Consider the following 139,512-nt stretch of genomic DNA (forward strand, 5'->3'; position numbering starts at 1 on the left):
TAAACACAGGATTTGTGTCAAGAAATCCAACTGGAGGAGAACTGATGCTTTAAAAAAAATTGTGAAGGTTTCCAAGTTTATTTGTTCTAATTACCCAGCTCATGTCACTGGGGAGGGCTAGGAACTCATCAGGGCAGTGGCACAGCACAACAGTTGTAATTGAATCACTCCAGCCAGTAAGACAAATGCAAAGGGTCAGAGACAACAGATAGCTTCCCCTATGCTAGCCCCCAACGCCATTCACTGCTGAGGCACAATGAAAACACACTCATCTGAAGAGATACTGGTCTAATAATGGCCCATTAAATATAATGAAAACTCAAGTGTGTTATCTGTGCCTGTCGCCTGCATTCAGCCTTGGCATGGCTAAACAGGCTCCAGGATAATGAGTTTACAGAGGGAAAGCTAGTTTGATTCTCTCCGATTTACTAAGACCTTTTCTCTCACTGCAGTTACACGGATTACCTGACAGGATTCTCATTCACGCAGAAACTCACTAGCTTAGGGAAACCGCACAGCCACTCACCCTCCTGGCTGGGGGCAGAGAGCCTCTCACCATGGCATCAGAGCTGCAGTGAAACCCCATGCCTCGGATACTTTCTGCTCCTTCACTTCAGTGATCTCCTATTGTATAGAAGGCTCAGACTTTCCCAACCCATCGCTGTTCCCTTCCATTTCCTCCCATGTGGGCAGGTGAATCCACATCAATCCAAATGGCAGCCTCCATCACCCTGATCCTCAGACTGCCCCCACGCAGGTGGCTGGAGTTCCCTATGCAATGTGGGGAACTCTAATGCACCAGGAAGCACCGACGCTGTCTTGGCTGGAGTCCTTGGCACAAGAGGGGGCGGTGTTGAGAAGAGCTTCCTGCACCAGAAGCATCTGCCTCAGCTCAAGTGCTCCAGCTGGGCAGAGGTCCAACAGCTCCAAACATAGGGTGAGAGGAGAGCCTTGAAGCCAGTACTGTGGGCATCACAACAGCCAGGCAGGGGACCAGGAGCCAATGGGTGAAGTGGCAACGCAATGTATTGATATCCAGAGACATTCCCCACTGTGCTTAGAGCAGGCGTGTAGGGAGGAAAGACAGTGGCCTTGATAGAGAACAACATGGGGCCAGGGGCTTTGACAGGAGATTCATTGGGGAGCTGCTGGTCCCCTTACTGTCTTCTGCATCAGCTTCTATCTTGTCTAATGAAGCCAGAGCTCAGTAGCACCCAGGCCACAAGTGCATTGGGGAACCGACACTTGGGGGAACCCTCTATTGTGCTGGCAACAGTGCAGGGCATTTCACTGGTGACGCTTCCCCACTGAAGCTGAATGTTGCCCACATTGGGCTGAACCAATGTGGGCAACATTAGCACCAAGTCTGGCACTCAGCCAGCTTGGCTGACTCAGGCTGTAGATTTGAGGGTTTACCGGTCAGAGAACCCCAGGCCAGCCTTGGGGCAGACTGACAGTGGTCTCTCTGGGGTTCCTCAAGAATGGCTTGAGGGTAACTGCTCACATTTTATCAGTGCTGGGGGAGGCAGCTGCAGATTTGTCCAACAGCCCCGGGGGAGCTCTGGCTTCAGTTTGGTGGTTCGGGCCCTGTGAGAGTTCAAACAGCGAAGAGCAGAAACATTTTTCTGTGACTGTTTTATTTCCTTCATTCAGCTTCCAAATCCACAAGACGAGCTTCCTTGCATGTAGTATTTCCAAAGTGCGATAGGGCCATTAACTAATCTTTTATATTGCCATGTTTCTTGATGGCCCATCTGATTTTGATAGCTTCTGGATGGGCAGGGGGATTATTCCCACACCTGGGTTCACAAGTTCAGAGCAAACATTCTCAGTTATAAGACAAAACTTCTGTATTTTCTTTAGTGTGGAATCCCAACATTACAAGTGAGATTAATGCATGCAGCAATTAACAAGCATTTCATAGAGTCTAAACAATAAATACATTCTAAGACAAATATCTATTTTGAGCAAAACAAACATACAGGTGAGCTGATCTGGTCTCCAGCTATGAGTTTGTCAGTTCTTAGCTAATGCCTGGAGACTGAGCATGAGCTGGTATCTGGCCTCCCAGCATCACAGACACTTGCAGGCATCAGCAGCCAGAACGCTGGCTCTGCACCAGGAACTGCACCTGTCCTCCTTGCTCCCCACAGCTCCATACTTTCTGCCTCTCTCGCTGACTTTCTCCGGACACAGGAGCCACTGCCCACCTCCTGTGGAGCAGGGACCCAATCTGGCAGCCACCACCAGTGGAGTGGGAGCAGGCCTCTTCTCTTCCTGACTTGCTCTGATGCCCAGATCTGCCAGCCCAAGCACATGGCAGGAATCACTGGAGGGCAACTGTCCCCCTACTGAAATAGCGCCCCTGGAGGATACCATTTGAGAAGGAGGGCTTGCAGGTAAGCCCAAGGTTCTGGTAAGTTTTGCCCCAACTCAGAGGGGCTGAAACTGAAAGGAATTACCATGACGCAAGCCTAGAACAACGATCAGAGTACCAGCCAAACGAGTCCTACCTCCAAGGCAACTGTGGCAGGTTTCTCCATAGCAGAGTCATCACATGCCCTTTCTATCACACTATTATAACGAGAACCTCATGATGAGACTGGAGCAACCCCTCCTCCTCACTTCATTTTTACCTACCCCATGGGAAGGATTGAGGGTTTGCTAACAGGTATATAGCTAGCTTCAACAGCAGAAGCTTGATTCCTTAGTGCTTAATAAAGACAGTTCAAAATCCTCTCTGATGCAGGATGCCAAATGAAGTGGAAGCTCTGCTGGCTGGCTGGAAAACTGAAGTTGTGTGTGTTGTAGGATGTGAATTGCAACTCTAAGCAAACCCTTAATCTATCGGAGAGATATTTTGCAGGCTATTGATGGCAATGTGGCTTGCACTGAAGGTGACTGAGACAGGATGGCTTGTTGCTGCTCTCCATTCCATGGCTCTATCTGGTCCAGGCTGGGCAGTCTCGTTTCACTGGAACCTCCTCCCCGACACTGTCCCTCAGACTTTTACTCCTTCCTACTCAGATCAGAAATGTCCAGAGGCCAGAACAGTTAGCTCTCCCCATTTCTGCCCATCCTTTCATTGAGATGGGGCAGGGGAGTTGGGTTTGGGTTCATGTATTTCCCTGCCTGGGGCTCTGGTGTCTGAAAATCAGCTCTTGAATTACAGTAACTCCCCTTTAAAGATTAGCAACCGTATACTGTGCACTAACGTTTAGTGAACACAACCAAGGACAGGGGTTCACACCATTTTGCACTGGCCTTTGCTCAGTCCCCACAATAAGGATACAGCACAGTCTCAGACAGTAACCGAATACAGTAGGCAACAGAAGTGTTCTCAGGCGCTCAGCGTTTAAGACATTTTTATTTCTTTGTGTGTTACATTTACGTTAGTGATTACGAAAATACAGCTCCCTTTTGACATTCAGACATTTTGACAGGAAAAATAGATTTGTTTCTAACGGGGCTATTTGTTAGCCTTGAATGCTCCAACGCTGATTTCATGATCCACTCACCCTCTTTAGGCTGCAGGTCCATCACAAGATCCCTTCCTGGGCTTCACACTCACATCGCACTTGGGGCCCAAGCCCTCACCACACAGACTTCAAGTTTTGCTCATTCATCTGCTAATAAGCAGTTGCCTAAGTATTTCCAGTTTCATTTCTAACGGCATCTACACAAAACACTGCAAAACTCCAGCAAAGGAGAGCAATCACTTATGCAGTGCCTGTGCATAGCAATAGATATTACAGACCCATGTTAGCTTGTGACCACGTCCGTAACATATAAATAAGAAACAGATTAATCCACTTTGTTAGAGACCTAGAGAAAATATAGCGGGTTCTCCACACTTGTGCATATTCACAAGCAGAGCTATGGACACCAGGCTCAAGCAACCTTCAGGCCACTGGCACATGGAGAGGAGGTACAGCTAGGCAGAACCAATCGCTACTAAGCTCAAGGCAAGAAATCCACAGGCTTTAAGAACAGAGCACCCCATGCCCCTAGCAACAAATACACACCTCTGTGTGACGCACCAGAGGCTGGGAAGACACTAGGAGACAAGCTGCAGGTTTCAGTTAGCAGGACACACTGTGTCTAGGCCAGAGGCCTCTGAAAAGAATAACGTTGCTTGGACAACTGTTACTACTCTGCCGGCACAGTGTGAGAGAATCTCTGATTTAATCATCACTATGTAAAGCAGACTGGAAAAAGCAGTTGCTGGACCAGGCTGTTAGGACCCCGGTTGGTGGGTTGTAACCCAGAGAGCAAGCCAGGGGTCAGGAGGAAGCGAAAGGCTCACCACACACAGTAGTGGAGACGCAGCTAGCTAGCCCATTTGCCAGGACTGCAGCATATTTGCACTAGCAGCAGAAAACAAAACAGATGTTACAAAAGCTTCTTCCAAACACTGGCCTACTCCACTTGGTAACTGCAGGGAGAAATGTGTATGGGATAAGGGATCCTCTACGGCAAATGCTTTTTACTTCGGGACCTCAGAACAACTAAACATCCAAAGCTATCCAGCATCCAGGTTGGTAAGTCCCTCACAAGCTCGGTGTCCCCTCCTGTTAACAATACCCACACAGCTGATGAATGACTTCCTGTCCCAGTCAGAGCATGACACTAGTGCCAATCGTCCTCTTCCATTCAGGGTAACAACTCTCCTAAAGGGCCAGACCTCAGGAGTGCCCTTAAAATGCTTTCTGCTGGGGTGTTCTATTGCTGACACTTCTAAGGGCCTGTCTGAACCCTAGGCCTCACCCGGAGGAATAATAAGTATAAGCAGGACTGGTAGGGGATGGGGAGAAGTGTCAACAGGAGACATTTTTGTTCCAAGTGGCTCTCTCAGTCCAATCTGATGGTCAGTTAGCTGGTTCCTGGAGACATTTCTGGGAACTCCTTATACATTTCCCAGATGATCATTTTGTCCATCTGGCACTGCTGCCCCTCCTCTTCCTCAGCCAAAATGCGCTGCAAGGTACCTTGCAGGTCAGAGAGACGGTGCTGATGCTGCAGGTAGGGTGTGGTACGCATGATCGCATGCATTAGAGACAGATACTCCATCCTCAGCTGCAATGGGGGGAGACAGAGCACAATGCAATATTTAAATGAGATAAACAAGTGTTCCAGCTTCCAAAAAGCATTAACACTGGAACAGCTGCTGCGGTGTTACCATCAGGAGTGAGCTTCCAGCGTAAGCACCTGCTTTTCTGTGGGACTCATTAGTATCTATGGAATCTTGATGCTTTTCCCAGAGCAACTTACAACAGTTACATCAACAGATCCCACTCATCTACTTTTAGGGAGGGGCTAAAGCAAGGAACTCCCTGTCCCTTGGGAGTCCCCAAGAAGGAAGGGACAGCAGCCAGTTACCCCAGGTGGGGAGTGAACCCACCAACTGAAACGTAGAGAAATTATTCTCATAGGTAAGCTCTTCCTATATCTTTCTGTGAGTGGATGGAGGATGGATGGGGCCAATTTTCATGCCTTTCCCCATTCACACCTGATCCCAGCTCCCTGATCACTGTAGTGGTCCCAAGGGCTGAAATGCCTGATCTGACAGCAATGTGGGGGCTCTGTGAGGGACAGAGAATTGGCAACAACTCCCTAAAAGGAGGCTTCAGTCAAGTACCTGGACTGTGTCATTCCTCCAGCTGCTACAAGGGCAGACTGGGCTTGCCTCACTCTCTGGTCCTGTTGCTGAGGCGTGCCGGCTGGCCTAGAGTTGCCGAGTTAGCAATGGGCCGTGGAACTCCAAGGAGTCCCTGTGTGTTGCTTGGCCTAAGGCCAGCTCTGCCAAGCAGGCAGAGGACAGGAAAGAAAAGGGATCCAGAAATCACTGATTACTCTATTCCAGAGCACCCATTACTCATCTGGGCTATTCTGCTTCACTGCTAGAACCCGCCTCCTCTCCTCCCCACCACGGCTTGGGTAGCAAAAGGCCTTCTCTTCCATTGCACTGGAAAACTCCCTTCCTTCCCAGATCCCAGCCCCAGTCCCTCTGGCTCAGCACCTTATCTCCAGGGGAGAGATCGGCAATCTGCCGCACTGTTATGTCAATCATCACCATCATGTCTGTGTGGTAGAAGATGTTTGCGGTATCCTTGCTGGCAAAGATGTCCTGAAGGAACTTCAGCACCGAATGCGGCGGCTGAGGCTGGTGCTTGAAGATACAAACCGGATCATCTGGGGGCCAAGCCGGAGAAGGGATGAAGGCAGGTTGTCATAGAAAAAAAGTCTGTGTTAAAATCTATAGTCAACATTTGTTCAAGTTCTCTAGCCACCTTCTTTGGATTGAATCTCTGCACCAGGACAGAGCCAGGACTCGAGTGCCATGTGCCTTGCTGAGAATGTTTGCCCTGACCTAAGACAGCTACTCCAAAGCACTAGTTCAGACACTACACCATGCCCGGTAGCTGTGAATGCTGGGAGAGCACCGGCAAGTGCAGTGCCTAATTCCGGGCTGCATAACTGGGATGACGGCTCTGCAGGGCACTGAGCTGAGACCACACTCATATCTTAGTCTAAGTATTAATCGTTATTTGTGTTTCACCAACACATCACAGGGAAAGCTCATTACTTCAGCACCACCTAGCACCCCTCAGAACTTGCTGGCCTCCCTGAGCAGCTACACTCATTTTCTTCTCCCTGGTTTATTAATTTTGGTGCAAAACTCCCTCAACAGCCCCTGAGTCCAGCCAAGCTTGTATCTGAAATGAGCTTTCACCATGGAGACCAGCCTAATAACCTACTCAGAAGCAAGAAAATAATAAACGCCTCCAGGTTTAAATAGGCCAACAGCATCTCCACTCTCTTCAGAGCAAAATATTCACACACATCCCAGAGAGACTTCTGAAGTACACTGGCCCCTCTCCTCTGCCTGGAGTCTCCCCAAAAGATTATTGCTACCAAAGGGTCTCAACTCCTGCTGGTTTTTTGCAGTCGCTCAGGGTGAGGTGGTAGCATTAGGTGATCGGGCAGTGAAAGAGTTAAGTAAAGGCTTTGGAAGGAAGTCAGGTGGACAGCACGGAGGCTGTATGCAGTCTGACTGATGTTGTCCAAAGACCATGATTTACAACCCTGAAAAGAACTGAAGCCAGAGAAAAGAACTACAAGTATCACAGACACAGGACGGGTTATTTAACAGCATGTCAACAAAATAAAGCTAATACCAGTGCTCCAGAAGGTATTAAAAAGCACAATGCAGTGGCAGATAAACAGGTAGAAATACTTGACATTGTGCTGACTGGGAGCTGAGCTTTATGGGTTTCTAATGATCTGCTTTACAAACACAGTGGATTTAACACTATACTGGAGCTGGCGAATCAGGTGGGTGATTTGAAAAGGGAAAGTGTACCTGTAAGCAATGTTCTTTGAGGACAGTATTCCCTCTAGACCCACCACCTGGGGCACCTGCTCCCCAGCATGGGCAATCAGGGGAGTGATTCAGAGCTCAACAGACAAGAAAGGCAGGCAGATCACAGAATGCCATCTCAGAGGGGCATGAAGACAAGGGAAAAACTGGCTTCCATTCTCCGGAGGAGATAACACTGCTGTGCCGCAAGTAGGCTCAGCAGAGGTCAACTGTTATAGTTTTCTAATTGTGAAGAATTTTTACAGATTCTTATTTTTAAGATTTTTTCCCTATTTTAAACTATATTTATTTCGGTGGTTGTGGGGGGTAGGGCTGGGGTTAGGGCAGTGCTGACAGGTGGGCTGCAGGGGGCTCCCTGTGTGGCTGAGAGGCTCAAGACACTGGGGTACAAGGTGCAGGGGAGGCTGTGGTCATCCTGGCTCAGCAGAGGGCTCCCTGCGTGGCCGCAGGGCTGGTGACACCCAATCCCTGCAGACACAAGGTGTGGGGAAGGCTGGGGTTCTGGACCAGTGGAGCAGGGACTCCCAGCCAGGACTGCAAGGAGAAGGATGAGCCCTTGGCTCCCGGGGAGGCAATCCCACTGCTGAATAGTTCCTGCTGGGGAATGCTCCTGCACTCCTGGCTGGTGATGAGTGAGTGGGGCCGGGGACAGCTGATCTCTGCAGCACGCCCACTTGTAACCAATTGATTCTTTTAGTCGATTTCAGCGTTGGCTGAAATAGACTCTTACCTACAGTTCTCGATTAAAACCGAATCCTACCAAGCCTAGCTTAGCCATTCCCACAAAAGGCTGCACTAATCTCAGCTCATGGGGATCGGCTTGCAAGAGAACATCAGTCCACCTGCCGTTATTAGTTACTTAGCAGATGTCATCAGCAGGGCTTAATTTCAGACAGTTTCTTCCTCAGGAATGCAGCCCTGTCCACCTCACACTGAGACTTGTATGAGAGCAGCAAATCTTAGTGAAGCGGTGAGCTCATCTGCCAGCCGCCCCCTCTAACTCTCTGACCTCTCAATGATATCAGCCTCATCTCTCCAGCTCTGTGTTGCCATTAACCTTTCCCACCTGCTGGGAATGTAATAAAGTTGCAGAGACACTCACCTCCCCTGTTCAGTAGCAACAGCACCTTTTCCGTGAAGGTCTTGACGTTGGAGTGCTTGCTCACCGTAGTCATGATCACATTGTGTTCTGGAACTAAGAGATGAAACAGGCTCACTAGCAATGACAGATCTCTTTGCAACACATTTCAGGTTGTCTTAAGTGAGCGGCAAAGGAAAAGAAACAAAATTCTAAGCCTGTCGTCACGCCACTGACATGGGAATCTTTGGGGTGTCACAATCATTGCTGTGCTCAGAATGAGAACATCAGAGGGTTGGACAGAAAATCTCCTCCAAATTTAATGCATAAATACAGGAATTTCACTTTCTATTTGCACCTGGTGAGCTCCCATCCAGGGGATCAGAGCAGCCTTTGGAATATTCTGCAAGGCTTTATGCTCCGAAACATCACTTCCATTCTGTTTTAGATCCAACACTTGAAGCCAGAGGACCCACCCACCCCACTATAGGATCTCTTTCACTTTGTCAGGTCAGCAATACCTTGGTGGACCGTCACCTTTGCAGACCTCAAAAGTAAATAAGGGCTGGGCATATACTTGTATAACACTCCCCGAAGGAAAACCCAGGTGCTGATGAAGTGCACCACACTAATGACCTCAAAGCCTCAGCACGGTGCAAGAGGGGTTCTGTGAGGCAGAAAGTGCCATCTTTTGTATGAGATAACAAACAGATTAGAGGAAGATCTAATTTTTGCAAGAATAGATGGGTTAATCCTAGCGTCCTGGCCAAATTCTTACTTGAGTTATATTGCCTCCCTAAGGTTTCCTTTGAATACAGATTTATTCATCTCCTCCTGCTCTGAACTGTTGGGTGGAACATTGCCAAAGTGTTTCTGTGGTGGGGATAGGGATCCCGGTCTATATTGTTTAATTTGTAAAGTACTTCAGGATCCTTCAGGTTGAAAGGAGTAATCTATTAACAGATCCTAAGAAAGCTTTAACTATCTCTGCATTAGTGAAGTGCTAATATTCTGATAGAGGGTCCTGTGGCACCTTTAAGACTAACAGAAGTATTGGGAGCATAAGCTTTCGTGGGTAAGAACCTCACTTCTTACATCTTGCATCTGAAGAAGTGAGGTTCTTACCCACGAAAGCTTATGCTCCCAATACTTCTGTTAGTCTTAAAGGTGCCACAGGACCCTCTGTCGCTTTTTACAGATTCAGACTAACACGACTACCCCTCTAATATTCTGATAGATTCTGAAGGCTTGGGAATAAAAATTCAACCTACTAATAAGGAGCCTGAACATCATTTAGCAAGTTCTCGGAATACAAAAACACGTCACTCTGCTCTCAGCTTCTCGCTACACCCCAGGTGGGCAATAATCCCCCAGAAATGCACCGCCCGTTAAGTGTTATTGCCTAATTACAGAAGCCAGCAAACGCACTGGGTAACAGTAAGAAAGGATAATGAATGAAAGCAACCAAGAGAGCATACTTAATCAGTGTCTGTGCGATAAACTTTCATATGAAATTAGAAACAAAATCACAACTACCTGAATGTTAACGAAAGGGAATACAAAATAATGGGTGAGCTATTGGGCATATCCTTGCTGCTTCAGCCTTCCCTCGCCATGAAACCAAGGATAAAGGCATTGTACAGAACAACAGCAAGGAAACAACAAGACAATTACAACATAGCAACAGGAGATCTTGCATATTCAGGATTAACAAGCAGAATCCAAGCCTAGGCCCTAATATTACACTTCCATCTTCTAAATGATTACAGACTCCAAAACTCTTGCAAACAGCAGCAGCTGGGAGAGGTTAAGCTTCTTTCCACAAGACTAGATCTTTTGCCTATTAGTAAGGAGCTCAACATGGTAGGCATGATGAGGGATCAAGAAATCCAGGAGAAAGTGATGCCTAGCAGAATATGTTTATGAGACTGACCCTAATGCATCTACGTTTAATGAGATTCAGGAGGCACAGCCAGGGATAAGTAGCAGCTCTGCCAATCACCTGAAGGAGAGAGATTAGTAGTTGTGCAATTATATTGATACGTGCTCACTAAAGTAGTTAGATGTTCCTATGAAGTTAACCCACGCAAGTGCACGGCACGATATAAAATCCCACCAAAATAACTGACTGAAAGAGTGGAAGGAATCATGTGGGCCCAGATGGCTTGGCCTGCCCCAAGGGGTTAATTGGTTTTGACAAGCTGTCATTCACTTAGAATGGTATTTTCACCTGGAATCCCAGGTGGGGTTGTATTTGCCGACTCAGTCCTGGCCAGAGAATGGAGGAGTCAGGGTCTCTCTCACTCTCACACACACACACTTTCTTTCCTTAGTGGGTGATTAAAATCACCCCCTGCCCCCAAAGGCATTCTCTCTCTAGGTCCTTGCTCAGTGCCTACAACGGAAGGCTTGGAGGACTAGAAGAGGGAATAAAGAAGAGAAGGGAGCTTGGCAAGTTAGTACAGTGCAGCCTGGAGGTCAAGAAACTTTCCCTCCTGTAGACCACCGGAATCCTGTGAAAGGGAGGAAAAGTAGTGTCACTGACCTGGAATGTGGAGATTAAAGGCCAGAAGGACATTAACAAACAGGTCAGGCAGTTGCTCTGTGGTATCTGAGGGCAGCCCCTCTTCAATCACATCCAACAAGAACTGGACAAACTGTGAGTTGAGGTGCTCTGTACATGAGGAGAAAAGGGCTTTCAGTATCTGGTGCTGATCAAACATGCTACCTTCCCTGATGCAAGACATCGCCTGCTTCTTTTACACTTGTGAGCATAAATCAGCTGCAATTTCAGCCACCCAGGAGGTAACGCCCAGGTTACTAGATGGCCAGCTGTGAGGTCTTTTGGTAGGAGATGTGAATGGCTCAGAAAAAAAACGATGCCCATTTCACAGCAGTGCTAGGAGCAGGGCACCCGATGAGCAGTTTTGCTGAGTAAATGCATTCCCAAATTTCTATTCTAGCTACTGTCCCAGCAGCAAACCAACCAACGAACATAAGCATTATGGGCAAGAAGAGATTTATATTCTTGCCCAATAGTTTAGTCTATTTAAAATTAATCCAAATCATTAGTAGTAATTCATTTTAGCCTAGCTATTAGGAAAGTGCTGCAGCCCATGCAAACAAGGCCACCTGCAGGAAATAATCACCAGGTTATACTAGGAGAGGAATACATGTTTCTGCAAGCTTTGAGACAGTCATTCTGTGCTCCCTATTTCACTGGCTTCAGAGATTGTGCATCGTTATCATGGAGTCTAGTGAACTGGCTAAGGAGACTCCTACACAAACCTCTCCAACAGCAGCTACGTCTCTCAGGGATGTGGAGAATCCCTCCTGTTATTCTAGTGTATGTCTACACTGAAGCACTGCCGCAGCTGTGCCACTGGAGTGTTTCAAGGGCAGACAAGCCCTTAGGCTTCTTGGCAACGTTGGGACAACGACTCTCCTAGGTTGTGCTGGTGCAAAATTGGGAGAGGGAATAGAGAAGGTGTAGGGGGCATCTTTTTCTCTCCTCCCATGCATGCGGCAGGGACAATCCCCCTCTAGCACTCTGGAGAGCTTTTGGCCACCAGGAACCTCCCCAAGATGTCTAGGCAGTAGATTTCCCTCTCCTCTATGCACTCAGTTCTTACCATAGTGGTGATATGGCAGCGGCTCTCCCATGGAGAATATCATAGCCAGCACCAGTGCAGAGTAGCACATCTTTTGATGGTCTGCAAGAGAAAACCATAGATCCAGCCATTAATACTCCCAAGTGTCTGCCCTCTGGTTTGAGGTGATAAGTAATTTAATACATATAGGAAGGTAGGCAATTACCCTCTCCCTTTTAAAGAGGGATCTCAGCTGTGAGGCTTAGAAAAGACTTCCAGCCAATTAATGATGGCAAGGCAGAGGGGCATTTCAGGACAGCTGGCATGCTGCAATACAAACAAACACCTGTATCTAACATTACATGTATTTGACTGTATCCCTCTCTCTACACTCTTCACATATTATTAGTCATATTCCAGTGTACGCTCTTTGGGACCAGGACCATGTCTTCCTATGTGTTTGAGAACACCCAGCACAACAAGCCTTGATCCTAATGGGGGCCTGTGAGCACTGCAATGATAAATACATTAATTAACAGCACAGTGAGGTAGCACAGGATAGACTCAGGAAATCTAGATTCAGTTGCCATATTTAATTTCCCAACACCCATTCTTAAAAAAAAGAAAACAAAACCCACAACAAGCAGCATTTGAGAGGATTTTTTGTTCCCTGCAGCTCTGTCAATGCACCTCACACTTGATTTACACCATCTCCTATTAGTCTAATCCTGTACTTTCCCTCACAAGCACACACCTAGCTCTGCCAAGGCACCTCTCTTCTGACATATACTGTGCCTGCTAGTCTAATCTTGGACTTCTTGTGAATATGAGTTCCAGTACCAATCACATGTTAACCACTAACACAGATGGCATCTCAACATCTAAACCCGCAAGAAAGAGCCGTTACAGACAAAAAGTTCATGAAAGGGGGCCAGGGTTAAAAAGAGGAAACCTATTTTCATCTGTGACCCAAGGTAGGGTTTGAATGCACGTCTGTAGAGAAGACAGGCCAGTTTCGTAACTCATGTCAGAATCCAGTCCCTCATGTTTTTTTACACAGAGTTTGGAAAATAGAGAGAGAGAGAGAGAGAGTGAGTGTGTGTGTGTGTGTGTGTGGGGGAGTTTGGGGGGAGGGACAGGGGAGTTTGATGGGCTGAAGTTTCCTTTGATACATATTATTTTTATGGAAATTGCACAATTCATCCAGCTTTGGAGGACACACCCCTGAACTACACCAACACAACAGCTAAGTGCTCCAGGGGAAAGGGAAGAGGCAAAAGAAGCAGGGTGGGAATGAACATGGTAGACATACGTTTTCAATCAATTTGGGGATCATAATGAATGTTCTTGGTTTTTCCTTCTTTCTTAAGAGGCTCCTAATAAACATGACAGGTGAATAATTAAAATCTCCTCTGTGCTGTCCCTGGACACCTCCAACAATTTATGTAATAACTGGAACCAGAAAAGCACCCATGCTTCTAGCCATCTTTAAATACTTCCTGCTTCAATGGTTAATATGTCATAGCTAGGTTTCTTTGCTACTGTGTCTGCATTCTTCCATTTTCAATGGATCAGCTCTGGCTAACTTTGTTTAAAGTCACCTGAGACTGCGGCACACAATGCTCAAGACTCCAGGTGTGCATTCTGCTGGCTTTCCAGGATACACTTGTCTCATGCATCAATCTGTCCCGCAACCTGCTAGTCTAGCACAATTTGCACTGGCAGTAGCTATACGTGAATGCTCCACAGAATCACAACCACTGCCTTTCCTGAATCTTAATTAGCTGGTGTGCTTCAGTAGGGGTTTATAGAAGAACCATACAACAGTGCATATGTCACAATGAAATACAGTATATATCCCCTCAATTCCATCTGGAAGATTTTAGGAAGTGGAGCATTAATGTTTGTGCTGTGCTTTGGAAGTGCAGAGTGCTAGATAAAGGCTAAATACTATGTTCAGTTACATCTACCTGATAGTGATTGGGCCACTTATACATATGATATAAATAAAACCTAGGTGTGGTTTTTTGTGTTTTTTTTTTTAAAAGTTGAACAGAAAGGTACTTTTTATGCCTTGAAAATGTAGATTTGATAAAAGTTTTCCGTCCAACATATATTTCCATAATGATGCCATATTTACTACAAGAGGCACTCTGTCTCTAATTCATTGCCAGAGCACCTCACCCAATCCCCCATCCTGCCAGATCTAAATATACCATCTGCGAAGGGTCTTGTGCCATACAGAGTTTGTTCTTGCATGTACAGACTACAATTCTATCACTGTGGTATCTTACTGCTACGGAATTGACTGAAACCTGGTGATCATTATTGAGTGCAGTAGCTGTATCATGAGAAGAAGGTGCCAAAGAACCATATAAAGTCTAATGCTCCTGAAAAGCAATCTATACTAATGGTCTCTTACACACAGACTGAGGGAATCCAGTTGAAGTGTGGAGTCAAACACACACCATCACACACAAGCTGCTTGTCCAGAACTCTTCAGATTGTAAACTCCCTGGGCAGAGATGGTGTCTAGGTCAATGACGCTTAACCAAAAATATTACAGCATTATTAAGATTAAGAGCTTACAGGATAGAGGTCTATAGATTGAATGGCTGAGAAGGTAAACCAGGCACTCCTAGTTAGTCTCATAATACAAAAATGAGGGACACTCAATGACATTTTGAAAAACAAAATTCAGAATGAATCTGTGAAACTCTCTTCTACAAGATATAACTGAGGCCACAGCTTAGTTTAATTTAAAAAAAAGAACTGGACATTTGTATGGATAATGGGAATGTGCAATTAGAGGGGATGCGTAGGGAGAATATGGGGCGGGGAGGGGGTCAAGTGACTCCCCAGATGGGCCAGCGGGGAATGGGGAGGGAGAGGCTCTCTGTCTTTCTCTCCCCATGCCTCTCCCCTGGCATGGTCGGCTGCTCTCTCTGTCCCTGGCAGCTGGGCGGGGAGCAGGATGGAGCCACTTCTGCCTTAAAGAGCCTGGCTGGGAGGCTCGCTCTCACATACACACGCACTCACCTCCTAGCCAGGCTCTTTCAGGCAGAAGCAGCTCCATCCCACTTCCCACCCAACTGCCAGGGACAGGGAGAGCAGCTGAACATGTGGGGGGAGGAGGGGAAGGGAGAAAGAGGAGATGCAGGGAGAGAAGGACAGAGCCTCCACCCCTCCTCCCCCACGGAACGTGGGACAGGGAGAGTGCTGTGGCCCTGGGCTGGGCACAGGGCGGGAGGAGTCACTGGGCAAAGGAGACATGTGGGGTGGTCATGTGTCCTTCCTTTTAGCTGGTACCCACCCAGTATGGGAAGGCACCAGTCGCCGATCCTCATTACCTGGAGTTGGGAAGAAATTTCCTGTCCTAACTGTCCAGGTGTAATTGTCTTACATCCTCCTCTGAAGCACCTGGTGGGGGCCATGGTCAGAGGCAGTATGCTGGACTCTTCCTGTGTTCCTACTAAGGCTCTGGTTTGTGCTTGAGCTTTAAAGGCAATACTGGAACATGAATAAACGCTGACTTGAGAGCAGTGTAATCACTCAATACAGAAGCAAGTACACGGTTTATTATCAGTATATTGAATGATAGGCTGATGTTTCGGGGCATTCCAACCTTCCCTAGTCCCCTTCAAGATACTGGACACTCACTGTATCCTCTACAATGTGTTGAAGAACTGAGGCAATAATCAATCATGACTTTTTTTTTTTTAGGATCATAACAATGGCCGGATGGGGGGAAAAATAGCATTAATACAATTCTTTTGTAAGAATACAAGACTGTAATTCAGCCGAGGGACTCTATTGACATCAGATGGCACGCACACAGCTCAAGTGGTTACAAGGGGCAGTAAGGCATGCAGTGAACTCCTGCCACAGATTTCTCAAACTTGCTGTGGTATTCTGCAAGAGAGCCCTTTGCTGAAACATATTTTCTGAAGCTTCTTGAAGGTCTTCATAAACCCCACCCAACCCCACCTCAAAATGCAGCAATGGAAAAGCTGGGTAGGGTAGGTGAGGATCAATCAGTGCTCAATTTGTAATGAAAGAGGTGCCAGGGCTCAAGCAATTTAAAAAAAAAAAAACGTTCATAACTGACATAGAAGTGCCGGGGCTAGGAACTGCTAGAGGTGCCGGGGCTCAGCCCTGGCACAAATGAAGCACTGGCGAGGATTGTCTCCAATGCTCAAATGAAAAGATTTGACAGTAGAGTTGTGTGTATATTGAACTGCAACAGGGAATGGTCGTGATTACAGAGGAGATTATCCGTCTGTTTTCCTTAGAATTGTTCTGGTTAATTCTGCCTCACTGTGTCTTCTTATAAACCCTTCTAACAGCACATTGAGAGATCTGCAAGCCAGCAGCATCACAGGAAAATGACTGTCCAGGAGCAATAAAAACAAAGCATCTGTCAGAAGACCTGGACAGCAGCCAACGTGCTTGCATCAACCCCAGGGTAAGACTTTTTCATCAAAGGCGTCTGGGATCCATGCAGAGAGCTCGAGCCTCAAGTGTTCCTCTGTAACTAGTCAGGCAGGATCCTGTGGAACTCCTGCAGCCAGCTTTACAATCCCCAGTTGCTTGAGGGTTGGCATGGATTGCTCTGGCCCCTACCAGCCACAAAAGGATTAGATACTCTACAATATATCAGACAATGGAGGAGCTGCTATTCTCAAATTCCTAGGGCCAAAATAAGCTTAAGTCACTTCCCGATTCAAGGTCATTTCATTCACGGTACTGTTTGCAGTTAGTTCTCTGTGACAGGAATCTCAGTGCTTAGCTCCAAAATGGTATGTGGATACTGGTAAAGCCTTACAAATCTATCTGTGTGAGACAGGAAAAAAAACACCCTGCAGGTTGGCCAGGGGCAAGAATACAGGCCCATATTATCACTTCTCACCACTCGCTTTCTTTGTGGCTGGAGCCCTCCTGCTTTATGATGAGCTGCTGTTTAAATCAACTTTCCATTGAAGTGAATGGAACATCAGCACACACAGGGTTTTTTGGCAGCTCAGGCAACACACACGTGATGAGGTGCACCTGGCATGCATAACAAGGCAACACAGGATCCAGACCCGACTTTGTAAAGCTACCCCAGCTAAAAGCAGTCTCTGCTTCCTGCCACCTAAGCCAGGGAACACCTCCTTTAGGCAGATGGGAGCCTTTCCTGATGGGTTTCTCTGATGCCTAAACACTACAGTGCTGCATGGATCAAAAGGCTTATACTGGTAGAATGCAGCTGCAGTTTAAAGACATCAGGTGAAGGTTAGGGAGGGAGGGGATACTGAGAGTGAGTCTCAGAGTCCAAGTCTACTGACTCGGGCTTGCGGAGCTCACACTATGCCACTAAGAACAGCAGTGTAGGCGTTGGGGTTGGAGTTGCAGCTCTGAAGCCCACCCGTTCCCTGAACTTCAGAGCCTGAGCTCCAGCTGGAGCTACAACATCTATACAGTGCTGATGTTTTCAGCACCATCGCGCGAGCCTGAGGCTGCAGCCCCTGCCTCTGGGACTCAGTGACAGAGGGTTTTAAAACACAGTGTAGACATACCCCGGGAAGTTGCAGGGCAGGAGTCCAACAGGAGAAAATGAAAATGTTTCAGTCCCCGCCCCACCTGTATCCACCACTGTGGTGCGTTGTAGTTGTCCAATAGTGAAGACAGATAATGCCGTAGGGAAGCCAGACTCTACCAGAAGAGCTATAGGATGGCCCCATTCTACAAAGAAAGCTGGGTACATGTCAAGCAGGATTACGATGCTCCACTCACATGGAGCTCAGCAAGGATACGCACAAGTCAGCTACTGTCGGAGCTTGACACTTCCATTCTAAGGGAACCAGACTGGATGGCAGCACTGGGAACCACACAGCCCCTGGGAACAGTGACCCCTCTGGCCAGTTAATGAGCAATGCCGAGGGGCTCCAAAGGAAGGGATGGCCAGTCTACCTTAACTGCACAGATGAAGGGCAGAGAGAGGCTGAATGCTGCAGCACTGCCCTACCACTGAGTATAGCACGAAAACATCCGCCTGGAGACAAACTTTATGAATTAGTGATGGATGCAAGAGAAAGTTTATTTTTAGATGGCAGCAAACCAGGAGTAACCTTGAACTGGAGGCAAGCATCCTGCTACAGCAAACAATCGGAGCTCCAGCTCCAAGCATTTCCAAGTCAGACAGAAAGAAATGCAATGTGTCATACTCATTGTTAAGGCTACATTTTAGTCATGGGTATTTTTAGTAAAAGTCATGGACAGGTCACAGACGGTAAACAAAAATTCACGGGCCAGTGATCTGTCCATGACTTTTACTAAAAATACCTACCATGACTAAAACTTGGGCGAGGGAGGGGACAATCCGGGGGCGCCAGTCCGGGGGCGCCACAGGTGCTGGGGGAGGGGTCGAGGTGACCTGGGACACCCTCTGCTGCTGGAGGAGAGGGGGGCTGGGCCATGGCGCGTGGCCTGGGACTCCCGCTGGTACTGGGGGAGAGGCTGTAGCCCGGACCCCCGTGGTACTGAGGGAGGGAGGGCCAGGCCGTGGCTCATGGCCCAGGACCCCCACTGGTACTGGGGACATGGTTGGCGTGGCTCCCTACCCAGCTCCGTGTCCCTGCAGCTCCTGGGCCAGCACCAGCTGCTGCAGAAGTCATGGAAAGTCACAGAATCCATGACTTCAGTGAGAAACTCGTAGCCTTACTCATTGTGTATGGCTGATAAGCCAATGTAATTTAAAGAGAAAGTTTATATGGTATAAGCATAATGAACTAAGCCCTTGCTGTATTAACCCAATATGCACTGTGCTGCTCCTAGCTTAAAGCACTTTTCAATCACTCCCCTTTTGAAATGCATAATGTCAGAGTCTAAGCACAGAGGAGTACAGAGGGCACCGCATTAGGCTCAACCCTAATTTCCCAAGGCCAGAAGGAAGCATTGTGATCATCTTAGTCTGAACTGCTCTATAACACAGGCCAGAGAACGTCACCAAAATAATTCCTAGACCAGATATTTTAGAAAAACCCCAGTCTTAATTTGTCTAGCTTCAACTTCCTGCCACTGGACCATTCAGCCACATCCGTCCTTTCCATTACACAGACTGCTTGGCTGGTATGGGCAAGCTGTGAGTTAGAGACACAGTAAACCTTTGTGACGTTGCACCCCATAACGCTTTATAGAAAAATGCTTATGAGTGTTAATATGACATAGCTGGAATATGTTTTATGCTAATATGCCATGTAACATATCTTTGCAAAAGTTATTATCTACTGAGTGTGTTCATCCTATTTGTATGAATGCATCATTCTTGTATCTGAAACTAGGAATATAAAATACAACTCTGAGGTCCTATTGTAGTTATGCAAAATGTGGGCCATGAATGGTGGTTTGGAATCTCGATGGCTCCCATTTAACAGGACAATTGGTTGTAAATGGGTCTGTTTACTTGTAAGTCTTCCTGTATACATGTGTGCTGGCAAGAGGGTAATGAAGTCTTACAGTGACATGTGAACCTGGGCGTAGTACCATTTCTAGTGTCCATCACCAGAGTATCCAGCTGCTGATCAGGTCAATTAGATCTGCTTAAACTGGCAGGTGCTTGAAGAGTCTGGGAACCACATGGATGGAACTTTTAAAAAACATTTTAAAGTAAACCAATCTTCAAGCCAACCCCACGCCCCGAGCCCCAGATCTCTGGTTACAAAGAGAAGAGAAACGCGTGAAGGGAAAATGGCATAACAGTAAAGGCAGCACAACCTATTACAGATGGGACATGTTCAGCATGGACAAACTATTCTGTTTAAGCAGTATTAGCAGCTGGTTAAGTGCTGAGTTGCCCTTAATTCATTATTTAAATCCTATGGAGGCAGAGGTTTGAAAGTCTGTCTTTTGGATCAGACCAGAGTCTATTTTTGACCTGTATTTACTACAACCTCTTAACGCTCCCTCCTGCATTATAGAAACCTAGCTAAACGGAGCTTTTCCACCAAAATCAACAGGAATAGACAGGGCAGGTTTCTGAAGAGAATATGTACATCAATACATCCATCTGGGAAGGCAGAATCCTTGGCAGCGGTGTAGTTCTAGTGCATGCAGAGTGAGACTACGCTGTATAGTGCATTCAGGAGTGAGGGTGAGAAATAAGTAACCCTTCCGTCCCTGGTTTTAACTGCACACCATTCCCTAGTTCAGCTGTCAGTCCACTGCTCCACACCACAGAGCTAGACAAGTCTAAGCTGCAGACAGACTTTGGAAGCTGCCTGATCCTCTTCCTTCCAGGGAAAGAGGGGGTTCCATTTCATTTGCATAAGGATAAGGACAGACATTCCCGTTATTCCCTCCCAGCTCAGAGGGGTTTTTAGAGTTGCATCTGATGCAAAGGAGGACACAGTCCATTGCTCCATTTCCTCACAGCTCTAATTAACGCTTTCCTTCTCTGGGTTGCATCTGACAGTTCGCACAGGGGAGAGGCAGGCAGACTGTGACAGTGTCCTCACGCCCTGCACTGAGGGTTGCACTGAGCACGGGCATCGTGTAACACAAGGCAAAAGAGAACCGCGCTCAGCTTGGAAAAGTGAACAAGCTCTCAGGGGAGTTTCCAGCTGTAAGGTTTTCTCTAAGAGGCAGCAGCAGCCGCCTATAGGGGCTTGTTAAACAGTTTTCTTTGTGTTTGAGATGGAAGCACCACCCATTCTCTCAATTAAACTGTACATACTGACACATTAGCCTCACATGTCTCCCACCCCCCCTTCCTCCCACCAGCCCCTGGTAAGGAGGGATTGTTTTCAGCTGGCTAGTTTCAGATGGTAGATGAGAAAGTCAGCAGAATAAACCAGCTTTAATGTATTAGGAGCACACCTGGAAGAGTATTGAATCCAGTGCCTTTGGAACAACCTATAGTGAGTGCCCTACACACCAGAGCCAGCCCATTCCTGGATGCTTTCATTTGCAACCAGTTCTCAGATATGCTCAGGCTATATGAGGGATCTGACTTCAGAGGGAGGGAGAGTATGTGTGTTCCCAGGCCAATGGTGTTGATGACCCCAGGGAGGCAGGTTTTCTGTTAATCTTAATGAAGAGTCAGCTTCTGTATCTGTCCTTTACCTGGGACCCAGGCACACAGCCTGCATCCAGAACGTGCTCTGCATGGCCTCACTCATACACTACCTCCCGTAGGCTACCTGCACGCACTGCTCTGAAGGACAGGTTCAAGGTTTAAGGGATAAATTAAAGAAAGGAAGAGTTATACTTAGTAAAGTGAACTGTCATACTGGTGAGATGTGTTGGGTCACATCTCCCCAGGGAAGGAGTAGAACCTCCACTGCTTGCACTGAAAACTTGACTGGACAAGTGGCCAGGAAGTATAGCGTCAGGAACAATCTTGCATTGACTCCTAGTGTTGGTGGAATGATAAATGGGATTTATCCCCATCTTCAGCTTCTCGGAGTCTCGCATGTTTAAACCCCTGGCAGAGTAGCTCCTGACCCTAACGAAGGACCAACGGAAGGAGAGAAGACCTATGAATCTATGACAGGAGCTATGCCTACACACTCTGCACTAACTGGAAGCCTCAATATCACCATCCATTCCAGGCACATTGGTGACACTAATGAGCAACAAGACTAATCGCAAGGAGGGTTATTCCATTTTAGCCAGGACATCTCTCCAGTCGTCAGCAAGGGATGTTCTAGCTGTGGGTGAAAAGGGTGGTGTACAGAGACAAAGCCTGCCTGAAAGAGGCCAGATTTCTTCCTCAAAGATCTGCATGCATCTTCCATTATCACCATGAAACAAACAGAAAGCTGAAAGACTCAAAGCAACACTTGGCAGAAATAAAGAATGAGCTGAAATGATATTAATTTATGGCACTTCCTGCATAACTGTATATTCAACAGCAAGAATGTGTGGTGCTATAATATATAAGGTATTTATTTATTTAGTCCTAAATCAAAGGATTAAAACCAAAGCTAGGTTTTATAAGGTTTAATTAATTTGATACTTATTTTAAAATAAGCATACATGTCTCCCCTAGAATGCTTAGGGCACACTGAACTGGAAGCTCAGGATTGGCTAGAATTCCAAAATGTAAATTCCCCAACAGCATGTAACCTTTCTAATGGAAAGCCATGCCCCTAGGGAGTCACATCTAGGAGCAGTCCATAACTACGGCTCACCTTGCGTATGAGTCTGCATGTCACGAGCCAGCTCCATTGGAAGGACGGAGTTAACGAGAGTGGAGATAATAGCAGCGTCCAAGTTGCACATTGCTCCAAAGCACTTCAGCAGCAGCAGCCGCAATGGCACTCGGTGTTCCTAGAAAGAAAGGAATCCTTCCAATTAGACAAAACCACAATTGAGTACTCGGTTCAAGCAGGGAGCTTGCAAGTCCACACTTACTGTGACAGTGCAGGTGAGTGAGCAGAAGCGCTAGGCAGCCCAATGTTTCAACCCATTGTCAGATATGGCACAGATCTTTCCAGTGTACAAGTTGATCTAGCCCCAATACCAACTTTTAAAAACTGTACAGATTTTTTTAAAACTCATCTTTGTGCTGGAATCAGCTACTAATGCCTGTACTATTGATGCTAACAAAAGATACAGGGCAGCAATAGCTCACACCTGAAATACCGTGCACCTTATCTGCAGTTTGACTGTTGTGACGAGACAGATGAAGAGAGCCTAGAGTGTAAGATCCTATTTTGGCTCCACCGAAACCAGATCTGATTCAATCTGAATGCCTGTGCCTCTTACAGGGATGCAGAGCTTTCATGACCCCGGTAAGGAGGGGGCCGATACAGTGCTCCTAGAAGACCTATAGCTTGCAAACGCCCCCCCTTTACTTCAGGAGTAATCTCAGGGGCTGGTCTTCACTACCCACCAGGATCGGCGGTAGAAAATCGATCTCTCGGGGATCGATTTATCACGTCTCATCGGGATGTGATAATCGATCCCTGAATCGACGCACTTACTCCACCAGTCCAGGTAGGAGTAAGCGCCTTCGACGGGGGAGCCACGGCAGTCGATTTGCCGCCGTCCTCACAGCGGGGTAAGTCGGATCAGATATGTCAAATTCAGCTACGCTATTCCCGTAGCTGAATTTGCGTATCTGAAATCGATTCTCCCTCCTCCTCCCCCCCCGTAGTGTAGACGTAGCCATAGTGAAGTGCCGAGTGTGGAACTGAAAAGGAGTTTTAGCACCTCAAGATCTATCAGGATCTATTAAAATCTAAACCAATTTTGCAGCATCTCTGATAATTAATGAAAAGGACCTTGAAGGGCTGCTATAAAGTTGTCAGGTTTCATGCTGAGAGAATGGGTTTTTAATCAGAAGGCTTTGAGTGCACAAAGCAGAAATTCCATCATCGAGTCTCTTCTGCTTGATCCTGAAGCCCACCCTCTCCCTGACAGGAGCCCCGAGGCTAAGCTTCACTTGATATCACTCCAAACACCAGCCGACAAACTGGTTAGAGAGATCAAAAGAAACCCAGAAGAACAGAGAGAGGAATCCTGGCACCAAGTGTCACAGGTACTAAAGTCCAATGGGTAACTGTACCACTTTCCATATGGTCATTCGTCCTGTGAAATCACGTTCACAGAGCACACCATGGAGAGCAAGAATGCACTGGGAAAGCCAGCAGCCTGGGCTGTGTACTCCTGACTGGGCTTCCCAGTTCTCCCAAACATGTTGCGGCCTCTTCCATAGCCAAGCTCTGGGTTTATACAGAGCAATGTTTTATTAAAAGCTGACTGCACTGTTTGCTGTGCTGTGGCTGGGGACTAAGGAAGAATCTTCTATCCATGTCTAAGGGCTACCACAGTGAGCCTTAGGAAGCGAATGGGCAGAGAAATATTTCTATAGGCATGGAAGGCAAACTCCCCACTTCTTCCTCTGAACATCAATTTCCTTCCTCAGTCCCAGGGCGGCTCCTCACAACCCACTTTCCTAATCAGAGCTGTTAATTGATGCATGTACATCAGTAAAGAGAGGAGAAGCCACAGCCTGTCGGCTTTCCCAAGGCATTCTCGGAAATCCTTCCTCTAGACTGCTGCTTCTGTTCCTTTGTGAAGCTAAAAAGAAAGCAGCAATCTTTACCTTTCCGACCGCTTACAGGTACAGTACTAGATACTGCTCCTGAAACTAGACTCAAGTCCGACCTCCTCATCGTCCATGTAAGCTCTGCACAACCCACAAGTCTAATACATAGTTACCTAAGTGTGCAAGAAGGATTTTCTGAAACTCAGTCTAGTTCAGGAAGCAAACTGTCCAAACAGGGAAAAGTTTTACATACATTCATGTTGTTAACCCTTCTCCTTTGAGTCTACAGGGAAACCTCCATTAGAAGATAGGAAGAATGCAACACCTCTTACCATCTGATAATATGCCACAAGGGACAGGACTGATTCAAACTCATTCTTTTTGCACATTTTCTTGCAAACGTCAGGATCTGCATCTGTCTGGAAACACAATCGAACAAGTGAGATTGTTGGCATACTGGAGAAGCCAAAGGGTCTCTATCTGGAACACAGAGAGGCCCCAAGTCAGGCTGGCCTTTCAGCAGGATAAAGAACTGGTCCCATCCCACCAGCTCCTCCATCCCCAGGACTTCAGTCTCCACAGCCCAACCACCCTACAAAGAAATTAGGAGGGAAGCACAAAGACACTGCCTGGGGAAACAGCTGCCCTAGAGATTCCATATCAAAGTGAACTCCTGGAACTGCCTTAGTGCCGTGCAGAGTCTCTCCCTGCGTGTCTTACATGCTGAAAGCATCTGAAAAAGGTGAACCAAGAAGGGTTTTGAAAATATTGCAAAATATTGCAGTCGCACCCAGAAGCCCCAGTCAGTGCTGGGCTTGTTATGTGAAACACACACACACGATGCTTGCAATCTATAATCTGTAAACATTTTGGTTACGGTTGCATTGTCTTCCTCACACTTGGCAGATCTCACCCTGCAGAGTTAGTGGGGGGAGAGGGAGGAGAAACAGAGGAAGCTGGATTAAGCCCATCTGATGAGCTGTATGTTTTAGGGGTGGTCTTCACTTAAAAATTAGATCAACCTAGCTACGTTGCTCAGGGCTGTGAAAATCTTCATGCCCTAAGTGCTGACCTAGCCCCCACTGTGGATGCAGCTAGGGGTCGACAGAAGAATTCTTCTGTCAACCTAGCTACTGTCTCTTGGAGAGATGGATTGATGGCAGCAACAGAAAAACCCCTTCTGTTGACACAGCAAGCATCTACACTAAGGCACAGCTGTAGCTCCAGAGCGGTGCTGCTTTATCGTCCGCAGTGTAGATGTGCCCTTGGAGAAGCAGCTGAAGCTCATGTGTTCAGAAGGAATTAAGAGTTAGGACCTTCTACACTGGCCTTCACAGAGTGTTGGAAACAGTGTTTTTAAACAGTCCCAGTAACACTTTTCACAGTTTAAAGACCAGCATGGGCAGGACCAGGCAGTGTTAGCACGTTGTTAGGGCTTAGGCTAGAACACTGATATTGTTTGACCTGTGCATGCTGGCCAGCCAAACCATGAAACAAGATTCCAGTGGAACAGTGTTCAACTGAGTTTGCAGTGTCTGGGGAGGAGGTTTTTGGTGGCTATTTATTCACTTTTTAAAGACGGGTGAATAAGAACTTAGCACTGTAAAACATGGATGGATGATAATTTTGTAAGGTGGATTTAACCATGGTTCCTAAGCACGACAGACCCCAGGCAGCCACAGCCTTATTCAAAAGCTTGCAACTTAAGTCCCAGGCTGCATTACAGTATATATACATACATATGGCAGGGCTTGTTTAACACTCGTTATTAATAAATGGCAACATAATCCCTTGAACAGCTGTCTGATGATTTCACTAAGGGCTTGTCTACAGGGTGAGTTAAAGTGGTGCAAGCCAGGATGTGACTCTGCAATGCCCCAGCTTGCTCCACCTTAACTCACTGTGTGGACACTGCTATAGAGCAGCAAAAGTCCCACAGTGCACCTCAGCATACTGTGCTTTCAAGTCACACTCCAGGACTCTTACTGCACTGGAGCAGTGACCAAACAGCGAGTTACTCTGCAGCAAGCTGGTGCACGGTCAAGTCTCGCTTGGCTTGCCAAACACTAACTCCCCACACGGACAAGCCCTAAGGAAAGAATATTGAGAGAGGAAATCTACAAGGGGATCTCAGCTTCACTAAACCTACTTAAGAAAGCAACCCACCAGGATACGGAGCAGCTCTTCCAAATAGCAGCAGATGACATTTTCATCCTCATAGAGTGCCCAGCTGCGCTGCTGGGCATCATCTTTGTGCCTGGCCAGATCTGCAAAGATCACCTCAAGCCGCTGCTCATCATGGCAGATCTGCCCTGAAGGCAGCCCAGAACTCAGATTCTGCAAGAAGACAGAAAAGAAATACCAGTGATAGGGGTCCTGATAGATAGCAGTTTTTTGGAGAGTAATTGTTTCCATGGGTATCCTTTACCTCAGTCCTGAGAGGTCACTTCATTCAAATAATAACTGGCAGCAGGTGGACAGTGAGTTACACACACACACACACACACACACACACACACACACACACACACACACACACCTCTGCTACTTCAGCTTCCAAACACTGTTTTCTGCTTCTCTCCCCCTTCCATTCTTGCAAAGATAATGAAATTACTGAATCAGTGAAAGGAGGCTCCAGGACCGGTGCAGAGTCAGAAATCATCTTTACATCTCCAAAACCTTGACCACAATGCTGAAGAGGCAGTTTTGTTTTCAGAGGGTATGAAAATCATGCTTAGTTCTCATCAGAGGTTCCAGTGCAGAAACATAAGGCTGGACACCGGAGCAGCTGGTTGTCTCAGTTGGATCAATGAGAAGTCTAACAGCTGATCAGCTCCAGAAAACATTCCTACAGCCATGGGAATTTATACCTGGGGGTTGCAAGGACCAGATAAGTGTAGTTTAGTTCATAAAAATCCTTCCCTCGCTGTTAACAGGAAATGGGAGTGCCACGTGGCTGCAAAAGAGCATGTTTTGTCAATGCTTTGGAAGGACACTACTGAGTGGAGAGGTTTATCTATTTTCCATCAGAGGAAAAATAATCTACAACTAGCTTCTACAGTAACTCCTCGCTTAACGTTGTAGTTATGTTCCTGAAAAATGTGACTAAGTGAAATGATGTTAAGCGAATCCAATTTCCCCATAAGAATTAATGTAAATGGGGGGTGGGGGGGAAGAGGTTAGGTTCCAGGGAAATTTTTTTTACCAGACAAAAGACTAATACACACACACACACACACTATATATATTACACACACAGTATAAGTTTTAAACAAACAATTTAATACTGTACACAGTAATGATGATTGTGAAGCTTGGTTGAGGTGGTGAAGTTAGAGGGTGGAAGAGGGTGGGATATTTCCTGGCGGATGCCTTACTGCTAAATGATGAACTAGCACTCGGCTGAGCCCTGAAGGATTAACACATTGTTGTTAATGTAGCCTCACACTCTACAAGGTAGCACAAATGGAGGGAGGGGAGACAGCATGGCAGACAGAGAGAGAGAGAGAGTGTGTGTGTGTGTGTGTGAGAATATGAGTGAGAGAGATGTGCATTGCCCCTTTAAGTACGCTGACCCCACTCTAAGTACATTGCCTTTTTAAGTAGATCAGCAAGTTGAGACAGCAGCTGCTGCTAACAGGCTCCCTCCATCCTGAGTCCTGTCGTGTCCCCCCTGCTCTATGGAGATGGGTTGGGGGGCAGGAGGACACCCTGACATTAACCCCCCTCTTCACTCCCCCCACACAGCAAGCAGGAGGCTCCCGGGAGCAGCTCCAAGGCAGAGGGCAGGAGCAGCACATGGCAGTGGGAGGAGAGACACAGCTGAACTGCCAGCAATTGATAGCCTGCTGGGCGGCTGCCGCGTAGAGAACTTAGGGGAACGGAGAGCTGATGGGGGCCTGCCGGTCCACTCTGGTTCCAAACCCCCACCAACTAGCTCCAACGGGCTGCTCTTTCTGCAAGCAGTGGACAAAGCAGGCAGCTGCCAAACAACGTTATAAGGGAGCATTGCACAACTTTAAATGAGCACGTTCTCTGATTGATCAGCAATGCAACAACGAAACAACGTTAACTGGGATGACTTTAAGTGAGGCCTTACTGTACTTGTTTTGACCACCACAATCTGTCAATTTCAAAATAGTTAAGGGAAAAAACCAACAAGCCACCACACTGGTGGCACCACCCTAAGTGTCAGCTTACTTTCCATTTTCACTTTCCTAACATGCGGCAGAGTAATACTACTACTTGCCTTCCCATCTGAGCAGCTCAACACATTTTACAAATATTAGTTTAACTTCACAACACCCACTTGGGTTGCATTATTCTCAGTGTACAAATCCAACGCCATAACAATAAGACCACCTTCCTCCTAGATGCAGGTACCAAGCACATGAGATGTCTAAGCACTTGGGTGGGCAGCCTCTGAACTGAACAGGATAAATGCAGACTGCCAGGCCAAGAGCAGTAAGAGAAACTGCTCTGGCACTGGATGTGTACCACACGACAGCCTGGGTTACTGGAGCCAGGTCAATCATCAGAGTGGATACTTCTACAAGACACAGTTTTGTCCCACAAAACTGAAAGTTCAGCCAGCAGCTCTTTGGATGTGATCCCAGCAATACAGTCCATTTTTCTCACACTCAGAACTGGCAGATTTTCATTTCACCTGCCAGTTGTGTCAATAATTAATAACAGATTAGTTCATATTAGTACGGCACTTTGAAGATGTTAAAGCACAGTAAGTGTTAAGTATTAGGATTGCTGCCTTCTGGATTAACCTGTGCAGGAATCAATTCCTCTCAATTTGCTTAGGCTCTGCTTTTCTTTATATAGCCAAGTGAGATGACAGGGCACCGTAGATTTAGGAGTTTGTATGTAGTCACAAAGATCAGTAAATCTTCCTTCAGCACAGATCTTTTTCTCAGATTATTAACATGTCTGGTAGCATTTACCATGTGAAAAATACTGTGTGCGCGCGCACACACACACACACACACACACACACACACACACACACACACACACACACACTGAATCCTTGCCCTGAAGAGTTTACATGCTTGAGACAAAACAGATGGAAGGTAGGGGAAAGACTAACAACTAAAGAGAAAGGTGGCCAGGTGACAGCCAGCCATATCCCGATAGAATTTTATAGGCCAGTTTTTTCTATAAATGAAAGTTTACCCTACATCTTAGCTATAAACTAACTATTTTTTTGTGGCTATCATGGTAAAGGAGTGCCATAGGAAGGGTCTGAATGAGGAGAGAGTATTGTCTTTGAAGATTAATTCAGGAAGAAGATTCTATGATAAAGGGGCAGCATTGAAGGTACTGAGATGTCAGAAAAGTGGAGAATGGGGACAGGTTGGGAGGGTACAACACCACAAGAGGTAAGTATAGACTATCAGAAGGGGAAAAATTATTCAGGGCCTCGAAGGCAAGAACAAGAAGCTTGAACTTGATGAAATGGAAGGAGGAAGCCAGAAGAGGTTCAAAGATGGGAGTGACCTGGTCAGATTCATGGGCCATGTTGATGAGAAAAAGGAACAAAAGGAAGTGGTTCACGAGGGAGTAACAAATATTGCACTTCTCTGTGCAATGAGAAAAGAGATTCCCCCCACCACCCTCCGCCCCGTCATCACTACTTAAATTTGGGAACAATTTATTTTTCACTACACGTATGATACAACGTGCCGGGCCTTGGACTCAAGAGAGACAGGTGAGGCGAAAAACTGAATCTAGTCACCACTTCGTTTTTGCCCCTTATGCAGCACCTCAGACAGTAAAACCTTTGAGTGGTAACTCACATTAGAAACCAGAGCAGCTCAAGTTCATATTAGAGGAGAGAGCAGAAATCTTTTTTTTAATAAAGCACAAATGCAGCCCAGTTCATCTCAAAGCATGCACTGGTAGCTGCCATAAGCACTTTGAAATGTCAAAGAACAAGCTATTGCCAATGCAGCTGAAACCCAGTAACCCTGAACTGAAAATTTAAGTGCAATGTTTAAGCTGTTTTATTAGAGAGACACTTGTTCGTAATTTGCTTAGTGGCATTTGAGGTGTGAACTAATTAGGACCTTTTTTTTCCACTACATAATTGAAGCACTGAATCAAAGTGTTCTTGTCTCTGTTAATTACACAATCTTTGTCAGGCTGAGATAATGAAGGAGGGAACGTGTTGGTTTAACTATCACAATCCACTACATACTCTTGAGAAAGGCATCTTGGGACACTGTGGAGGGACGGAGGAGTGGCCAGCTACATTACCAGCAGGCTGGTGTGAGACAGAGGGTGACTTTCAGAAACACAAAGCACAAGCTGATTACAGTCACCATGCTAAACAGTGATTTAAATCACAGAATCAGAAGGTAGATGGAAGACACCTACTTGGTCACATCCTTCCCTTTGCCTGTGCAGGTTTGTTTCTTGCAGCACAAGCTCAGGTGCTTTGGCTAGCCCATTTTCAAGTGTCTCAAGTGATGGAACTTCATTGGGAGACTATTCTACATCCAAGGGCCAGCCCCTGTGAGGGGGTTAACTGTGGCCAGTATATCTTAGTACGTGTCCAGAAATATGCAGGTCTGCTCTTAATAGAGTTCACAGTCGGGATGCCTTTTTAGATCGTCTACTTGTTTTGATGATTAACCCAAGCTCTTCTTAGCCTCTCAACACTCAAATCTCTGCCTTTATAATCCCCCCTCCATAGGCTTTCCAATTCCAATGAATGTAAATCTGCTAATGGACATGAATGAGATCAATCTCCTAACAAAGTGCTCCAGTCTGACTAGTAGAACCATACCGTGTGCTGTCTTAATGGAATCTCAGCCCCATTCTCATCTCCCCCAGCCTCAGCAATGAGGTTAGGTCTCTGCTTATTAAGCAGTTTGGCAGCTATTACAGCCCTGCGGACACTCCACGAGGTCATTTCCAGGAATCAGACTGTTACTTGGGAAGGCAGCGGACACCTTCAGTGAGTGGCTGTAACTGTTTTCATAATGAAATTTGCTTTGCATTTGTTTGTTGTTCTTAACAAAACAGCTGGTCCCCTCCAAATGGAAGGAGAACAGTACACTGCTGCAGGGCTTTCATTTCTGCTAAACAGAACATGATTATTTCCAGAAGCTTCTCTCTTGCCACCTCACCCCCACTGCTAACAAACAGATTGTCGATTCTGGTCTACAAACTTGGTTGCAGAGCTGCAAAGCTGTTCTTCCTGCTTCTTCTTCCTCCTGTTTTTGTTCCTTTTCTACTTCCCCCTTCTCCCCAAGCCACCAGTTCTGAAAAATCACTGGTGCTTTGAGTACAAACACCTTCCCAGAGACTCCCCTCCAGATCAGCATATAGCAACAGGGGCTCCAACATACAGCAGTTCTTCAGGAGTCACACAAAAGGGACTCTTCTGTATTTCACTCTTTGCTGTTGTAACAAAGGCTGCCCTCCATCCTTCATTTACAAGAGGGGGGTAAAGCTAATGCAGAGAAGAGCTGGTCTCCTCAACAGCTCTCCCCAGGAGACTCTAGTCCAGATTAACAGAGACACTTAATTTAATTTATTGAGCCAAACTCTCCAGGGTAACCTCTCTGAACACATAACGCTTTCATTTAGGAGCAAGTTTTGCTCCCTGGCTGGGCACATAGTAATTAAAGAAATCTTCACTGGAAATATAATCCTGTTAGAAAGCAGGATTGTTCTGCAGAGAGGCAGAGTCTGGTGTGTACAGATGTGCAAGCGTGTCACAGGGAGAGAGGAGAGGAGTTACTTGGCTTTCGACCACCACATTAGCTACACTTCAGTAACGTTTTCCAGACTTCGCCTTTCAGGTGTTCCAGCCATCTGTAGGCCTATAAACATTCACTTCACCGATTTATTCAGCAGCAGATTTCTCTGGCTGATGGCAGTCCTTGATCAAGAACTGCAATGAGAAGATGATGTGCTAAAGGGGTCTGGCAATGACTTCCCCAAACACGGCTACTTCTGTAGCAATTTATGAGCAAAAGGCCTCCTAAGCCCTAACAATTTTCAAAAAATATTCATGCCCTCTCTCTTAGTGAGATACTGCAGGAACCTTTTTTGGCCTGTGCCAAGAGCAAAGCTGTTGTACAAGTGCCTCCCAAGTGTTCCCACTCCTGAGCTCCCCATGCTTCCGAACAAGCAAGGGGAACAAGCCTCCCTTACAAGGCTGCAAAAAGCTAAACGTGCGCAGAGTGGGAGAAATTTTTCAACAAGATGGAAATGTCATTCGTTTTAAGCAACACAGAATTACAGAAGGAAACTGCATTCAGTGCAAAGGGCAGATTGCATCCAGAAGCAGCAGTACCAGGCAGAAGTGGAGCAACAGTTTGACAGTGTCAGCAATGAGATTTGTCACGGCTAGTTACAGAATGAAAGGTAGCACAGTTCACATACATGCACTAAAGGCATCATAACCCAGTGCCAGCAAGAATCCATTGGAAGTTAATGGGTTTACACACTGGTCCTTGTGACTCAGGTACCTCTTGATGCCAACTGGCAGGGTACACTGTTACAGGCATCCCCTTGGTCTGGTCTCTAAATAAGTTTGTCAATGGGCGATATGTGAGGTCTCCTCTGAAAGCCAATCATTGCTAGAGGTATGTGTGGATAATATGTAAGGAGTTATGTATATACACTGATAATTATGCCAGCTGGGGCTCGCCACCAGACGGTGATAAACAGGTTTCTTTCAGGCAGGAGATGCTTACCTACTTGCCTAGCTACATGTAAACTACGTAATGTATACTTCGCAATGGATGCCTGTTTACAGACAGAGCAAAATGCTAATCAAGAGGCTGCAAAGTCTTCAGGAGAGATTCTCTGAAGGAAATAAATAAGCAGCATGGGGTACCCAGTTTACAAGTGAAGACAATGGATGGTTAGACCTACAGTAAAACCTGCCAAGAGCGACCTCTCATGGGAGTTAGCAAAAGTGATTGCTTGTAAGAGAGGTGGTCTCTCTGCAAAGGTTTGCACACCAGAGCGCGATGATGTTCTGTGGCCTCTGCAAGTAGTGACTTGTGACAAGTGGTCTCTCTTCAGAGGTGATCTCTAAGACAGGTTTTACTGTATAGCTGGGGGTGCAGAAGTACATACAGGTATCCTTCACCTAGAGATAAGTAGCCTATTGGCTTGTCTTACGAACAGCGCGTCACAGCCAGTCTGGCTGTTTAATACTGGAAAAGAAACTTTGGGTGAGCTAACTTTTATGAGACAGGCAAATATCTTGTTAGTTAACACTTCTGCTGGAGCCTAAACTTATGTACCCATTTGTTTCCAATTGCCATTAATTCTACTGGCTTCTTCTCAAATCTCTATTTATACTTCTTTTCACTATAAGTGAATTTAAGTCCTGTAAGCTGAACTGAGAGGTGATACTGAAGTGCAACTGGTCAACTGAAGTGTTCCATTTGTTTGGGAACAGCAGATTGGTGAATTCTAGGTGTGTCCAGTGGAACAGGGTCTGACACTCCAGGGAGGGCTCAGGGCTTGGAGCACGCCTATTGCTGCCGTGCGCAGGCTGTGTCCAAACAGGGTTCTAATGTAGTCTGGCCTCCCAGAAAGCATAGGGTCAAACCAAAATATCAGCTTAGCTGTAAGCATGACTGGTCTAACATGGCTTGTGCCCATCCATGCTGACCATCCCACTTACGTTTGAACTCCTTTGACCAAAGTAGAGCTTACAGTACTGTCAACCGCTTTAAAGCTTGATTTTAATGGAAGTGCACACGGATCCTGACTCCCATGTCGTAAGCGGAACATTGTGACACTGCAATTTCACAGGAGACATAGATTAAACTTCTTCCAGAAGAAAATGTAACGTACATTAGAAGGAAAAAATTGAACTACTCATACATCTTATAAGGTTCTAAAGTAACTAATCCCACAGATAGGGCATCACTGCGGACAGCTCAGTGAAGACTGTTCAATGTGCAGCTGCTCAAAAAAGCAAACAAGATACTAGGAGGAGTAATGAATGGCATGGAAAAAAATATTATAATGCCATTATGTAAGTTAATGATGCAGCCTCATCTGGAATACTGCATGCAGTACTGGTCACCCCATCTAAAAAAAAGATATTGCAGAATTAGAGGTGGCTCAGAGAAGGGCAACGAGAATGATCAGGGACTTGGAAAAACTCTCATAGGAAGAGAGAAGATTGCAATTGTTTGCCTTAGAAAGGAGATGAATAATAGGGGACATGATAAAAGTATATAAAATAATGAATTGTCAAGAGATGGTACATCAGGAGCTTCTGTTCTTGTAGTGACAGGGAGAACAAGGAGATATTAAATGAAATTAAAACGGTGTCAAATTCAAAACTGATAAAAGGAAATGATTTTTCACACAGTGTGTAGGCAGACTGTCTAACTAGCTGTCACATAATATGATAAATCACAGAAATGTAGGGCTGGAAGGGACACTTGAGGAGTTATCAATTTCAGCCCTCTGTGCTGAGGAAGGACCAAGTAAACCTAGACCATCCCTGACAGACGTCTGTCCAACCTGTTCTTAAAACACCTCCAATGTTGGGGATTATACAATCTCCTTCGGAAGCCTATTCCAGTGCTTAACTACCCTTAGAGTTAGAAAGTTTTTCCTAATATCTAGCCTAAATTTCCCTTCCTGCAGATAAGCAGTCCTATCTTCAGAGGACATAGAGAACAATTGACCACAGTCCTCTTTATAACAGCCCGTAACATATTTGAAGACTATTTAGTATCCCCCCTTCCCGGTCTTCTTTTTTCCAGACTAAACATACTCAGTTTTTAAAAAAATTCCTAACAGGTCAGGTTTTTGAAATCTTATTTTTGTTGTACTCCTCTGGACTCTCTCTAATTTATCCTCATCTTCCCTAAAGTATGGTGCTGAGAACTGGACGCAGTACTTCAGCTGAGGCCTCACCAGTGCCGAATGGAGTGGGATAATAACCTCTTGTGTGCTACATATGATACTCCTGTTAATACATCCCAGAATGCCATTAGCTTATTTTTTTTTTTTGCAACTGCACCACACTGTTGGCTCACATTCAATTTGTGATCCATTATAACCCCCAGACACTTTTCAGCAGTACTACCACCTAGCCAGTTATGCCCCTTTTTGTATTTGTGCATTTGATTTTTCCTTGCTAAGTGCAGTACTTTGCATTTGGTCTTTATCAAATTTCATTTTGTTGATTTCAGACCCATTTTTCAATTTGTGAAGGTCGTTTTGAATTCCAATCCTGTCCTTCCAAGTACTTGAACACCTCCCAGAATGGTGTAATCTACAGATTTTCTAAGCATATTCTCCACTCCATTATCCAAGTCATTAATACAAATATTGAATGATATTCAGACCCAGGACTAGCCCCTGCAGTAGCCCACTAGACACACGCTCCCACTTTGACAGTGAACTATTGATAACTACTCTGAGTATAGAGTTGCAACCAGTTATGCACCCACCTTATAGTAATTTCATCTAGACCACATTTCCCTGGTTTGCTTATGAGAATGTCATGTGGGACTGTGTCAAAAGCCATACTAAAAGGACAAGAACTTCGCAAGATTTAAAAAGGGACTAATGGACATGTATATGGATAACAAGAATAACCAGAATTGTTATAGTTAGTACTAACACAACCTTTGGAAGCGTATTAAACCTCAGGGTTTAAGCCAATTCTAACTACTGGAGACCAGGATGATCCCTCTTACCCATTGGGATTCTCACACCTTCCTCTCAAGTATCTGGTTCTGGCTACTATCAGACACAGGACACTGGACCAGATGGATTTCTGGTCTGATAAAGTGTGGCAATTCCTACGCTTCTGAAGACTTCATACAGCAAACAAAGGAGTTAGGTCTTTACCCCTATTAGGTGTCATCTTGTTCACCCCCACAATCCACCTGCTAAATCAGAATTGTCCTTACAAAGCATTTGAGTGCTTTGTCTAGTCTATTTTTAGATTATTCAAGCAGTGCAGCACCTGGGCTGGAGTTAGACAATTTTTCTTGTCTGATATCCAGCCCAATAAATCCTCAGGCCAACTCCTCCAATTCCTGAGACATGTGTGTTCCTATGCATGCCAATTCCAATATATCTTTCCAATAGACATTGCAGCAAATACTTTTGTAAAAGCAAGATTTTTCATTTTCATTCATTCTCATCACCTATTAACTGTGTAATTCATTAAAAAAAGGAGGCAGGACAAGAGGAGAGTGACCATAGCTTAGGACAGGGGTCCCAAACACGCGGCCTGCGAGCCCCTCGCAGCCCCCCCCCCCGCCTTCCCCCACTGTTTACCAGAGCGGCTGGACGAGCATCGGGAGCAGGACAGGCTCCCTGCCTGCCTGCCCTGCCCAGCTCTAGGAAGAGGCTGGAACGTGGGGAAAGGAGGGCGGAGGGGCTGTTACTTTAGGCAGCGCCCCCAGCAGCTCCCATTGGCCGGGAACGGGGAACCGCGGCCAATGGGAGCTGCTGGAGGCGGTGCTTCAAGCAACAGAAACACACAGCCCCTCTGCCCCCCGAACCCCTCCTGCAGCCGAACCGCCTGCCGCACCCTGCACCCCGACCCCCTGCCATACCCTGCACCCCTCCTGCACCCTGACCCCCTGCCTCACCCCGCACCCCTCCTGCATCCCAACCCACTGCCCTGAGCCCCATGCCGCACCCCGACCCCCTGCTGCACCCCGCACTCCTCTTGCACCCCAATACCCTGCCCTAAGCCCCCTGCTGCACCCCACACTCCTCTTGCACCCCAACCCACTGCCCTGATCCCCCTGCTGCACCCTGCACCCCTCTTGCACCCCAACCCCCTGCCCTAAGCCCCCTGCGGCACCCTGCATCCTTGCTGTACCCCTCACCCCAACTCCCTGCCCTGAGCCCATCCCACACCTGTCCCACACCCCCTGGGGGCAGGGAGGGGGCAGAGTTGGGGTGGGGATTTCGGGGAAGGGGTCGGAATGGGGGCAGGGAAGGGGTAGGAAGAGGCGGGGCCTCATGGAAGGGGTGGAGTGGGGACAGGGCTGAGGGCAGCGGAGGTGTCAGTAATGCGGCCCTTGGGTCAATGTACTAGTCCTCATGTGGCCCTCATGGTCATTTGAGTTTGAGACCCCTGGCTCAGGCAATGTCAATGCTTGCTTGGGGAAGCCACTTAGGGAGATCTGCTGCTGTGACTCAGGTTTCCCAAAGGAAAACATTCTGTCTTAGTGTCATTTTATAATGGGAGGGCCTCTAGGTATCCTGAGCACACAGTGGTTGGTTAATTCTGCTTCCCCCTTTTAAGGGTTTGATGGGGAACTATGGCTCACTAGTAATCTGAGCTCACACTTTTAGAAGTTACTCCCATTACAAAGTGAGCATCAGACACCCACCAGACTAACTTAGGGAAATGAAATGTCAGAGGCACAAGAGGTCATTTCCTCCTCCTAGATCAGTGCCTTGCACTGGGTTCTACAGAAGAGGAGCACTATAAATGAATGGAAAATACACAAGCAATTCAATCTTCAGAAGAGCATGCTGGGAATAAGCTGGAGGTAACAGAGTCTAAAATTGATTTAGTAAACCAGTGATTTGACTTCAAATTAAAACTAGAAGAATAGAAGAAAGGGCACAACTAATTAAAGAATGTAATACAAAGCTTGAAATGAGCATGAGATTTACTATAGAGTACATTGATGCTTTAATCAATGATGTCTCACTTCACTTAAAAAAAGAGACCGAATCCCCCCATGGATAAGTGTTTCTACTGTATGAAATGAAAGGAGAGGATCCAAAGAGTTTTATGAAGTGTTTTAAAAAAGATGCCCTTGACTTAAAGCTGAAAACTGGGCCACAGCACTGTACATTGTGTCAGTTTGTAAATAAAATCCCCTTGGGAACATGGAATGATTTAGTATAATCAAGGATATAAGCTTATAATGATAATTATTTTTGGGCTCATCCACATACAAAAGTTGTATTGTTTTAACTATATTGGAATAATGCAAGCAGTACAACCCCCGCCAGCATGGCTGGGGTTATACCAGTACAAAGTTGCCAGTCCTACACAGCAATGTGAATAAACTCTACCCATATAAGGGACCTCTGTATAACTACATCACACTAGGAGATATACTGGCATAACTATTTTGGTTAAAAAAAAAAAACATTCTCCTCCTAACCAAAATAGTTGTACTAGTACAAAAACTGTGCGTCTACCCTCAGAGAAATACTGCTAAAGATATACTGATAGACTACATTTCTCTGGACAGGGGCAGTGTCTTGTTCCTTGTATAATACGAAGTACAAAATGCAAATACATTGCCCCCCCTCCAATGAATTACAAAATTTAATCCCATGTTCCCTCTGATATGGCCACAGCTATAAGACAGAAGAGGGATCCTACTTTAAAGAACTTGGTACACAGTCTTCACTTTCACAACCCACAAAGTTGGCAATTCTTTACAGAAATGGGGGAAAAAAAATCTGTTTTCTCAGAGCATGATAAAGCTCCAAGTATTTTTAGAGGGTTGTTCAGGTCCAAGGGAAAGGAAATTGAGCAGGGATTCATACAGCTTGGGCCAAATCCAGAACATCTACATGATACATCAGTTACAAATTATTTCTGAATCTAGATCAGACAGTAAGTATATTATTGAGTTTGAAAACAATTACCTGATTGGTTGTGGCCACAAAAATGTGAGCTGTTATGATTACTTATGGGTGATCTTTTCAATATAGATAATTAACTGGATTATGATTTGATCTAAATTTTAAATACAAGTAGTTTTGCACATCTGAACATCTCTGAACAATTCACCGTAATTTTGCCATCAGCAATGAAACTGTAATCTTAGATGTTTATAGGGAATGTACTTCTTGCATTTAACAAGTGGGAGCTAAATTTATTATCCCTCCATTCAAAAGTAAGGGTTGCCTAGACACTTGTCTGTTTCAATGACTGCTGCAAGATGCAGTCTTCTCTTATTTTTGTCTGTGCGTGTATGTAACTGAGTGAGGTATTGAGGGCTTGGTATTAGTTTATTAGGCATGAGTTGAAGATGGTGGTATTACTCAAATGGCTTGGGAACTATTCCCTAAATGGGTTAAAAACGGGATGAAGAATGTATTGTCGAACAGCCCAGTATAGAGAGCAATAGAGAAACTCTGACTCGGGGAAAACTATTTGAATCTTTATGGTCCTGATGGGAAGACCAAAGAGCCTAAAAGGTGCAAAGTAAGTTTAGTGTATTCTATGGTCACAAAAAATAAGGTGCTTAATTGTTACAGCCACACATGTTGCATAACTATGCATACACTTACCCCTACACAGTACACCTCTACCTCGATAGAACGCTGACCTTGGGAGCCAAAAAATCTTACCGCGTTATATTGAACTTGCTTTGATCCACCGGAGTGCGCAGCCCCGCCCCCCCGGAGCACTGCTTTACCGTGTTATATCCGAATTCGTGTTATATCAGGTCGCGTTATATCGGGGATAGCAGTGTAATTCTAACACGGTTGGAGAAAAAAGTGGGTTTATGTATAGAAGTTCTTTATAAACATCTGTTCATTAGTCATGGTTCTATTTTCCTCCATTTAAAGATGTTGCATTAATATTTGTTCCACTACTTGCAGAAAATAACTGCCACTCTTTAAAAAGGATCTGTACCACAATAACTTCTTCTCCAGTCCTGTGCTACCTCCATGTTTTTAAAAACTCTCAGAGAACCAACTGTTAATGGCTCAAGTTCTTTGGCTAATTCTCTTATGATGTTGGCATGCACAGTACACCGATCATATGACTAATATACACCTCTACCTGGATATAACGCTGTCCTCGGGAGCCAAAAAATCTTACCGTGTTATAGGTGAAACCGCGTTATATCAAATTTGCTTTGATCCGCCCCCTGGAGCACTGCTTTACCACGTTATATCAGAATTCGTGTTATATCGGGTCACATTATATCAGGGTAGAGGTGTATTTACTTCTTCAATCCATCCCTAAGTTATCCCCAGCTGCTGCCCAAAACTAGAGCACCAACTCCTGGCTCTCTCCTACACAGGTACAGTATAGCAATGTTACTATTCCATTTATGCCTACCAGATCAGTTTTCATTATTTAGTATAAATCCCATCCCATTTTGCTTATTTTTCGTTAGTTCTCTAATATTTCTCAGTTATTGACCACCTGCTGAATGTTTACCAGTTGAGCTAAGCAAAAGCTTTGCCTCTGCCCTTTCCTATCTAGGTTTAAAACACCTGCTAACCAGCACCACGAATTCTGATCTCAGGGTACTCTATCTGCTTTAGATGAGACAATCTAATCCCAAAGTCAGACCTCATCCGAAAAAGCCTCAGTGCATCTCAAGACTTCCTGAATCTCACACATTGGTTTCTAACGCGTTTCCTTCAGTTTTCACTCACACTGGGCACCATAAAACTCTTGGATCTTTTCAGTTGACCAAACTGATCTTCAGTTCTCTTCCTGGATACTGAAAGTCATTCTTGCGCCCATCAGATCCCAACTCCCTCATGTTGTAGGCTCCCACATAAAAGATTTGGGTATTTCTATGTAAGGAGATCCACCACCTGGGAGGCAGCATGCTCTCCAGTGGCCTGTGTCTGGTCACACATGGCCAAGACATTGAATGACTCATCAGTAATGCCTGCTGAACCTTCTGTGTTGGCAGTTCCCTTTGCTTGCTTTGCCCTCACTAGTCGGGATACCTGTCCTCAGACTTGCCTCAATCTTATCCTCTCATTCATGGTTGGAAGACTGCTGAATTCAGCACTTCTGCTGAAAGTTTCCATGCATTTGAAAAATCCAGCGAACGGTTGCAGACTTTAGGAAGGAGAAGTGATTCAGTGGTGGGCAATGGGGAGGCTAATACAACACACTGGCAGCCACTAGTTCTCTCTCTTTCATCCCTGTGCCAGTCACAGTATGGGAAATAAACTCCATGGAGAAATGCTCCACCACCACCTCTTTCTCCTCTAGGATAGCAGCCAGTTTATACTTTGTCCCTATGTAGCCATCCCCAGCTTCACAAAGAAACAGGACCAAAGTACAATTCCCCAGAGTGCATTGATCCTGCTGTATTTGTGCCCATTGACATCTTACTGCTAGCACTACCCTCTGGATCTAGAAACTCTATCCCCCCAGCTCTGCTCCTACCAACTCACCTGTTTGTTGTTAGTGTCACAGGACCCAAACTGTTAATCCTGGCTCTCCTCCATCCCTTCATATGTAGTCTCCTGTAATGCCCAGCTCCCTCCAGCCTATGCACAGTGCTTCTAAAACCCAAGCTGATCACCAAACAGCTCTCGATACTAGCTTCTTCTTTTCGTTCACTTATTCCCCCAAAGAGTCCGTTCTTACTTTCACAGCCTGTCTGGAATAATATCCTGCACAATGTACCAGACTACCATTTCTCTGCTTGTCACTAGCTAAACCTACTTGGATTATTTTTTCCTAACTCACTCACTCCTCCCTGAAACCCCCTCACCTCCGCTCACTAACTCATCTTATTTTAATTTGGACTCATCTCTTCTCACTTGATTTGGCCTCTGAGCTCCAGGAGCAAACTGCAGAATATTACTTCAATCACATTTTAATATTTTGCCCAGTCCCTGTATGGTGCCCTCTTGCCAGAGCTCAGCATTTCCTTTACCTTACTTTCCACCAACGAGATGAGGATCTGCTCCATGACGTTATTGGTTGCTGGGATGGAGCTCTGAATGTGGCCAATCACTACACCGATAGCAACCCGGGACAGCTCATAGCTGAGGTGGGTGTTCCTGCGCACCAGCTCGATCAGTTCAGCACCTATTGTCTTTGGCACAGACACTGCCTGGCTGCTGGATTCTGGTGCCAACAGCTCCAAAGCAGCTGCCTTCTTATCATCAAGGCAAAGAGAGTTGAAGGCTTCTAAGCCCCCGGATGGAGCGGAAGCAGTCGTCTTGACTTGCAGATTCTTCTCCTCATCCATAGGGAGAGACCTCTGACCCGCTGTTTCAACAGGAGGTCCTGGGGCAGCCCTCTTGGTCTGGGGAGATTTGGTTGCACCACCCTTTGTTGAAGTCCCATGCTTCAGTTGGGCTGAAGGACTAATATCCAAGCTGCGTGATATTGTGGTGTGGGCACTCCTGCTGGGGACAGGGGGAGGGGTGTTGGTGGGGCTGGAAGTAGCTGTAGGGAGGCCTGTTTCTGATGCAGTGGAACCAGTGTACAAGGTATCCAGGGAAGTTGTACTTATAGAGGAGGCACTGGAAATGGACCCAGAGGTGATTTCAACAGCATCTGAAAAGGAACAATTAAAAGACCTTAGCAACAGCATCAAAGAAAAAGGGAAAAACAAATTGCCGCAGCAGAGTCCATTAAGAAGCTCATTGTGTATGCTACCAAAGTGGTTTAACTCCTCTTCCTGGCTCACTTATCTCAAAGCAAAATTGTATTAGGTCTCTTGAGCATTCCATAAAATAACCTCTTCAGGAAGGGCAAGAAAGCTGTTCTATAGAGATTCTCTTCGAAAGGCTCACTGTACCTAGGAGAGAGGAATCGTTTTCTCCCCCTGGTTTAGACAATAACTTTCCGCCTCCAAATATACTGCATGCATGTAGCCAGTACTTTTTTGATTGATGTATCTGAAAATTTCCAGGTACATAAGATTACTCATTGCGGCAAGCCCCTCCCTTCTTCTGTAAAGATCCTTCCCTGCAGCCCTAACTGTACGCTCTGCTTGGCGTCAACAGCAAGAAAAAAGCATTTGGCTGACAGGCACGTGTTGTCCACTTTCTGCACTCTAGGTAATCGGATTATAAACCTGTTCGCTCATACTGCCCTTTCCCAGCCAGTACAGGAGCACTTGCTAGAGTATATTTCTGAGTGCTTTCTCCTGTCTAGTTTTGGCTAACTCTAGCAATGGTACTTATACCACTTCTCTGGGGAAACACTAGTCCACTATCTAATCAACCTTACTGCTAAGAGAAGAACAGGAGTACTTGTGGCACCTTAGAGACTAACAAATTTATTAGAGCATAAGCTTTCGTGGACTACAGCCCACTTCTTCGGATGCATATAGAATGAAACATATATTGAGGAGATATATATATACACACATACAGAGAGCATAAACAGGTGGGAGTTGTCTTACCAACTCTGAGAGGCCAATTAATTAAGAGAAAAAAAAAACGTTTGAAGTGATAATCAAGATAGCCCAGTACAGACAGTTTGATAAGAAGTGTGAGCATACTTACAAGGGGAGATAGAATCAATGTTTGTAATGGCTCAGCCATTCCCAGTCCTTATTCAAACCGGAGTTGATTGTGTCTAGTTTGCATATCAATTCTAGCTCAGCAGTCTCTCTGGGAGAACACTTTAACCTGTCTGGTCATTCAGTGACAGACCTGCGGGTGGCTATATTACAACAGAAAAACTTCAAAAACAGACTCCAAGGAGAGACTGCTGAGCTAGAATTGATATGCAAACTAGACACAATCAACTCCGGTTTGAATAAGGACTGGGAATGGCTGAGCCATTACAAACATTGATTCTATCTCCCCTTGTAAGTATGCTCACACTTCTTATCAAACTGTCTGTACTGGGCTATCTTGATTATCACTTCAAAAGTTTTTTTTTCTCTTAATTAATTGGCCTCTCAGAGTTGGTAAGACAACTCCCACCTGTTTATGCTCTCTGTATGTGTGTATCTATATCTCCTCAATATATGTTCCATTCTATATGCATCCGAAGAAGTGGGCTGTAGTCCACGAAAGCTTATGCTCTAATAAATTTGTTAGTCTCTAAGGTGCCACAAGTACTCCTGTTCTTCTTTTTGCGGATACAGACTAACACGGCTGCTACTCTGAAACCTTACTGCTAAGATGTTTTTCCCTAACATCTAGCCTAAACTTTTCATTACTCATATACTTTGTCCCATAACTTTTAAAAATGGGGCTGCGGATACTTTTATCCCACACCCAACCTCTCATAGCTTGGCCAGGAAGATAGTTACTTGCGTAAAAAGTGGCATCAATCATCTTTCTGTGAATCCCAAATGAAGATATTTGAGATCTGCAGGAGAGTAAAAGTACTGCTTTAGGAACACCTTGATTCCCAAAGTGAACGGATTCTGATTTTGCATGCTGCATGAATGTTCCCCCAGCCATTCACTGCTCCTTACTGACTCCTGCTTATCCATAGAAAATAATCATCTCCTTAGGCAACGAACACCCTCCCAAACTGAAGAGGTAGAGCTTCTCTTGGGCCAAAGGGCCAGTCACCTCTGGAAGAGCCTTCTGTTTTTTCTGCTAGCCCTGGGTGATGTTTTGGTAATCTCACAATCTTACCCCCCAGTCGAAAGCCAGAACACTAGTTGCATATCCGTGGCTAAGAAGCCCATCAATAGGCCTCCATCCCTATGAATAAGGGAATAGTGGGATTGTCTACTCCAACTGTTCAGACCAAAGACATGTGGAGCTGAATAAGAGCTCACATCTCCCATGGAGATCTCTACCATTTTTCATCTTCCTCCTCCTCCTTCTGAAGATGATAATCCACGTACTTCCAGTAGATTTAACTTCCAGTAGATTTAACAGATTTAACTGAATCAAGGGAACAGATAATGGATTCAAGAGAACCATTCCCAAGGGTAGAACTTCTCACTACTGTAGTGTGGAATGGCTCAGTACCATGAAGCAGGTTGCTGCCTGCTCCAAACTTCAGGGAACTGCCCAGAATGTGACAGATCTGTCCTGCACCCTGCAAGCTCATTTACAGGGCATTAACAAATCCTGGACTGAGTCTGGGGAGAGCGACCCATCACGACAATGTAACTGTATGAACACAATGTAGCACTGGGGGCAATACACAACCACCACAACATGAACTGTGCCACAACGAAATAACTTTCACTCCCCGCTCCTCTACCCCATAGGTCTAACCTCTAAAGGTTGCATATTAATTTTTTTGCTTAGTATTGGCCCAGTAGCACTCCACTGATCAGTAGTGCAAGTTCTCACTACCAACACAGTTACTGTGCTTAAAGCACATGCACCTCTGATCTTCTCCTGGGTTAGGGGGTGAAGACACCACACTCCTGTCATTTGCACAGGCAAGCCACCAACTAAGCAAAAGTCTGCCTGATGTGGCCATTATATGACCAAAGAGCTAGATGGACAGCTATCAAAAAGCTTTTACTTAACGAAGCCTTTCATCATTGCATTAATAGTGAGTGCCCCCTGGTGATCTAATGGCATCATCACATCCAGATTGGAAAAAAAACACAAATTCTCATGCTGCTTTGTTGAAAGATTCCTATGATACTCCTGAGAGAAAACTTATACAAGGACCCCAAAACTCTGGTTATATGCTTGTCAGACAAGCAATACAACCAAGCACATCAAATATTTTAAAGCTTCTTATGCAAACATTGTCTTCCCCCAAAATTAATCAGCTTAGGAAGTCCAGAGAACACCACGCCCAGCATCCAATGCACCCACAGTTGGTGGGAGAAGAAGCCACAGGTGCCAGTCAACCACAAATCATGCTTGAGAACCAGGGAAGGACATAGGGAAACACTAGTCCCCAACACTGGAGTTTTATGATTAAAATTGTGATGGAAATTTCAGCCCAGCATCACCTGAGCAGAAATCCAAGAGATGCTTTTCTGAGGTACAGACCAAAACCAGCCAGAATTGCTGCTACCATTACACATCTTCCTATATTTTAGTTCAGTGTTGTCTGCCTCTTGCCCAACATAAAAAACCCAAGAGCTTTTCCTTACTTCTAATGGGTGCTTCCATCTGCGCATTCTTGCGTTTCTCTGGTGGCGGGGGTGTGACAGGAGCAGCACGTCGAGGCTGTGGCGGGATCTAAAAGGGAACATTTTAGAGCAATCAAAGGAGTTTGACAGTCAAAATACACTTCCTATTATAAAACGTGTGTGTGTGTGTGTACGCGCACGCGCACTTAAATCTCTCTCATCATTCCATAAAGATATTAATAGGCGGCTTCCTGCAAGAACAAAGCAGAAACTCTGAAACCTTGCTTTATTCCCTCCCCTTGACAGGAAAAGCAGCCCTTGTTTAATTGCTATGTTCAGCAGCACACAGTATTTGTGTCACATAGACCTGTCAAGCATTTCCTCTTTTCTTATTCCAGATGCAATCCCACACGTTCACTAGGACTTTACAGTGATCTCAACAGCTCCACAGAGGCAGCAAACAGTGTGCATATTTAAACACACTTTTGGAGAGATCCATTACATCAGCTACAAATATCCCTGCAGAAAGACAAAGCCAAGGACTGGAGCTACGTAAATTCCTTCCTAATTCATACTTCCATAGCAATTTCTTATACAGAGAGTGAGAAACTAGGGCTAGAGTAGCTGTGTGTTGCCACAACCCGTGTTGATCCCTGCTGCGAGAAGTTTCAACTAGAGAGCTTCACAAAACTCCCTACAGCTAGTACTTCCCACATAATTCTCTCCTCCTGGCAATGATTGTGGGTGGAATAACGGTGAGTTCCCCACGGCTCCTAAGTTCTCATCTTTTCTTATGGATACAGGGACCTCACCACGATTAACCATGTCTTTATTGCTTAGCGTTTGCATGACTGCAGTTTGCTCCATGCAAGACTATGACCCCAGACTACTGGGAAACTGCAGCCAGCATTGAAAATAGCAGCCAAATTAAGTGGTGTTTCCCTCAAGGAAGGGCATTGCACCAGAACTCACTGAATTGCACAGGCTGATCTCCATGTAGAAGCTAAAGATGTGGTTTTGAACCTACAAAGACAGATTGTTTGGGGCCTGACTGCCCGAAAGATGCTTCTATCCTCGTGTGATATTGAAATGGCTGCACTCAGGAGAAGTGCTCACAGTGGAATCCTCGGATCAGATGGCAGCATTGGTGCCAGTGGTCTCAATGAGGCACACTAGACTCCAGCTTGGTCCCACAGAGCCCTGATGTGACAACACTGAGGCCATGCTACAATACTCATTTTTTCCAGGCTTCCTCTTTAATGTTTTTGGGAGGAGAGGATTTTATATTGATGGGCTGGGAAGAAGGCTGCCTTTTTTGACATACTGAATTTGTGTGTTTTATAACACCTGTGAAGCAAACAGTGGGGCCAAGAGTTCAAAATCATGAACCAGGCTCTCCCAAAATAAGGAGATTTTAAGAGATACGTTTTGGTTTCTTTTTACTCAGCTTGCTTATGAGCCAACTGGGGGGACACGTTCAAGTTTTTCTCTGCAACCATGAGGGCCAGAAACTTTCATTCCAAATGAAACCCGAGATACTCCCGTAACCTGACGACTCCAGCAGCTAGAGCTTTATGAAAATGTCGCAAGACTTGAAATGTAATTGCGAAAGTTGGCAACGCTGCCCTGAACAAGGCTTGTTAGAAATCTGAATGAATAACCCCAAATAGTATACAAAGCTCTAATAGGACTAGTGGCATAGGGCTAACCACAACCTGGCCCCACCATGCTCCATCTGAATTGCAGCACTAGGAGGACATCCCCAGCAACAGCAGCAGCTTCAAGAACACAAAGATTGCTCTTCTTGGAAAGTCTCTCTCTGAAGGCTAATAGTGACACCGTTCTTAAAGAGACTGCTTCCCCCAGATAGATCACCGCAATGCACTCCACACAGGCTGCTCTACTTGGAAGTCCCAGCTGCCTGCTCAATGAGGTTTCATTTCACCTGTGCTCTGCAATCTGTGCTGGCTTTTTTTTTCTGGGTTCAATTAAGGTGTCAGCCTTACCCTCTAAACAGTAAGCTAATTAGGTTCGGGTTACTTCAGACATAACCCCTCTCCTCATACAACACAGTGAAAGTGGAGATCAAATGGAAGCACTCAAGCTTCTGCTTAAGTGGAAAGGGGGTTTTGGTTTGGAAGCAGATTCTTCTCAATGAAAGATTCTTGACTGTGGAATCTGCTTTCCCCCTCTCAGTTCAGGGCCTGAATTTACTAAGATCCAGACCAGGCTGCTGCAGGTTGAAGGCTTGTTTCTTAAGGCAGAACTGGCCAGAATCCAGCACCACACCTACTTGCCTTTTAAAAATTATTAGTCTTTGGCCCTAAGAGACTGCACAGCTGTGAGAGGCACAATTAGAACAGAGGAGGCCTCTGTAAAATCCTGGCAGAAGGCCCTCCCAGGCTCTTGTAAGTGCAGCTGTGCTAAGGTCAGCCCCATCTTTATAGCCATGAAGCTGCTTAGCTCAGCACAATCACACATACATAAGAGGCAGGTTTTAGCAACCTGCTTCAGTTAGTTTATAAGATCAGCATGCCACTATTTGGGGGCAGCCAGGGAAAGGGCTCATTCTAGGACACTTCACTGGCTCCACTGACGCTACCAAATTTGTCACATATTTGACTCCTACTATTAGAGTGCCATGGACCATAACCTATACATGAAGCTCTGGAAATCTTTCCTGCCAAGGGGAGGAAAGATAAAAAGTGATTTCTGCAGAATCTAACCTTTGTTTTAAGGTTATCTTTAAAAATAAGCCTTGAGTCCTCACAGTTGGGAGGGGAATGTGATCAAGGCAGGGCCATCTTCCTGAATGTGCAGAGAGAACACCCAGCAGCTCTGCTGTTTGGCAAAGCTGTGAGCAGCAGCAGAGGTGCTGGGTGTTCTCTCTGTACACTGAGGAAGATGACCTCACTGTGACGGATTCCCCTGCCTTGATCACATTTGAAAGGCTCACCTTCACAACTGTGAGTACTGTTAAGTGGGCAGCAGTGAGAGTTTCACTGATACCCCTTTAATTCTGAATAACTCAGTAAAACTGACCAAAATGCAATGTGGTGAAGGTGTCAATAATCAGGTGGATTCATGTTGCTGATGGGTGGCAAAGCTGTGAACAGCAGCACAGGCAGGATTCCAAATGAGAGGAGTCTGAAAAAGGGATAGAACAGTAGATACACTTCCCTTCTCACGCTCGTACCCACTGGGCACCAAGAAGCTGAGCAGGTTAGGGCAGACAGACCCACACCAACAGTCAACAGCCCCTTCCCGTCCAGCAGCCAGTGAGAAGAGGCTGAGTAAGAGGCTTCAAATTGATCTGATACCTGCTATATGGAGACTTATACAAAAAAAAATATGCCTCCGGGCAGGGCCCACACAGATCCCTGTAAGAATCTCAGCTGGCTCCCTCTTCCCAGGAGCTGGGGGTGGTGGCTGGACTTCTCTGCAAGGGCGAGGGACTCCCAAATCCCTTCTTTCCTGACCTTTTCTGTGTCCATCACTTCCTTCCTTCCAGACACATGCAGGATTTTTCTCTGGCCAGAGAGGGCAGGAGTGCTGCAGGAACTAATCAATGCTTCTTCAAGCACTGCCTGGGAAGAAAAGGGGGCACTGGAGAGTGACACTCCTATCCCACAAGGCTGGGTAGTAAGAGATCAAGATTGATCCCCAAACTCCGAAGCTTAGAAGTTGTGCTGTTCTCAGCAGCTCTTGTGCTTATTTTTAAGCAAGTAAAATATACTCCTTTAGCAAAGTTTTGCTAGAATGGACACTACTGTATATAGCAAAGCCTCGAAGAGCAGGAACACAATTAGTTTATACCCAGGAAAGTAGCTTGCCGAGCATAGACAGCGGGTTTTATAACTCTTCCAGTTTCTAAGGCTTCAAACCTTCCCTATTGTGTCAGGTAGTCAAAATTAAATGGCAAAAAAACGTCACTAAAGGGAGAGTTAAGGTTGCTTGGTGGTAGCTCGTGCCCTTCTAAAATGTTGAATTTAGCCATACTCAGACTTCTGAAAACCAGGAAATACAAAGTTAAAGTAAAGTAAACACCCACATAACCTCTGCCTCCCGGAGCTAGCAACAGCCACTGGGAATTATCTGTATGAACTGCAGCTGCCTTGACTGTGTTGGATGTAGTTGTATTGAATGACAGAGGAATAGGCTGGAGCAGATTGGAAGAACGGTGACAGTAATATGAGGAGATCTGGGTCTGAGTCCCTCCCATGTGTGTTATCGAAAGAGAGAAGTGCATGTGTACCTTGAGGTTCCTGTCTGCATTATTTCAATACAGAATTGTGTCGGCTGTTGGTAGCAGGGCACTAGGGACTTCTTGGCATGGGTACTGGCAGTAGTGAGGTGGGATATGAGAGCAGACTGTGGAGTTAATGATGGTTAGGCTTAGGTGGTATCCTGTGTGCAAGTGTGAAGGGATTATAAAAGAGTAGGAAGTGGTTCTTAAATGTTAAAAGTGTGGTATTCTGTCCAGAGAGTAGACTCAGTGTTTGAAGGTAGGGAGAGTGCAAGTAGCACCTGTCCACTACAGTGAAAAGGCAATGGGAGGGTGTGTGTTAGGGTGTATCAGGCCATAACTTTAACTCTGCCCTTATATGAGTTATGTGGACATTTACCTTAACTCTGTATTTCCTAGTTTTCAGAAGTTTGAGTTTTGTTCAACTTGACGTTCTGGAAGGGCACAAGCTATCGCCAGGCAACCTTAACTCCATGTTAAAGTGTTTTGCCATTTAATTTCCTAATTTTTTAAACAGAAAGAGAATTGTTTGTTGTTAGGAGTTAATAGTCATTTAGACAGTTGTAGTTCGCAACTATGTTCGCAGCTGATATGCTACTGTGGCTAAGTAATAATTGAACGATCTAGCTTTTCTACAGTGCTTTTCATCACCAGATCTCAAGGAACTTTACATCATTATCCATATTTTACAGCTGGGAAACTGAGGCACGGAGCAGTGAAGTGAATTCCTCAGGGTCACCCAGCAGGCCAGTGGAAGAGACCAGACGAGTGGTCTTCCTACTAGACCACACAACTGCTGTGTGATTCTTCAATGCGCCTCCCCTCTCTTGCACATTTTGTTACAGTGGACTAGGGATAATTGCCATGCTCGGAGATGTTTGCAATGTGTAGTTACCAACAGGGCCAGTGAGAGAAATCTCATCCTGACTTTTGTCCCAAAACTGTGCCAATTTTATTACATGATGGTTACAGTAATTTTAAGCAAGTGAGAAAAAGACTGGGGAGTGTGTCTCTCGTTCTCTGCCCCTGCCCCACCAATCCCCACTACATGTAGTCCCCAGCCCACTTTTTAGCTCCCCTAACCTCTCCTAGCCCAAAAAACCATTAGCTGGCACCATAGAAACCACTGACGTGTAAGAAGTTGCTCCTTGCAGTGTCCTGCCTTACCCTACTGCTGCTTACACACATTGAAGGCAGCAGCTTACTGGAGGGCCACACACTATCTTGGCTATGTAGCCCAAGCTGCACAATGAGCTAGGGCCTTTGCTCCCACTGCCAGCTGGGATTCCTGCCCCTGCTTCAGCCAGACTTCCCTGCCTTGCCTGAGGTGCACCCAGTCTGCCTCTCCTCCAAATCATGTCTCTACTGCATATTGAGCAGCCTCCCCACCCCACACAGGGGTGGCGTTTAGCTTAACTATTTGTTTTCTGAGTTTCAGCTGTGTAAATCTGTTACCTTCATTCCCTCCCACCCCAGATCACATGGAGGGTCAGGAAGAGGAGCTCAGACACCCCCCCCCCCCAAGAGAAGCATGATCCCCCATATCCCAGACCACAGAGTGGGCAGAGGGAGGGGCTCAGATCCCTGCAGAGGGGTGGGACTCCCCCAGATCACAGCATTCACAGGGAAGGGAAGAATTCAGGATTGACAGCCCCCCCACTACTAAACCCCCAACTTCCTGTTACCCCTCCCATTCTCCAACCCCTCCCATCTTCTCACCCCCAATGCCAATGCCTACCCCCATTTAAGCCCCCAATCCTTTTTCCCCTCTCTTACTACCCATTCCTGTTTATCCCCCCTAATACCTGTATCACTCGCTGCAGACCTAACCCACTCTCCCCCATTACCATACCACCTTATCTTGCTCCCCGAATCACCCCTCCCCATCCCGTAAACGGTCTCAAGCGTAGTTTCTCCTCTTTTCAAAAATAGTTTCATTCCCTTCTGAATATTCTGTTGTACTCAGATTACATTTTTCAAAAAAACTTGCTGGGGCAGATTTTTACCAAATGTTTACAGTTCATTCTCAGACTTCTGCTCTCGGTTGATTTCAAAGTTGCTAGACCTTGTGAATTTAATGAAATGCTGTTTTTATCTTGGGGCTGTATCTTGGGTACCTCTTGCTCAAATGGCCCAACATTTGGGCTATGTCTATACTGGAAACTTCAAAGCGCTGCCGCGGGAACGCTCCCGCAGGAGCGCTTTGAAGTATGAGTGTGGTTGCACACGAGAACGAGGAGAGAGCTCTCCCAGCACCCCTGGTAATCCACCTCCATGAGGGGATTGGCTCCCAGCGCTTGGAGCTTGTCTACACTAGCGCTTTAAAGTGCTCAGACTTGCTGCGCTCAGGGAGGTGATTTTTCACACCCCTAAGCCAGTAAGTCAGAGTGCTATAAAATGTAAGTGTAGACAAGCCCTTGGATTACAAATGCCACCCTACACTCCCATGAGACATAACAAATTTCAAGACAATCTAAGTAAGCACACCAATTCTAGAGCACTAAGAACAGTCATCCTTTTAACAGGAAGGGCTTCCAACCTTATCGAGAGCAGAGCTGGTGCTCAATTTTGTAATAGTGCATAAAACTGATGGGAAAATGAAGGTGGGGGGCTCTACATATCCATCAGCAGCACAGCAGGCTCAGAGAGGTGTTAAGTGGCCCATGCATCTCAGTGAGATGTTCTCAGCTGAAACAATACCTGATGGAGATGAATACAGCTTGAAACAATACCTCTGAGATGTCTTAAGTGCCAGCACCACCCACTGATGTGAATGGAGCAGTTCAAACTGGCCAAAGAAAGAACCTAAGGTTTGCTTGGCAGCAAGAGTCCCATAATGCTCTGCAGGTAAGTTAATTTTCAGGAGTGAAATTTTACTAAGCAATAACCTTTAGAAATTGCTGCAAGAGATATTTGAGGAATATTAACCACAAAATGTGCACAAGAGTTATAACAACATTACCCCAAAACAGAAATAAGCAATGACTAACCATAAGGTATTGAGGCAGTTGTAAAGTTACAAGGGAACAGAAATCTTAGAAAATGACCTAAGATAAGAAGTAGGTACCAAAAAGGAGGAAATAAACAAGGATTGGAATGAGAAACACAAAAGAGTAATATTGGTATAACTGCCCTGAGAAATCAAGAGGAAGTAGACACCATCCGCAGTCTGGACTGATAGCAAGTACATACGGGAAAGGGCTTCTGCAGCTGTTGGTATCTCGTGCCTCTCTGGGCAGGTGCTGTCTTTGTTAAACCAACAAATCCAAACAAAGCTGATTTAGCTAAGGTTTGTTATTAATAAACTAACCTGGACTCGAGAGAACCCCTCTCACTAATCACAGTTACAATTTTTACAAGTATTAGTTATCAACTGGATATTAATTATCAATGAACTATTAATCAGTTATTAAAAGTGTTCCCCCCCACTCCCCTGGAGAGTTTATGATACGTGTCAAGCATGAATGTTCTCAGCTCCCCACCCTAGTCTCAGCAGTATGTTCTTGGTGCATACCAGCTTGAGCTCTCCATCCAGAGGGGAAGGACCTCCCCAGATCCTGACTCACATGGGGGGAGGGAAAGGGGCTCAGACACCCCTAGAAAGACAAGCCCCCTCAAATCTGACTCAGGAGGGGGGCAAGGTTGGATGGTCACATCCCCATAGATGGGCAGGAGTCTCACATTCTGGCACATACACATAGATGCCAGGCTCACACATCACCAGGGGGCAGGGACCCCCAGATTTCAGCTCACATGGTGGATAGGGAGATGGGGGAGGGTATAACCTAAGATATGTGAGCCAGGTTCTGGAGGAAGCTTGCCTAAGTGAGGGGTCACATCCCTGTGGATGGGCCAGGTGGCCCAGCTCATGATACACACATGGGAGGGGAATGTGGGGCTGACCGGTGCCTCTGCCCCATTCTTCCTCAGAGTGCTCGGGGTAGTGCTCAGATTCAATGACTAACACATGCTTGGAGACACCCAGGTCCTGTGATGCAGAGATAGTTTTCAGAGAGTTAGCCTCTCTCTGCACATGAAAAACAATGAGGAGTCCTTGTGGGACCTTAGAGATTAACACATTTATTTGGGCATAAGCTTTCATGGGCTAAAACCCACTTCACTGTATTCCATTAGGTGGGCGACGAGGCATGTGAGTCTTAGCTTGCCTAACTGGAGAAGCAAACTCTTTTTGAAACAACATTTTAATTTGATTTCCCTCAAAGGCTGGTGGGTACCAAGCACTCTATTTGGGTAATCCTTGAGAGTCAGATCCTGGTACAATGATGTGAGCCCTGGTTTGATCTCTGTCTGTCAGCAAAAAATGTGTCAACTTTAAGAAAAGCGGTCTTTTCCCCATGGGCTATAACTCATGAACCCCTTGGTTAAATGGCCCCAAATTTAGATCACTGACGGTACCCCATATCCCCACGAGATGTAACAAATTTCAACAAAATTTGATTAACAATATGGATTTCAGAGCACTTAGAACAGTCAAGCTTTAAACAAAAAGCTGGCCTTAACCTTAACTCCAGCAGAGATGTCACTCTGCTATAATACTCTAGATTTTTTTCTCCTCCATAGGAATTGGTCCTCACAGGACTACCTTAGGCTGATGAATTAAAAAAGTGTCCAGCTACACTCTCCATTCAGTTCAGCCTCTGAGAAGCAAGGAGGCAGCATCACTGTTGAAGTGTAAACCACCCACCAAAATCTTGCCAAAAGTTACAGTATGTGCAACAATAGGACTTAACTAGAAACCCACAGCAGTTAAAAGGTGTCTCCCTGTAAGCCTCTGCTCCTCTCAAACACCACAGGAAAGGGTTTAAAATGCATTTTTTCCCTAAAACAACTTTAGAAGCAGAAAGGAGGAAATTACCTTACAGACAGGGTAGTGTGGCTTTTGCTTTTTTGCATAAGGTGTGGGAGGGATATTTCTGCTCCATTTTGTATTTTCGCAGTGTTTCAGAAATATCCCCACCCAGGGGTTAATTATAATCTAATTAGCTTTTCAACATGGGCAAGCACATTCTAATGAGAACACACCCAAAGTTGTCAGTCTCATCCATCATAGATGGGCGCCGTGCCCTCTTGTTAAGTCAAAGAATTTATGTTCCTTTGGATCTTCCCTGCAGCCAGGTGAGTGCAGACTTACAAAAGAAGATGGGAATTCAGCATTACTTGGAGGTTTGTCACGCCATTTGGCTATCCTAAAAAAGCATAGCTGGTTTTCTCCTTTATCAGAGGGCTTTAGAATTGGGTCGGTTTGGCTGCCTACAGGGGCAGAGTATTGGGGTAGAGAAAGAAAGGATTTGTTAGGAAGCCTGTAGACCAGCCCCTTTTTATCTCCACAGACTTATGTTTCCTTATTAAGTCAGTAACAAGCCCCTCCTATCAGCAGTGACAGGGTAATGGTGCCACTATAAACACTCATCTTGGACAGATGCAGCAACCCTACCCCAACATGTCCCATCTCTATGAGGGGAACTCCCATCTCTTTGCTACCTCCCACCATATAATCAGTTACATAATCTAATCCAAACAATTGCTGCTAAGTTTGTCCTGGCCTGTCTCTTTGAAGACTTGTTGATGGCTCGCAGTAATTTTGTTTCATTTAGATAGAATTCTGCTTTTAAGTAACATTTCCTATGTTTTCCTCCTCTAATTCGTTACTACTAGGGATGTTCACAAGAAAACAGGATCTTCACAATTTGAGCACAGGAATAAGCAGATACACAGAGGAATTCCTAAGGAACAGATATCCCGTTTTTGTGCAGATTTAACAAGGAGGAAATAAAAGCACAGAAACAATATGACCTAAGCAGAACTAAAAACAATGTATTTCAAAGTATTCTCTGAGGAATCAGCAGCTCTTTAAAAAGGTGTCAAGAAAGAGACAGTAGCACAAACTAGAGAAGATCTTGCACGTTTACATAGTCTTGTATCCTCAGTGATCCCAAAGTGCTTTATAAATGTAAAGAATACACAGATATCATACCATCCATGCCTGGGATGGGACACAGCAGCTGTATAGTAGCAAACAGTGAAGCTACACTATAGCTCAAGGCAACAAGTGTGACAAACTGCACAGGGAATGTTATGTACGATACAAGAGGGAGGGACTCTTTAAGGAAGAATCTAGAAGAGGCCAAGATGCTGTTACCTGGTAAAGACCTTCATCATCCTCTTGGATCTCCGTGTTTGGCAGGCTGTGATGTCGCTCATAACCTGTCCGGCACATGCCATTGGGCTGTCGTGCTAAATCCAAAAGGTGATCACTGGAGGATGGGGTCATAATCATTCCTTGACTGGTTGGTGAGTGACCTTTGCGTGACACAGTCTCCTTCCGATGATGGATCAGTTTCCTGGCAGATGGAATGGGAACAGGGGCATTAGGGACACAGGTGAAGCGATGAAGTCAGTACCCAATGCCAAGAAGCTTAAATCTGAAATTGGACTGTGGCTACAATAGATGTCTCCATAGTAAGGATCTTTACTGAGGACAGAATAAGTCCAACTCCACTGAACTACTGAGGAAGCACCTCTCCGAGAGGAGGGAAGGATCTTTGTAAAAAGCACATGGTTTGTGAATCAGGGTTCACAGGAGACATATCTCCACTTCATGGTACAGAAGGCTAGTTGTTATGCCACACGCTTTAGACTTGCCTGCACCTTAGCTCTATGACTCCCTTACAATGTCCATGATTGTTTGATTTGAGGTGAAGTAGAGATGCCTCAATCCATAACTCGAGGTATCAAAAGTCTCATAGCAAGCAATTGTTAATGGTGTATTACAAAAGACACCCTGCTCTGATGTTCGCTAATCCCAATAGATTTACATTTTTAAGCAATAAAGGAAAGAAACAAATACACCCAACTTCAGCAAGCTCTGGACACCAATTCAGCCTCTCTGACCACCACTGCTCAGGTGGGTTTTTATTTCAGGGCAGGGGAGTTATATGCCACTCTACTAGCTGCATAGTTTCCTTTACATGATGCATTTGGCAAATTCAGCCTTGAAACCACTTTGTAGCAGTGTCATGATGCTGAAGTATCACTTCTCTGAGCGATCTTCTAAAAAGTGCCTAGGTGTTTCAGTGTCACTGGCTGGACAGCAGCTGCAGAAGGTACAATTACCGTGCTATCACCAGGGAAGGTAGAGTCCTCACCCTGGAGGAGCAAGGGCCAAGGGACAGAGATAAACAAGTACACCTCTACCCCGATATAATGCTGTCCTCGGGAACCAAAAAAAATCATACCACGTTATAGGTGAAACCGCGGTATATCGACCTTGCTTTGATCCGCCAGAGCGCACAGCCCCGGCCCGCAGGAGCGCTGCTTTACCACGTTGTATCCGAATTCATGTTATATCGGATCACGTTATATCGGGGTAGAGGTGTAGTCTCTAGACCTTAACACTGCATCACTGACTTTAGGGGAGAGATGTTCTCTTGTTCATGTTTTAACCAAGAGCAGATTTAAAGATAAGGGTAAAGAGGCCAAGTGACCTACGAGCTTGGGGGCAGGAAGAAAGGAACCAGCGGGGCACCTGCATCTGATGCAATATCTCTCTTCCCAACCTGGATTGCAATTGAACCAGAGTATGCCCACCCCCCATCTCCCTCACACTTGTAGAGAGAACTGTCAAGCAAGCCTCTAGCCAATGTGACGCTCTAAACCACATGTGGTGGGTTAGACTGGCAGACAGGTGCCCAGTGAGTTGGAGAAGCTGCTTTGCTTGGAGGAAAATGGAATTGTGGGCAGAGATGAGGAGAGGAGGCACTGCAGTGGTGATTGGAGACTCAGCTGTTCATCACCAGGCTCTCACATCAGTGAGTTGGAGAGCTCCCTGAGTACTTCAGTCCTTTGTTTACTTAGCAGCAGTGGGGCTCCAGTTACCAACTGCCAACCCGGCCATCCCTTATTAACCACACCCAGGACTGGAACACTGAGCAACCTCCCACCGTGGCTGTACCACTAAGTTCACTCTTTCCCTGCCTCTTTGGGACTTGACAGCTCATGCTCTTTTCCCATCTGTCCCAGGTACTGGCTGTACTTACTGGAGGACATCCCTCTGCTCCAAGTTGTATTTGCCTCCATTCTTCATAGCTGCATTGTGGATAGCCTCAATAGCTCTGTCAATAGACTGCAAAACCACATCTTGTTCCAGCACCTATGGAACACAACATGCTACATGTTACTATATCTTCATTTTCAGATTCCTTTCCATCGCACTTCACATTAAGTGAAGCTGACAGCATAAGAAATCCACAGGAACAGGCAGTGCAGAGAACTCAGACGACTAATGGAAACAAGAGAAAGGCTTTAGTTGCCCAGAACAATGGCATATGATGATAGCCAGTGTCAACTGTCCTGGTCTGTTCATTATCTCTTTGAAGAATCAACTTTTTAAAAACTGATTTTTAAAAAATGTGCAGGTGTACACAAAATGGATTTCAGAGTAGCAGCCGTGTTAGTCTGTATCTGAAAAAAGGAGTACTTGTGGCACCTTAGAGACTAAGAAATTTATTAGAGCATAAGCTTTTGTGGACTACAGCCCACACGAAAGCTTATGCTCTAATAAATTTGTTAGTCTCTAAGGTGCCACAAGTACTCCTGTTCTTTTTACAAAATGGATTCTGTCTATTCAAGATTTATTGTTAGAGATGAAAAACACATCACAGCTCCATGCACTTGCCTTCTGGGCCCTGAATTCCAACAATTCATTACACAAAGATCAATCACAAAGAGCATGGAACAGCTCTTCAGATCAATTTCACATTCAGATTGCCACAGTACGCTCTTGAGTTTCCACTGCAACACATAGTTTGTTCCATGCTCATTCCTTCTGCTACATTTACCCACCTCTGGAGTAACATGCACACCAAGTATCTGGAGACCCTCTCATGCCAGTTGGCTACCGTACTGTTTGCCCTTTTATTCACATTTTTTCTTGCTAGTTTTCTAACAATTTTGCTGCTGAAATGGCTTTTCCGGATTCCCACTCAAGTCATCATTGTATCATTTGCTCTTCTAGTTACATGCCTGCCAGCCAATTTAGCACATTTTTTGTTGACAATACCAGCTTTTCAAGACAAAAAACACCAGAAAACACCTAATTCATCAGTCAGACCATGTCCAAAAGCTTTGGAACAGGTTTCAACTGTCATTCACAGTGGCTGTGCATTCAGGAAAATAATCTGCACCACATTGGCAGGATTTAAAACTGAAGCAGTTTCCCCAATCTAGTTGAATTACAGCTCAATCTTCCTATAACATGGACTTTGGACCTTCCATTCCCCAGTGATTTCGCACCATGGCTTTGTCTACTTAGACTTCAAATCCTAGATCCATTTCTCCCAACCCACTTAGCGGAGATGGAGGCAGACACCATGCTACAGAACCCGGGCTAGGTGCTTATCCACACAAGGCAAGTTGGACCAGGGCCAAATAGCTTGCACTACAAGGAATGATTGGAATGAAAGGACAGGAAAGATTCAAGTTGGCCACTATGCTTGAAATATTCCTAAAAGATTTTGTATATTAAGACTTTATACATATTCAGCACCTTCCACCTGAAGTTCTCTAAGTGCTTTACAATCATTACGCAAGCCTCACTTTTAGGCACAAGGCAACTGAGGTCCAGGGCAGACTATGTATTGGTGAGTAATTTGTGCCAGGTCACAACAAGTCAGTAGTAGAACCCTGAATATAGATAGTTGGGAATTAATACTTCTGCGCTGAGTGTGCTGACCATTAAAAAACCACTGCCTGCATTCTCAGTTCAGAGCATGTGGGCTTTTTGCTTTTAATCAGGCATTCACTCCATCTGTCTGAATGCTGAGGATCTCCTTCCCTTTTCCTTGCTTTACCCCCTGCCCACATCACAGCAACCATTTATCTGGCCAAAGAGCATTTGGAAGCTCATCAAGGATGCACCTTAATTGGCCATGGGGGGTTGCTGCGGAGCAGCACAAGGCAATCCCTCTCCACAGGGGCTGAATGCGCTGCCTCCACAGCACTGGTGTGCAGGCTCTGATAACACACTATGTATTATTTATGCATTGATTAATTACTAAGCCAAATGTGTATTTACAGCAACCTGCAGACAACACTGAAAAATGCCAAACAAGGCAGGGAATGAAAGTGCCTCTGAAACACTTTGTTTTTTCAAAGAGACCATTTTTAGTTTTCTTGTAAGACAAGCGATAAGGAGAAAACAGCAGGGGAATCTGTTTTAGGAGACAAATCCAAAGTATGTTAAAATAAAAATATCTGCTCATTAAACACCACAGATGTGGGCTAAGCTACCTCTAACAGCCTAGCATGCACTTAGGAAAAAGCCCCTTCAACCCTTCCCCTCAAAGGCAGACTTTTCCACCTCTAATGACAGATCTAATTTAAAAGCCCAAGCAGGGCTTACTTGAATATATTTAGAACAGCGTTTGGGAAGGGAGGAAAGGCAAAGCGTTTCAGAGAAGGTATTTCACGTTCTGAGAAGACAGGAGAAAACTTAGGTGAGCTGTGTTTCCCCTCTGGGATAGGGAAAGTACAACAGTAAGGAAATCTTCAGTGCTTCCCTCCCCAGAGGAGGGAGGGCAACTTCCCTGAAAGCTGCCAACAGTTTGTAACGGAGCAGGGAGCGGAGCAGATTTGACTGGGAATGTTGCAGGGGGGTTGCATTGGGGATGGGAGACTTCCCTTGAAGGAAGCTACCTGAGCTGTAACCTGAGCCAGGAGGGGGGTTGGGAGAAATAACACCTTCTGCCTGGGAGATTGAACAAAGGAGAGGAGGAGCAGAGGGGAGGGGGGAGAAAGCTGCTGGAGGAGTTTTGGTTGAGTTTCAGTTTTGGGCTGGGTGGTGCAACGCAGGGAAGCTGGGGTCTAAGCTCCCTAAACCCCCCAGGACTTGATTGAGGGGTTCTGGTTGTACCTACACATTCCGCTTGGGACTGTGTTCCTATCATCTAATAAACCTTCTGTTTTACTGGCTGGCTGAGAGTCATGGTGAATCTCAGGAAGAGGGGTGCAGGGTCCTGATTCCCCCACACTCCGTGACACAGCTCCTCTTATAAAACTGTTTTAGTCCCTCCACCTGCAAAGCCCCTGCACTGCTTCCAAATGTCCTGGCTGAAGGTGTGATGCAGCACTTGCCACAGCCTCTCAATACAGTACCACCACTGAACTGGTCAAAGGGCTTGCTACCAAATGACACACTTATCTCCCAGTATATCCATTCACTGTGTCAAACCGCACAATTAAAACAATTCTCAGGTTTTCCACAAAGTGTGCACCACTACCATATCTTGCCTGCATGATCTTATGGTGATTCATCTCACTCTCCCCAAGGCCCAGTGCTTTTAGTTAATCACTGCTCAGTAGGGTGACCAGATGTCCCAATTTTATAGGGACAGTCCCGATATTTAGGGCTTTTTCTTAGATAGGTGCCTATTACCCCCCAGCCCCGTCCTGATTTTTCACACTTGCTATCTGGTCACCCTACTGCTCAGTTACATCTTCACTTAGACTGGAAGCTCTTCAGGGCAAGGACTACACCTTTGGTCTTTAAGCTCCCATCCTAGGTACCACCATAATAAACATCATCATAATGAATATAGTCACACCATAAATCGAGTGACTAGCCAGGAATGGCAAGCATAAGTCACCTGCACACTTCTTAATCAATCAGAATGGCATTGGCAAGGCAAGGCTCCACTGGGAGAAAAGAGAAAAATTCTGTGCAGTCAGAAAGGACCATGGATTCTGTAAAGGCAAAATTCATAGTTAGGATTGCAAATATCTTAGGCCTGGTCTACACGGGGGAGAAGAGAATCGCTCTAAGATACGCAACTTCAGCTACAAGAATAGCGTAGCTGAAGTCGACATATCTTAGATCGACTTAGAATCACTTACTTCGCTTCCTCGCAGCACAGGATCGACGGTCACCGCTCCCCCGTTGACTTTGCTTCCGCCCCTCGCCGAGCTGAAGTTCAGCAGTCGACAGGAGAGCGATCGGGGATCGATTTATCACATCTACACTACATGCGATAAATCAATCCCCGATAGATCGATCGCTACCCGCCGATCTGGCGGGTAGTGTAGACATACCCTTAGCTACAAATTCTTTCCCCCTGTAACTTAAGTAGCAGCCATCTCAGAAACTCAGAGCAATATTTGCACATAAAGATCTATTCTACTTGCATTTTCCCTCTGCTTTTTCCACTGTACTTTAAAAAGAGCATTACTTAGCATAGTATCTGTGGTTCTTTGAGATGACTGCCTGAACGCCGGTGATCTATGGGGCTCAGGAGCATGAAGGCGGAATTTCTGAGCAGCAGTATCAGCTAGGGTTTATGCACACTCTGCTAATGCACATGGAACCCACACTAGCATAGCATGGCTCTGTCACGCTCTGCTGGCTGGACTATGTAGAGGTTTATGAATCTGCTACAGCTTTTGCTCTAGCAGATCTGGGTCTCAGCTCAGGCAGTAGAGATTCATGCATTTAGAACTAGAGGCGTGGAGTCTGACCTCCATTGCTGACATCTCCCTCAGAGGCATTTCATTATACAGTCATTCCCTCCACCCTGAGAATATCTAATAAGGTGTAGTCCCAACCATCACTTAGCATATGTCTACACCAGGGGTCGGCAACCTTTCAGAAGTGGTGTGCCGAGTCTTCATTTATTCACTCTAATTTAAGGTTTCGCGTGCCAGTAATACATTAACATTTTTAGATAGTCTCTTTCTCTAAGTCTATAATATATAACTAAACTATTGTTGTACGTAAAGTAAATAAGGTTTTTAAAATGTTTAAGAAGCTTCATTTTAAAATTACATTGAAATGCAGAGCCTCCCAGACTGGTGGCCAGGAGCCGGGCAGTGTGAGTGCCACTGAAAATCAGCTCGCGTGCCGCCTTCGGCACACATGCCATAGGTTGCCTACCCCTGGTCTACACTAACCACTGCAGCACTTTAGTGTAGACACTTACTACAGCGACTGGAGGGTTCTCCCCTCACTGCAGTAAATCCACCTCCTTGAGAGGAGGTAGCAAGGTCGATGGAAGAATTTTTGTATCAAACTAGCGCTGGCTATATGGGGACTTAGGTTGGCTTAACTATATTGCTCAGGGGTGTGGATTTTTCACACCCCTGAGCAACGTAGCTGGGTCAATCTAATTGGCTAGTGTAGACCAGCCTTTAGCTTCTATCAAGCATCTACAGTAAGACTGAAGTAGTGGGAAAGAAAGGCAGGTAGCATGTATCCCTGGATGGATGCCATTGCAGGAGCACTCAGTGTGATGCCCATGCATTTGACTTAGACCAAATCAGCAGGCCCACAACAGCATGGATACTGGATCATGGAGCCCTAAGTATAACTAAGTGGTATGGGGAACTATACAATTCTTGTTAGCTATTGACTATATGGACTATGAAAAAAACTGTAGACAAGGAAACGCTACCTTTCCTGGAAGGGAACAAGGGCTGACAGGGATTAAATGGACACACTGATTACAGTGACTAGAAGAAAGTGAGTGGGTGGTTGAAGCCGCACTTTTAGATATCCCCAGGTGGGGGACGTGAATGTACAAGGATGCAGCAGAGTGTACTCACAGGGCTATTCAGATGTTCCTTGCTTTTGTACCACCTGCACTGAAATTTTTTGTTGTTGTTCTGTGTTTGTACAACGCAGTGGTGGACCATGACCGGGCCACCGAGCCACAATTCTAAACAATAGTGCTTTAAGACGAATCAATAGAATACTCTTATCTAACATGGGTGGAGTCAGATTGTGATGAACTGGGAAAATATTTTGATTAATATTGTATGTCACTCAGTTTCCCTGTTCCATTTTGTACTGCTGCCTATTCGAACACATACACCTAAACCAAAGGGGGCTGTAGAGGTGCCAAACAAGAAATGTAAAACAATGACACAGATAAGTCCACTTCAGTTGCACAGTAGTTAAGATAGCTCCATCCAGACTAGAATGGGGTACCCTCCCCAAGGCCAACTGGGATCAAAGACGACAAAAATATTAAGAGACCACAGAAAAGGAAGAGGGGATTTGGGTCAGAAAGGAAAAGCTGACAGCTGGGAGATGGGGGAGACATATGCTGTGAGCAGGCTGCTAAACCCAGCTAGAGATACGGTTAGCTGGGATATGAGGGACTTACGATGGTGTAACTAATATCAGTGTAGGCCTTTCACTGTTACACCTTTCTCTAAGAGTATGTCTACACTGCTATTACACTGTGCCAGCTGACTCGGGCTTGCAGGGCAGACTTCTGGGCTCGGGCAGCCCAAGCTCTGGCACCCTATCACCGAGCCCAGAAGTCTACACTGCAATTAAAGACCCCCAAGAGCCCGAGTCAGCTGACGTGGGCCAGCTGCAGATTTTTAATTGCATTGTAGACATCCAATAAATGCTGTGCATCTTTTGAAGAAGCTATTTCTATATCACTGCAAACATAGCGTCACAGACACCCAGAGAAAAAGGGCTTCTGGGTGCCAAACCCAGTTGGACCTGCTGAAGTAGTCACAGCTGGTGCCCAAGGGCTGTAAATCCAGGTCCCAGTCAGAGCAGGTGAATTGCAGAATTCCACCCAAGGCGTTAGGGTACATCTACACTGCAATTAAAAACCCACAGCTGGCCCATGTCAGCTGACTCAGGCTTCCAGGGCAAGACTGGTTAATTACAATGTAGACTTTCGGACTTGGGCTGGAGCCCGGGCTCTGGGAGAGCCCAAGTGGGAGAGTCCCAGAGCTTGGACTGCAGCTGGAGCCAGATCATCTACACTGCAAATAAACAGCCCTGCAGACAGAGCCCCACGAGCCCGAGGCAGCTGGTATGGGCCAGCCGTGGGTGTCTAACTGCAATGTAGACATACCCTCAAAGGCTCAAGACCTCACACTGGGGGGTGATGCACTTGATAAGATCCATAGATGGGACAGTGGTGCAGCTAGCCTGGCAACCACAGTAGTGACTGAGATTTTATTGAAAAAGCATTTATACGGATTTTCATTCCAGAAGGTCGTACGAGAAGAGAGATTAATTGCAAGTTTCTTGTTAAATCAACTAAAAGAAATCGTATCAAAGAGACTGTGCTCCATATCTGGCCTGGCACAAGTAGGCTGGACACCAAAGGCGAAGCAGAGGGAAGAGCAGTTAACTTTGACAGTCACTGGCCACACTAGTGTTAAATTAGTTATACCTCAGTCTATATCTTATAAAATGGTGCTCCTCAAACACAAGAAGAATCTCTTATGCATGTGAAATTCATTTAACTAACAGGTTACATTTAAATATGCCCTTGAACAGTATACAAGAATTGAGGTTTCCTTCTTTACAGCGTAGCAGAGGGAATTATAGAACCTTCCATAAATCAGTATTTCTCTCTCTCTACTGATAGCATGAGCAAACAGGAAGCATGTCGCTAGAGCTGGTCTGCAGGCTTCCTCTCTTACCCTGTAGCATGGAGCTCAAACATTATGATGGGGGGGAGGAGAGGCTAATACAGATCTACACTTTGAAATGTGCTACTGGTCGGCTGTGCATGGTGGTACAATCTATGACTGGAGCAGTGCACCCTTCCCAGATCCCAAAGAGACAGGGATGGACACCAGCATGCATTTCTCATTCCTGATATCCTCATTCAGCTGAGGGCAGTTTTATCTTAAGGAAATATTTAAACCCTCTAAAAATCTGATTTTTTTTTCCCTACTGAAAAATAAAATCCAGAATTTGTCAGTATTCTTGCTATCCCTCTCCCAGTACCGGGAAGAGAAATTTAAGTCGATTCAGGGTTTTAGCATTTCTCAGAAAACCCCAGTGGGTGTATTATGTACAATGGCATTCTAACCTTTCACCTCAACAGTCCTCCCTCCCTACTTCCCCAATACCACCAAAAATAAACTTTCCCTTCTTCCTCATTTTGCATTCATCTGCAAGTGTCATTCTGCAAAATGCCTGGGCTTTTTAGATGCAATCAGAGCGAAGAACTTGTTCAGCAGTCCAGAATAATCATACCTTTCAGACAAACATTCCTCTAGACAAATAGACCCTTATGGGCTGTCTGAGTGAACAGAAGATGGACTGCAGCCATGCTCTGTGCACACACGTGTGTAAGATTTACATATTTACTGCATTGGCCCATTACAGATTGGACAGGCCCTGCAAACTCTCCCTTCTAAAACAGGCTTTTCTTTGCCTTTGGGACGGTTAGACAGAAGCTAACAATATTCCATCTCTTCCAGTCTCTCCCAAATTCTTCATGATCATGGGGACATCTGATCACGTGCTTTAGCAAAGTCATTACGCACATTTCAGTGTTACCAATGCTGTAAGAGCGAGCATAGAATCATAGATCTGGAAGGAACCTCGGGAGTTATCTAGTCCGGTCCCCTGCACTCATGGCAGAATTAAATATCATCTAGATCATCCCTGACAGGTGTTTGTCCAACCTGCTCTTAAACTACGGAGATTCCACAACCTCCCCAGGCATAGAAAGGGGCTCAGATGATTTTACCATCATGTCATTGCTCACAGTCTCCCGACAGTAGTATGAACACCAGGCCCTCCATTAGCAGCTTAGTTCTGGTGCAGTAGCACTGTTGATGACTGTTGAAATCAGGATATTTATTTTTCAGTGCAGATGCACTCAAGGACTATGATACAACACAAAACTGATTCTTTGTTACTCAAAGATTAGAGATGGACATTACCTAGGAAAGATATCAGCTTGAAAAAGCCTTATTCTTTAAGATTTGCACTAACAAAGCTGCAACAAACGCTTCCAATAACCCAGCAGGACAATGACGATGTCAGATACAGTATTTATACATTATTACAGATCAAACCTGCACTCTTCACATTAACATCATAATCGTCAATGTAATATAAGATGAGCAGTTTAAAGAAATGATTGAAGCACTTTACCCTGAATATGCTTCTCAGAACAGATTTAAGTTCACATAGCCACTACTAGATGGCAGAAGTGAAACAAGAGAAAAAAATTAAAGAAAAAAATCCACATTGACACAAGTACAAAATGGTAAGTCAATCTTGAGAAGTGACCCGAGATGGTTACAAACACCTACACAGGGAAAAACATGCACTTTCTTTCAGCTATTGTTTCTACAGTTGAAAAGGAAACTGCAGACCACTGTATTTGCTGAAGATGCCATTCAAGAATGAAGAGAAAAATATGACAAGTTGGTCTTTAATGAAGCTATGAAAAAGGACAGAATTCCTCAAGGACAATTATTCTAAACTTCTGACATGGGTGTTTGGCATTCTATTTAAACTTCACTGAAAAAAAATAAATCAGTAGTAGTGGTAGTTACAGAAGTCCAAAAATTCTTCCACAACCATCATTTGCCTCCAGTTTAATGATTGAAAAAGGAGGATTGATGTCCCAGCTCCTCAGTGATATTTGGTCTCTATCTGCATCCAGTTACCACAAGTATACTGAAATGTCTACAAAGCACAAGGAAACTTTGGTCAAAACATAGCACACATTTTATATGACAACTAATTACCAAAGCAGTCGAAGGTGGTTTTAGAGGTACTTGCCATATTACAGACTGATGTAGTCTCAGTTGAAATCTGTCTTGAATTGATTAGTAAAGAACTGGATCTACACAAAGAGAAAACTGAAAGACTATTCACAGAAGCTATGGAACCGTTCCATTACTTGGCAAACATCACTGATCCTAAAGACAAGTCATAGGATGGCGTCCACAAGAGGAATCAACAGCTGAAACATGACTGATGTAACCTAAAGCTGAGTTCCTCTCTTCTGTTCTAGCATTTAAGATTGAAGATCCATATTTCTACCCAAATCTACGTTTAGGAAGGAGGCTGCAGCAAAATGGTGGAAAATGGAAGGTAAAATCATGGAAGACAGAACAGCTGAGTTTAGAATGCTGTCATTTTTCAAAAGAACTCTTCTACATACCCAGCTCAGCAGCTATCATAGGATTGGTATGGTGGAATCTTTGTAGCAAGCTAGGGCTGAAAAAACAAACTGGTAAAATTATATCAGTATCCAAGGACAGGCACAAAAAACTGGGGCAGATACAAAGCTTTATTGTATACCTACAGAATTTCAAGCTTTTCATTTTAGACAATTTTATGTTACGTTTACAAGATCAATCACATGCTGTGCATTGTGCTTTATTTAAATACCATTTTGCAGAGAGTTTTTTTTATTTGTGTCTCTTCCTCCACCAGTCATTTCTGTTCCCCCAGTGAGAAAAAAAAAAAATCACAACCTTGTTCTGCTGTCAATACTCATATTGCCGATAACCACAGGCATAGATATTAGCAGCAAGTTCTACAGTTTGCTTCAACCATTTCAAGAGAGCGTCTGACTTGACAGGAGAGAGAAGGGAGAAAAATAAAGCTGACCTCACTCCCCATAGCCATTGCTTGCTGCTAGATCAATAGAAACCAACAACAAGCAGTTATTAGAGGGAAGCTGCCAGCAGTCTCATAGCACCTCTATCACCTGCAGGGCTGGCCAGGTACAGAGAAAGAAAAGCTAGGGATTTGAGAGACAGGAATCAATGAGGGTGGCAGGTAAGCTGCGGATTTAGACCAGGCAAAACCTAAGTCTGCCACATGGAGCACAAATGTAGTTTTCAGGTATATGCTCCATAAACACAACCATATGTGCTTTATTAAAGCCACTAATGAGGAAAAAGCACTTCTACCCTCAAGGGGCAGACTGAGCGGAAAGCCATCAGTTAATTTTTTTTCTGGACAGATGTGAGAATTGCACAAAAAGAAATGTAAACTAGACAGAAAATCCCAAGGACCTTTTTAGCAGCTGTTGCAACAGAACCCTAGGGCCTGAGAGAACAGACTGTGCTCCTTTCTACCCACCTTTCATTAACATCAGCATAAACTTTAAAAAAGACATGAGAAGTTCCTTAAATAAGGATTATTCTGGACTTGAGGATCAAAGACAGCCTGCCAGCTACAGGACCAGTTAACAGTCAGGCTGGAAAAGGAGCCTCCAGTGTACTGGACACAGATTATATTCAGCATACAATCTGAGGGTAAGTCTGCACTACAAGCACTACAGTGGCACTGCTGCACTTACTATAGCACTGAAAGGGGTTTTTCCCATTGCTATAGTAAATCCACTCCCTCAAGAGGCAATAGCTAGGTTGATGGAAGAATTCTGCTGTTGATGTAGCTTCATTTACAGTGAGAGTTAGGGTGACGTACCTACGTTGATGAAATTTGTCACAGCCCTGAGTGACTAAGTTTTAGGTACAGACCAGGCCCAAGAGTTTACTTACAGAAAGGCCTAATCACCACCCTTCCCCCAGTAATTTGCAGGATTCTTTCCACCAAGCCAGAGAGGCCCTCATCTTGATGGGGAGATGGTCCCTACAGCGTTCATACTGTTTGCTTGCTCCATGTATATACTGTTCAAACCAAGCTTGCAGGCAGCAGAGGTATCTGGCTAACAGCATTATGCAAGTACATGACATCATGTGACACAGGATAGTAAGGCAAATCTGGACAGATGTACAAGGGTTGTGCATAACCTGATCTATAAGTCTGCCCATGGCAGATGCAAAGAGATGGTGCAGCAACAAGGTTCACGCTATGATTTTTGGACGTGTCCTGCCTTAAGATGCCAGTTGTCCACATATGGGAAGATGATGGTGTGATGGGTTCGGTCTCAGAGATCCCCTTGGGACTGTCACCTGATGTGCTGAAATTACCTCTGAGCCCGTTTTCCCTGCCAGCTTTGGACTCCAGAACCCTGCCTTATTGAGCCAAACACGCTAGCCTGCTGCAACACAGACTCAGGGTCTGTGCCATGCCCCCAAAGCTGCAGACTTTAACTAAAAACAGCTCAGCAGGTTACCTGTCTCCAGCACCCAAAACCCAAATAAATCCATTTTACTCTATATAAAGCTAATACAGGGTAAATTCATAAATTGTTCATCCTCTATATCACTGATAGAGAGATATGCACAGCTGTTTGCTCCCCCAGGTATTAATCAGTTAGTCTGGGTTTATTAATAAACCAAAGTGATTTTATTAAATATAAAAAGTAGGATTCAAGTGGTTTCAAGTAATAAGACAGAACAAAGTAAGTCACCGAGCAAAATAAAACAAAAACAGGCAAGTCTAAGCCTAATACACTAAGAAACTGATTACAGGCAATATCTCACCCTCAGAGATGTTCCAATAAACTTCTTTCACAGACTAGACTCCTTAAGTCCCTGTGTCCTGGGCATGAGGACTCACCTGACTTGGACAGGGTTGGGGAGGGATACCTTCCCTTAGTAGATCTAGGAGGGGATCTGTTTTTAAGCTTATGAGAGTGCTTGTGTCTTACTGTCATGAGAAGGCCTAGATGAAGGGTCCTTTGCTCCAATTGTTTTTGCTCCTGAGTCAGACACTTAGTGGAGATATGAACTTCTTCAAGGAAATAGAGGCAGTGCTAGTGGTCACTGCTGATTAAAAAATAATCAGGGGCAGGAAACACAATTCTTAAAGCCCAGAACACTGGACATACTCTAAATCCTGTATCAGGAGAGCGGAGAATTCCCCTGGGGCAGAGATTTTAACTACTATCTAAACTTATAAAAACTCCTAACAATAGCAACTAACTATACGAGAACGTTGAAATATTTACAAAAAAACTGTCAAAGAGTTTCAGTTCTGGAAATTCCAACTCAGGCCATGTGGCAGTAAGAAAGAACTTAAGAGGTTTCTGCACTGCCCCTTATGCCCTCAGCATGGAGCACAAGGAGAGCAAGGGAGCAGGCAAAGACCCAGGGACACTGTTTGCTAGAAGTCTCCAGTCTCAGGTTCAAGGAATACACAGATGGACCAGCACTCAAAGAACAAGTATTTGACAATAGGCTCTTCAAAGAAAGGTGTAACATGACCCAATGGCTGGAACTTGAAGCTAGACAAATTCAGAATGGAAATCAGGAGTAAATTTTTTAACAGTGAGGATATTTAACCATTAGAACAATTTACAAGGTCACAGTGGATTCTCAATTACTGGCAATTTTTAAATCAAAATTGGATATTTTTCTAAAAGATGTTGTAGCAGGGTGGAAACCCGCTCCTGCCTGAAAGGGCCTGAAACAGCCCTGGGTGAAGGCTGGTGGCTGGGAGCTGCTAAGCTGGGCTGATTGGGGAAGCAGCTGCAGCTGGGCCATACCCTAATCAGGCTTCAGCTGGCCTATATAAGAGGCTGGGAGCCAGGTGCTCAGTAGAGTCTCTCTCTGCCTTCAAAGAGAGAAGGGCCTGGCTGCAGAGAGCTAGACATAGGGTACCTGGGTGGAGCAGGGTTGGGGAAAGGCTGAGGAGCTGGGGAGCTCCAGCCTGGAAAGCCCCAGGCTGTGGCCTAGGAGAAGGCTAAGGGATATTGGGGGTGCAGAGGGCAGCCCAGGGCTAGGCCAAGGCAGCAGGTCCAAACCCAACCTTGCCGATGATGAGTGGCCTATACTGCAGTCTGCCCCAGAGAGTGGGGGCTAGTTGGTGACTGGCAGTGGCCTTATCCTGAGGTGAGGTGGGGTTAGTGGGTGGGGGTTCCCCTGGGAGGGGAGACCCAGCGTGTGTGGGTATTGCCAGGGGGCAGCACCCAGAGCAAAGGGCACCGGGGTCCTGGGAGGGAAACGGGGGCCAGTGCAGAGGACAAGGCGGATCACCGGCCTGCAGAGGGCGCTCCAGAGGCTGGTGAGCTAATTCCCTGGATGAGCAGCAGGAGGCGCCGCAGGGGTGAGTCCGGACCTTCTACAGATCTGCTCTAAAATATTTTGGGGAAGTTCTCTGGCCTGTATTATACAGAAGGTCAGACTAGATGATCACAATGGTCCCTTCTGGCCTTAGCATCTAGGAATCTATGAGTCAGTTATGAGTTCTAGGATTCCAGCCAATTAATGAGAACGTTGTGGGGAAGGGGGTCTGATAAGTGGGTGCTGCACATTAAACATTTCTATCAATTGGAGTTCCATTAATCAACAGTGAGACCCTCTGAAACAAGAGCACAGCCTGGGCTGACTTTTAGGACCAGGATAATATCACTGCACAAGTCAATAAGCCCTTAACAAGCACATGTGTGCCCAAGTGCAGGAGCAAGTTTTCAGAGTAAAGATTAAGAGGTGGCAGCACATCTGGGGTTAGAATCTGACACTGTCAGATGCCACTTTAAAAAAAAAATAAATTCATCTTTAGGCCTGGCATGCCACTGTTCCCTGCTGGGCATTCTTCAGGAAGCCACTACACCGGGGTTAAGCAAACAGCAATCCCCTGGCTCGGAAAGAAGCGAAACCTCTGAACCAGAACTTCAGAATTTAGACAGCAAGATCAAATGTGGTCCACACGTACAGTAGTCCCTGAAGCCAGCCCAAGCTCTTACAAGGAAAGCTTAAGGCCACAAACAAGTTTAGACTTCCCAAATCTCACAGCTGGAAGTGATTTTCCCCCCATCCCCCCACCTACTGGAGCACACAAGATCATCCTTTGGAATAACAGCCACGTAATTTTTTCTAATACTGCTTTTATCTCATGCCATCAAGATAATGGAAGAAAAAGCCTGAAATCAATTCCAACAATTAAAGGGTTGTAGGGTTGGGAGGTGGGAAGGGTTGGTAGTCAATAAAGATGATGCTAGGGCAGACACAAACTTCATTATTTAAAACTGAAAAGCTTCAAGGAATTCTGCTTTCTTCTGGCTAACTGGAAGAGAGCTTTCAGCTCCAATACCTTTGATTCTGCAAAGCTCAGGAAAGTCTGACTCCAAAAATATTTCAGGAACATATTTCCCGCGCACACACACACCTTTACACACCATCCGTTCATGACTCATGCAATATTATTAACTGGCATGTCACAAGCTTTCGTTTGATGCTACACATGACACTTTTTACAGATAAATACTATGACAGTAACGTGATAGGTGTAGTAAGTGTTTCAGGCCTGACAGGAGCTCACAGAACACTGGTCCCTCTGCCAGTTGATCCTGAGGGGCTCTTAGGGTCACAATCTAGCATTTTGTCCTTTCACAAGAAAAAGCAAGCTACCCAGTTGGATTAATCATACATGGCAGGAAGTGAATACAAAATTAAAATGGAGCTAACCCTCATCACTGCTGCAAGTTAATAAGCCTTGAGTCCAGGGCAACTCTCTTTCTTTAGTGGTAATGGATCTTTGCTCAGAATACTGTTGCAGACTACCATGGGGAGGAGAGGGCGGGGGGAATACAGAGAAACAGATGCAGTAGCTGATGAATCATGTTTTCAGTCTCATTTCCATTCCTCCCACATGACAAGTCTCTCACATTTTGTATCACAAAGGTTTTGCTGTGTGAAATAAATCAGGGAGAATTTGGTTTGGCTGAACTCTTCCATAAACGTCAAAGTTCTTATTTATTCAAGAGCCATCAGCAGCAAAATTGAAGTGTTACTTTGGAACCTGATGCTTCTGCCATGATGAGGAGATTGGACAAACAATCAGGGCACGGGGTGGTCAAAGTCAAAATGATCCAAAGATTGAGCTCTAGAATAAAGAGTTGAGAAAAAGTTACATTCATCTTCATCAATCTCTGAGGAACCCAGTCTCACCAGATCTAAACTGGGACTGTCACTTAAAACACACAGGAATTTTTTAAACACACATCTGGCATTTCAGAGCTCCCCTGCTCCTGACCTTGCTGAAAAGAAACATGCTTTTGATTCCTCCCATGGGGCTAGTTTCACAACATCAGAAGTCATTTCCATCCAATGAGAAGGTAGGTTTAACAACTAGTCAAACTCAATTCTGTACTGAAAAACTGCAGGTTTGACAACTTTCTACTGCAGGAACAACTGTCTGTTGCACCAGTTGCTCGGGCTGGCAATCCACTGGCACAGCAATTAAGCAACGGGATGTATGCAAGGACTAAAATTTGGTTCACATCCCCACAGACTTCCTTACATCCCACAGAAGCCACTTATGGGAGCCAAAACTCTACAAGATCCAGTCTCCTCACTGGATTCTGGCATTTGAATAATAGAAATATTGTGAGCAGACCAGATTTCGTGTTCTTTTGATTCCATATAGGTCTCGGAGACAAACAGAGGTCTAAAAGGTACAAACACAAATTTCAAGACATTCAGGTCTATGTGAGTTCCTGCAAAAGTCCTATTCATCAAGACCCCACTGGCTGGGTTTTGTAGTCTCATGAAGCCTTTTCCCCAGAGCTACTCCCCTGGAGACCACAAGCGTAGATAAGGAAGCTGTTCACACCTATATATGGAAATCCTTGGCCAACCTATACAGAGAAGGGGGCACTTCATTTCATAAGCGTCCAGGCAAGCCTCAAGACAGATGCAAGACATTTCACAATTTTGATCTAGGATTCTCACTTCCTCTAGATAATGGAGATTATGTAGGCTGCAGATTTAGAAGGTCAGGTGTTCCTATCTCATCCAATTTATGGAGCAACAATGACGTAGAAAGCCCTGCTCCCAGCCAAAAGAAAGATGCAGCAACTATGAGTTCTAAAAGATGAGCACAGGGCTGGGAGTCAGGAACCCGAGTTCTAATTTCTGCTCTGACACTAACTTTCTGGGTGATCTTTGGCAAATCACCTACCTGTCACCTGCCTCAGTTTCCCCAGCTGTAAAATGAGAATAAAATTTACCTAACCTTATAGGTGTAGTTGTGAAGCTTAACATATTAGTGTTTGTAAAATGGTTTGGGTTCTTCAGATACACAAGAGCAAAGATATGCCAACGATTACAATTAAGTAATTCAAAGCGAAACTCAACAACACCTTAGCAAAGAGTTCAAATGGAAATTTCTGTATTGATTGTCAAGGTTAGGGGAGGGAATGGGAAACATGCTAGGCCCATCTCTCTATTGTGGCAGTGCTGCTCCTTGAACCCCCTTAATACAAGCACTTGGGGAGGACGCATCTAGTTTCAAAATTCTTCCTACCTTGCCTGATGACAACTCTAATCTTTGTCCACTTGCCAAGACTTGAGAATGGCTACTCCTTCCCCTTTAGGAGTTAATTCTCATTGACTCCTGAAGGGGATGATAAAGCAATCCATGTGCACACATTTAACGAATAATCACAAGTCCAACATGCAGCAAGAATTACAGTCTTGTCAGATCAGTTTCCTTCCTCTATGAAGTGCAGCACGGTTACTGCATTTGTTCAAAGTGGAGTCATTGCACGCAGAGAACACAGCCAGACATTTAACACAGTCATGGAGAAGGCTGCTCTTCTCACAGCAATTAAATAAACTAGACTAGAAAGGGCATTCCTACCCCATCTGAATCAACAAGACACTTTGCAACAAACACTAATATAAACAACAGATCAGATGTAAAGCAATGAAATCCACTGATTTGGGGTAGATCTATTACAGCTGGAGTACCAGTTGATCACCAAGCTGGCAGTGGACACATTTGGCCCTTGCAACAGTAAGAATTCTGTCTTCAAAATGCATCTTGTAGTGAAATAAATTACAAAACTGGAATTGCTACTGCCAAGAAAAAAGGTTTCAGATTAACACCCCCGCCCTTTGGAACAACTATAGATCACATGCATTTAATTTAAAATCTTTGCACATGTAGCCCCACTAGAACCTATGACTCATAAAATTTGGGTTATGACGTTGACTATATTGGACCTTGTCTCTGAAGTCTAATTTTCTTGCAGACTGTACAGTGCTATGTATTAAAGCTATTTGTATTTCTTTTTCTAATAATACCCCTTGTGGAATTGATTCTTTTACCAGTGCCCAGGCCGACAGCTCAATTACTAAACAGATAATTTTGGCTTGGAATGGCATGAAATTTAAATCCTTCACCAGGGAACAAGCCAAGATGTTATTAAAAATTCTGTTTATTTTTATTTACATCTAAGATGTACAGGGAGGGGGAAGAGAAAGGCAAGGCTGTTTCTTGGAACGAAAGCAGAGCTCTAGTAACAATGATGTTAACAGACAGATTCATCTGTTTTCCAAATTTCACTGTCAGACAAAGAGCTTATTTTATATTCTGGATATGATTTTTACCATGGCCACATAAATATGCCTGGTCCATGCAAGGAATGTCCTCAGATTAGTATGGGACTAGGATATGGTATCTAGGACTAGAGCCTTGGTTAGTTTACACTGTCTTATGAGTCAGTTGCAAACAGAACAAAAAAGTATATCTTCCTCCCTTCCCAATAAAGTATTTTGTAACTCTAAGCTGTTGTGCCACCACCTCACTGCAGAGGGCCCTGTAGAGACCCACCGAAGGCCCCACACAACCACCTCTGACTCAGACGAAGCAATAATCCCAATACTTACACGACACATGAATGATTAAAGGATGGGAAAACATGCCTCATAGTAAAAGGCTCAAGAAGCTCAATCTTTTTATCTTAAAGAAGGTTAAGGGGTGACTTGATCACAGATTATAAGTACTTACAAGGAGAAGAAAAATTTAATAATGGGTTCTTTAGTCTAGCAGACAAAGGTATAGCAAGACCCAAAGACTGGAAGTTAAAACTAGACAAATTCTGACTAGGAAAAAAAAGGTGTAAATGTTTAGCAGTGAGGGTGATTAACTATTGGAACAGTTTATCTAGTATTATGTGGATTCTCCATTATCCAAGTCATTAATGAGAATACTGAATACTACCAGACCTAGGGCTGACCCCTGTGGTACCCCACTAGATACCTTCCCACTTTGACAGCAAACCATTGATTACTACTCTGAGTATAGTTTTTCAACCAGTTGTACATGCACCTTATAGTAATTTCATCTAGACCACATTTCCCTAGTTTGCTTATGAGAATGTCATGTGAGACTGTCTAAAACCTTACTAATAAAAATCAAGATATGTCTACTGCTTCCCCCCTCCCCCGCATTAGGCCAGTAACCCTGTCAATAAAGGAAATTAAGTTGGTTTGACATGATTTGCTCTTGACAAATCCATGCTGCCAATTCCTTATAACTCTATTCTCAACATTGTTTAATAATTTGTTCCAGTATCTTTTCAGATTTCGAAGACAGGCTGGCTGGTCTGTAATTCCCTGAGTCCTCATTGACCCCCTTTTTAAAGGCAGGTACTACGTTTGCCCTTCTCTAGGACCTCACCCATGAGCTCTCAAAGAGATTTGCTAATGGTTCCCAGATTGTTTTAGCTAGTTCCTTAAGTAGCCTATGATAAATTTTGTCAGGCCGTGCCGACTTGAATACCTCTAACGCACCTAAATATTCTTTAACCTGTTCCTTCCCCCTTGTTAATATTAGTTGTGCTGAGTATCTCGTCACCATTAACCTTTTTAGTGAAGACTGAAGCAGAACAGGCATTAAACACCTCAGCCTTCTTCATCAGTTATTAGCTCTTTCCCAGCTAAGTAGAAGGAAAGTGTAGGTATTCATTTTTCCTCTTGCTCCCAACATACTTAAAAAACCTCTTATTGATTTGTATGTCCTTTGCTAGGTGTGACTCATTTTGTGCCTTAGCCTTTCTGATTTTATGCCTACATGCTTCGGTTATTCTTTTGTATACTTCCTTTGCAATTTGTCCATGTTCCCACTTTCTGTAGGATCCTGATGGAGCCATATTAGCCTCTTACTATATTCTTCTTATTTTTCATTCACGTTGGGATACTTTGCAGCTGTGTTTTTAACGTTGTTTCCTCAAGAAACTGCCAGCTCTCCTGAACCTGAACTTTTCTCCCTTAGATTTTCTTCCCAGGGGACCTTGCCTGTCAGTTCTTTCAGTTTGTTAAAGTCTGCTTTTTTGAAGTCCATTGTCCTCTGTTCATATCTAGTACCTTTCATCTAAGTATCTCAATGTTTTGACAACATTAATTTAGCCTGAATCCTCCAGTGAGGTAGGTCAGTACTATCCCCATTTTACAGACAGGGAACCAAGGTACAGAAAAATTAAGAGACCTGCACAGTCATGCACCAAGTCTGTGAAGAGAAGCCTAACTCCAAGTCCTGTACCTTAACCACAAGAGCATGCTTCCTCACAAACACCACATGCAATGTGATCTCAGACCAGAAGTAAAGACCTTGCCTGCAAACAGGACATCTGTGTTTACTCCCCACCACAGACAGCACATTCCAGGGACATCACCTAGTAAGAGCAATGTACAGATGTGTCTGAAACAGCAACTCTTCCCTTATAATTAAGCAATGGTCTATCATTTGTTCAGATGTAAACAATAGGAAAGATTCTTTAATACACACATACTGCATGCATTTTGTAACTTTAATTGATCTCTTAATTAAACAGATCTGAAGTCTCAACATCACAGACCAAGAAGTAGTGAGGAAGTAGTAATACAAACTTAAGCAGCAGAAACTAAAAAAACAAAAAACAAGGTATGGACAATTAGATGAGAACTAGCTGTGAACGGCTCAAGGCTGAGGCTAGACATTATGGGGGGATGTGCGCCAACCAATACCAAAACTCTGACTGTTGCAAGACACTGAATGTGATGGGGAGGCGGCAAAATTGACTGAGTCACCCCAGAGACACTTTCCATCCTCAATATCAACCAATCTACTAAAGTGCTTCCTGAAGCCCTAGAGGACAGCACACACCAACCCTTCATTTTGCATCTTCCCTTCACACTCCTTTCTCTTCCCTTACCATTAACAGCCTCAAATACAATAACCAAACCCACATTATTTAGGAATGAAGCTGTGCTCTCAAGATGCATGCTTATACCATTAATTGATTTTAAGTAACTGGAAGTGCCACGTTCACCTGAAAGCTGCATTTGACCCTTTAACTCAGTTCTCAACCAGGGGTACATATACCCATGGGGGTATGCAGGAGTCTTCCAGGGGGTACATCAACTCATCTAGATATTTGCCTAGTTTTACAACAGGCTACATATAAAGCACTAGCAAAGTCAGTACAAACTAAAATTTCATACAGAGAATGACTGCTCTATATACTATACACTGAAATGTAAGGACAATATTTGTATTCCAATAGATTTATTTCATAATTAAATGATATAACGAGAAAGTAATAGTGTGGCTGTGACACTTGTTTTTTTATGTCTGATTTTGTAAGCAAGTAGTTTTTAAGAGAGGTGAAACTTGGGAGTACACAAGACAAATCAGACTCCTGAAAGGGGTACAGTAGTCTGGAGAGCCACTGCATTAACTGGTTTCAATGTAAAATCTCCACTTTTGGGCAACCACTTTGAGACCACTGATGGTCCCTCTTGCCCCCCATTTATGACCACTGTACACATTTATTAAGCATGTTCATGAATGTAAAGGGTTTGTCCTCTGGGCCACCAACATAGCTCACACGCAGCAATCCAGGGCATGAAGACAAATTTTATTGGATTTAAAAAAGCCTAATTATTTTTAATCAATGTGCCTCAAGTGATGAGAGCTTATCTTAGCAGTCAAACGCGCGCGCACACACACACACACACACACACACACAAAAGGCTAAAGATCACTAGTGTATTTCTACTTTAATCATTCAAAACTGTGAAACATTCTAGAATTTCAGGTTAAAACATGAAGTCTTCAGCTACGGTAATTAGAAAGGGCTATAATTCCCTTGACTGAGTAATTTAATTTCAAATAAAATTTCATCTCAAAGCACTAGCGGGCCCTGACATATCTTCTCAGCTATTCTGACAGCCGGAAGAAAAATGCTGTTTTATTTCAGTTTCTTGAGAGTGCTTAGAAGTGCAGGCTCAGCTGTAAATCACTACTCGCTCCTTATTCTCTAAAATAAAACTTTATTCTTAGCCTAAGTGCTTATTCGGGACTGTGTCAATGCCCTGATTAGGCTCTCTTGCCCGTTAGAAGCTCTGGCACATCAGAAGCACACAGAAAAAGCTATTCAAGTGCCACAGAAATTTAAGAGATTTACATAACAGATTGCACTTGTATATACATTTATCTGCACTGTTCAAGAATGAGTTCCGCTTCTTACAAGGGAATACTCTATTTCAGGGGTAGGCAACCTATGGCATGTGAGCTGATTTTCAGTTGCATTCACACTGTCCGGGTCCTGGCCACTGGTCCAGCGCGGAGGAGAGACTCTACATTTTAAATCAAACTTCTTAAACATTTTAAAAACCTTATTTACTTTACATACAACAACAGTTTAGTTATATATTACAGACTTATAGAAAGAGACCTTCTAAAAACATTAAAATGTATTACTGACACACGAAACCTTAAATCAGAGTGAATAAATTAAGACTCAGCACACCACTTCTGAAAGGTTGCCGACCCCTGCTCTATTTATATAGGGTAAAACCCTGTACTCACTGAAGTCAGTGTCAAAATTCACAGACTTAAAGAGGACCAGAATTTCACCCATTTTATCCATAAGCTATTGTGGAGAGCCTTTATTAGGCAGAACTTACCCACAAATGCTTCCACTCCCATGACCCCAGGAAGTGACCAGTACTTGCTCCCTCAGAAAGAGAGTTAAAACCTAATAGAGCTGATGGTCAATTGTACAACACTGTGCACTTTACTATATATGTAACTTTGAGTTCATATTGCGGTCACTCTTGTCTTTCTCCTCCATCTCAATTAGCTTAGCCACCTGACATAACTTCATTATTTAGATCAGTGGTTTTCAACCTGTGGGCCGCACACTATGTCTAAGGGGCCCGTGAAAGGTGACTATGAAAATGAAGTTTCAGATCCCAGAAAAGGCATTCTGTTTTTCTGATTAATCAAAACTATGTGAATACCCCACCCTACAGGTCAAAACCCAGAATTGTTGTTACCACCTTAGAAGCCCACAGTTTAGCGCCCTTTCTCACGCTGCATCAAATGCCATGCCGAGCACGTGCAACATTTATCGTTGAATTCTGTTCAGTCAGTTTTCAGTCTAAGAGTTCTATGGTAGGGGTTCACCGACCACAAGTTGAATTTGCAGAGGGGTCCTCGCCTCCATTTGAAATTTTTTAGGGATCTGCACATCAAAAGAGGTTGAAAACAACTGATTGAGATAAGCAGCTCTTTGGGACAGGAACTGCCTTATTTTGCATTGTTACCTCACCCAGTACAATAGGGTTCCAATCCTGCAATACAAATTAATAAGAGGGCAATAACGAGTTTCAAGGAATTATCTCAAGTTCACACCCTAAAGCAACCTGGGTTGAATAACACGGTTATTCCTATGCATATAAATAGCCAGTCCTTTTCTGAGTATCACTAAAATATTGGCTCAATACTCTGCTCCAAGAGTGAATTTCACAGATTGCTTACACACAGACTGCATGAAGTAGTATTTTAATTTAATCATGTGCCTGTTTATTCTGGTATAAAGGGACAGAGTAAATAGCAGCCCAAGACACTCCTTAACAAACCTTTTAGTTCTCTTGGTCGTACCACCTTTCCAAATTAGGCAGTCCATACTTTTTCACCCCCTCACAAACGAAAACGTTGTTCCACCCAGTATCTTACTTTTTTTGTCCTTCTCTAGACCTTCTATATTTTCTACTTTTCAGAGCTGGAGAGACCCAAACCAAATGCAATATCCAAGTTAGGGAGGGCTCAAATGATTTTGACAATGCTAGTGTAATATTTTCCATGCTATTTTTTATTCCCTTAATATAGCCGAGCAGCAGTGTATTTGTTACAGGACAAATAGCTCCCACTTTAGACAGAAACGTCTCCATGTCAACCTGCCACTTATTTTTGATAAATTCTGAACCAGGAACAGGAGGCCAGTGTTTTATAAGACTGACATTATCTCCTCCCTTTACATAATGCAGTATTAATATCAGTTATTTTTAATAATGGATTAGGGACTGGGACAGTGTAGAGATTGAGCCACAGAGGCAAGGCTAAATTGTAGTTTAAGCACCCGGTCGAAGATCAGAAAAAGGAAGCCATTTCAAAGCGAGCAGCACTGGGAGTAGAGAGAAGCTTCTCAATTCTTAGCCCTGAGTAAAAGATTTCATAAATGATGCGAAAACCAAGCTGGGCCTCAGAGGCTCTGATAAAGGCACTGAGATCAAAGTGAGGCATAGCAGCTGCAAACAGGAAGTGCTGCTCCAAGCTTGACTTGTCTTCTCTAATAATTACCGTAACAAAGTTAAACTAGTGAACTAGAGTGACTATTTCCTTCTTGCAGGAGGAAGCCATGTAACAGTGGAACCTTCTCTCACTGCCAGGAACTCCTGTCCTATGCAAGGGGAAGGTAATTTTCCCACTCAGAGTCAACTCCTTTTTACAAGGAAATACGAAGTCCCAGAGCAACAAAAAGGCATATCCTTAAGTTGAAAAGAGCATGAATGAAAGTCACCCCTCCGGCCAACAGGGCCTCCAAAAGCCAAAGGAAATACTAAGTCTACCCTTGCGCAGTTGGCGTTTTATATCTATTTAGGCCTGTCAATTTCATTTATTACCATCTTTATTACTGAAGTGCCTAGGAGCCCTAAACATGGGCAAGGACCCCATTGTACTAGGCACTGTACAAAACCAGAAGAAGACAGTCCCTGTCCCAAAGAGCGTATGTCAGTATAAAACTAGAGGGTTGCACACTTAGTTGCTTCAGTAGGCTGCACATGCTAAGGGATCCCGTGTGTCACCCTCCCATCCCCCTCTATTTCATGGGTTCCCTGAAACACCTCCCAGCTCCTCCTTCATACCAGGAGCTCTGTGCCCCTCCCCCCCAAATCTCTTCTCCACCATATTGGGAAGATGTTTGTGGGGAGCACCTCCCAAGCATGAGGGGAAGCATGGGAGGTGCTTGTTTGAAAATGTAACAAGAGGCAAGTGGAGGCTGGCATCCTGGGCCAATCAGCAGCAGGCAGCAACGTCCCAATAGCAATATCTCAGTAGGGTGGGGAATAGGCCATGACGAGCCTTGAAAGTGCAGACAAGTAGCTTAAGTTGGATGCAATTGAAAAGGGGGAAGCCAATGGAGGGATGCAAAGAGGGGGTGACATGGTCAAAGTGACAGGCTAGGGAAACGATCTTTGCAGCAGCATTCTCAATGGGTATAAGCTGGGCCAGACTGCATTTGTCAAGGTTAGATAGATGGATGTTGCGGTAATCAAGACACAAAATGACAACAGCCTGGATGAGAGTTTTAGCTGCGTGCATGGACTGGAAAGGCCAAATCTTAGAGATACTATGCAGAAAGAAATGGCAATATTTAGACATAGACTGAAGAGAGATCCAGATGACACCCAGGTTATGGGCCTGCATGACAGGCAGGATGGTGGTGTTGTCCACAGTGATTGAGGAAGAGAAGGCAACTTGGGAGAAGATTAAGAGCTTTATTTTAGCCTTTGAGCTTCAACCAGTGGCTACACGTTCACAAGGAGATGTCAGAGAGACAGAAAGATTTTAATTTGGACAGCAGGAGATAGGTCTGGAGTACAGAGGTAGATCCTAGAGTCATCAGTATGAAGACTGCAGTTGAATTTGTGTTTGCAGAGGAGATTAGCCAGAGCTAGAGGGAGAAGGGGACCAAGGACAGATCCCTGTGGAACCCCCATGAGGAGGATCCTCCACGGAAGAATCAATTAATGGGACAGGAGAACCAGGAGAAGACAGTCACAAAATGCCAGTGACAAGATTTCAAGAAGACCATCTGTGTCAAAGGCAGTTGACAGGTCAGGAAGGATGAGGATGGGGTAGTGATTCTGAGAGCCAGCTATGAAAAGGTCATTAGAGACTTTGGCAAGAGCAGTTTCAGTGGCATGCCAGGGGCAGAAGCCGTACTAGAGAGAGTTCAGGATTGAATTTGGGGGAGAGGGACTCCACAGAGCAATCATAAACAGCGTGTGCACCAGGCTTTGAGATGAAAGGGAGAAGGAAGATGGGGTGGTAGCTGGAGAGGCAGGTGGGATCAGGTTGTTTTTTTAAGATGAGAGACTAAAACTTGTTTGTACTGAGGGGAAAGAACCAGAGGACAGTGAGAGGTCAAGAGTAAGGGAGGGGATGATAGTGGGTGAGAGAGTGATCAGGAGATGGGATGGGATCACTGGGGCAACAGCGAGGTTATAGAATATGAGAAACTTCTGCATCTGTCACAGGGGAGAAAGGCAACAGTTGTAGGAGAGGAAAGGAAGGCAGGCCGAGGGACTTATAAAATTGACAAAATATGATGTCTTAGAAATACAAACCATCAGATCCTATGTGGAGAGAGAATCGGAGGCGGGAGGAAGGGAAGGTTTGAGAAGTAGGTCAAAGGTGGCAATTGTGAGCATGGGATTCAATTAAGCTGAAAAGTACAGCAAGGAAGGTGGCATAACTGAAGTAGGAGAAAACTAATTTGTAAGGGAGGAAGTCCATCTGGTGATGCAATTTCTGCCAGAAGCGCTCAGCAGCCCAAAAGCAGGAGTGGCAGAAGTGGATGCTGGGGGTGAGCCAGGCCTGGAGGTTGGCATGGCAAACCTTGTAAAGGGAGAGAGGACCGAGTCAAGGATGGTGGAAAGTAAAGCACAGAGAGAATCAAAAACAACATCAATGGAAAAAAGGAAGAGAGAGCAGGAAGGAGAGGGATGAGAGCATACAAGAAGTCATCAATGCTGATGGAATGGAAGTCACAGACAGGGCATGCGGGAGGTGCTGATGGGCGATGCTGAAAGAGACCAGGAGAGAGCTGGACTGAGGGAATGGGGCAGCAGAGAGATTAGAAAGAGCAGTGCTTAACAAAGATCAATCAAGTGAGTGGCCCTTCTGGTGAGTGGGACAGCTGAAATAGGGAAGCAGGTTGAATAAAAAAAATAAAATATAAAATATATGGAGATATACCTATCTCAGAGCTGGAAGGGACCCTGAAAGGTCATCGAGTCCAGCCCCCTGCCTTCACTAGCAGGACCAAGTACTGATTTTTGCCCCAGATCCCTAAGTGGCCCCCTCAAGGATTGAACTCACAATCCTGGGTTTGGCAGGCCAATGCTCAAACCACTGAGCTATCCCTCCCCCCCTCACATGAAGAGGTGAGTATGAGGAAACATGCAGCTAAGGTGTTGGATGGGTCATCAACAAGGAAATGGAAATCCCCGAGTATGTACGTGGGACACTGTGAGGAGAGGAAGAGTTAGAGCCAGGAATTGAAATCAGAGAGGAAGCTAATGGGGAGGAATTGGGCAAACAGTGGATGACAGTGACATGGAGGGGGAGAGAAGAGAAAAGTCAGGTACAGTGCTGTTCTAATGAGAAAGAGCAGGAAGGGGGACAGAGAGAGAGAGAGAGGAGAAACCTAACATCCCCACCATGGTCTGACACAAGGGAGGGAGCATCGAGGAAGAGAGGCCTCTGTAAGAGAGGACACAGGAAGAAGCAGTGTCAGACAAAGGGATCTAGATCTCAGAGCCAGGAACTAGAGGGAGCGAGATATGAATCAGTCATGGATGGCTATAGTTTTAAAAGAGGGAGTGGGCATTCCAGAAAGAGAAAGGGAGGAGGGAGAAGGATAGGCATGAGGTCAGGAACAGCAGCATAAGAGGGATGGGGATGGGTGTGGAAGGTACAGAAGATGAGATGGAGAAAGGGCCAGGTTGGGGCAAATGTCACCGGGGTTTAGGAGGAAGGTGTGATGTGGGATAAGGATGTGTGTTGGTGGGAGAGGGAGAGATTGGGATGGGGACGGAAAGAAGAGCTGGTTTAACTTGTGGGAACTGTAAAGGGGAGAGGGCAACAAGGAAAGGGAAATGGAGTCACTGGGGGGAAGAGAGGGAAGAACAGAAGTTGTGATGGGGCATGGTGAGAGCAATGCATGAGTGGCAGATGGGTAAGATTACATTAAAAAAGCAGTGTGAAGGTTTTCATTCCATGCTTTCCACTAATGCGATCATTGCAAATCTGCAGCAACAAATCTAATATTTCAAAGGCATTCATGAGACAACTCCTGCTTGGATAGGATTTGCCACTCCAGGTCAGACTAGTGGTCAATCAAATCCAGTGTCTTGACACTAGCAGTGGCCATTACCAGATGCCTCTAGAGCAGTGTTTCTCAACCTTTTTGATACCAGGGACCGGCTTACTGCCTTCCTAAACTGTGTCACAGAGGTCTCAGGGACCGGGACCAGTCCATGGACCAGTCAATGAGAAACACTGCTCTAGAGAAAAATAGTAGCCCCTTCCCATAACAGGCGTGTCATTTCAGAGTCATATAGTTAATCAGCAACATAGGAGAACCCTATAATAGACTGATTGCCACAATACACCGATCCAGGGCTCAGGGACTGCAAAACTAGCCTTCTTAACCAAGTGTCACTAGTAGTTCATACCTTACTGGAATCTTCAGTTCTTTACAGCTTATAAATACCTTCAGGGTAACCTTAAGAGGAAGGACAGAAATTATTCCGTTTCAGAGACAGCAGGACAAAAAGGAATAATCAGAAACTAAAGGAGAAAGAGTTCCGGTTACATATTAGGGAAACGTTTTTAAAGTCAGTAGTTGGGTAGTGGAGGCTCCCTGACTGCGATGATATTAGAAGATATTAGATAAAATGCTTTGCAGTCTACACAAATACAACACTGTTGCTGTGTGCTAATTGATTGCTGCTTGCCACCCGAGTTGGCTGAATGTCAACAATGCACAACCGTGGGATATGGGAGGGAAAATTTTAGCTAAGAACATAGAACCGTATTTTTCCATGCTAGGAAGGATAAAGGACTGAGGTGACCATGCCAGGATTGAAACTTATCATCCCCAGGAAGCTAGGTGTTTGAAACCTGATGCTTGGATCTCTGGCCACTAGGGCTAGGTAAGTATTAGTAAGAAGGCTGAAGCAACTATTCTCTGCTTTATTCTCCAAGGAAGGAGAAGTTAGCCTTGCAAACTCCAGTGGGTCAGATTCTATGTACCAAGTGGCCTTTTCTGGCCTTGGGGTCTGGATACTGCCAGTGTCAACTCCATTGTCCTCTCTGCTGGAGAGTAAACGGTCTTCTAGTGCTGTGGTGGTACAATCCAAACCTTCATAGGCTTGAAGCCGGAACTTGGAACAGTTCCAGCTTCCCATTAAGTAATTACACATCTCACCATTATGATGATAACATATGGGCTCTTTAACCCAGTGAAAGGACCCTTGTTATTCGTTACACTCAGCCTTCTCCCCTATTCAGCAGCCATTCTCCTCCCTGATACAAAGAATAAAACCCCTGCTCCAAAGGAAGCTTTTTAAATTGAATTTTTTACTACTTCATATAAAACTTCAAAAGGCTCATCTTCTGTAATGAATGACTGTCTCCGACTGAAAAGCCAGGCTCCAATTTAATCTCCATATTCTTCTACTGCTCAGAAACCACTTAAGTGTCACCCATGCAGTTTGTGACCAAAACTAAACCTCCTGCCAACTAGCTCCTTCCCATTTAATCAGAAGATACGAAGCCTTTGTGTTGATGATTTCACTACGACAGCATCTGCCTGGCATTAGCTATTAGCAGCATTTGTCTCTGCTATGTCAATAACTCAAGGCAATTATCTTATGTGCCATTACTGGATGGCTCAGTGTCGGGTACAGATTCTCACTTGTTTGATCAGCAGCACCTGTTAGCTTTGTAGTTTGTTACAGTTTTGCTTGCTAATATTGCTATTTCAGAGTCTGCCAGCACCACTGTGAAATCTCTATTTGCAGTTTAGAGCTCAACCGAGGCTTCACATATAAGGTCTAAATTCAAGCAAGCAACTACTTCTGCTTCAAATTCTGTGCTAGTTTTTATGCAAAAGTAGGAGAGGGCCCATTATCTTTCCCTCAGGCCTGATCTACCCTTAAAATTTATACCAGAAAAGGTATGTTGATTAAGGGAATGATTTTTTTTTTTTAAACAGAATAGCCATGCCAGTATAAGCCCTAACATAGATGCAGTTTCTAAGGGCAAAAACGTGCTTTTGTCAGTATAGCTTATGTCTCTTGGAGAACTGGCGTAAACTGTGCCAACAGAAACACGTTTATGCCAATGTAAGCTACATCTATGCTAGGATAGGTTGCCAGTATAGCTCTATATACAAAGGTATGCCAGCAAAACTTTAAGTGTAGACAAGGCCTTGTTTATTTTTTTGGGACCCTATCACTAGTATTTACCCCCCGAACCATTGAAATACTCTTTACTAATCCATAATATACCCAACCCAGAACTACAGCAGTGAAAAATGTATAGAAATATCAACAGCAATTAAATGTTTTTTTAAGCAACCTGCCATTAACTGCAGTCGGCTGCAACATCCAAATCACACCAGGCACCATGCATTCTTCCCTTTGCTTAGCCCACAACCTATTTTCTAAAGGCATCAGATGTCTCTAAAAGGAGTTTGCTTCTACATTTGAGTCTCCCTATTTCATGGCAATACCATTTAAATTATTGAGATTAAAGTAGAAAATGTCAGCAATTTTGTAAGTGGAGGATACCAACAAACCAGAAACTCCACTTCTGTACTTGCTGGCAGCTTATGAAGAATATGTTTAGAAGAGTTGTTTTTAATATGGACTGCATGTTCTTCCCAAAGAAGTTAAGGTATGAATTTTCCACCTGTGTTATAAATAAGGGAGAAGCCTGAAAATAAGCGATAACTTAAAAAGAAAGGTACCGTATATACTCGTTCATAAGTTGAATATTTTTGGTAAAAATGTGACGCATCGAAGAGCGGCGGTCGGCTTATAAACGGGTCCACCAAAATTTGATGATTTTTAACTCTATGGAATCACTGAATTGAGTATCTAATACATTGTTGTTTTGTTTACCTGGAGCGTCCGCAGGCATGGAGCCCCTAGCTCCCTGTGGCCGCAGTTGGACGCTCCCAGCCAATGGGAGCTGCGGGAAGTGGCAGCCACTTCCCTCAGCTCCCATTGGCTGGGAACGGCGAACCGCGGCCACAGGGAGCTGAGGGGCTCCATGCCTGCGGACGCTCCAGGTAAACAAAATGTCCTGACCTGCCAGCGGCTTACCCTGACGGCCGGGAGCCAAAGTTTGCCGACCCATTTATTGATGTCAACACTGCAGCCTTTTAAAGTTGCAAAGGCTTTGTTTAGTGGACTAGATTGGCTTGAAATGAATTCTAAAAGAGCAGTGCTGCAGATCTGCATGACATTTGACCCATGCATTTCACAAAATGCTACACCTTACAAGCCAATCAGAAAAATACAATGAACGATAGTACTATAGCACTAGTGTCAGTCCGCTACTGTGTAATTTGATCTCTTCATGCATTTCTACCAATGGACCTCAAAAGTCTTGAGCCAATATGAAAATATAACGTGCAGAATTGATGGAAGCTCTAATAAAATTTAAATAGCCTGTTATCGTCACAGACATGCCAATCTACAGGGCTGCTTTGAAATAAACAAAGAATAATTTGACAGTGATAAAGCAGGTGACATTCCTATATAAAGTCCTACAAAATCTATAACAATAATAATAATCTATTTTCATACTAGTATTTAAAATGAACGGTGAAATCAAAAGAAAATTGTCTGCTTATCACGCAGCATTCAAACTTAAAATTGTTGGATATGGAGAAGCAAACAATAATTGCGCCGCTGCTGGTGAATTGTGTATCAATGAGAAGCAAGAAAGAGAACGGCAAAAAAATTACAAAACAATACTAAAAGACATGCCAAGAAGCAAGAGAAAATGTCCAACGAGGGACGCTTCAATTTCCTGAGCTGGAGAAAGATCTCAATAATTGGGTTGTTGAATGTTGACAAAATGGGTACATTGTCACTAGAACTGGAATCCGTCCGCGTGCTCTCCAAATGTCAAAAGATGACAAACACAAGTCAGTAAAGCCATCAATGTTTGTCGCATCAGCGGGGTGGTGTACTTGCTTCATGAACCGTCATGGTCTCCGTCTTCATCAGCGAACAAAAGCTGCCGAGAGGTCTGGAAGAAAAAAATCGAATCTTTCCAAAGGTTTATTATAAAATATCGAAAGGAATATGCATTTGAACTGTCACAAATAGGAAATATGGACGAAACACTGATGACATTCGATCTCCCGAGCAACAGAACGGTAACCGGTGTTGGTGAAAAAACAATTTTAATTACATCCACTGGCCATGAAAAAAAATCCATGTTATGGTGATTTTATCATGTTTGGCAAATGGATCAAAGCTCCCTCCTGTTATTTTTAAAAGAAAAACCTTGCCTAAAACATGAAATTTCCTGCTGGTGTCATCGTACGTGCACATGAAAAGGGATGGATGGATGAAAGTGGGACTACTGAATGGCTGGAAAAAGTGTGGAATAAGAGACCAGGAGCACTTTTCAAGAAACCTGCTATGCTCGTTTGGGACATGTTCAGGGCACACAAGATGGATGAGGTGAAAAATGTATCCAAAAATATGAAAACTACTTTGGTTGTAATACCTGGAGGCTTAACTTCAGTTCTACAACCACTTGATGTCTGCCTGAACAAACCCTTTAAAGACAGGCTACGCAAAATGTAGTCTGAATGGATGTGCACAGGCATGGCGAAGTTGACAAAAGGCAGGAATCTTATGAAGCCCGAAATCAATCTGTTCGCCCAGGGGATCAAGGATGCGTGGGTGTCCATTCCCTCGGAAATGATAGAAAAATCATTTCGGAAATGCTGTATCAGCAATGTACTCGACGGGTCAGAAGATGATGCCATATTTGATGATGACAACAGAGGCGGATGATGAGAAGGAATCTGAGTCTGAAAACGACACTGCCGACATCTACGATGACAATGCAGGTGCAGCTGTGACTGAAGCAGAGTTTAATGAACTGTTTGGTGAATCAGAGACTGATTCAGACTTTGAATGATTAAGACTTTTTAAAGTCTCATATTGTTCTAAGTTACTACTTTTAAATATCCATTTATTGATTTTAAATATTGACTAATTTTGAAGGTGAATACATATTTGTTCAATTATTATAACAGGTTTTTCGTTAGATTACATTAAATTAATTCTAGCAAAACTTTTGAGTGTTTCTTGTGATGCCAACTTTTAAAATATAACAGGGGTCAAAAAACTTTGGCTCCCAACCCGTCAGGGTAAGCTGCTGGCGGGTCGGGATGTTTTGTTTACTTGGAGCATCTGCAGGCACAGAGCCTCTTAGCTCCCAGTGGCCGCGGTTTGCCGTTCCCAGTCAATGGGAGCTGCGGGAAGTGGAACAACTTCCCGCAGCTCCCATTGTCTGGGAACGGCAAACCGCGGCCACTGGGAGCTAAGAGGCTCCATGCCTATGAATGCTCCAGGTAAACAAAACGTCCAGACCAGTTAGCGGCTTACCCTAATGGGCCAGGAGCCAAAGTTTGCCAACCCCTGAAAAATAGGGTCGGTTTATGAAAGGGTCATATAGTTTTTGTTATTTTTATCTATCCAGCTTGTGGGGGGTCGGCTTCTAAACGAACAGGCTAATGAACGAATATATACGGTAATTCTCCTGGTACAGACAGTGCCAGGGAAAACTCACCTGCTCTCTGCAAAGGTTCCCCCTTTGACATTATTTTAATTTCCTTGTTGTGAGCAAGATTCCTCTGGGAAGCATTAGCAGTATGAGATGTTTACTTCTTTTGACTGTGATTGTCGTGACATGTACTGCTTACCAACAACCTGACTGCACTGTTAATGAATCTGCTGACTTATGTTTGCAATGGTGACTCCTTCCCGTTGGCGACATGCTTTCTTTCCCTGCTCAGTACACACTGTCACTAATCGTTAGCTTTGTTATTCTTGTAGTGATCATGGTGACATTAATTACCTCTCAGCATCTTGTCATTAATTAGCATCAAACTTATTAGAGATGTGGTACGACTTGTTTGCATTCTTGTCTCAGACAGTCCACTGAACTGTTTAAAGCAAAGCTTCAGTCAGAGAAAGTTTTTTCCATGTCAGTTCTACTTGGTTAACTGATAAAAGCAAATTTTGACTCCAGACAACTCTGAAAAGCTGACCTGAAAGCCCTATGATATCACTGAATGAGAGGCAGTCAACACAACTAAGCATTGTTATAACGACAGAGCAGCCATTTGAATTTTATTCTGCCTCATGCATCATCAGCGTGATCACCAGTCAAGTTCTGGCTCCAGAACCTTTATTGTCAAATACAGAGGTGGCAGAAAAAGCCCCATGCTATTTCCTGGTAACAGGTTGAAATGCCAGTTAGGAAAGTCAGGTTTGAACTAAAGGAAAACAAATATGAAGTACCAGAAGCCATTTTCATGGCTTGTCATAACCCTGCTTTCATATTCATTTTAATATTAGTTATTAATATACTAGCAATACAACTCTTCTGAAGCAGTTTTCATGCCTGTAGCTTGAAAATACTTTAGAGTTAAAGCAAAATAGAAAGGCAGAAAGGACAAAGAAGAGCCCACTGCTAGATGAGCAGATGAAGCAAGGGACTACAGAAAGAAATGGCACAAGAGGTAGGTTGGAAAGGTCCATAGAGGATTATAAGAACATAAGAACAGCCATACTGGGTCAGACCAAAGGTCCATCTAGTCCAGTATCCTGTCTGCCAACAGTGGCCAATGCCAGGTGCCTCAAAGGGAGTGAACCTAACAGGTAATGATCAAGTGACCTCTCCCCTGCCATTCATCTCCACCCTCTGACAAACAGAGTCTAGGGACACCATTCCTGACCCATCCTGGCTAATAGCCATTAATGGACTTAACTGGATAAATTCATGGAGGTTCTCTTTTAAACGCTGTTATAGTCCTAGCCTTCACAACCTCCTCAGGCAAGGAGTTCCACAAGTTGACTATGCACTGTGTGAAGAAGAACTTCCTTTTGTTTGTTTTAAACCTGCTGCCTATTAATTTCATTTGGTGACCCCTAGTTCTTGTATTATGGGAATAAGTAAATAACTTTTCCTTATCTACTTTCTCCACATCACTCATGATTTTATATACCTTTATCATGTCTCCTCTTTTCCAAGCTGAAAAGTCCTAGCCTCTTTAATCTCTCCTCATATGGGACCCGTTCCAAACCCCTAATCATTTTAGTTGCCCTTCTCTGAACCTTCTCTAGTGCCAGTATATCTTTTTTGAGATGAGGAGACCACATCTGTACACAGTATTCAAGATGTGAGAGAACCATCGATTTATATAAGGGCAATAATATATTCTCAGTCTTATTCTCTATCCCCTTTTTAATGATTCCTAACATCCTGTTTGCTTTTTTTGACCGCCTCTGCACACTGCGTGGATATCTTCAGAGAACTATCCATGACGACTCCAAGATCTTTTTCCTGATCTGTTGTAGCTAAATTAGCCCCTATCATATTGTATGTATAGTTGGGGTTATTTTTTCTAATGTGCATTACTTTACATTTATCCACATTAAATTTCATTTGCCATTTTATTGCCCAATCACATTTTAAAATATATATTGTTTTAAGTAGATCATCTGCTTTGTAACTGCTGTGAAATATCTTAGCACCTGATTCTTACACACAAGTAATCTCATTGAAGTCGGACCATTGTCATGAATAAGGGTTGCAGGATAGGATCCTTATTCAAGGGCAGAGGTTTAATCTTAGTGTGACACTGGCAGACCAGGTGCCTGCTCTTGCCAAGGCTGTAGTCATCAGCTAAGCACTGACAAATTCATAGCTGGAAACCAGACCAGCTCACCTGTATGTTAGTATAGTTCAAAATTGGTGTTAGACTTATAAGAATGTGTTTAGACTATGGAATGCTTGTAAGTTGCTGCATGCATTAATTTCACTCATGATGTCTCTAGCCATGCTATAAGGTGATATGAAAGTTTTGCTTTACAATTGTAAAAATGCTTGCTCTGAACCTGTGAAGCCAGTCATGGGAAATGGCCCACGGCCCATCAAGAAGGACCATCAAAACTAAATGGGCCACTGTGGAACATCAGGATACAAAGACTTGGTTAATGACCCTCTGAAACCCATGAAGGCGCTACGAGCAGGAGCCTGCCCCATCAGCTTGAATGCTGGAAGAAGGGGATAAAACAGGGACACAAGAAAATGTTCTCTTTCTCATTTGCTGCTCAACTCTTACAGGGCTGGAGCTACGAAACAGAAGCAAAGAGGTCCTAGGCAGGGCCGGCTCTAACTTTTTTGCTGCCCCAAGCAGCAAAAAAAAAAAAAGCGCCGCCCCACCGAGCGCCGCCGGAACACCCCCCCCCCCCCCGCGCGAGCACGTCCCACCCCCCCGCGGAATGCCGCGCCGCGCTGCCCCCCACCACTCCAAGATTGGCCGCCCCTTACCAGGTGCCACCCCAAGCATTTGCTTGGTTGCCTGGTGCCTGGAGCCAGCCCTGGTCCTAGGTCAACCTGGGTTAGCCCTAAAAGACATTCAGTGCTGACACGTGACTACAAATCTGTAATCTTTTAAAACCATAGATTGTAACTAATTTGTGTATACAGGTTTGCCTGCTTTAACCTGTAAATAACTAATTTATTTTCCCTGGTTAATAAATCCTTAGTTTACTATAGGACTGGCTACAAGTATGGTCTTTGGGGTGAGATCTGGGGTACAAACTGAATCTTTTGTGATCTTTGGTGTATGGAAACCAACTATCACTAAGTCCAGCTTGCCTGGGTGGCAAGATAGACTGGCGTAGCCGATGGGATTGTCTGTGACTCCATGGTAAGATTGTTCCAGTGCTTCAGGAGTTCACATTTGTTACTGGATTGGTGAAATCTAATTATAGAAAACATCATCAAACACTGAAATTATTTAGAAACAAATTTACTATTTTAATCACAAGACCAGAGATATCTGAATCACCAGCATATTAGAATAAATTGGTTTCTATTGACATTCTGGGCTGTATTTTCTCAGGGAGACCAAAAATGTACCTGTAACATGTGTGTACTTCTATACAGACTTATTTGGTATATGCAACTTAGAGATATTGTAGGCACCATTGCAAACCCTGGGATTAGGAGGATAAAAAGCTTGACCCAAACAGTACATATAACAAGGGTATTGCAGGATCCATGTTTTGTCCAGGAACCCTCCATTAAAACATGCCATCACCCTGTAAAAGAGGGCATACAGTTTTATCTTCTACAGCACCAACAAAAACGTATGGGTTATCCTTGCTGTTGTTATTACTGCATGAGCCCTCATCACTGACTCCTATTAGGGCTGGAGGAGTCTGTCCTCTCATTTTCTATAATTACTAATGTCACTGACTTGACTATAATTACTGCCCCTATCATTACAGCTGGTTGTTCTTGGCTTCTCCCCCAGCCCTCTCATCAGTGCTGGGACAGGCCTGTTATTAGTCCCTGTATTATTCTCTACATTAGTGGAATGGGTGCGATTGCTGATCTCCTGCTAAACATTCTCACTTATACACAGTAGTAGCTGTGAATAGTCATTCTCAAAGCAATTCTCTGCACATCTGCTCTAACACATGAGGGTCATGAGGCTAAGGGCAGGTATGAGGACCACTACCCTGGAGAGATGGGCTTCTTACGTCTTGCTGAGGTGACATTTAGTGGTCAAGGACCAGGAAACACTGACCTGGTGATTGAGCTGTGCACTGAACTTCTGTAGGTCAGGACCATAGAGAAGCGATATGGGACTTCACTCTAAGGGCACGGGTTATGTGTTGGCCCCTACATCTAACACATAGATTGTGATAACTGCATAATTTAAAAGCAACCCACACTGGTAACTCCAGATGTTATAAGCCGCACACAGCCTACCATCCACTCACTCATAGCCTCTCAGAGTAGACTAACTATATATGTAGTCTCACCAGCGTAGGCCATGTGAACTTCTCCTTCTCCTCAGGCTCTCTGACGAGTGCAGGTGATAGGGAACTAGCACATAATGTCTTCTCCCATACTGATGCCCCCTGACTCCCTTGTCTTCTCACCAGTAACCATTATATGTAGGGGCCAACACATAACCCGTGCCCTTAGAGTGAAGTTCCATATCGCTTCTCTATGGACCTGACCTACAGAAGTTCAGTGCACAGCTCAATCACCAGGTCAGTGTTTCCTGGTCCTTGACCACTAAATGTCACCTCAGCAAGACGTAAGAAGCCCATCTCTCCAGGGTAGTGGTCCTCATACCTGCCCTTAGCCTCATGATCCTATATTGCTGCAGCTAGGAGTCACATCTCCCCTGGGCAGTACAAGCTGATCCAAGAACTTCATGACGATCATTTGACACTGCCTCTCTGGGGGACAGGAGGCCTGTGCATAGACTTTCTTGCTAGCATAGCACCCCATGTCTTGTAACTTTTGAGGGAAGAGGCTAGCACATAGCCCTTCCCCAGAAGATGTACCCTCCAAAGATGCACTCCAGACCTTCAGATCACAGTCAGTCTCTGAAGTACAGTCTCCCTGTTCTTCATGCTAAACCCTGTCCTACAGAGATAAAAGGCCACACTTCATCCTCTGATGTGAGACAGCCAGGACAGTGCCCAGCCCTGTACCCCCAAATGCTAGTCTGCAGCCACTGCAGGAGAGAGTCCCCTACACAGCCTGTAGTGCCCCCCCACACACACACCCCGCCCTCCCTCGCCCACACACAGCCTGTAGTAACCTCCCCAGAGACCATCCCAACACAGCCTGGCCTCCCCCTTTCCAGCAACTCCGGACAGCCTGGCCTCCCCGCAACGCAACCTGTCCTCTCCCCTCCTCGGCCCGTCTCCCCAACACAGCCCATCTCCCCAACACAGCCCGCCCCGTCAGCCCCTGCCCTCCCCGGCCCATCCTCCCCGGCTCGTCCCCCCAACACAGCCCGTCCCCGTCAGCCCCTGCCCTTCCTGGCCCATCCCCTCCCTCCTCCCCGGCCCGTCTCCCCAACACAGCCCGTTCCCTCCACCCCGGCTCGTCCCTCTCCGCCGGGTAAAGGGCGCAACTGCCCCACTGCCGCCGCCACGAAGCACGGAGCCCATCTCCCCGGCCCGCTGCCCTGACCTGCAGCCGCTGCAGGTAGGAGGCCGGCGCGTAGCCCGTCTCCCCGGAGCCCGCGCGGGTCACCAGCCACCAGTGCTGGTTGCTCCGCTCCAGCAGCAGGAAGGTCTCCCCGGCGGCGAGGGGCAGCGAGTTGGGCTCGGCGGAGCGGAAGCTGTACAGAGCCCGGTACATGGCGGCGGGCGGCCGGCGAGCGACTCAACGCGGCCCTCAGGTGCCGGCTCCCGATGTCAACACGGACCCACCCACCAACGCGCCGCGTCATCCATGCCTAATGACGTCACCGCGTAGACCCGCCTCCTTGTCTGCCCCTTCTGTTAGGCGTGAGCGCCCCCTGCTGGGCCCGCCTAGCGAGTCTGCTGGCCCCCGCGTGACTCTTGCCGAGGCATCCCCTCCCCCCTGCATGGCTCCAGCTCCCGCCCCCCGCAGGAGGCATCCCCTCCCTCCTGCCCCCCCGCATGGGTCAGCGGCAGCCCCTCCACCCGCGTGACTCCTGCCCCCCATGGGGTAGCCCCTCCCGCCTGCATGTAGCGTCTCCCCCAGGTCATTACTGTGTTCCTCCCCCCACCCCCGGCATATGCCATTCTTCCGGCACCACATCACTCCCATCTCCTCCCGCAAGTCACATAATACCTCTGCCGCCCCATTGCCCCCTCGCGGCATATAAACCCTTTGCTTTGTGGCTACCATTGCCTTTCGTCTGAGGACATCCCCACACTGAATCACTCTCGCTGACTGCCCCCCTCGCTGCCTCTAGTATCAAGCCACCATTCCCCTGGTGCCCTCCTCACCCCAGCTCCGTATGTGACTCCAGTCACCGCAGGGTGTTGTAGAACCATGATTCTGGAATGTGGACATGAGTTTTATAAAATACCTTGGGATGGATTCTACCTCCTTCATGCTGCTCCGGCAGTGTAAAGGGGCCATAAGAGCCCCTGGGGGAACTACCCGGTGCAGGAGTAGCATAGGAATGACATATGTTGCCCTATGCTCCCCCAGCACCTTGCCACCCTTAGGGTAGAGGGCAAAGGTGGCAGGGCAGGAAGAGTGAGGCCACAGCACTTTGTACTCTGTCTATTTTGGGATGCCCACTAACCTACTGTAAGTTAGAGCATCCCCCATGGTTGGGGACAAATATTAGGATGCATACAGCATGAGATAGGGAATAATACAGAAAAAAATACAATACCATTATGTAAATGAAAGGTTCACTCTTGTCTGGAATACCCTGTGCAGTATAGATCACCACATCTCAAAAAAGACTACTGCAGAATATTGCAGGTTCAGCACAAACAAGGAGAGTGATCAAGGGGCTAGAAAAACGCATGCAGGAAGAGAGCTTGAGAAGATTGGGATATTTACCTTAGAAAGGAGATGAAGAAGAGGAGACATGATATAAGCATATACCAGTGGTTCCCAAACTTTAACAACCTGTGAACCCCTTTCCCAAAAAATGTCAAGTCTCGCGAACTCCCTCCTAAAAATGAATATTTCCAGGGATTTTTTCCTTTACCTGAGTATAAATTATAAAAGCAGTGATCTTGGAAATATAAAATTTGTTTTTATGACATGCTTATTACACAGTATTATTAATTATTTATCATTAAAGTATTTTTATTACATTATGAAAACAGCAACACTCTTCCAAGATCTCACTTTTGTAGCTTGTATTTAAGAAGCCAACTCAAAGCGTTCTTCCTACACATTCAGGTCTTGAGCAATCCAGGCAAACAACGCACGTTACAACAAAGCTTAAACTTGTTAGTCATAATAATTTAAAAAACAATACTAGCTGCCTATTTAATTTTAAAAACAGCAAAAAATATCCACCTCCCTTTCCATTTCTTATAAGGAGTCTTGAAGTTTAAATCTCTTCAATGTGATAGATATGCTTGTTTTGATCTGCTTAGCTGGCAGTCTAGGGGCTCCAGTCTGCTGGCCCCGTGCTGGCCAGGGTCCCTAGTGACAGCTCTGTCCGCCATTAGGGAATTTTTTCCCCAAGAACCCCCTGTAACATTTCGCGAACCCCCAGGGGTTCACGAATCCCAGTTTGAGAACCACTGGTATATACCATTACAGACATAACAGTGATGTTAAAAGAACATTAATAAAGTTAATTCAGCCCCCTTGTGCATCTGCATTGCAATACAGTCTTTAATTACATGATCATGCACTATTTTGTCCACCAGACCCCCTGCCTCATTTAGTTCATAGGCTGGATGCACAGTGCTAACTGAATGAGCAGCTATTCCATATTTGTCTTTTCCTTGTTCAATTGTGGCCCTAGGCTTTATTTACTGCATGTTATTCAAACCTTGCTCTGAAGACAGATTTATTAGTTTCCTCATGGGTTTTTTCTATGGTACTCATCACTATAGCGTCTGAGTGCTGCACAAACATTTATTTTCACAACCGCCTTGTCAGATGATTGGGTATTACTATCCCCATTTAACAGTTGGGCACTGAGGCACAGAGAGATTAAGGTCAAAAGTAGCGCTGAGCAGATGGATACAGGATTTTCTGTTCTGTTCAAAAGTCTGAGATTTTGAAAAAAAAAAAATCATTCCTTAGCAGAACAGGAGGGAAAAAAGTCTCAGAAGTTTTCATAGAATGGCTGCATGGCTGGCAGCCTGCCTGCCACCTTGGAGGGCAGCCCAGGAAGCTGGCCAGGGGGGAGACTGGCCACTCACCTCCCCGAGAAGGTGGGGGTCCCTGGGTTCCACTTCTTTGCACAACGCACAATTAATCTTTGCAACTCACTGCCAGAGATGGTCACTGAAACCAAGAACTTGGCCTAATTCAAAGAGGGACTGAACCTTTATATGGATAGGAAGAATATCCAGAGTTATTGTAGTAAAAATAAAATAAAATGAAGCAGGGATATAACACTTCTTGTTTTAGCATTGAAGTCAACCTCTAACCATAACAAGTAGGGAACTGGCCTAGTTGGAATTAGGGTCTGATTCAGTGTAGTCTCTCACCCATTCTACCCAGGCAGGGGGCTGCTGTCAGGTACATTTAGGAAGTAATATTGTGTAATATGGCAGGAGTCTTATCATTCAATGACAAAATTAGAATTCACAAAATCACTTAAAATGAGACAAAGTTCAAAGAACAGTCACCAGTAGCAAACAATGCAAAAAATACAATGGAAATGAAGCAGTCTTTGGTTTGATGAATACCCAGCAGAGGGCAGTAAAGATTCATGAAACAATCAGGTCGTGGTTCATTGTCAGTTTTCTGTTCAGGTACTTTAGAATGCAATGGGCCCAACTGTGCCCTGAGATTCACACAATGGCGTTAACCAGAAGTGTGCAAGCAGATCAGAGGGTGGGACTGGGCCTAGTGCATCAAAGCACACCTGTGCCCCTTGGTTTATTCCCAGTGTTGAGACTCCTATTTAATTTCCCACTTCATATGCTCATCCCAATTCTTTTGCCTGACTCTTATCTTCATCTCCTTTGCATGCTCCCTTGCTTTGAGCCTTCTACGATGCTGGCCCCTCTAACAAACAGTCTCCCTGACAGATATCTCCTTCAAATCCTTTCTTAGAAGCCACCTCTTTAAACAGCCCCTTCTCATCATTAATAATCCCAACATACTCCCTCTCCTATCTGCTGCATTGTCTTATTGGTCGCACTGTTGTTGTAGCTGTGTTTGTCCCAGTATATGAGAGACAAGGCGGGTGCGGTAATATCTTGTATTGGACCAACTTCTGTTGGTGAAAAAGACACCAAAGTCAGTCCAATAAAAGCTATTACTTCACCTGCCTTGTCACTGTCTGTATTGTCTTATTCACACAGTAAGGACTTGGTTTGCACAGCTTCTTACTTGTGCCTCCATGGGATTTTTGGATGCTCAGCATCTTTCATGGTAGGGAACATGTAAATTAACTTCCCCATCGGACTAAGGTGATAATCACGGCAGGGGCTCTAGACGTGCTCCGGGGCACTACCGAACCATGTAAAGGAGAATTGCTTTTGCCACTAACTTTTAAAAGACACCAGATAATCAATTAAAGGCCAAGAACCTCATTCAGGCTTTTGCTACCTCTGATGCTTTACAGTTTGAGACGCTGGAAATTGCCCCAGTTTGACTAAGTAGGTTTCTAAATGGATTGAGTGAAATGGATGCCCTGCACTCACCCCTCTGGTGTGAAATCTTCACTTGGTTTCCGAGTGCCTTCTATCGACTTTCTTAAACCAGCTTAAGAATGTCCAGATGAAGGGGCGGCACTGATTTAATTACATCCATTGGGAAACTGATTTAGTGCAAGTTGTCCGTGTAGATCAGCTTGAGTCAGTAGGGCTAATTTGGCTCTCACACAGGGCAAAGACAGAATCGTTTCATGGCAGTCAGAGGACCCCCACCCTGTGTCACTGACAGCAGGCTCTGGCCCTGTCTTTTTTTTTTTTTTTATGTTTTATTATGGTGAGCCAATTCTCTCTTGGGCAGAAATGTAGGCGACTGATGAACCAAAAATTTCCCCTTCTAGGTGGGTTGTGAAAGGCAAAGTGTGTAAGAGGACACTCGTCTGCCATTTAGCCCTTTATACGATCTCACTAGTATTTTTTAAAAAAACAGCTAAAATTAAAATAGCCTAATGCACAAGGCCAGGCAACTCCTCAGCCAGGTTTTCCTCAAGAGAGGGCCTGAGCTAATGACAGAATGAAAGCCTGGGGAAAGGCCAGAGGTTAGCTTTGTCTCTTGGGAACATTAGACTCTGTCCAGTGCAGACCTACATATTGCTGTGGAATCTGCTAGGAGCTGGGTTTTGATTATCGTTTTAATGGTTTTTTACTCCACTGGTGTGTAAAAGAGGCAATGAGAGAGGAAAGGTGGAATCTGGGTGTCAGCTGAAGCCTACCCTGCATGCAGTGATCCAGTAGGTCGGGGATGGAAGCAGCAAAAATTAAGCAAGTATTTCGTCAAAGCAGCAAAGCCCTTTGAGCATGGAGTTTGCACTGGATCCCTCCCTGCACCTCTCAGAGCTAACTTTATTCTAGATAGATCAAAGCTAGCTCCAGTAACAAAAGCAGTGCAGCAGCATTGACCACTCGAGTGTGCATCCAGGGTCCTGGGCAGGCAGGGCTAGCCCATGCAGCTGCCTGTGCTGCCCTAGCCTGAGTGCAGGGTAGACATACTCAGAGTGATTGGATCGGACCTGCCAATGGGGTCACTGTTCAGAGCCCGCCAAGGGGTCACAGATGAAGCAGAACCAATCTTAACACTTGCACAGTACAGTGGTTCTCAACGTTTCCATACCACAACCTCATGTTACAAAAGAATAAACCTTTGGGACCCTGGTCTGTCCCAGGTAGCCCTCAAGGAAAAGTGGGTGGCCATGACTGCCTGGGTGAGACCTCGGGCGATCATGCTTTACAACTGCTACCGGTAAACAAGGAATAACTCCCTGCCCTGCTCTGAGAGTGGAGTGGGGGGAGTATTGCATCTGTCCTGGCAGTAAGATTGCAGCCCTCTGGAGGAGGGCAGGGATCTGCTCTACCTGCACTCTTTGCTGTTTCTTCTTATTGCTCTCTTACTTCTTTCTAAAATGCATCTCCCTGTCACGTGCACTTGCACACACTGCGTCCAGGAGCTTCACAAAGGGCCTATAGGATAAAAATAGGAATTTTCCACATGGCGAACCCCAACTCTCACCTGACAGCACAACAGTAAGGGGCTTGGATCACAGCTAATTCCCACAGCCCAGGGGCTGTGTGCATGCAAAGGTGGAGAGGGACAAAACCCTTACCTCATACAGCTAGTACAACAAACCCAATCCCAGGGGAGCACCCTCAGCACTGGGGCATGGAGAAGGGGGTGACAGCAAGACAAGGGAAATTTCCCCCTTCCCCTCCCTCCCCCCCCTGGCTGGGGGAGTTCAGTTCCCTTTAAAAAACACAACGAAATGAATTGATAAAGTCTGCACTGGTCTCTGCCCAGACCCCGGCCCTCTTTCGATAAAGCTGGATTTCACCCAGACCCCTGCAGGTTCGCTTGCCTTTTCCCAGCACTGCAGATCAGCCAGGGGTTTGTGTGTAAATGAAGCTCTGTCCCTGCCAGCTCTGGTGCTGGGGAGGCCACAGTGCACCACAGGTAAAGGGCACAAAGCGCTCTGTCAGCAGTCATTACCGACACCTGACGAGACGATTCCCGTAACTGGAATATTACACTCACTGATTACAGCCTGTTTAGGAAGGATTGAGTCGGTAAAAGAGGTGTGTGTGTGTATTGAGGGTGACATTAAGGCACCAGTCCTGATATTAGTTATTGATAATACAGAACCTCAGGATCTTGAATGCATATGGAGCCGCGTGCTGGCTAACAAAAGCCCAGGAGGGAGTGCTCATTATAATGGATAAAGATGAACTGATCACTGGACTGGAAACTGGTGATTGCCTAGGCCTCTTTAAGCTAGAGGAGAAAGACCCAACAAGAAAGAAAGGCTGGAAGTTAAAGCCAGACAAATTCAGATGAGGAATAAGGCATCGTTTTTCATTTATTTTTTTTAACAGGGAGGGTGATTGACCATTGGACCAAACCTCTAAGGGAAGGAGTAGATCCTTCCATCTCTGAAGACTTCAGCTCAAGGCTGGTTGCCTTTCTGGAAGATATGATTTAGCCAAACACGAGTTCCTGGGCTCTGTGTAGGGGTATCTGGTGAAATCCTAGGGCTGTGATATACCGGAGGTCACACTAGATGGCCTAGTGGTCCCCTATGACTCTGAGGCAGCAGAGCAGGATCAGCGCAATGCAAGTTCCTGGTGTGTTGGGGGAAGATGGTCACTGTGCTGCTATTTCCTGCCTCCGAAGATTTAAACCCTGGTTTGGGGGAGGATTTTTGCCCACGGTAGTAGCAATGAGTGACCTGGGACCTCTGCTGTGTTGGTTGGGCCTGATCCCCACACCGTGTTGCACAAATCCCTCGCGAGCTGCATTGCCCCCTGAGAGCCCCCTGCTCTCTCCTCCCGGGAGCCTGTGCCCCTTCGCCTCGGGGGTGAGAATTCACCCAGCTGGGGGAGGGCACCAGAGGGGAGAAGGGGGTTTGTTTGGTATTTAAAGTGTCAGGAGCAACCTTCCCCCTCCAACCCCCACTGAGCTGCACTGACCTGTTGTGGGGAGGGGTTTCCTTTCTCCCAGAGCCCTTTGGCTTCTCCTTTTGTTCGGTCCCTTTCCTGCACCCGCTCCCCACTAGCTCCCTCCCAAGGCTTCCTGCTGCTGACCGTGCACTTCCCTTGCAGCCTGCCCCTTCCAGAACCTTCTGGTTCCAACACCATGTCCTCTCCTTTCCTGCTGAGACATCCTGCCCCCTACTCTGCACACCCTGCTCAGTGGTGCCACCTGTATCCTGCAGTAAGACACAAGCCCCCCGAGCCAGGCCATCCCATGGCATCCCCCACCCAGATTCCCTTGGCCCTGCAGCTGGCCCAGGGTTTTGCTGAAGAACTGGCTGTCAGCGCAGTTTCCATTTTGCACACAGCAGGCACCTCTGGGGCCAGGTGCAGGCAGCACCTTCCCTGGCATGTGCCCAGCTGCTGTTTGCACAGAGGATAATAGAGCCTTATTTCCATGAAGTCAGCAGCACAGCATGTGCCATGAAGTGAATGCAGCAACCCCCCACCTCCCACACAGCCTCTGACAGCGCCAGGGCCTCACCCTGTGCTTGGCACAATGTACTGAGAGGGGATTGAAGGCACAGCGCCCTGAGGGGCCCCTGGGTTTCCTCTCTCCTCTTGGTCTAATCAACGCTATTTCCTGTGTCCAAGGGCCTTCTCTGCAGCTGAGGGCAGCATTTGCATGGCCCAGCTTCTGCTGCACACAATTAGCAATGCTGCTAGGTCAGCGTCCTGCTGTTGCTTGGATTATCCTAGACAAACCAGCTCCGTCTGTAGTTTCCAGCACATCCCCCTGGCTTTATTGGGGGTGGGGGAGAATTCCTGGACCCCAGACTGCGGGGCCTGAGCTACCTCGCTATACAAACCCAAACCAGTTCCCCCTCCTCCTCCCGTTCAAGGCTCTCCACAACTGCACAGATCATCTCTCCCTTGCTGCCTCCACCTGATGATCAACTGTATCCTTCTTCCACTTGACTCCATGCTTGCCCCTGGAATGCCCTCCTGACCCCAGTGCAACAAGTGTCTTCCCTCTGCTTTCAAATCCCTCCCCGGCGTTATTGGGCCGGCTTCAGAAGTCCTGTGATTATGGTTCAGTGGTCACCACTCCATAGTTAAGGTGAGAGCTAACAAAAATACAAACATGCAAGCTCTACCTCCACTGACATAATCCTGCAATGCCTCAACAACACAGTTCATGACAGCACACAGATAAATCATTCCACGTCCAGTCATAAAAATGTTATTCTACTCCACACCCATGTCCTCTGATAGCACTTAATGGATCCCGGGACCAGATTCCATTTGAAATCTGTGTCACATACTTCATAGACAATAGCTATCACCAACAGCCTAGTCCCATGACAGAACCACACCGGGGGACCAAGCTGTGGATGGTGTAAAGCAGTGGGGCAACAGTGAGTGTCTGGGGATGATATGGCAGTGGGGAACTAGACAGAACCCTGAGCTCTTCACTTCCAGACTTTCTAACCTTGGGGTATTTTTACAAGGTAGATTTTGGGAAAGAAATTCTAATTTGGGGGGGCCAAAGGGGGTAGCTAGCGGGACTTCACTGAAATTCACTTTCAGCCTTTTTAATTACCGGTAAGTATCCCGCTTGCGAGTTCATTCTCAGGTCTGTTGCCAAGCTCCAGTAACTCCATTGCTTGGCCACTTGGTGTTTTCTGCATCTGAATGGTTGCCTTTTGTGTGTCTTAGACTGGAAGCAATTTGGGGCAGGGGTTGGGCCTTACACTGCATTCCAAATCCTCACCAAGCAAACTCATTGCTGGCTCTCAGCAAATACCAGCAGCCAGGGCCGCCAAGAGCGGGTTCGGGTCCCGGTGAAAAAAAATTCGTGCCCCCCCCCAGCAAGGGCAGACCGGCTAAACAGGGCCGATGAGAGGGGGGGAAGCCGGGCCCCCTTCCGGACCGCCAGGCCCTGGTAATTTGTACCGGCTTCCCCCCGTCTCGTCGGCCCTGGCAACAGCAGCCAGGGTCAGAGGGGAGTGCTGAGCAGACAAACCTGAAACACTCCTGTCAAGATGAGGCCTCGCTGTCCTCTAGGCTTTCACCCTGCAGGAGGAACTAGGTCTGCAACCCTCGAGCAAGAGGAAACTATCAACAGTTCACTGAAGTTCATCCAGGAGCTTGGGGGAGGGCAGTGCTGCCCGTTTCCTGCCAGGCAGAAATACGCACTCTTGCCCTCATTTTGGTTTGCACACAACAAATCACATTACATGGCACTACAGCATCATGCTGCTTGGAAGGGAAGGTCACACAGGAAGGAGTCTTTCCCAGCAGAAGCAGACATGGATTTAGCAGGCTTGCCAGTCCCACACATGAATAATGCCCAGCAATTTCACCCAGAAAGCTCACAGCACTTTCCAAAGGAGCGGAAACAGCACCAGGCCGACATTACAGATAGGGAAAGTGAGATACAGAAAGTGGAAAGGACTTGCCCATAGTCACACAGCAAGTCCGTGGCAGAGCTGAGACTAGACCCGAGGTCATCCATCTCCAGGCTGGTGTACTGTTCATTGGACTGCATGCAGCCACATGTATGGCCACCTACATAGGCAGCTGCCCACCTATGTTTGCTGGAAGATAGTTTCACTGCTAGTTTGTTAGTAACTGTTTCACCTCCCCACATCATGTGGAAGAGGGGCTGTTGGATCCAGGATCTTGAGTAGAAACCTGCAGAAGAAGGTGGGTTTCCATTTGCCCTGGGTCCTGGGACTGAATACAATGGCACTTCTGAGCAGTAAGGTAAAGTTGTTCTAGTAATGTGCAAGTTCTCATGCTTGGCCACATGGCAACCGTACCTGTGCTACGAGCCTTTCTGTCTTCAAACAATACAAATAGGTGGGCAGCCTTTCCATGCTCACACACATGCTCTCCGTTTCCAAAGGCATGCATGCCCATGGCCAGCTATCCATGCATTGCCTGCAGGTGATCATATACGTACTGCATCGATACAAGTGGCTGGATGTGTGCAGCCCACTCTGCATAAGTTCTTATTTTCTGAGGACAACATCTGTATATGTGGTCAGCTGCACAGAACTGATGGCTGACACACATGCTACATAGATGCATCGTTTTTTGCCAGGGCTGAATCCTTCGTGTGTGATCTTTACATCCCATAATGTAATATGTGGCATTACAGTGCCATGCAGAGGTGCACATTGTATGGAAATAAACAAGGAAGGAAAGAAGGTGGTGGGGTGTCAGTCGTTGTCCTATATATTTACGACTTTGTTTATATGTAGGGCCTTTAAGAGCTACGTGGTTCCAGGCGGGGAGCACTGCTTTGAACTCACTTCCATAGGACCATCATGTTCCTTAGGACGGTCAGTGCTTAACCCTTGCGAATTTAACTGTTAAAATCTCATTCATGCAGCTTCCCCTGATGACAAGAACCAAAATGAAGGTCTCCTGCCAGCCTCGGGGAATGGCGCTCACCTCACTGGGAGAATAAATCATCTCAACAGCCTCCAGCGGAGGACATGGGGATCCACCAGCAGCATTGTGTAAACAAGGCCAGCAGGCTGTCAGGAAGGGGTGAGGGAAAGGGAGTATCTGAGGAGCCCTAATTGAAAACACCAAGCCAGCCACTACTTCCAATCCTGACTCACAGTGAGAGAGCAAGAAGTAAACAGAAACCGAAGTCAGAGTGCTGGCTGTCTCTGGGTGACTGGCTGGAATTTCTCCTCTTTGAAGAGAGAAGGCTGTTTTGTTTTGTTGCGTTTCCTTCTTCTCCTCTTTCAGGAGCTCTCTTGCATAATCTGTTGTGCTCAGAATCTATAGACTCCCAAGCCCCGGGCCCCTCCCTCCAGACTGCAAAGAAGGAACATTCAGCTGCTGTCAACAGCTGGAATTCTTAGAAGCGAAGACGACAAAAGGTTGTGTGGGTCCAGGGAGCACGGCAGGGGAAAGGAGCCAGTTCCCCAAGAGTGATGTGTGGGAGAGGGCTGTCAAAGGGATCTTCTATGCGGACTCACTCACTGCACCTCCCAAGACAAACTACCCCAGCCTTTCGCCTGGCTTGCCCCAGCTAGTTCTGCTCAACAAAAACAAGCTCTTTGCCTTCACCCAGCTGCTCTCTGTTGCTGATTACACATTCCATTTGCCTCTTGACATTTATTCCTTCCCAAGCCCTGAGGATCCTGCCTGTATGTCACCCCCATCAGCATGTTTAAAGTGGAGGTGTAATTACAGAACTGAAGTGACCCACCATGTACAGTAGTTTGTTGCTTGGGACTTTGATCACGGGGTTTAAGGAAAGGCAGGTATGCCCCATCTGTAAAGGTAATGTCACATGCCATGGGGTCAGCTCTCTGCTGGATTTCCTTAGCCCATGTCCAGTGGCTGGCCTGGATTAGGTCTCTCTGCCTTCTGTAGCTATAGGTATAAAACCCCAGAGAGAATCGAATGCCTTTGCCCGGGGAAGGCAGAAAACAGACAGGCGCAGAGCTGGGATTTGCCCCTTTCCTCCTCCAGCTACCCCAACACACTTAAAATGCAGAGAGCGCAGAAAGGTGTAGAAGGAAACTCAGAGCAGCTTTCCTGTGCTCCACTTCCTCCCTCTCACACCGCGGCGACGTCAGTGACATCTTGCCTGCACTGTGCCATGCAGGGCCAAGGGCTAGAGAGAAATGAGCCCCCGTAGCTCTAATTCTGTTAGTGATTATATCTTAATAATGACCATCCGCTGCCATTCTCTGGCTCCTTTCATTGGGGGAGCGCAGTGCACTTCACAAATGTATCCTCCCAGAAACTAAAGCACCAAGGGGTGTTATAAGTTGCCCACCATCCAGTGGCAAGTATGTGGCAGTTTTGGGGACTAGAACCCAGGAGTCCTAACTCCCAGTCCTGTGCTTCAGCTGCGAAGTTATTCATCCTTCCTGTGTGCCAGGCCCATGAAATAAGAAAAGGTTGTTCATCCCAGAGCACTTTTCAAAAGACAGCTCAGGGAGGCTTGTGAATGGGCCTCAGGGCCTTTCATCTCTATGGCACTGCACTCAGTAAGACCCTGGGTCAAAGGGGATTGGCTGGCTGGCTTAGCCAGGGGAATGGGATACAGAGTCTTCCACTCCAGGACACTGGTTCTATTCTAGAGCAGGTCTGGAGTGACAGGAAGTTATTACCATCTGAATCCCTCTGTGACATGAATGGGGGCTCTCACTCCAGTCCCAGGGGGCATCACAAAAATGGCCCCTGTGTGGCCCCTTGTTGGCTGCCTCAGAAGAGACACCAAGGATGGGCCATGGAGACTGCGCTCTCCTCTCACATTTAGAGGGGAAGTCTCTAGGTCAGGGGTAGGCAATCTATGGCACGCGTGCCGAAGGTAGCACACGAGCTGATTTTCAGTGGCACTCACACTGCCCGGGTCCTGGCTACTGATCTGGCGGGCTCTGCATTTTAATTTAATATTAAATGAAGCTTCTTAAACATTTTAAAAACCTTATTTACTTTACATACAACAATAGGTTAGTTATATATTATAGACTTATAGAAAGACACCTTCTACAAACATTAAAATGTATGACTGGCACGCGAACCCTTAAATCAGAGTGAATAAATGAAGACTCGGCACCCCACTTCTGAAAGGTTGCCGACCCCTGGGCTAGGTCATGGGGAAGCTAATGGGCAAAGTGGAGTGAGGGCCTCTGTGGTAGAGAGCTCCCCGGGCCATTGCCCAGGCTGCACCTGTGCTGAGGATAGACAAATGGAGGATTCGCCTCCAGTACTGCCCAGCTGGCATCCCACTCACTGCAGAAATTCACTTCTGAGCCCCCATGACAGCTCCATGCAGCGGGGCGGGTCCAGCCGGCTCCTGGGTGCTTTACCGAATTGCAGCAGACACCTGAAATCCAAACCCCAAACCCACAGTGCGGGTGGAGAGCTCAAAGATGGCGAGTTACCTAGGAGGGAGTGAAAATAAAACTGAATGGAAATTACACCCTGCGCATCCATGGCTCCAACTGGATCCTGGCTTCTTTTGCCACCTCCCAGAGCAACATTGTGTCCTGGGCAGAAGGCTCATCACCCCAGCTCACCCACCCTGGCCAGAGGTCCCTGCGGAGGGGCGGGGTGCTGGCTGCGTTGCTTAGCAAGTAGGATGGCTCTATCAAACGTGGGGCTCCTGGGCAAAAACACAAACAAGCAGCCAACAACTCACAGCCTATTCTGAGGCAGCCAGATAATGACACCCAATGGGGCACCGGGGGTAATTTTAAGGTACCGTGGTCACCACTCACGAGATCTTACCTCCCACATCACAACAGCTTCGCCTCAGGAAAATAAATTATACAGCGGCATGAGGGAGATAATTGGAGGCTGGAGCAGCAGAGCTGTATAAACACTGGGCTGCCGAGATTATATTTTTACCCTTTAAAATAGATCGATTTTATTTTTAAAATGCCAGAGACGAAAGGAGTTTAAAAGAGTTCTGGTGCCTCCTATTCCCCTCCCCACGCAGCCTTTAACTGCTCCCCCGACTGCAACACTCCTTGCCACTTCCCCACAACTTCCCCATGGTACCTTCTGAAACCCACAGCCTCTCCTTCTGCTCCACAGTCCCATCAACACCCCTTGTGGCCCTTACAGCCAGCCTCTGTCACTCCTGAAGCTGCAGCATCCTATGCAGGCCTCCCCATAGCAAGTCCCCAGCTCTCTGGCCTACAGCCTCCCTGAACCATCTCCATATATTCCCTCTCAGGCCTTTGGAGGGTGGCACCACTTCTGAAGTATTCTTCACATTATTGGCCTTGGCTTCAAAGACAGGCTCAACACTGGGCTTTCTCCCCCTTGGCACAGGCTTTTCCTCAGCCACCACTCTGTGACAGTAGCCAGCTGGCATACGTATCACACCACGTGGCTCTCAGCTTCTCCAATATTCTCCAGCAATTTTAATTTGGGAGTAAACAACCTTTCAGTCAACATTTCAGCAACAACTGCCTTCCTTGGGATTGAAGCAAGCGAATCTCTGCCCTCCCCCAGCCATTTCTTGTGTTCCATTCACAAAAACAGGAGATGAGATCCATGCTCCTGCCACCTTCTGACTTATCCATCATCATGTTATATAGCCAAAGTGTGGCAATAATCTAGTAAAATGGGTGATCTAAGCCCCATTCCGAAGGATATTGAGTTCAGTTCTGGGCCCCTCAGTACCAGAAAGAGATGGAGAAGACTAAAAGAATTCAGGGAAGAATAATGCATGCAATTAAAGGCCTGATTTCCCAGGAAAGCTTAAAAGAGTTAAATACATCTAACTTGTCCAAATAATCATAGAATCATAGGACTGGAAGGGACCTCAAGAAGTCATCTAGTCCAGTCCCCTGCACTCATGGCAGGACTAAGTCTTATCTAGACCATCCCTGCCAGGTGTTTGTCTAACCTGCTCTTAAACATCTCCAATGATGACGATTCCACAACCACTCTAGGCAATTTATTTCAGTGCTTAACCACCCTGACAAGAAGTTTTTCCTAATGTTCAACCTAAACTGACCTTGCTGTAATTTGAGCCCATTGCTTCTTGTCCTGTCCTCAGAGGTTAAAGAGAACAACTTTTCTCCCTCCTCCCTGTAACAACCTTTTATGTACTTGAAAACTGTTACCAGGTCCGCCCTCAGTCTTCTCTTCTCCAGACTAAACAAACACAATTTTTTCAATCTTTCCTCATAGGTCATGTTTTCTAGACCTTTAATCATTTTTGTTGCTCTTCTCTGGACTTTCTCCCATTTGTCCACATCTTTCCTGAAATGTGGTGCTCAGAACTGGACACAATACTCCAGCTGAGACCTAATCAGCATGAGGTAGAGCAGAAGAATTACTTCTTGTGTCTTGCTCACAACACTCCTGCTTATACATCCCAGAATTATGTTGTTGTTTTTTTGCAACAGTGTTACACTGTTGACTCATATTTAGCTTGTGATCCACTGAGACCCCCAGACCCCTTTCCACAGTACTCCTTCCTAGGCAGTCATTTCCCATTTTGTATGTTTGCAACGGATTGTTCCTTCCTAAATGGAGTACTTTGCATTTGTCCTTATTGAATTTCATCCTATTTATTTCAGACCATTTCTCCAGTTTGTCCAGATCATTTTGAATTTTAATCCTATCCTCCAAAGCACTTGTAATCCCTCCCAACTTGGTATCATCTGCACACTTTATAAGTGTACTCTCTATGCCATTATCACAATCATTGATGAAGATATTGAACAGAACCAGACCCAGAACCTATCCCTATGGGACCCCACTTGATATGCCCTTCCAGCTTGACTGTGAACTACTGATAACTATTTTCTGGGAATGGTTTTCCAATCAGTTATGCACCCACTTTATAGTAGCTCCATCTAGGTTGCATTTCTCTAGTTTGTTTATAAGAAGGTCAGGCGAGACAGTATCAAAAGCCTTACTAAAGTCAAGATATACCACATCTACTGCTTCCCCCATCTGCAAAGCTTGTTACCCTGTCAAAGAAAGCTATTAGGTTGGTTTGACGTGATTTGTTTTTGACAATTCCATGCTGTTACTCATCACCTTATTATTTTCTAGGTGTCTACAAATTGATTGCTTAATTATTTATTCCATTATCTTTCCGGGTACTGAAGTTAAGATGACTGTAATTCCCCGGGTTATCCTTATTCCCCTTTTTATAGATTGGTATTATATTTTCCCTTTTCCAGTCCGCTGGATTCTCTCCCATTTTCCATGACTTTTTGAAGATAATCATTAATGGCTCAGATATCTCCTCAGTCAGCTCCTTGAGTATTCTTGGATATATTTCATCAGGTCCTGGTGACTTGAAAACATCTAACTTGTCTCAGTAATTTTTAACTTGTTCTTTCCCTATTTTAGTCTCTGATCCTACCTCATTTTCACTGGCATTCACTATGTTAAACATCCAATCGCTACTAAGCTTTTTGGTGAAAACTGAAACAAAAAAGTCATTTAGCACTTCTGCCATTTCCACATTTTCTGTTATTGTTTTCTCCCCTTCATTAAGTAACGAGCCTACCCTGTCATTGGTCTTTCTCTTGCTTCTAATGTATTTATAGAATGTTTTCTTGTTACCCTTTATGTCTCTAGCTAGTTTAATCTAGTTTTGTGTCTTGGTTTTTCTAATTTTGTCCCTACATGCTTGTGTTATTTGTTTATAGTCATCCTTTGTAATTTGACCTACTTTCCACTTTTTGTAGGACTCTTTTTTGAGTTTCAGATAATTGATGATCTCCTGGTTAAGCCAGGGTGGTCTCTTGCCATACTTCCTATCTTTCCTATGCAGTGGGATAGTTTGCTCTTGTGCCTTTAATGTCTCTTTGAAAAACTGCCAACTCTATTGAACTGTTTTTTCCTTTAGACTTGCTTCCCAAGGGATCTTACCTACCAACTCCCTGAATTTGCTAAAGTCTGCCTTCTTGAAATCCATTATCTTTATTGTGCTGTTTTCCCTCCTACCATTCCATAGAATCATGAACTCTATCATGTCATGATCCCTTTCACCCAAGCTGCCTTCCACTTTCCAATTCTCAATCAGTTCTTCCCTATTTGTCAAAATCAAATCTAGAACAGCCTCTCCCCTAGTGGCTTTCTCCACCTTCTGAAATAAAAAATTGTTTCCAATACATTTCAAGAACTTGTTGGATAACCTGTGCCCTGATGTGTAATTTTCCCAACAATGGGGGGTGGGGGACAGACTTCAGCTGCCCAGACAAGTCCCGTGCTTAGGATGATTTGGTAGGTTAGTTATTTATAAAAGGCCTCATCCACCTCCTCTTCCTGGTTAGGTGGTCTGTATTAGATCCCTACCATAATATCACCCTTGGTTTTTACTACTTTTATCCTTACTCAGAGACTTTCAACAAGTCTGTCTCCTATTCCATCTCAACCTCAGTCCAAGAGTACATATTTTTGATATATAAGGTAACACCACCTCCCTTTTTCCCTGCCTGGCCTTCCTGAGCAAGCTGTACATTTCTATGCCAATATTCCAGTCATGTGTATTATCCCACCAAATCTCTGTGATTCCAACTATGTCATAGTTGTGTTTATTAACTAGCATTTCTAGTTCTTCCTGCTTATTCCCCATACTTCTCACATTAGTATACAGACAGCTAAGATACTGATTTGATTTCCCCCCTACGTTCTCTCTTGTCTCTCCCTTATCCATGCTATAATGGCCCATGCTACCCCCAGATTCTGACACTTCTCCCAGGTCTCCATGTTTTTGACTTACCTATGGGCTTTGTCTCCTGCCCTCATTGAATATAGGTTAGCCAGTCTGTATCCAACTATGCTCTTCCCCTTCCTCAATAGGTGGACCCCATCTCTGCTTAGCAGTCCTTCTTCCCAGAACACCATCCCGTGGTCAAGAAAGCTGAAGCCCTCCTGGCAACACCATCATCACAACCAGGCATTCACCTCCAGGATACATCTGTCTCTGCCTGGGTCTCTACCCTTGACTGGAAAGATCAAAGAGAACACTACCTGAGTCCCAAGCTCCTTCACCCTTACTCCTAGAGCCCTGTAGTCACTTCTGATCTGCTCAGGGTGATATCTCACAATATCATTAGTGCCCACATGGATGAGTAGCATGGGGTAGTAGTCAGAGGGCCAGATGATCCTCAAAAATCCCTCTGTAATGTCTCGGATACGGGCCCCTGGCAGGCAGCATACCTCTTGGGATGCCATGTCAGGGTGACAGATGGGCGCATCTGTCCCCCTCAGAAGAGAGTCACCAACCAGCACTATCCTACATCTTCTCCTGGGAGTGTGGCTGCAATCCTCACAGCCTTGGGGATACATGGCTTCTCCTCCTCCACCTTTGGGGGTGATTCCTCATTGCTCGTTGCCAGGGCAGCATATCGGTTTTCCATCACCATGCTGGGTGGGTTGGGAGTAGGGGTGGAGCGCTGCCTGCTGCCAGAAGTAACCAGCAGCTAATGTCCTCCCTGTGACAGAGACAGATCCTCCACCCCTGACTGTGAAGTGATAGAACCATCCACAAACATCGGGAAACACCAAGGAGGGAGAGGACTGGTTGAAGGCAGGACAAATGGGCACAAGTAGAATAATGGGATGAAACTCAGTCAAGGACAATTTAGGATGTAAATATCAGAACCACATCCTAAGATGACTGCAATCATCACCCACGGGGCATGGTGCTGGGAGCCCCAATGCTTGGGGCATTTAAAACTAGACTGGAGCAATTCCTGGAGAATAGGATGGAGGAAATAATTCTGGCCCTTGGGGTGGAGGTGGGGTGGGTGGGTAAGGATGGACTATGGGACCTACCATGATAGATCTTATCTATGTATTCACAACACACATAATACATCTATACAAAACTTGAGGCACCTTTGGCATAAATTAAAAAAGACCAGCACATAACAACCAAAGGGCAGCTTCGAGCGTTTGTGGCTTTGGCTACTCCCAGATCCCCTGCAGACAGGGCTTCACTCCATCCTCAAACAGAGACGCTTCTATGGAAATCAATGAGTGCGAGTAAAGGCTGGGTGGGGGGCTCAGCATTCAACCCCTTCGTTCTGCTGGTGTCCCTTAACTGCAGCAGCTGCTGAGTGAGCGCACCACAACAGATCTGAAGAAGAGCTCTGTGGACCTCGAAAGCTTGTCTCTTTCACCAGCAGAAGTTGGGCCAATAAAAGATATTCCCTCACCCACCCTGTCTCAGCTAAACAGAGGCACGTACCGCATCCAAAGGCATCATATGAAGCCAAAAGGGCCTAATGAGCCCCAGATGCTGTTGGAACAAATGACCCAGCCAAGATGCAGTCAATGATTTTCTTAGAAAGAGCCACAGCAGGGACTGAGGTTAGAAGCTTGCCCCTCCCAACCCCCCCATCCTGGGGGAGAGATCTGGGAGCTGGTCTAGACCCGCAGGCAGTATAGAGCATGCCCATGTGGATTAGCAAGCAGGAGAAACTGCGAGATCAAAGAGCCAAATTCTACTCTCATTTTACACCCATGCAAGCCCGCTGAAGTTCATGCACTGGTGTAGCGGAGAACAGAATTACCTAGCATCCAAGTGCAACTACATGGGAGTATGGGAATTCCCCTCCAGCCAGGCATACAAATAGGACGATTAGTGCCGGTTCTGGAGTACGAATTACAGGAACATTGAGGAGGGGAGAAGAAAGTAGTCCAAGGGTTCTGGCAGAGTTGGGCTGGGAAGCAGGGGGAGTGAGAGCGTGTGAAAGGGAATAAAAGGGTCTGGAAACAGTGTCTTTGCCCTGGCAGGGGGACCATAGGCCAGATTATACAATTGTTTTTATGTTTGAAACACACATTTTGGGCCTAATCGGCTTGTGAGTTGTGCTGCTGCAAGTGGCTGGAAAGGCAAAGACACTGAGATCCCAGGCAAACGTGGCCGGTTACACTGCCCTGCACGGTGCCCAGCGTGGAATGGTGCTGGGGGGGTGTAAGTTAACGCAGCCCCAGGGAGCGTAGTGCTGCTTGGCATCACGGTGCAGCTGCAGTGCTGGCCTCCATTCAGCCCCATGCACTGCCAGTTCCTGCTGTGGTCCATTGTGCCGGCGCTGCTACCTAAGGAGCTGAATGGGCCAGTCCCACTCCTCTGTCTGGCTAGGGTTGGGCCATTGCCTTGGGCCCCAGCTGGTTCCCATTGAGTTACCGCATATATGGTTTTCTCCTGCTGGTTCATGCCCATCACCAGCACAAACCAGACACATCTAGATCCTTTACTTGCTGGAGCTGTGGACCTTCCTGTTCCAGATTCTATGGCTGGGTTCCCTCCTCCTTTGCTGGGAAGAGTCACACATGCAGGGCCCTTTGACCCACCCTGGGGAGATGTCCCCTTCCTGGCTCCCTAGGTTAAGGCTCTCGGCTGCCTAGACTGAAACGCAAAGCGAGCTGCATGTCACGACTGCATCCTGTTTACCCTGGGATGTGCGCACTTCCGCTGGGTCACACCTCCCTCCTGTCATATATGCCGGGGAGCGAGCACTCAGGGTTTCCTTGAGCTGCTCAGCCAGGGAATGACTCCTGCACAGGTAAATAGCCCCAGGTCCTGGGGACACCAGGGGGCTATAAACTGTAACACATTAACGCAGGAAATATTTAACCCTTAGCAGCGCCAGGGCTAGGGCCTGGGCTGAGCCAAGGCAGGGGACCCAAGAGCCAAGCTGCCCTCTCTGCTGCTCAGGACTGCAGTGAGTCTGGGTCAGCATGGGACACATTGGGCCACCGCTGGCAGACCCAACATTACCAACCTTGGTTTGTGTCAGTGGAGGGAGGACTCTCTGTCCTAGGCATTCGAGTCAGGCAGCCCGGGGTGTCACATGCTGCACAAGGTTCCTCGTCCAGAACTCTGAAACTGAGCCACCCCTCTGCCCTGCCCATGATAGACAGACCCCAATATTGCGATCCCAGGCTGCTTGCTCTGGGGTGATCCACCATCACCCTCCCACCTCCTTAATTAAAGCAGCTTTGGTCGGAGGCTGGAGCTCCACAGAAGCTCAAGGAATAAACTGAATCAGTAGACGTGCCCACTCCTCAGCCTGCACTGACCATGTTTCATGCTGCACGGCCTCCATGGTGCAAGGGAGGTTGCTCTGCAGGAGACTTCCTCATGCTGCCAGCCCTGCACCCATGTAATCTGTGGTGACTCTAGCTTCCTGCACCCCACTCTGCACAGCAAAGCCTAGGGCTCCTGCAAAGTCTGTGATACAGGGACAAAACATGCTGCACCACGAAATTGAGTTCAAAGCATCCAGCCCCCCATTTCACACGCATCATCTGAAGGGTTCCCACAGCCCCTTCCAAACAAGGATCTCAAAACACTTACAACCATACATTAATCAGTCCTCACAGTTCCCTGTGATGCAGTGACACAAAGCGGGAATGTTCTGTAATATTATCATCACGCCTATGAGTGCCTCAGTTTCCCTCTGTATTTTACCTGGCTACCCAGTGAGGGGAAAGGGTTAAGACTGCTCTTGGGGCAGTGCAGGAGACATGAGGGGTGTGTGTGTGTGTGTGTGTGTGTGTCACCTAGCTGTCTGGGTGGAATGAATGGCTGAAACAGACCCAAATCAACAGAGGACCCACAGAGACAATAGAAGCCCCAGGTAGTGTACAACGGACACTTAACAGAGGGAAACTGCGGCAGGCAGGGGATGTGAACTCAGCATGGCTCTGCCAGAAGACAAAGACCTGAGAGGTGACAGTAAGGGTAAAGAGCTGGCTTCTGGGAAAGCTCAATTGCTCTCAGCTGGGTCCAATAAAAAGACAGGGAGACAGAGCCCGAATGGAGTCCATAGCAGCTTGGCCGGCTAATTGCACGGGCTTGGCCAGATGGACTATGTCTTAACCTTTGTTTCTCTGTGCTTTATTTTCTTCTCTGCTAAGTTCCAGTTGACTACCAAACCCTACTCTGTTTTGAAAACACCGCCTGGTGTCACTCAAATACTTGCTGAGGCGCCCTGCTCCCTGAAGAGTGGACAAGTCTCTACTAGGAGTCTGGCCCAGCTGGACAGAGATCATGGTGTGAAACGGGAGTGCTAGAGCCCTGGAGCTCAGTCTTGGAGGTGGTGAAGCAGCAGCACCTACCCTGAAGGAAGGGTGGGACCCTCCAAGAAGGGGCTTCTCCAAGGGGCTGTGTAAAAGCTGGGGGTGTAGGATAGATCCTGAGGATCTGTGATAGCAGGTCAGCTTTACACTCATTTCAGGGACAGAGGAGCTCGAGCACAGAGCATGAAATTCACCATTGCCCTGGACCTTTTGTAGTTAGCAGCACCAGTGACAACTGCTGCTAAAGTTACTTGTACCCAGTCAGTGACAGAGCTAGGACCAGAATCAGGAATCCTGACTACCAGCCCTGGGCCTCAGCTGCAAGCCCGTCTCAGCCCAGCTCAGAGAGCGCTCCAGAGAGGGAGCTGTTCCACCCCATAGGCACAGAGCAAGTGCCATCAAGCAATTGAGTCCATGACAGGTCAGTCAGGTCAGCACTGGCTCCCGCTGGCCCTGCCACAACCTGTCACATCCCCCAGCCACCAGCAAGGGAAAAAGAAACCCAGAGGAATTCTTCCAGCTGGACCTTCTACCCAAACCCCTCACTGACCAGGGTGTACACGGCCAAGCCCCCTATGCCGAAGGAAACAGGCTGCTGATGGGCCAGTCTGGATGCCCAAAGCTGAATAACTGGCCTGGTACGCGGGCACCAGTGACACTGCACTCTACTGTACATGCGGTTATTCGAATGGCGAACAGGCCAGCCATGCAGGGCAGAGGAAAGTGCTAGTGAAGCACAAGGCTTGCCACGAGAGACAGACTGATGAGCCAGCCAGGCTGCCTCTGGCCCGAGAGATTCCTTCTCTGCATCCCTCCCTGGATCCATGTGCTCCAGTCTCTGCAATACATCTGCACTGGGCTGGGCTCGCTGCTTGAACAGAACAGCCTGGAAGGAACCTCTCCCACCGTCACGTTGCAAAATGAAAACAACCAGGCTTGGTCTCAGCTGTCCTTAGACATGGGACATTAGGGCTCCCTAGCCATTAATATCAATAAACGGTCTGGTACCTCGGCACAGCTACTTGCTTGAGGGGAGAGCTCAGCTAAGGGTGCCTGGGAGATTCAGCGGCATGAACAGCCTTCAAATGGCCAGAGGTTATACAATGATTCCAATTCCCACACAGATGGTCCAGTGGGTTGAATGAAAAGGAGATTCCCTCTCCTCAGCCCACACACAGAAATGAGCCAAATTCATCCCAGGAGCAGCCCCATTAACTGCAGGGGTGTTACACCAGCACAGAATCTGCCCCAGTATCTTGCACACAGCCTAACAGAGAGAGAGAGAGCGAATCTGTGGTTCCAGCACCATGGTCAGAAAATCAGAACCACTGAAGCTTTCTGGGGCTGAGGGAAGGACTTACAGAGCTCCAGAGACCCTGGGCCTTTTGCTCTTTTTAATAACAACCTAGCGATCCAATTTCTGCAGCTCCAGTCAGTGTCTCCCCAGCTAGAGTGAATGGATGGGAAACAAGCAGCCAGGTTCTCCCAGCCTTGTGTGTCCCAGGAGAAAGGGGCCTTTGAATTTCTGCTGAGCTGCTCTGGGCAGATTCTTCTGCTCCTGAGACAGTCACTTGGTAACAAAGCAGCAGCTGCAGACAATGTCTGTGTCCTCAGCAGCTGGAGCTGCTCTCGCCTCATGCGCCCAGGACACGAGTTAATGCAGCTGAGTGCTTTGGCTTTAATAGGGTTACCATTCGTCCGGATTTACCCGGACATGTCCTCCTTTTTGTGCTAAAAATAGCGTCCGGGGGGGAATTTGTAAAGCACTCAAAATGTCCGGGATTTCCCCCCTCCCCCGGCAGAGCAGAGCGAGCAGCTGGGAGGGCTGCAGGAAAGTCCCGGGCTGGACTCCGGAGCAGCTGTAGAGGAGCCGGATCCGCCCTGCATTCTGAGCCGGCAGCTCTCCCCTGCAGCCCGGTCCAGCAGCACTGTGCAGGGCCAGGGACCGGGTTTTGTTGTGCTGGGGAGCGCAGCCACGTGTCCGGCTCGGCTCGCACAGAGCCCAACACCCTGTTCTGAGCAGCAGGGTAAGGGGGCCAGGGGGCAGGAGAAGGGGCAGGGAGGTTCTGGAGGGGGCAGTCAAGAAACGGGGGGGGGGGCTTTTTGGGGGGAGTGGAGAAAGTTTTGGGCAGTCAGGGTACAGGTAGGGGGTAGGGTCCTGGGGGGCAGTTGGGGGGGGGTCTTAGGAGGGGGCAGTTAGGGGACAAGGAACAGGGAGTCTTAGGTAGGGGGTGGGGTTCTGGAGGGCAGTTAGGAGCAGGGGTCCCAGGAGGGGGCAGTCAGGGGACAAGGAGCGGGGGGGGTGAGGGGCTGGGAGTTCTGGGGGGGAGCTGTCAGGGGGCAGGAGTGGGGAGAGGGATCGGAGCAGTCAGGGGACAGGGAGCAGAGGGGTTTAGATGGGTCGGGGTTCTGGGGGGGGGCTGTCAGGGGGTGGGGAGTGGTTGGATGGGGCGTGGGAGTCCCAGGGGTCTGTCTGGGGGTGGGGGTGTGGATAAGGGTTGGGGCAGTCAGGGGACAAGAGGCAGGGAGGCTTAGATAGGGAGTGGAGTCCTGGGGGGCAGTTAGGGGCAGGGGTCCCAGGAGGGGGCAGTCAGGGGACAAGGAACGGGGGGAGGGTTGGGGGTTCTGGGGGGGCGGGAAGTGGGAGGGGCAGGGGCGGGGCTAGGGCGGGGCTCCTCCCGTCCTCTTTTTTGCTTGCTGAAATATGGTAACCCTAGCTTTATGGTTTTGCTGCTGTCAGTTCTGGGAGGAAACTCCAATCCCCTCTCCAGGTCTGCCCAGATCTGAGACTCTCTGCAACTGCTGGCTCCTATTCCCACTACCCCTATCCACTGCCGCCCCATCTCAAGACCCCCTCCCCAACCCAGCTGTCCCCACTGCCCCCCAAGCCATGCCCCTGCTCTGCTTCCTATGCAAATACCCCCAGTTCTGCTTCAATCCCAAATAACCCCCCTGTACCTCCCCCCCCCCCCACAACAAGCACCCCCTGCTTCCGTTGATGGGATGGTAATGATAATAATTAGCATAGTATTTTCTCTCCCTAGGTTTCAAAGCACTTCACAGAAGTGGGGTAGCATTAGCCCCATTTTACAGGTAGGAAAACTGAGACAGAAAGGGAAAATACTTTGACCAAAGATTCCTGGGAATGTGCAGCATCCCCTCCCCTCTGCACCCTCAGAACAACAGGCACACATGAGATTCAGACTGCTCTCTTCAGGCCCAGGGCGTGCCCACACCCAGTTCCCTCCCACTCAGAGACAGGCTCCAACACTTTAGTACTCCTGGGTTGGAGCTAACAGGTCCTAGCTCCTGACACCCTTTGTCAGTCACATGATGGGTCAGTGGAAGAACCAAACTTCGACACTGTGGGCTATGCCACCTTCCAGCGGAGTTATTGTTCAGAGAGGTGACTAGGTTGGAAAAATGGCTCCTTACTCAGCTTGTGTGCCTCTTGTGAGCCGCCCCCCAGCCCAGCCCTACCCTATTAGATCCACTGACCCTACTAACACATAATTCTCAGCCCCCTTAGCCCTGCAGCAGTTGATCCCATGAGGGGACAGCAAGCTGGAATCCCCTCTGCCTTGCACATCTGTACCCCAGTTAGCAGCTCATCCCACAAAGGGGAGACATCAGAAGCAGAAAGAACTGAGCTGGAGTTTTCAGTCCCAGAGGAATTCATGGCTTTGTCAGACAGAAAAATCTTCTCGTGATTTGTAAGCTGGGTTCCTGCGCGGCATCAGCAGAGATGTTGTGTTTCAGGCTCCATTGCATTCCTACCTGACGCAAACTGCTTCACTTCTCGGACAGCACCAGTCACCACAGCCACCTCTCCTCGGCCAGCATCAACTCCTCAGCGGCAGGAGGGATGGTGCCCCGAAGGGTCTGGGGCTCAGGAGACCTGGGTGGGAATTCCATGTGACCCTGGGCAAGTCACAATCTCTGAGTTGAAGTCCTCCCTGCTCAGCACAGGATGTGGAGAAGGGGAGTAAAGGTGGTTTTTATCCCACTTTTGTGCCTTCCCTAGTCAGGGGCTGCTGAAGGCCCCTTTGCCCCCAGGGTAAGTTAGCGCAGCCTGAGGGCTTGTCCTAACCTGCACCCAGGCGCCCACAGAGCCCCTCTGGGCTGTTCCAGCAGCTGGGAAAAGCAGGGTCATAGGAGTGGCCTGCCACTCCTCCCTACTCTGAACAATGTCCTCAGCCCCCCCACTCTGCTGAGGGCTCATGCCAGGGGGGGCACACAGCTGACTATGCTGGCTCTGCACCTATTGGAGGCTCTCTCTATGCCAGGGCATCCCAGCAGGGCCCGGATAGCAGATTGAGCAGTCTTTTATGCCTACAGAGCTAGTATAAAAAACAGGGCACCAACAATATGGGCCATCTGTGCCTTGCTTTCTCCATCTGTAAAACAAAGAGAACAGCACTTCCCTGCTGCACAGGGTGCTGTGAGGAGAGAGGCATTACTGTCTGTGAGGTGCACAGCTACTACAGTGCTGGGGCCATGTAAGTACTGGGCTAAATAGACACTTACAGTGTGCCCCAGAGCACCCTGTGCATCCCCTGCAGCATCACAACCAGGCAACACAAAGGAAAAGAAAATCATATTGACTGGCCGACATGTACAAGGCCCCCATCAAGCCAACTTCCCAAAGCACGCTACAGCCTTCCCAGAGGGCCAGTGCCTGAGCCCCGCTTCACCACAAACGTCAGTAGTGTTTCTCTGGTTTTACACTGAAGGAAATTAGATCAGACTCTGGCCTTAGCTCTATCGCTTTACCCACCATTGAAATGCAGCCACCTCTGGGGTGAAGTACGGCAGCTGTTTAACCTCACAACATTCTCAGTAGTTCTGGACAAGAGATGAAGTAGTAGCCCACCCATAACCAAGTGAAACTGCAAGTGGCATTTATACTGTCATAATGCAAAGTGGGACTGTAAAAATCCCAACAGCTGGGACAGCCAGCCAGGGAGCTCCCCTCTGAGTCTAGGTGGAACCAACGTCAGCTAACAACTGACTCCTCATTGTGCTTCCCTAGGGTCTCTCAGCCAAACGCTGACCACACTTGACCTTGACTAGTCCGTAGGAGTCGGTGCGGTTACAGCCTAATGTGTTTAGGTAAGACAGACGCATGCTGGTAAATAAAACCCATTCACCACCCTGGGGCAGGACCCCTGAGCTGGCCAGTCACCTGGCAAGGCTATGCTGGGAATAGAATATGATCATAAGACGCCTACAGATCTCAGCTGTTGCTCCCTGCATGTCATTGCCTGCGCTGGAATCCCGCTGAGACCTGACAAAGACGCAGCTTAGGGCAGAAGGGTTACATAACGCTCATTACCATACAATCCAAGGAAGGTGGCTTCACCCAGCTGCCTATTCTTAGCCCAGATCCCAGGACGCAAGATGTTTACTTGTCCTCTCTGTTCTAATCTATAAGCTCCCCGCAGCAGCCTCACTGTGTCCATATGCCCAGAAGGATGCTAGAACTGGAAGGGTCACCATGCCCAGCTCTTGTGTGCCTCTGAGCACTGCGGGGGTGCCAGCCTCAGGGGAACAAGCCGACCCAGCTCTGAGCATGGGCATTTGCTTGGAACTGGCAAACAGCCCAACAGCACCTCCCTAAACAAAACACCTCTAGGGCAGGGCCAGGAAATACCCACTTTTCATGTGGAGGAGTCACGGGCTGCGGGGTCCCCAGATGCAGGGTCTGAGAGGATCAGGTCCCGGGTGGGGGAGTGAGGTGGGAGCCTGTGGGTTCTCTGGAGAGCACTGAGGCATAGGCGGGGGCCCTAGGGTACCCTGAAGCAGGGGCATGTGGGGGTCCAATGCGGGGCAGCAGGTGTCTCCAGGCTAGTTATGCTCTAGAGGTTTAACCTTTTGGGTCTCTCTGCAGTGTGAAGTTTATGGTTGGCTTCTCTCAGGGCATCCAGCTGGAGCCAGCTTAGCAGATAAGCAGGGCAGCCCTGGCTGCCACAGTCCTTTCCTGGGTGCAGCTTGTCGCCAAGTGGCCACTCTCAGGCCTGTCCATACTAAACCTGCAGAGCACAGCCAAACAGGGACTGTGCGCCCGGGAGCTTCCTGAGCCAGACAAGGCACTGCATGGGCTGGGGGGAGCCCGATGGAAAGGGTCTGTCAGGGACAGGGGGCTGCCTTCAGTGCGTGAAGGGGGGGTTGGTGACAGGGTATGTGTGTCCTCAGTGCGCTGAGGTGGGAGTTATTCATATGTGTAGGCAGAGGGCTGCTGCATGGGGCGGGGGAGGTTGATACTGCACTGAATGGCGAGAGAGGGAAGGGCAGCATATGAAAGGCCAAAATGTTCTCGGTAGCATCTCTGGGCCCCTCCCCAGTGGCTGAGTCCTAGCCTGTTCTGCTCAGCGAGTCCTTTGGCTCTGTCCCTCCCCATTGTGTGCCATACAAACCCCTGCATTGTGGCTCTGCTTGGCCTGCGTCACCGCTGTGGGCACAGGGTGAGGGTGTGGAGGCCGGTACCATCTGGGCCAGGAGATCTTTGCCCTCCCCTGAAAGGACCCTTTGAGCTGCCAGCTCTCAGGCCTGCAGGGGAGGGACCTATTGGGCTGCTCTGCTGAGTCAGTGAGGGGCATTGCTCCCTCCATTGAGACAGAGAGGTTGGCATCCGGCCAGGGGAGGCGAGGAGACATAGCACAGACACAGGCTCTCGGCTGAACCTACATCAGAGGAGCCCAAATTGAGCAGAGAATGGAGCCAGCCAACCCAGTAAATCCTGCCTCAGGACTAATGTGGGGGAGTCAGACACCCCAGGACTAATGGGGGAGCAGGAGGAGACGTACCACAGCAACTACCTGTGCAGAAAGCACTTTGGCAAGGTCCATAAACCCGTGGTGTGCCATAGATGGATAAATGCCTCCACAGATGGATGCAGTTGCCAACCCCTCCTGGTACCTCCCTAGCCCCAGGGACAAGCCCCATTCTCTTCCCAGTGCACCAGCCCTGCATTCCCAAGCAAGTGGCCAGACTCCCCCTAGTAGCTGCTGGTTTCCCTGTATCTCAAGTCTGGGAAAGAGCCCTTGCCAGCCCCCTGCAGGAACACCCCCAGCAGACTCTGCTCCAGTGTCCAGGAAATTGGGTAGCATTTGAAGGGTTAAATCAATTTAACAACACCTCCCCTTGACTCTCTGTCTGCCTCCCTCATACCCAGCTTTACACCTTCTTCGGTGCTGCCCCCATTCTGCAAAGAACCGCCCACTCACCAGGTCCTTTCCCCCTTCAAACTCCTGCTAAAAATGCACCTGCTCCCAGCACCATTCCAGCTCCAGGGATGCCACCTTCCCTATCAGCTGCTCCCTGTACGGCACATCGCTGCAGTGGGCCACACTTCTGCCTTCAAACCATGGGGGCTTGTACCCAGGTGCCCAAGGAGCATCAGGGGGCCCGGCTCATGGGGACCCCGCCACTGGAACGCTAATGTTTTGAGAAGACAGAAGTTAGGCTCCACTGCACATTAGTGCAACCAAAAAATCCACTCAACATACCATGGCTGCATATGGCCACGTGGTCACTGCACGTGCAAATTCCACTGTATGGTCTAAAAGTCGAGGCCCTAATGGCTGTAAAGTATCCCATAAATCATAGGTAATAATAATTAATAGGCGAGTCCTCCTAAACTGGCTGTACTGAGGAGCCTGCTCTCCCGGCGGAGCAGAGGCAGGTGCCAGAGGAAGCCACGTGATCTGATGGCTCCAGCTTGCCGATTACCATAGCACACAGCACCGCCATCGCCTCATGCAAACTCTCCCAGCCCTCCCTGAACTCCACGTCCTGTAGTGAGGGGCAGGAGGAGTTTGTGTCAGGATGACAGAGAGTGAAACCTGCCCCTCAAAGACGAACACGCGAGCAGCCGCCGTGCCTGCTATTCAATAGCTCTGGCAGGCATGTTGCTGTGCATCGCAAACACACCACACCCCGGCCTGTGGGACAGAGACCATGGCAGCAGGCCAAGGCTCTCACCTCAGGCCCTGGTGGGAAGTGAGGGGGTAGGGGAAGGAGCTGGCTCTCCGGAGTGGGAGAGTCAGGAGCTGTGGATGGCAGCCCCCAGCCGTCCCCACTGTGGGACTTCACCTACGCTGACTCAGCAGGTTCCTGTACTTTTTCCCCACAGAGCGCAGAGACACACAGAGCTCCTGGTCGACTGAGGACCCATGGCTGCTCCCGCTCAGCGCAGGAAGAAATACTTTGCTCTCATTGTATGAGACCTAATTGTCTGTTTGTCCTGTCTGGTTGTGACGTCAGCTGTTCAAAATAACCCCAGTGGATGTTTGAATAACAACACAGAGCCAGGACTCATCTAAGGCCAGCTCCTTTCCTTCCCCTGGGCGCACAATGCAGCCAGGGTCCGGCGGGAGCCTCCCCAAGCAGCTCGGGTAGTGCAAAGGATTGCAGCTGCCTCTTCTTCACTCCCATCCTTTGCAGCACATCAGCCCATTCCTGCCTGCTGCAGCCACCCCACCTTGTGTTGCTAACCCACCCGCTAAGCAGGACAAGGCCTGGTCAGCCCTCGGAATGAAGTCCCCCAGGGAGCAGCCAATCACGTCAGGGAATGATGTTCGTGATTCAGTAGTGGGTGCTCTTCCCATTGAGTCATTCCTGACCCCAGTGTGGAGGCAGGACGTGCTGTACTTCTGCGCCCTGACCCTTTGTGGGCATTAAAGATCCCCTTGCACTGTTTGTGACAATCAGGTGCTAGCTCCAGTGTCCTGGGCAAATCAAACCATCTCAGGAAATAACAATCAGCCAACCTAGAAGCAATTTCCTCTGTCCACCTTGGGGGGAGGGGAGCTGGGTATAGGTCAACAGCAAAGTTAAGCACTGTACAGCCATTAATGAATGTGTTCTCCACACAGGGGGGCAGGTAAGTATCCTTGCCCCCACTTTAGAGCTGGGGACATTGAGAAGCTGAGTGACTTGCCCCAGGTCAACTGATTTATGTATAGGGTTTTCTATGGCATTCAACACTGTATTGTTCAGCACAGACTGGGCTAGAACCAACAAGTTTCTGGCTCCCACTCCCCTGCCCTAACCACTAGACCACACTGCAGCTCAGCAAGTCAGCTTGGTTAGCCTCCCTCACTCTTCTGGCTGATGACATCATCATTAATGAGGAGGTTGCCAAGCTGTGGCTGCCAAATCTGGGCAGAGAATAAATCTAGGGAAGCCAGGTTGGGCTGTGAGAACACGTCAGACACAGACATCCCCACTAATGGGTCGATCTCCCTGGGGCCACAGCCCCCGAGGAAGGAGAGACAGAGGCTGAGTCTGCTGCCTTATGCTTCACCCAGCAGCTGAAACTGCAGGCAGGAATGAACAGCCCCCTGCAGCCCTCAGACCTTTCCATGGCAGCCAACAGGCTGGAGGCATCAGACATGATGCCGAGGTGGGAGGCAGGAAGATGACAAAGACTTGAACTGCCCGAGTCCCTTGTTTCATGCCTTTCTCTGTTTAGTCTCCTCTTAGCCCTTGGCTCCATCCCAGAGAGCAGGAGGGGCTTCAAGTCACCTTTCCCACCACTCTTTGCCCCCTGGTTCCTGCACTCAGTAAGCAAGAATCAGGGCTGTCATCTTTACAGCTCATGCAAAGGCTACACGATGGATGAAATAACAGGATCCAATCACAGAAGCCCCACGCCCCTACAAACGAGAACAGCAGCTCCAGAACACGTCCCAGGCAAGCACCTTCACACTGTGCATGCACCGCCTTGCAATCGGCCTGTGACTCATGATCAAATGGAACTAAATTTCTGGGAAAAGTGACTGTGTTTCCTGTCTGTCCTGATAGTCTGTGGCAATTCACAGAAGCCTCCTCCTAGCCCAGTTTTGGCTTCAGGCTGATCCACTTACATACTAAGGCCTCTAAACAAGAGAGGGACAGAGAGTGTTGCATGTGCAGCCAGAAAGCAGTGGGGGACAATTGAAAGAGGCAGCCAGCATGCAGGCCAGGAGTCTAGTCCCTCTCCATGAGAGCCACCAGGAAGAGAAAGGGCAGGGTGAGGAGGAGAAAGCAACCAGCAGGCAAAGAGATCCAGGCCTGAGCTGTTCTGAATCTCTTTAACGTTGGCTAGGCTGCTGAGTTACACAGGCTCTCCTGGTACTGCTGCGCTGAATGTGCCCTGTGGCATCGCCCATTGCATGCTGGACCCATCCAGGTTAGAGCAGCACAAATGATTGCTCATAGCAAAGCAGAAGTTGATGGTTTATTCAACCAGCTCAGATCATGACCCTGAGAAATGACAGAGGGGTTCACACACTTAAGTCCCCTCCGGCCCTGTGCACACCTTGTTGAAGAGCTGAGGGAAGCCAGTAAACAGGAAGTGTTAATACTTTCTGATGTGACACTTCTGAGCAGGGCCAGCTCCAGGCACCAGCTTCTCAAGCAGGTGCTTGGGGCGGCTGCTCCGGAGAGGGGCAGCACGTCCAGGTATTCGGCAGCAATTCGGTGGACGGTCCCTCACTCTGCCCAGGAGTGAAGGACCTCCCGACGAATTGCCGCCGCAGATCGCGATCGCGGCTTTTTTGTTTGTTTGTTTGTTTTTGTTTTGGCTGCTTGGGGCGGCCAAAACCCTGGAGCTGGCCCTGCTTCTGAGCAAGCCACCACCCAAAATAGCAACTCTGAGTAGGTTCCAGTTCCTATGGGCCATAGTGTCACCAGCAGAGACCACTGTAGAGAGCATAGCAAAGAGGAACTCAGTTAAACTCCCTGAGTAGCCAGACATGAAGCTGCTAGGAAAGTACTTACTGTACTACAATCCAGGATGCCAAGGCTGGTGGGAGAGTTAGCAATGTTCCCACCTGATACAGCTACTCATGGGGGGGAGGGATGCTCAGTGGTTTGAGCATTGGCCCATTAAACCCAGGGTTGTGAGCTCAATCCTTGAGGGGGCCGTTTAGGGATCTGTGGCAAAAAAATTGGTCCTGCTAGTGAAGGCAGGGGACTGGACTTGATGACCTTTCAAGCTCCCTTCCAGCTCTATGAGATAGGTATATCTCCATATATTATTTATTATTACTCCTCCAGCCAGCAAACAGACCTGCAGGGGACATGCAACAAAACTACAGCAGAGACAAGGAGGAAAATGGTACTGGAGCAATCAGCTAACACATAACCTGTGAAATTCCAAGGACTGGACATGCTTCATTGGGTTAGTCATGGCAGAAGAAGGGTAATGGGGACAATGGTACACATAACATATCCCTACTATGGACCTTCCTGGATCACACACTGTCATTTCTGTGCCTGATACAGGGCCGGCACAACCCATTAGGCGACCTTCCGCCGTCTCTGTGGGGGGCAGCATTTCGGGGCGGGACCTTCCACCACCTAGGGCGGCAGAAAAGCTGGCGGCGCTCCTAGCCTGATATGGTCGGGGGGCAGGGAGGGGGGAACGACCATGTCCTGAACTTGCAGAGGGTTGGTCTGGGGGACAAACTGACCAGGTATCTTTTCTATATACCTTCTATGATGCTGTGCAATGCGAAAGGAGGATGGGGAAAGGTCAGAACATTGAGGGAGGATGTGGTATAGGAACAGGGATGAGGTGCAGAATAGGAGGCAAATGAGAAGGGAGGTTGATATGTGAGGAGCAATGGGCAAGAGGATAGAGAGGAGGAGAGGGGGCTTGATGGAGAGGAGGGTGAAGGATACTTGATTGTGATGCCAAGACTAGGAATGAAGCAGAAGGCTGGCTCACATGGCGCTAGGAAGGTGGATCTGGATGACAACAATGAATTAGGCTACGTACGGTGAAGGCAGCTGGAGTGCTTACGTGGATGGACATTCTATCTCTGGAGCTGCATTCAGTGAGGTACCAATTTCAGGACCATGGGTGACTCCTACCCTGCCAGCATCAGTCTCCTCCTCCTCTGCCTCTTTCTCGGCCAGGCCTCGAGCTATCCCAGAGACATTCTTATTCCTGTCACTGCTATTGCTTACTGGTGAAACTGGAAAGAGGATCTAAGATATCTCTCTGCCGCCAAGCGCTGCGACACCCAGTCCCAGTGTTCCAGCATCTCTTGTCTCTGATCACAGGGAAAGGCAACCAGCTGCCAGTGTTTGTTTTGACGGCACTCACCTGTCAGCACAGGCGTTGCTTTAGTTTATATAACTGGGGTGGCTTTGACAGCTAAGTCATCCCTTAGCCCCTTTACACACCCAATCTGTTACAGCAGCCGCTGACATGGTACCTAGTGGTTCACAATCCAACCAATAAAGCATGGCTTCTGGACTCTCACCTCCTTACCTGAGGGAGGGCCCAGAAACCTGTCCAGCACCGTTCGACTGGAACAACACGCTAGGATCTTAGCTGCTGGCTGAAAAGCCCAACATGGTAGCCCAGGCCAGCACTGCACTGCCCCTGACCTAGTGGATGCAGAGCTCTGGGATCCTGCATTGGCCAAGGCATGGAAGAGACTAGATGAACTGAAAGGAATTTTCCAAGATCCGCCGCAGGCTGGTGCTTTCATGTAGCCATCATTTCACCAGAGGAGGTTAATTAAGTCCCTTTGGCTGGAAAGTCTTGATCCTTTTTTTTATTAATTAAAATGTCCTTATGCACTTGAACAGACTAGAGCTGGATGGCTTGTAGCCCAGCAGTATCTAAAGCGGATTGTGGGCTGCACGGAATAGGCAACTCCAGGGCAGCATTGTCTCCCCCAGTCCACAGCCATGTCCACTAATCTCCAGGGATCAGGAGGAGCTTGGATCTTGCCACATTCACAGCAAAGTATAAGCCCCTACCTAAGCACCAGCACAGCAGGAAAGATCCCGCAGGCCCAGTTACTGGGTTCAGAGCTGCTCCCACCTTCAGCTCCCTGTGTGGGACATTTCAGCCAGTGGGTTTGCACCACTAAGGGACTGGCTTTGGGATTCTGCTGACAATGCACAAGGAGGAATTGATTCCAGCTCCCTTCCCCGGAGCTCAGCTGGCTCTGCAGAGCTAGAGGGACGGAAAACTCACGTTAATCTGTACGGTCACAAACGGGACTCCATAGTGCCATGGGGTAGTGGCTCTGAGCCCAGCAGCACCCCAGGCACCAGCTCTGAGTCCAACAGTGCCTGGAAGTGGGGGGCAGGGGCTCTGAGCTTGGTAGCTGCCAGGGCGGAGGGAATGGCTCTGACCCTGATAGCACTGGGAAGGAGGGGGGAGGAGAAAGGCTCTGAGCCCAACAGCACCAGCAGCACGGCGCCTGAGTAAGGGGGGCCCAGTAAGAGGAGAACTGCACTTTAACATCTTTCCTCAGCCACTGGATACTCAGCCCTGGGTGTTCAAACACCCTCCCCAGGCTGTCCCGTGCGACCCGCACCCCTTCAGTCCAGCTTAACCTGGACAAGGGGCATGACCACGCCCAGCCCCTTGCAACCCCCCATCTCTGCTGCCTGCGCTGCCTCCATTCCCCTCCCGCACCCCATGGAAAGCCAAGCCCTCACTATGGCCTGACACGCTGGGGCCTCCAGCTCGAGCAGGCTTCCAAGCTCCAGCAGTGGGAGATGTGGCTGCGAGCGCTTCTCCCGCTGTCCCCCTTGCCCAGCCCAGGAGAGTGGTTGAGCTCGCAGCCAGCCCTGGCTTCACTGACCATAGTGAGCCATTTTCTCCCTGTTTTTTCTGCTCCTGAGCTAGAGCTGCCTGTGTTCTCCCTCCCGGGGGAAGCCGGGTCCTCGCTGCCTGGGCCTGCATTGCTCAGATTAATTGATGTCTGGCAGCCATTTCCCTTGACCGACAAGTGCAGCGCAGCCTTTGGTTCACATGCACGGCCTGCCCCGTCGCCCCAGAGAGGCAGAGCACAGCGCTCCCCTTGGGGCTGGAGGGCCTCAGAGCTCCCATTTGCCTGCCCTTGCCTCAGTCTTCTAACATAGGACACTGATGCTGCGGCAGGGGACGTGACTTGCCCAGCAGCAGTGAGGGCAGCAATGTGTCTGAGGCGCAGCAGGCCTCAGCCGGGTTTCACATCCAAGCCCCAGCTAATTAGCTGACGACACATTGCCCTGCGCTTGCTTGGCTGCTGTCAGGAGCCTGCTCTCCCTCTGGGAATTCAATCCAGCCCCAGAAACTGCAGCAGCCGGCTGGGGGTTCTGGCTTCAGCTCCTGCCTCCAGCAAGCTGTGCGCTGGGGTGTGAGGAGGAAGTTATGCGAGGAGGGGGATTTCCCACTCTTCCTGCCTCTGCAAAAGGTTAAATACCAGTCAGTCAGGGAGCTCAGGGCTCCAAGCCAGGATCAGCTATGTGCCCAAGGGCTTAGCACCACCAGCAGTTGCCAAGCGGGGTCTAAGTTTAGCTCACAGCAGTGTGCACAAATATTACAGCTCTTCCACGCCTGCCCAGACACACACTCCGTAGGCAAGAAAAAGTCTAATTCAATGGCGATCAAGGGCATCAGAGGGAGAATCTACCAGGCTCCCAAAGGGAAGTTCCATTGCTGGGGTCAGCTAAAACAGAGCCCTGAAGAACACAGTGTACTGGCCCTTGGGAGGTGGCACCAGGGGAAAGAATAGGACCAAGGGGGCTTTCCCAGCTCTGATTTCATGGCTGATATTATAGCCACAAAACTTAGAAGCATGAGAAAAAACAACTTGGAAAGGTGGAGAGCACATGACCCAGCTGCAGTCCCTGGGGTGTCAGAACCCCACCAACCAGCCAGGTGCTCAGAACTGTCCTCACGTCAGTGACAGGATCTGGGGGGGGTCTCCTCTAGCTCATCGCCAGCCAAACCACCTCCACTGTGCTGAGACAGAAACATCCCAAACGACCACACTCCGAGCGCCAAATCCAACTAGGGTGACCAGATGTCCCAATTTTATAGGGATAGTCCCGATTTTTGTGTCTTTTTCTTATATAGACTCCTATTACCCCCCATCCCCTGTCCCGATTTTTCACACTTGCTGTCTGGTCACCCTAAATCCAACGGAGCCTGTGGGAGGCTCCAAACCAAGAGCTGAGCCCCCGGGGGGTGCTGTTCCGAGGGCTGAGCCCGGCAGAAGGATGGGGAGAGGCTCTGATCCGAGGGCTGAGCCTGGCAGGAGGATGCGGGGGGAGGCGCAGGGCTGAGCTGGTGGAAATCTCTGACTCGAGAGCTGAGCCCCCGAAGTTAGGGCGAGATTTTCAAACTTGTTGAGTACCTGCCGCTCTCACTGACACAACAAGCGCCGTTTGGAAAGCCTGGCTGTGATTGTGGGTGCTGGTTCTTTTGAAAAGCTGGCCCCCGAGGACTCCAGCCAGTGTTATCAGAAAGCTCAACACTTTGCTCTAGGCCAGGGTAGGGGTAGAAACATTTGGCTTAGTCATTCAGGCAGTTTCCTTACTGTTCTCTCCACACTCACACATGGTTTGTAGAATACTCATAAATGAAGCCTCTGACTCAGAGAGGTAAGCGCAGGTCCTTGTAGGGGGTCTATTACTGAGGGGCGTTCACTCTCTAGGGGGTGAATTTGGGGTGCCCCTTAGGACGAGTTGCAGTTTCGATTTTAGCGGTTTCTGCCTCAGCCTTGGTTTGCTCTGGGCAGGCACTGGCCCTCCCTGTTTTTATTTAATAACCCAGTGTGGGTGGGGGCTTCAAAGGGGTCTAAGGGAAAGTCTGCACTGCAACATAAGGCCAGCGTTAGTAGAATTCAAGTTGGCCAGACCCTGGGTTTGTGGACTTGGGGCTTGAGTGTCTACACTCATTTGTATCCCCATGTTAGGAATTGCTGAACGCTGGGTTAAGCGGGCCCAAGTCCAACCGCCTGTAACCCAGACTTCCTAGCGACCTCCCAAAATGAGGCTGCTCTAGCCCTTTGTGGTGCAGTTTGGGAAAACTCAACTGTCCATCAAACCCGATTGTCCAGAGGACAAAGAAGGTTGGCCTGTGGGATTATGGGATATTTGACAGACTCCCAGAGCACAAATCCAGTGGGACTGAGTCTACACTGCAAAGCAATAGGGCTTGGACACTGGGTCCTGGCTTGACTCGGGCTTGGACCCTCCCCTCCTGTGGGACCCTGGATGTGAGCCTTGGGTTAGTGTGACTCATGTGTAGACAGAAGGGGGGCGGGGGGTAGGCTTGAACCTGAGTTGGAACCCTGGGCTTACATTGCAGTGCGGACATACCCTAAGTGACTTAGGAGCACACATCCCCAGGACCTCCACTGGGACTTGTGCTTCTAAGTCACCCACGTGCTTTGAAAATCCTACCCTGCGTCACCAAATGTAAAACAAACCCAAGAAATTATCAGCTTAAATGGGAGTCGAAGAGTGGCCGCCTGGTCTGAACTCAGGGCTGGAAGCCAAAAGTTGCTGAGCTCCATCCACCAATTCCTGTAGTCTTGGTCAAGTCATGGGAGCTCTCTGCCACGGTCTCGCTATCTTTACCCACCTCCAGGTGTGTGAGAAGACTTACTCGTATCAGGGACTATCCTCAAGTCTCTCATCAGCGCTATCACCGGTGTCCCTGCTGCTCAGACAGATTTCTGGAGACATAAATCGGCTTTTCTGTGGCCACGTCACCTCCCTTGGCTGGATCCTGAACATGTAGGGCCAGGTATTTGCTGACTCTTCCCTTTTACGCAACCTGGGCAAGAAATAGCCAAGGGAAATACAGAATTGAAGTGTACAAAGTACCATAATTAGCAGCCAAACAGCTGCTTTATCTGGAGAGAGGGAGAGCGCTCTAACCGGGTAAATGTGTTTACTCATTGGTAGGATTTCTCAGTGCAACACAGGAATGGAAAATGCCTGGTACAAATGCATCCAACGCCAGCACATGATCTGCCAGGCAGTGCATGCCATCCAAGGAGGCCATGCAGCAAACCGGCCTAACTGCCAGGGTTGCAACTGGTGGCACGGAGCAGGTGCTGTCCCCAGAGCAGACGTCCCTCATGCTAGCTCAGGTGTTTGAGATCTATTCCAACAAAGAGAGAGAGAGAGAGAGAGATTTACACTATAAAAATTACTGAGCAACAGGATTTCCTGCATCAGCAACTAATACCCATCATTCCTTTGTGCCCTACTGCTCAGAGAGATTGTACAGAACCTCCCAACTCCTCAGTGGGCTACACGTTTCTGAGTGTGAGGCAAGAGGCACCCCTAACCAGCATAACAGTTGCTGGAGCAGTCAGAGACCCTCACAATTGTCACATCTCAAAGTCCTCATGCCACCTTCCCAGACCCACAGGTCATACCAGAAGCCTCATCAGGGCATGCAGTTCTCTCTGCTGTGGAACAGGCCATCTCCTGCTCTGCACATCTGGACCAGCTGCTGTCTTAACACACTCCCTTTTCAGCTAGTCTACGCCTGTGCAGCTTTGCATGCCCCCCCTACCCCCCGCCCCACAGCAGTACACCTGGCCCCACAGAGGAAGTCTGTGGATACTAAGGGGGCAACCTTTTGGCCTGTGGGTCTGTGCATCCAGACCTGAAGTGTGGGACACCCAATTAGCCAGGACAGCGAGTATCTCCCCACATCTAGACCCCCTCCCCTCACCATGCACAGTTGGAGCCTCTCCCTAGGCCTGCCCTTTCTGGTGTCTTTGGCAGCCATGTTGATGGGAATTTTTCATTCAAATGACCTTTTAAAAAAAAAAAAAATCTTTCCTGAGTCACATGCCTCCTTGCTAATACTTGCAGTGACTCAAGCATTAGGGAAAGGATTAGAGCAATTTTAACCTGTCTTGTGATGTCCTTGGAAACTGCTCATGGAGTGTCTAGGGAGCAGTTATCAATGGGGGAGATGGCAGCCCACACCAACGGAACAGGAAACACTGATGTCTATGGTGAGCGTGTCCCACCATGTGTTTGTCGCACGTGCTCCCCGGCACTTGCTGCTGCTGCTGGCACTTTGGCACAAGCTATGGGCTACGAAAATCCTGCTGTCTCATGCGCTGATCACCCCCCCCCCCCCAGCTGCTGCCAAAAAACGAGATATGCAGCACTGACAGGAATATCACTGGAGTGTCTGCACAAGAGGCCCTGTGACTTCAGCCTGTCTGCTGGGATTAAGGTGACGGACATTCCCTTATATAACCAAGGGGAGAGAAAAAAGGAACAAAAAAGCCGTGGCCAATTTGTCAGCTCAGGGTGCTGCATCCGCTGGAACCATTGCATGGGGGTCCTGTGCTGACAGCCTGGAGGATGTAGTGCTCTGTATTCACAGAAGAGGTACAACAGGGTAGCTCCACCCACACTGCCCCAGCCCTCATGCAGAGGGGCTCTGAGTGGAAGTGGGTACCCACTTTCCATGACCTGTACCAGCCTTAGCCTCTCTTCTGGGACTCCCAACAATGGGGTCAGTTAGTGACAATTTCTGGACTGTGGTATTATTTGAAACCGCATTCTGTGCTCCCACCTATAGATAGCGCTTAACAATAGGAAGCTCTGAGGAGGCAGTTATGTAACTGGAACTCTTCAAACATAAGAGGCTGCTAGATGAATTTCTGAACAAGATGGTAGGGGTGAAAATACAGGCGTTCTTGTGCTAGGCTAGATAATACTGTCATTCAGATCTCTTCCACCTTTTGTCTAGATTACATCTTTTAACCCTTGAGCAACATGATTTAGGATTAAAAGTGAGTGTAATTCAGTCTTCCCCTTCCAGCCATCCCAAGGGGAGATCCCCAGCTCAATATATGGTCTATATATTTTTAAATAAAACCTGTAGAATACATTTTCCCCTCAGGACATTCTGGTTTTGCCTTTTAAAATGACACAGGTGTTAGTTATTCCATTCTCCTTCCCCACACCCACTCACAATTCCTTCATGTCCAGGAAGTTCCTTTGATCTGCATTTCCCCATCCAATTATGTTTTGTCTGCATTGCAATCCTGGTATGTTATCTATACAACCATAAGACCGGCGACACTGATAAAAGTGATGGATTAATAGCACTGATTACCACCTAATTGGCAGGTGCTACGTGAGATCCTTTCTACTTCCCCACCACTAAAGTACTCCAGTTCTGACCAGCACCTTTTCTGTTATATTAGGTCCAAAGCCTCCCTTCATCAGAGACTATTGACCATGTGGTGGTCAAATGAGACCATTGCAATCCAATTAAAGCTGAACCCAAATTGCCAACTAGTGCACTACCATTTTTGTCTCCAGCCAGTACCTGGGATCCTCAATTGGCTTGAAGTGAAGCACAGAAGAGAATGGCTCATTCTGGAGTCACTAAATGCTCGATTTTTATTAGACCAAACTCCTTTGAGACGGAACCTATTACATTTGTTCACAGTAAGGTCCATGTGTAATAAAGCAGACTGAAAGGTCACTCATTACCAATTCCTTTTCACCTTGCACACTTTAGAAAGAGCATAGACACGGTCAACTTGGGCTGTGGAATACGAGATCTGCAGAAGGTTCATGATTATGCACAAGGAGAGGTGACTGCACCTCATGCAGAGAGCTTTTTCATTGGTTTGTTAACAGACATGAGAACATTATTGACAATGAAGCTGAAAAGCCAGAAACACTTTGCAGTGAGTGACCCATCCTCTCCCACTTTGGTATTTCAACTCATCGCATCGTTTTCTCACATCCCTCACAGAGGTGGAGGAGGATTTCATTGGTTAATTCTTATAAAGCGTTTGAAACTGAAAAATGCAAAGGTTATTTAGGGTTCATTTCTCTGGTATTCATGCTGATGTTGTGGGTAGTTACATACAGAAACAGCTAGTCCTATACCAGCCCAGCAGTGCTCCATCACATCCAGCATCTTTTCTGGTTGTGGCCAGTACCAGGTGCTTCAGAGGGAAATGCAAGAAACGCATTAGTGAACAATGATGGACTAACGTGCCCATAGGGGAAGTTGCTCCTGAATCATAGGTAGTTAGTAGTTAGGGGTTTGCCCTAAAACCCATCACATTTTTATCCTATCAAATCTAAGTGTGAATTCTCATTGTATGTATAAAATGCTATTTTTTTTGAACCGCGTTAAAGCTTTTGGCTTTTATAATATTGTGTAGCAGTGAGTTCCACAAGTTAATTGCATGTTGGAATTTAACATGAACTGATGTGTAACTACTGCCAAAAACTGATGGCCACTACAAGAAACCAAAACTATGAGAAGAGCTGACAGGAAAGACTTAGTAAACCTCTCTAATAAATTTAGAATAGCATTGTCAGAATATTAAGCTGCCTCGGGCCTTAAACAGGTATGGTCAGAAGAAAATCAGCAACTGGTGGGCTTTGAATAGGGGACCATAACATCACCCAGGGATTCAATGTGTTGCCTGGAAACCAATGTCTGCCAGTAAGAGACCAAAGACCAGCAGAGCCAATCTTCTATCTTGACTACTGCAACATCCTCCTCTCTGGCCTCTCCCAATACATACATCCCACTCCCCTCGGATGCATTTGAATACAACTATTAAGATCATCTTCCTAGCCCATTCTGCCAACATCACTCCTTTGTTTAATCTCTTCACTGGGTCATTCATAACTTGTCTACTCTGTCTCTTGTCACATCACCTCATCTACTCTGCCAGCAATGCCAGCTTCACCTGCACGGATGTCAAATTCTTCCAAACAACCACCTTAGCCTTTTCTTCCATGCTGCCCCTTGTACATGGGACTCTGTTCATGAATTAATCCATAAGGCCATTACCCTCTCTTTCCTCAAATCCCTCCTTAAGACCCACCTTTACTGTGACGTACGATAGATCAGCCAATCAGCGATTGTTTGATTGTACATAACTGGGAAGAGCTGCTATGTATTTTTAAAAACTGAAGATGATTTGCCATCATCAGGTCGTGCAATAGCTAATCTGAAACTGGGTGATCTTTGTTACCCTCGTCTTCCCTCACTGGGTCACACTTGCTTATTGCATCTTGTTGCAAATTAGATTTTAAGCCCTTTAGGGGATGGGTTTTCATATTGTGCAGCAATCCACCAATAGCTGTGACTGAACTCAAACTAAGCTGAAGGTTAATCCTTTGAGGAGTTATTAATACTTTGGTTCAATTT

At 46.7% G+C, this 139,512-nt stretch overlaps 1 protein-coding gene across 6 annotated transcripts; it reads right to left on the reverse strand.

Moving 5' to 3' along the window:
- Positions 1-3,350: 3,350 nt before the first annotated feature.
- Positions 3,351-97,182, reverse strand: NCKIPSD (NCK interacting protein with SH3 domain). Of its 6 annotated transcripts, XM_005288369.3 has the most exons (13): positions 96,895-97,180; positions 58,124-58,236; positions 56,227-56,428; positions 45,842-45,929; positions 41,729-42,357; positions 26,250-26,420; positions 24,416-24,502; positions 22,222-22,360; positions 12,092-12,172; positions 11,005-11,133; positions 8,484-8,576; positions 6,020-6,192; positions 3,351-5,076 (listed from the first exon to the last, which is right to left on the reverse strand). In XM_005288369.3, exons 1-13 carry the CDS (start codon positions 97,063-97,065, stop codon positions 4,873-4,875), a joined length of 2,280 nt encoding a protein of 759 aa, XP_005288426.1. In that variant the 5' UTR covers positions 97,066-97,180; the 3' UTR covers positions 3,351-4,872. The 6 variants fall into 6 exon arrangements, with proteins under 6 accessions (XP_005288426.1, XP_042705737.1, XP_042705739.1 ...); XM_042849803.2 differs by lacking the exon at positions 24,416-24,502 and having other exon boundaries at positions 96,895-97,181; XM_042849805.2 differs by lacking the exon at positions 11,005-11,133 and having other exon boundaries at positions 96,895-97,181.
- Positions 97,183-139,512: the final 42,330 nt, after the last annotated feature.

The sequence above is a fragment of the Chrysemys picta genome, chromosome 7 (assembly GCF_011386835.1).
Source record: "Chrysemys picta bellii isolate R12L10 chromosome 7, ASM1138683v2, whole genome shotgun sequence".
NCBI lineage: Eukaryota > Metazoa > Chordata > Testudines > Emydidae > Chrysemys > Chrysemys picta.

Coding starts and splice junctions, on each gene's coding strand:
- NCKIPSD (XM_005288369.3), bottom strand. CDS start 97,065: ATGTACCGGGCTCTGTACAGCTTCCGCTCCGCCGAGCCCAACTCGCTG. Junction 42,358..45,841: donor GATGGAAGCACCCATTAGAA/GTAAGGAAAAGC, acceptor GTTCCTTTTCAG/ATGCTGTTGAAATCACCTCT. Junction 22,361..24,415: donor TTGTGGCATATTATCAGATG/GTAAGAGGTGTT, acceptor CTTTCTTTCTAG/GAACACCGAGTGCCATTGCG.